The sequence below is a fragment of the Gossypium hirsutum genome, chromosome D10, assembly GCF_007990345.1.
Source record: "Gossypium hirsutum isolate 1008001.06 chromosome D10, Gossypium_hirsutum_v2.1, whole genome shotgun sequence".
Taxonomy (NCBI): Eukaryota; Viridiplantae; Streptophyta; class Magnoliopsida; order Malvales; family Malvaceae; genus Gossypium; species Gossypium hirsutum.
The window spans coordinates 11,486,237-11,630,415 of record NC_053446.1 but is presented as its reverse complement, the minus strand read 5'-3'; the positions used below and the strand labels follow the sequence as shown (position 1 = coordinate 11,630,415).

The 144,179-nt window shown below is 32.3% G+C and overlaps 9 protein-coding genes and 1 long non-coding RNA gene across 13 annotated transcripts; 4 read left to right on the top strand and 6 right to left on the bottom strand.

The window, feature by feature from the left end:
- The first annotated feature begins 35,108 nt into the window (after positions 1-35,108).
- Positions 35,109-36,273, top strand: LOC107914257 (aquaporin PIP2-7-like). Its single transcript, NM_001327102.1, has 4 exons — positions 35,109-35,394; positions 35,517-35,812; positions 35,908-36,048; positions 36,154-36,273. Exons 1-4 carry the CDS (start codon positions 35,109-35,111, stop codon positions 36,271-36,273), a joined length of 843 nt encoding a protein of 280 aa, NP_001314031.1.
- A 6,475-nt stretch (positions 36,274-42,748) lies between these two features.
- On the bottom strand, positions 42,749-44,042 carry LOC107915934 (uncharacterized). The gene is made up of 3 exons (XM_016845118.2): positions 43,538-44,042; positions 43,365-43,416; positions 42,749-43,254 (listed from the first exon to the last, which is right to left on the bottom strand). The coding sequence occupies exons 1-3, from the start codon at positions 43,687-43,689 to the stop codon at positions 43,066-43,068; spliced, it is 393 nt and encodes a 130-aa protein (XP_016700607.1). The 5' UTR covers positions 43,690-44,042; the 3' UTR covers positions 42,749-43,065.
- A 5,468-nt stretch (positions 44,043-49,510) lies between these two features.
- LOC107914256 (protein GRIP) lies at positions 49,511-56,020 on the top strand. The gene is made up of 22 exons (XM_016843117.2): positions 49,511-49,757; positions 50,183-50,651; positions 50,872-50,987; positions 51,135-51,304; positions 51,467-51,560; positions 51,954-52,040; positions 52,168-52,248; positions 52,464-52,589; positions 52,712-52,820; positions 52,908-52,987; positions 53,179-53,307; positions 53,407-53,507; positions 53,600-53,733; positions 53,854-53,951; positions 54,031-54,150; positions 54,264-54,291; positions 54,421-54,479; positions 54,635-54,706; positions 54,774-54,821; positions 55,072-55,177; positions 55,317-55,375; positions 55,551-56,020. Exons 2-22 carry the CDS (start codon positions 50,192-50,194, stop codon positions 55,662-55,664), a joined length of 2,391 nt encoding a protein of 796 aa, XP_016698606.2. The 5' UTR covers positions 49,511-49,757; positions 50,183-50,191; the 3' UTR covers positions 55,665-56,020.
- Positions 56,021-60,334: 4,314 nt separating this feature from the next.
- On the top strand, positions 60,335-67,056 carry LOC107914255 (phosphoinositide phosphatase SAC6). Of its 2 annotated transcripts, XM_016843116.2 has the most exons (20): positions 60,337-61,032; positions 61,122-61,205; positions 61,505-61,632; positions 61,719-61,810; positions 62,176-62,233; positions 62,458-62,514; positions 62,619-62,652; positions 62,785-62,865; positions 63,264-63,370; positions 63,847-63,933; positions 64,025-64,102; positions 64,361-64,431; positions 64,519-64,617; positions 64,792-64,888; positions 65,413-65,521; positions 65,701-65,773; positions 65,957-66,050; positions 66,421-66,513; positions 66,667-66,733; positions 66,822-67,056. In XM_016843116.2, the coding sequence occupies exons 1-20, from the start codon at positions 60,882-60,884 to the stop codon at positions 66,959-66,961; spliced, it is 1,800 nt and encodes a 599-aa protein (XP_016698605.2). In that variant the 5' UTR covers positions 60,337-60,881; the 3' UTR covers positions 66,962-67,056. The 2 variants fall into 2 exon arrangements, 1 of the variants encoding a protein (XP_016698605.2); XR_001688753.2 differs by lacking the exon at positions 66,822-67,056 and having other exon boundaries at positions 60,335-61,032; positions 65,934-66,050; positions 66,667-66,730.
- A 2,773-nt stretch (positions 67,057-69,829) lies between these two features.
- LOC107915697 (SRSF protein kinase 1) lies at positions 69,830-71,990 on the bottom strand. Its single transcript, XM_016844823.2, has 4 exons — positions 71,644-71,990; positions 70,709-71,500; positions 70,575-70,622; positions 69,830-70,499 (listed from the first exon to the last, which is right to left on the bottom strand). The coding sequence occupies exons 1-4, from the start codon at positions 71,824-71,826 to the stop codon at positions 70,254-70,256; spliced, it is 1,269 nt and encodes a 422-aa protein (XP_016700312.2). The 5' UTR covers positions 71,827-71,990; the 3' UTR covers positions 69,830-70,253.
- A 26,162-nt stretch (positions 71,991-98,152) lies between these two features.
- Positions 98,153-99,022, bottom strand: LOC107915322 (vacuolar iron transporter homolog 2). Its single transcript, XM_016844489.2, has one exon. The coding sequence runs from the start codon at positions 99,020-99,022 to the stop codon at positions 98,153-98,155; it is 870 nt and encodes a 289-aa protein (XP_016699978.2).
- Positions 99,023-101,042: 2,020 nt separating this feature from the next.
- LOC107914254 (40S ribosomal protein S9-2) lies at positions 101,043-103,657 on the bottom strand. The gene is made up of 3 exons (XM_016843115.2): positions 103,458-103,657; positions 102,338-102,719; positions 101,043-101,461 (listed from the first exon to the last, which is right to left on the bottom strand). The coding sequence occupies exons 1-3, from the start codon at positions 103,483-103,485 to the stop codon at positions 101,278-101,280; spliced, it is 594 nt and encodes a 197-aa protein (XP_016698604.2). The 5' UTR covers positions 103,486-103,657; the 3' UTR covers positions 101,043-101,277.
- A 9,430-nt stretch (positions 103,658-113,087) lies between these two features.
- LOC107914253 (pentatricopeptide repeat-containing protein At3g54980, mitochondrial) lies at positions 113,088-119,397 on the bottom strand. Of its 2 annotated transcripts, none has more exons than XM_016843114.2 (2): positions 116,591-119,397; positions 113,088-114,678 (listed from the first exon to the last, which is right to left on the bottom strand). In XM_016843114.2, exon 1 carries the CDS (start codon positions 119,315-119,317, stop codon positions 116,699-116,701), a length of 2,619 nt encoding a protein of 872 aa, XP_016698603.2. In that variant the 5' UTR covers positions 119,318-119,397; the 3' UTR covers positions 113,088-114,678; positions 116,591-116,698. The 2 variants fall into 2 exon arrangements, with proteins under 2 accessions (XP_016698603.2, XP_016698602.2); XM_016843113.2 differs by lacking the exon at positions 113,088-114,678 and adding an exon at positions 116,131-116,286.
- Positions 119,398-129,818: 10,421 nt separating this feature from the next.
- LOC107915753 (uncharacterized) lies at positions 129,819-132,425 on the top strand. 2 transcript variants are annotated; one of them, XM_016844899.2, is made up of 4 exons: positions 129,819-130,620; positions 130,691-131,074; positions 131,545-131,765; positions 131,983-132,425. In XM_016844899.2, exons 1-4 carry the CDS (start codon positions 129,873-129,875, stop codon positions 132,235-132,237), a joined length of 1,608 nt encoding a protein of 535 aa, XP_016700388.2. In that variant the 5' UTR covers positions 129,819-129,872; the 3' UTR covers positions 132,238-132,425. The 2 variants fall into 2 exon arrangements, with proteins under 2 accessions (XP_016700388.2, XP_040959044.1); XM_041103110.1 differs by having other exon boundaries at positions 131,545-131,872; positions 131,983-132,240.
- A 4,505-nt stretch (positions 132,426-136,930) lies between these two features.
- Positions 136,931-138,597, bottom strand: LOC121222393 (uncharacterized). Its single transcript, XR_005919670.1, has 3 exons — positions 138,532-138,597; positions 137,972-138,057; positions 136,931-137,196 (listed from the first exon to the last, which is right to left on the bottom strand). It is a non-coding gene; the product is annotated as an uncharacterized lncRNA (long non-coding RNA).
- Positions 138,598-144,179: the final 5,582 nt, after the last annotated feature.

Below are 144,179 nucleotides of genomic sequence, written 5' to 3'. Positions count from 1 at the left end.
GATCAAACAAGAATGAGCTAGTAATGGCATCCATTGGAAATTTGCGAGATTTATCTTAAACATCCGGATAAAGGGAAAGATCGATGTTGCTTCTTGGAATAGGGATTTTTTTCTAAAATATTACAAAAAAATAAAAAAAATACCAAAATATTAAAACTTTTTTATTATTTACCAAAATAATACAAAAAACAGTTAAAAAAACATACTGAAGGAGAGCCTGCCACAGACAACACCAATGGTGCCTGTGGCAGAGGCGGCACCAATGGTGCCACTGCCACAGGCGACACCCCCCTTTGTTCGTATTTCAGCCATTTGTTCATATTTTTTTTCCTCGGATTTTATTACTTTTAAAAAATATACCATTTTTAATATTTTTATTTTATATTATTTTAGTACATTATATTTGAAATGTAGTAATTTAGTATCTTTTTTAAATAAATTTTAAAAAAACCCTTATTTCGGTCCTATGTTCGTATTTTTTTCCAGATTTTATTACTTTTAAAAAATATACTATTTTTTAATTTTTTAATTTTATATTATTTTAGTAAATTATATTTGAAATGTATTAATTTAGTGTCTTTCTTAAATAAATTTTAAAAAACCCTTATTTCGGCCCTATGTTCGTATTTTTTTCGGATTTTATTACTTTTAAAAAATATACTATTTTTTAATTTTTTTATTTTACATTATTTTAGTATATTATATTTGAAATGTATTAATTTAGTGTGTTTTTTAAATAAATTTTAAAAAAACCCTTATTTCGGCCCTATGTTCGTATTTTTTTTTTCAGATTTTATTACTTTTAAAAAATATACTATTTTTTTAATTTAGAGTTCTACTATGATAGAGAAATCCATATTATAATGGTAATATAGTTTAGTTTTTAATTTTGTTGTTGTCTAATTTCACATTGGTTTCCATCTCGGAATCCGATCAATACCGCCCCCTCAAGTTCCGCCAGAAAGCTCCACCCTGAGAAATGGGCAAAGACAAGAAAAGATCACATTCCCAGCGCTCCTCTTCGCCCCCTAAACCCCAAAATTTCCCTTCATACCAAACCACCCCTAACCTCTTTGGCAAAATAGTATATTTTTCAAAAGTAATAAAATCCGAGAAAAAAATACGAACATTTTATTACTTTAAAAAATATACTATTTTTTTTATTTTTTTTCGTAATATTTTTACTAAAATATTACATTTCAGCCCTTTATTCGTATTTTTTTCCCGGATTTTATTACTTAAAAAAATTATACTATTTCTAATTTTATTATTTTACATTATTTTAGTACATTATGTTTGAAATGAATTCATTTAGTGTGTTTTTTAAATAAATTTTAAAAAAACCCTTATTTCGGCCATTTGTTCGTATTTTTTCTCTGGATTTTATTACTTTCAATAAAAAACACACTAAATGAATACATTTCAAGTATAATATACTAAAATAATGTAAAATAATAAACAAGAAAAGAGTAGATTTTTTAAAAGTAATAAAATCTGGGGAAAAAAATACGAACAAAGGGTTGAAATACGAACAAAGGAGGGTGCCACCTCTGCCACAGGCACCATTGGTGCCGCCTGTGGCAGGCCCTCCATTCAGCCGTATTTGTTTTTTTTTGTATTATTTTGGTAAATAATTTTTTTGTATATTATTTTGGTATTTTTTTTGTAATATTTTGGTAAAAAACCCTTTGGAATATGAGGGCAATGCCGTATATATATCCGCTTTATGTAAAGAGATTTATTTTCTAGTAAAGTTTTTCTAATGGAATTGAACCAGAATCAACGTCTCTTTTTGCATTCATTTCATGCATTTCATCGCATCATATGCATTAACGACCATTAAAAGACCCTAATTAAATAAAATTATTTCAGTTAATCTGGAAAACCAACACCCTTATGGTATCCGAGCAAAAACTAAAGGAATGGACCAAAGGTTGGAGACATTAGAGTAGATGAAATTACAGATGCTAGAGCAATTGACCAAATTTCAACAAGATATAAAGGATCAGATGCTAGAATTCCAAAGAAATCTGATGAGCCAGTTAACCCAGTTATTGGATAGAGGGTTAGAAAAAGGAAAAACCCAGCGGTCCACTTTGGGGATAATAATGAAGACCCTGCTTATTTTTCAGGCTTTACCCCAACAAACATCCAAGCACAACCAAATACATATCCCAAAGGGTAACTGTTAGCATCTGACCACAATACCAGACCAGTACCTCGACACCGGTGAATTTCTCGGCAGGCTCAGGTTTTAACCTTAGGGGTAATCTAACTAATCATGTTGTCCTTGATTATCTAGCGGAAACAAAACAGGTGAGAGTGGAGTTCTCAAAATAATTTGAAGATCGTTACAAACGGAAAGGGCAAGAGTGGAACTCCCAATTCAATACTTTAAAGGCCCCGAGGAAGAGGAAAAATGAGGTGTATAATGCGAGCAGGTATAACGAGGGTTATTCAAAGCCGATTACCGTAAGCCAGCCAAGGACGGTTACTACTAGCCATCAGATGTTTCCAAGACAAGAATCCAGCACAAAGCAAAACATTGAGAAGCTCCAATTTACGCCAATCCTAATGTCGTACCAGGAGCTGTATCAGAGTTTATTTGATGCACAAGTTGTTTCCCCTTTCTACTTGAAGCCCTTACAACCTCTGTACCCCAAATGGTACGACACGAATGCACAATACGAATATCATGCGGGAATTACGGGGCACGCATTATATAGAAAATTGCACTGCCTTTAAAAAGGTGGTTGAAAGGCTCATCAGTATAGGCATCGTCAAATTCGATGATTCACTCAGTACAAAAAATCTGCTACCCAATCATATTGATAATTGGGGTGAATGTGAGGAATGAAGAAATGTTGGGAAACGTTCACATCAATGCCGTATACGAAGAAACAACTGAAGAATGGACCTTGTTAGATATTCGCCCTTATAAACCTGGGAATGTTCTAAATAATTGGACTGTAGAAGAAATCTTTGTAGCATTTAGAGCTTATTTATAGTAATGTTCAGAACACTTTTGTTGCTTTTGGCCTAGAGAAAATAAGAATTTCTATATGAAATAAGCTCACGTCTAAACGTCATTATTTTAATGAAATACATTATTGTGATAATTTTTGAACTAGTATTCTTTTATTCTTTACAAATAATTATGTTTGATTCTTTCATTCATTTTGAATTTTCTTCCACAATATTCTTTCATTCATAATCATATTGTGCAAATAATTATTCATAAATCATATTGTGCAAATAATTATTCATAAATTCATACATTCTTTGTATATTCTTTTTTACCTACAATAGGTCCCTAGATACCAATGACATGAATGACACTGCTACAGACTCAAAATCTCCTTTTGAGCGAGACATGTATTTGAGGGATCTCATGACTTTGAAGATGACATAGATTGTAGCCTATCTCCGGACTTATTGAGGATGGTAAAACAAGATGGAAAACAGATCCCACCCTATAAAGAATCAATGGAATCCATGACTTTTCCCTATGTGGGGCATGAAGGTCATTAGGTCGATCTTGTAAAAAGATTCTGGCGGTCATCAATTTATCTTCTTGGGTAAAAGCCGCTTCATATGCCAATGTCACAAAGTTGACAATCAGCAAATTCTTGAAAATTCCATGCATTGGTATGGAATGCCAAAAAAGGATCATATATGGCAATGCACTAAATTTGATCAACAGCACAATATCAAAAGTTTGCAGTCTGTTCAAGATTAACACCATGTCGCTCCAAAGTGAACAGTGCAGTGGAGGCGAAAAAAAAAACCTCTGCTGGGGCAATGCCTTTCTCTTGGGCTTATCGCGGTTTTGCCTATTGAAGACAAGATTTTGTCTCTCTGAGTTTTTTTTTTAATCTAATCCCAATTTAAGAGGAATGTTTAAAGTTATTAGTCATGGTCAAATGTGCCGAAAGCAAATGATGCGAGCTTAAAAAAAAGGTTCGTCCCAAATAATTTCATGAAGGGGACCTGGTGTTGAAAAAGATCCTTCCTCTACAAAAAGATTTTAGAGGGAAATGGATGCCAAATTGGGAAGGACCTTATGTTGTAAGGAAGGCCTTTTCTGGAGGAGCTTTGATCTTGAGTGGGATGAATGGTAAAAGCCTGTCAAATCCTGTAAACTCGAACTCAGTTAAAAAATATTTCACCTGAAGAAGAAAAGGGACCAAAGTGAAAACCTGCAGGGCACTTTGAATCAAAAAAATAAAAAATCAAAAAAAGAGGAAAAATTAAAATAGAGAGGCCAAGGTGAAAACCCGCAAAGGGCACTTTGAGACCAAAAGGGATTTGAGTTGAAAACCCGAAAAGGGCGGCTCAAATTTTGATCAGATTAGGGCATGTGGTTGTCTTGCTATACCTGAAACAATAGAAAAAGGAAGGCAACATCTTGGGGCATCGACAAGGTACTGTAGATCTCCTAAACACATGTCAAACTTAGAATGGTCTTCAGAAAGTTTGTACAGAGAAGCTCAAGCTGCGATATCTGGGGCACCTAGTCTTCATACTATTTATATTGAATTTGATGTTATTAGAATACTTCATTATTTTTCAAGATACGTTTTCCCAATCAATTCCTTTTTATTCTTGCTATCCTTGATAATTTATTTTAAGCTATGCTCCCAAATCAATTTTATTTTTATCCATCGTTATGATCTTTTGCAAGCATGTTGCATTGGAATAATAATTAATGGACTAATAATACTTTCACAAGGGAAGTTTTGCATATTGCTCTATAAGTTTCTAAATAATACAGGAACCTAAAACAGGACTATTGTTTAGAACAAACCAAGTTTAAAGGTTGAAATGTCTAAGAAGGAAAAGTCTAAATTAAGACTATCCTTTCGGATTTTGTTGTCCAAACATTGATTGAACAAAACAACAAGATGTCGTGTTGGTGACAAAGCTTCAATGAACAAACAAGCAATGATCATCGAGTGATAAGAAGAGGTTTATCGGAAGAGAAAGTTCTACAATTGCGCATAAACATTTGGTACGACACCTTGGGAATGGTGTAGGAGACCAAAGAGATTCAGATCCTGTATCCCTGAATTGAAGTGGGAGAGGATTGAGAAAGAGCCAGATCTTATACTCAGTGAGAGGAAGATGATTCAAATTTTATGTCCCAATAGTACAGTGGATTGAACCTTGAAGATTACGGGGCCTTAATGAAAAACGAGCAATAACAACTCAAACATTAAGATATCATTTTTATGACATTTTGTATTCATGCATACACATCTGGTTACGAAATTTTGATTCATTCTGATCATAACGTTCTAATCACTAGGCATAAATAGACCCATGAAATGGATTCTATAGGTTATGTTCCCTAGAACAGATCGATGAGACCACAAATCCTATACCACTGAAGTTATAGTGGAATGGATTGAAGAAGATAGCAGATCTTGTCTTCCTGTACTGGTAGCGAAGCAGATCGAAGACACCAGCCTGACCTCCTTGAGTTTGTAGCTGAGCAGACTGAAGATAGCAGATCTTGCCTTCCTGTATTGGCAGCGAAGTAGATCGAATACACCAGCCTTGCCTCCCTGAGTTTGCGACGGAGCAAAATAAAGATAGTAGATCTTGTCTTCCTGTATTGGCAGTGAAGTAGATCAAATACACCAGCCTTGCCTCCCTGAGTTTACAGCGGAGCAGAATGAAAGCAATATATCTTGTATTCCTGTACTAGCAGTGAAGTAGATTGAAAACACCAGCCTTATCTCACTGAGCAACGGTGGAGTAGGTTAAAGATTGAAGATCCTGTCTCCCTAAGCAGTAGTGGAGCAGATCAAGAGACGGTGAATCTTATCTTCCCAAGGTAGTAAGGAAGCAGATTTAAGCCACCAGTCCTATCTCCCTGAGCAGTAATGGAGTAGGTTGAAGATTGTAGATCCTGTCTCCCTAAGCAATAGTGGAGCAGATCAAGAGACAGTGAATCTTATCTTCCCAAGGTAGTAGGGAAGTAGATTTAAACCACCAGTCCTATCTCCTTGAACAGTAGTGGAGTAGGTTGAATATTATAGATCCTGTCTCCCTAAGCAGTAGTGGAGCAGATCAAAGACGGTGAATCTTATCTTCCCAAGGTAGTAGGGAAGCAGATTTAAGCCACCAGTCCTATCTCCCTGAAGTTGCAGATGAGTAGGTTAAAGATACCAACTTTATCTCCCTTAAGTTGCAGTGGAGCAGATTGAAGCTATTAATCCTATCTCTCTGAAGTTGAAGTGGAGCGGATTAAAACGATAAATTCTATACCTCTGAAGTTGCAGTAGGTTGGATTAAATCTACCATAACAAGTCTTATCTCCCTGACGTTGCAGTGGAGTAAACTAAAACCACAAATCTCGTCCTCCTAAAGTTGCGGAGTGGATTGAAGCTACAAGTCGTATCTCTCTGAAGTTGCAGCGGAGTGAATCGAAGCAACGAGACGCAGCGGATTGGAGCAGTACTAAGAAGTCAAGATTCAGCGAGACTGGGCAAAATTGGTCTTTCTTAAAAGTCTTTGCTCTGTTCTCGTTACACAACAACGAGCAAAGAGGGGCAGCTGTAATAGCTCATTTTTACCCGAGGCCCAAATTAAACCAAAAAAGAGTCCACAGTCCATTACAAAGAAATTAAACCCAAATACCCTAACCCAATAGGCCCAAACAGCCCAAGTACAAATAAAAAATCCTAAGCCCAAAACACCCTGGCCCAAGACTAAACTCGAAACCCTAGTAGCAAAAAAAAATTTTCAAACCCTAGGTGCGCCACACCTAGGGCTCTCTGTCTTCTGACCTCCTCACGCACGCCACTTCTGCCACAACCACCAGCTCTTTTGACATCTGCAAAACAAGACAACACGCAGCAGAGAGAAGAAAACAATTCGCAAAAAACAAAAACAATAGATATAGAAAGTTGTTCAAATCGGCTATGAAAAGCCTAAATCTAATGCTTGTAATTTCTTCTTCCTTTTAAGAACAGAAAAGAAAATAAAAACAAAATTTCAAGGTGATTTCTTGTTTTTTTTTAATTTCAATCTTTCTATTTATTTTTTCTTTATTTTTATTATTGTTTTTATTTTTATAAATGAAAATAAAAGGAAAAAGACTCACCTGGAATCGTCCCGCAAATATCGTCGCCGAAGGCCCCTTAATCTTTTTAAAATTCAATTTAGTCTTTCAGATTTTGTTTTTTGTTTTGTTTTGTTATTTTATTTAATATTAATGTGTTTGATGTTATTAGGCTTATTATTATTATCATTAATATTTTCGTATTTATTTTTTTATATACTTACTTATTTAAGTTTTAAATATATTAGTCTTATTATGTATTGGTGTTATGATTACTTGCTTATTTATATCTTATTTTAAAGCCTTTTTATACACGTACATACACAAATTTTTATAATATACATACGCACATATATTTTATGTTATATATATTTATACATACATATGCGTTTTATATTCTATAATTTTAAAATATATATATACATACATATATTATTTTTTATATATACTTTATAATCTTAAAATATACGTATACTTATAGACATTTTATAATACATAGATGTATATATATTTTATAATTTATATATATACATATATATTTGTTATATTTCACAATTTTAAAATATGCATATATACACATACATATTTTTATATATTTATAGTTTTATTTATTTTATCTATGGTATCTTTGTTTTACTCGATGTTTATTTGTTTATTTGCCTATATGTTCATTATTATTTTAAAAGAATGTCTTAATTACTCATTTATTTACTTGTTGTGATATGATTGGTTTGTCTCTTCTATTATTTATCTCATTTACGATGTCGCTCGTATTATTTATGCTTACATTATCGTGTTCAATGTTGTTTTGTTACGCATATTAAAACCATGTTTTATTTCTACTATTTCGTGTTAGATTCATCTTATCTGATGCATAAATTATGATTTTTGAATAAGCAAAATTTTGGGTTTAGATTCGAGAAGGTCATACCCTAACTTACGGGTTTTCGATTTTCACGATAAATCTAAATACACGAATTTTTTAAAACTTAAGTTTTTAAACGATCTCGGGAATCAACAAAAGATCGTGTTCTAACTTACGGGACATGATCCCTTTTCTAAACCCGAGATAGTTGAATATCTTTTTAAATAAATATTTTTTTTGGCATTTATTCACATATCGGGAATTCAATACATTGTGTCCTAACGCATTGGCTATGAGATGTTGGTTTCTCGAGATTAGGATTTTTCTAAAAAATAATAAATGCAATATTCAATGTTTGGAATTTTGAGAAATTGTGCCCTAATGTATTGGACTACGATTTCTTCATCTGACTTAAACAATTGAATATTCTTTTGAATTTTATTGCATGAGTTTTTTAAGGACAAGCTCATTTTTGAGGATGTGAAATATCATGCCCTAACTCATTGGGAATATAACATTTTCTCTTTCCAAAATGAGAGGGTCTTAACATGTAATTTGATTTATACAAGTACAAGGATCGTATTTTGAATCTCTTCAAAGTTTCCAATTCTCGACACTAAGACACTAATTAATCAACTAGGTACCAATTTTGGGCGTTACGAGGATGCTAATCCTTCCTCGTACGTAACTGACTCCCGAACCCATTTTTTCTGAATTTCGTGGACCAAAATCGTTGTTTTAATAAAATCAAATTGTGTATTAAAAACAATCACTTTTCGAGGTGACCCGATCACACCTTATCGAAAAGGATTGGTGGCTACTCCCATATTCGTTTTCATTTTTAAAATCCAAGTCGACCCCGTCACCACAAAAAAAATTGTTTCAACAGATGCAATCTGCTTCAAGGGTTGTTGAGACTTGATGCAATTTGCTTAAAGGATTGTTTAGAATGGATCTTAAAAGCGAGTTCCAAAAGTTTTTTTTTTGAAATTGCTTGACTTGATCCAATGATTTTCGAAACTTGGTTTGTGTCAACAAGGCTAACTTCAAGAGTTGCTGAAAGTTGATCTTGAAATATGAATTTGATATCGTTTTTTTTACAAGATCAAATTAGAGAGAACAAGATATGAGGGTTGATTTTAGATGGTTAAGTCCACCTCAGGGATCTTCTAGATTTAATTTTAAAATATGAGGGTTGATCTATTTTGTTGTTGCAAGAACAAGATCAAAGAGACTTTTGATCCAAGAGTCCTTTAGATTTGATCTTAGATGATTAAATGCGCTTTAAAGATGGTCAAGGCTTAATCTTTTAAATGTAATTTGATCTCCATTATTTGGCAAACTAAGATTAGATAACGAGTTTTTGAGAATTCTTTAGAACTAACATAAAGCTTTTCAAAATTTCTTCAAGAATTTTTTATTCTTTCAGGGACTTCATTGAATTTTGAAAAGAGCTTCGATCTTCAAAGCTTTCTCTTTAGGTTTTTTAATTGTGCATTTCTACACCTGTTTTTTTCTCCTTTTTTTTTGGAATGGTTTGAAAGGAATTTTTTTCTCTCTTATTTATTATTTACTAGAATTAATTTAAAATAATTTGAAATAAAATAGTTTTTATAAAATAATTATTTTAATTTATTTTTAACTAATTTAAATTAACTAGAGATAATGTAACCTTAAAAGATATTACCTTTTTATATTAAAAAATGATATAATTAAGAAAATATTATCATTTTCTTTGATATATAACATGCAAGAGGCACATGAACACTTGTGATTGGTCTAAATTTTTTTTTTGCTTAAAGCAAGAAAGAAAAGCTTTACAGACAATTAAGTCCTATTACCCAATAAATAAATAAAATGAACTTCTCTCGATTAATTCACACTGGACAACAATTGATAGACGAACTGTATGTATTTTCTTCTCAAGTCAAACAATTTTTTTACTTGAAAGATCCAACTGATGAGGGTTGGGACGTTGTACTCCGGAACACCCCTAAAGACTTGTTTAACATGGGCAATGGAAGTAGAGATGACATCGATGAAAGATCAGAAACTTTGTCTTTTCCAGAACAAAACTTAAATAAAACTATCCCTAGTACTGGTACACAATTTCAATGGATTCGCCAAGATATGGATGAAGATGTTTACGGATTATGATGTAGTAAGATTTTTCATTTTTTAATTATATGTAATATTATAATTTAAATCTTGATCTTGTTAAATATATCCATTACTATTATTGTTGTAATTAGTTTCTAATATTTCAACTATTTTATGCGTATTGCAGATAATATGCCTAGAAGAAGATTGCGAGATCTAAGTATCATTCAAATTCCTCCAAATTCAGAAGAAACAAATAGTAAATAACATACTGCTATTGGATCTTCGAATGTTCCGAATACAGTTGACGAACCAGTAGAAATTCAAAGTAATATTAACTTTAATTTAAATACATGTTGACTTTTATTATTGATTTTTGTTTCAATTTCTTATATTATCATATACAATTTTTTTAGCTGAAAATGGTGGGAGGTGCAAAACTGAAAGACGTACGCTATTAAAGGATTCATACAATCTAAATTCTGTGGAGCGTGTCAAAGTATCTAGAAACAGTCAAGGTCAGCCTATTGGATCAGAAGCTCGAGTTTTAGCAGGATACTTGGGCATTATAGCACGAAATGCTAATATGTTGCCAATTAACTACGAGTTATGGCATGATATGCCTGATAGTAACAAAAATCATGCTCTGGATAATATTAAGTTAATAACGTGAATATAATTTATAATACTTTGGTTTAATTTTCATTTATATTTACTTTCTAAACTTGTGCTATTTATAGGAGATATTTGCTTTAGTGGTCTCGAATAATTATGTGAAGAAAGCATTAGCAAAGAAATGGAGAGACCATAAAAGTAATTTAAAAAAATGAATGTTTTATGAAAAATATAAGCCTTGAAGAGAAATTGCAAAATGTCCCGCTGGGAATGCTAAGGTACCAATGTGAAGATGCAGTTAGATTTTGGAATTCAAAGAAAGGAGAGGTATTACATACTTTCAAACTCTTATAATTATTTTGGTTTATAGTATTTACTATATACGTAATAATAATTTCATAATGTAGGCTCATGAGCGAGTTGGAACTACAAGTAGGCAAAAAAAAAATTCACGCACACAGCTAGGTTGAAAAGTTTTGCTTGTGTAGCTGATGATGAGGTATTTTGAATTTATTAATTGTTCAAATATTAATTACTTTCTACTAAATAATATTTTTTTCTACTATATTGTAGGAACTGTAGTCTGGTCAAAAAGTTGGACGCCTTCAGCTTTTTGACATTACACATAGAAAGAAATATTGTAACAGCTCGTTTTCACTAAAATTTGAATAGTGGTTTCGGGACCATAAATTTGAGTTTGGAAGGAAAAATTTATTTTAATATTATTTAATAGTCTGCATTATGATTGAAATATCATATGAAAAATTTGTAAACAAATTTTACTGATTTTATGTTTAATTTAATAGAAATGGCCAAATTGCATAAAATGTAAAAGTTGAATTCTAGTAGCTAAAAGGATTAAATAGCTATGGATTTAAAAATTAGAGGTCCTTGTATGGCAAATAGATCATTAAGAGGAGTTAGTAGATAAGTACAATGGTTCATCCATGGAAAATTGAATAAAGAAAATGACTAAATTGGAAGGAAGAAATAATAAAAGATGATAAATGATTAAATGATGAAAATATCATCTTTTTCATCATCTTTCCCAAATTTTTTTTATGGAAACCCTAGCTAAGAGAAGAGAACTCAAACAAGCTTATTTGGTTTAATTAGGTAAGTTTTCTTGTCCCGTTTTTAGTAATTTTTATATTTCTAAGATCGTAATAACTTAATTTAGCTATCTCGAGGATTAATTTATAAAGTTATCAAAGAATTAAAGTTTTTCCATGGATGAGTATGCATGAATTATGAAGTTTTATGGTTGAAAATGAAAGTTTGTTGACAGATAAACAACTTTTGTTAAAGGAATTTTGATGAAAACATGATTTAAGGACTAAATTGAAAAGATGTAAAATTCATAGAAAAATTCTGAATTTTATGAAATACATGAGTTGCAAATGTTATATGTAAAAATTGGCTAGGCTTGGAATAAGGATTAAATTACATGAATTTCATTTTCCGAGCCTAGGGAAAAAATTATCATTAATTAAAAGTATATGGGTAAAATGATAATTTTGCCTAGATGTTAATTGAATTGAATTGAATATGAATTGTATTAAATTGAGCTAAGTTTACTCATATAGATTTGGATAGACCAAATACGGAGTTAGATCGAGGTAAAGAAAAAGTAACAGATTAGTAGCATACAAGTTCACGAACATTGTCGAGGTAAGTTCGTGTAACTAAATTTGTGTATTTATATGCTTGAATTGAATGTTGTGTATGAGAATTATATAATTGTCATGTATATGAAATTTGATCACATATCTAGAAATGGCCGATAAATATTAAGCCCCGTTTTAATTAATGAAATTCGATTGGATATAGGGTTCCCGAATTGGTAGTGTTCCTACATATGTTGTGGACATACTGTAGCTCAAAAGAGCGTCTCGTTATAAGCCCTCTCGAGCTTCCCAGTTATGGTTCTTGCGAGCTTCCCGTTAATAGCTCTTGGAGCATCCTGATTGGTTGTGATCCTACATGTGTTGTGGACACACCACAACTCTTATGAGCGCCTCGTTATATGGCTCTTCGTGAGCTTCCCAATTAAAGGTTCTTTGTGAGCTTCCTGATTAATGGCTCTCCGAAGCTTCCAGTTATGGCTCGCTTGAACTTCCCGATATATGGCTATACAGAGCTTCTTGATAAATGGCTCTTCTAAGCTACCCGTTAATGGTCCACACAAGCTTCATGAATATGGCTTTTATGAGCTTCCCATTATACAACACGGATAAGCTTCTCATTACATGACTCACATGAGCATCCTGTTATATGGCTCGAGAGAGTGCTTCTCATTTATGTGCTTCTATGACACTTCTGATTATGACTTGGCAGATCTACAGTAGTAGTACACTTTGTGTGTACTACCCATGTATCCATCAAGATTTCAAATGATTCAATGGGTGAAATTCTGATATAAGTTGAGATAAACTCTGAATGAATCGTTACCCGTATATACTTGAAAACATATGGAAATATGATATTTGATGAGTTCATCCTCGTTCTTTTTATTCGTATGAAATGCATGACTAACATGTTGATTGAAGTTGTGTGTTTACACTATTAGCCAAATTACTTGGATGTATTTTTGAAGGCTTACCTTAAGTGTAAATGTATGGTAAGTTAATCTTCGTTATACGAACTTACTAAGCATTAAATGCTTACTCTGTTATATTTCCTCTATTTTATAGTACTCGGAGGCTCGCTGGGTTGGAAGCTTGGCGGAGATCACTCACACTATCCACCGACCTATTTCAGTACAAATATGAAACAAATTTTTTGGTTATAACGGCATGTATAGGTTAACTTAGCCATTATTGGCATTTAAATGTTTTGGTTGTAACTAGCCATTGGTCTGGCTTGTGTTTGGTTTATTTTGAGATGCATATATATAGCCTTAACACGTTTGATGTGTGAATTTGAAATGGTTAAATGATGTTAAGCATATGGATGAATGGATTGAGATAGCATATTTGATAAAGTATGCCTATATACGAATTTGGTTAATTAGGTAAGATTGAATACATGAATACATGTAATGAAATATCATGCATATGACTTGTTTTGGCTTGGTTTAAATGTCTTGAATTGGTTGGTGAATGTGTTAAAGTGTTGGTGTAGGTACAAGAAAAATTGGGTGAGAAATGTGGCCTTGAAAATGGCCTATTTTCGTCCACACGGGCAGAGACACGAGTATGTGTCTCAGCCGTGTGTGACACATGGCCTAGCACATGAGTGTGCATTTTGGCCGTGTGTTCCCTGCATATTAAAATTTCAAAACAGAATGCTCAGATTTGATCACAAGGCCTGGCACACGGGCGTGTGGCTTGGCCATGTGACCCTTGCACCTTATTAATGAAAATTATAAATTTCACATGGCCTAGCACACGAGCGTGTGACTTGGCCGTGTGACACAAGTCAGAGAGTTACACGGGTACAGACATAGGCTGGGACACGGTTGTGTGCCCTACTTCAAATGCCACACGATCGGAAACACTGGCGTGTCTCACACAACCTGACCACACAGGCGTGTGTCCCCTGTATTTTAGAAGAAATTTTTGAAATTTTGCAAAAAATTCTCTAAGTTCCTGATTTAGTCCCAACTAGATTCGGAGGTGTATTTTGAGCCTTGAGGGCTCGTATAAGGGATAATATGATTAATTTTTTACTAATTTTTTATATGAATGTAAAGTGATATGAAATGTTTGTATTTGATTTGTAAATTTTTGGTAATGTTTCGTAACCCTGTACCGGCGATGGATATGGGTTAGTGGTGTTACAAAGATGGATCTCCTATGACTACTGAAGCTGTAGAAATTATGGTATATTTACTTAATAAAATTTGAATTATTTTAAATATTTATCATGTTTAATTATAATGGTTTAAATTGTCATTTGTAATGCAAATAATTCCAATTTATGTTGCATTTGCTTGATTATACATTTCATTTCTAACTTCTATTGTTAAAATTCGAAAATATGAGGCTGAAGAATTCAGAGCAACAGCCGAATATGATCCTGAAAACGCTGAAGTTTGGTTAGAAAACCCCATCAGGGTTTTAGATAAATTAGCTTGCACACCGGTTGAATGTTTGAAATGTGTTATATCCCTGTTAAAAGATTTGGCTTACCAATGGTGGAATACATTGATTTCTGTTGTACCGAATGAGAAGATTACATGGGAATTCTTCCAAACTGAATTTCGAAAGAAATATATCAGCCAGATGTTTCTTGATCAGAAACGTAAAGAATTTCTGGAACTTAAACAAGGCCATATGACCGTATCTGAATATGAATGGGAATTTGCTCGGTTAAGCAAAAATGCCAGAGAATGTATCCAGACTGAAATCACAATGTGTAAGCGGTTTGAAGAAGTTTAAATGAAGACATAAAACTGGTAGTTGGGAATCTCGAAATAAAAGAATTTGTGTTACTAGTTGACCAGGCCTATAAAGCAGAAGAGCTTAGTAAAGAGAAAAGACAAGCTGATATTGAAGCTCGAACTTCAAGTAAAATATTTATGGGGAAGTCATAGCAATCAGCTTCAAAGAGATCAAAGAAAAATTTTGATCGTTCTAATACCTTAGTGGGGTACTCTGGAAGAGACAGAGGTATTTAATGCTCTAATCCAAGATCTTAGGCTACATCTGTAGCAAGTGTTGGTAGCATTGGAAATCCCAAACCCCGGTGCAAACACTATAATAAATTTTATTTTGGAGAGTGGCATACGAAAATCGGAGCTTGTTTTAGATGTGGTTCTTTTGACCACTATCTTAGAGATTGCCCGAAAAAGCCTGAGAAAGATATGGTACAGACTTCAAGGCCGAGCAACCCCGTCTCGAGTGGTAGAACACCTCGTAACCCTGGCAATGTGAGTGGTAGCCGAAGTACGGCAAAAGATTCAACTGTCAAACTTGAAGCACGAGCACCATCCAGAACATATGCTATTCGTGCACGTGAAGATGCCTTTGCACCCGATATGATTACTAGTATTTTTTCTCTTCTTGATACTGATATAATTGTTTTAATTGATCCTGGTTCAACTCATTCATATATTTGCACGAATTTAGTGAATAATAAAAATTTGTCTGTCGAGTGCACTGAATTCGTTGTTAAAGTTTCAAACCCCCTAGGCCAGTATGTGATGGTGGATAAAATTTGCAAGAGTTGTCCTTTACTGATATGGGGTTATTGTTTGCCGGCTGATTTGATGCTATTACCGTTTGATGAATTTGATGTGATTCTGGGTTTGGACTGGTTAACTCAGCATGATGTTGTGGTAAATTGCAAGCAAAACCATATTGTATTGAAATGTCAGAATGTTGAAATATTCTGTATTGAATCTGATAAAGTGGATAGGTTGTTTAATGTGATATTTACCATGTCAACACAGAAATATGTCAGAAAGGGGTATGATGTTTATCTTGCTTATGTGTTGGACACTAAAGTATCTGAGTCAAAAATTAAATCAGTACCAGTAGTCTGTGAGTATTTTGATGTGTTTCCAGAAGAGTTACCTAGATTATCGCTCGTCAGAGAAGTTGAATTCTCTACAGATCTTGTTCCTGGGACAACACCGATATCTATAGCATCGTACAGAATGACCCCTACAGAATTAAAAGGGTTGAAAGCACAGTTGCAAGAATTGAGTGACAGAAGTTTTGCTCAACCTAGTTCTTTACCTTGGGGTGCGTCGGTTATATTTTTTTAAGAAAAATAGTGGATTCTTAAGGTTATGTATTGATTCCAGGTAGCTCAAAAACGCCACAATTAAGAACAAATATCCACTGCCTCGCATTGATGACTTGTTTGACCAGTTAAAAGGTGCTACAGTATTTTCAAAGATTGATCTTCGTTCTGGTTACTATCAGCTACGGGTGAAAGAGTCAGATGTGTTGAAAACAGCTTTCAGAACTAGGTACGGACATTATGAATTTCTTGTAATGTCGTTTGGCTTGACAATTGCACCTGCAATGTTCATGGATTTGATGAATAGAATTTTCAGACCGTATCTAGATAGATTTGTGGTGGTATTCATTGATGATATTTTGGTATATTTTCGAGATGAAATAAACATCGTGATCATTTGAGAATCATTCTGCAAACTCTGCATGAGAAACAATTGTATGCTAAATTTATCAAATGTGAGTTTTGGCTTCGGGAAATTGGTTTTCTTGAACATATAGTACCGGTTGAAGGAATCAGAGTGGATCCGAATAAAATTTCAGCAATTGTTAATTAGAAACCACCGAAAAATGCGTCTGAAGTCAGAAGTTTTCTAGAATTTGCTGGTTATTATCGGAGAGTTGTACAAGGGTTTTCGATGATAGCTTCTTCGATGACACGATTGCTACAGAAAGATGTGAAGTTTGAATGGCCTAATAAATGTCAGCAAAGTTTTGACCGAAACACCAATTCTGGTTTAACCTGAATCGGGTAAGGAATTTGTAATTTACAGTGATGCATTATTAAATGGTTTAGGCTGTGTTTTGATGCATGAGGGAAAAGTAATAGCCTATACTTCTAGACGGCTTAAGCCACATGAAAACAACTACCCGGTACATAATCTAGAATAAGCAGCTATTGTATTTGCTTTGAAAATTTGGCGACACTACTTGTTTGGTGAAAAATGTCACATCTTCACTGATTATAAAATTTTAAAGTATCTGATGTCGCAAAAAGACTTGAATCTAAGACAACGCAGGTGGCTAGAATTGTTGAAAGATTATGATCTGGTTATCGATTATCATCCGGGAAAGACAAATGTGGTTGCAGATGCTCTAAGTAGAAAGTCTCTGTTTGCCTTACGAGCAATGAATACCCGATTGTCATTGTCTGATGATGGTTCAATTTTGGCTAAGCTAAAAGTCAAACTGACGTTTCTACAGCAAATTTATGAAGCTTAGAAAAATGATGATAAGTTACTGGCTAAACGAGTTCAATGTGAGTCGACATGATTCAGAATTTCAGATTGGATTTGATGATTGTCTGTTATTCCAGGGCAAAATTTGTGTACTAAAGAATTCGGAGTTGGTACAGAAGATTTTACATGAAGCTCACAATGGTACTATGTCTATGCATCCAGGGAGTAATAAAATGTATAATGATTTGAAAAAGATGTACTGGTAGTCGGGAATGAAACATGATATCTTTGAATTTGTCTCTAGATGTTTGATATGTCAGCAAGTTAAAGTTAAACATCAAGTACCTTCGGGTTTACTACAGCCAGTGATGATTTCAGAGTGGAAATGGGAAAAAAGTTACTATAGGCTTTGTGTCGGGATTGCCCCTATCTCCGAAAAAGAAAGATAGCATTTGGGTCATTATCGACCGTTTGACAAAGTCTGCATATTTTATTCCGGTACGTATGGATTACTCCCTGGACAAATTAACAGAGTTGTATGTTTTAGAAATTGTTACACTATATGGAGTACCAGTCTCCATTATTTTTTATAGAGATCTACGGTTCACATCCCGATTTTGGAACAAGTTATAAAAAGCTCTGGTTACTCAATTATATTTCAGTACTACATTTCATCCTTAGACGGATGGTCAGACAGAATGTGTGATTCAAATTCTTAAAGACATGCTTCGATGTTGTGTATTGGAATTCGAAGGCAATTCGGAAAAGTATTTGCCGCTAGTTGAATTTGCCTATAATAACAGTTATCAGTCAAGTATAAAGATGGCACCATACGAGGCTCTGTATGGTCGTAAATGTAGAACTCCATTGTATTGAACCGAACTCAGTGAGAAAAAGATACATGGGGTTGACTTGATCCGTGAAACCAAAGACAAAGTGAAAGTAGTCCACGATAGTTAGAAAGTAGCTTTTGATCGTCAAAAATCCTATGCAGATCTTAAACGAAAAGAAATAGAATTCCAAGTTGGAGACAAGGTATTCTTGAAAGTTTCGCCTTGGAAGAAAGTTCTTTGGTTTGGTTGTAAAAGTAAAATTGTGTCCACGATTTATCGGGTCATATGAAATCACTGAGAGAATTAGGCTTGCTGCATACCGATTAGCCCTACCACAATTCATAATGTTTTTCACGTGTCTATATTACGACGGTATCGGTTAGATCCTTTACATGTTATCTACCCGAAAGAGGTTGAGATTCAGCCTGATATGACTTATAGCGAAGAACCGATCAGAATTCTGGCACGTGAAACAAAAGAACTGAGAAATAAAAAGGTAGCTGTAGTAAAAGTCCTGTAGCAACGACATGGAGTAGAAGAAGCTACCTGGGAACTGTAGGAAACAATGAGGAAGCAATATCCAAACCTCTTTACTTGTAAGATTTTCGAGGACGAAAATTTTTTAAAGGGGGAGAGTTGTAATAGCCCGTTTTTTAGTAAAATCGAAACAGTGATTTCATGACCACAAATTTGAGTCTGGAAGGAAAATTTATTTTAATATTATTTAATAGTATGCATTATGATTGAAATATCGTATAAAAAATTCGTAAACAAATTTTATCGATTTTATGTTTAATTTAATAGAAAGGACCAAATTGCATAAAATGTAAAAGTTGAATTCTAGTAGCTAAAAGGATTAAATAGCTATGGATTTCAAAATTAGAGGTCCTTATATGGAAAATATATCTTTAAGAGGAGTTAGTAGATAAGTATGATGATTCATCCATGGAAAATTGACTAAATAAAAGGACTAAATTGGAAGGAATAAATAATAAAAGATGATAAATGATGAAATGATGAAAATATCATCTTTTCCAAATTTTTTTGTGGAAACCCTAGCTAAGAGAAGAGAACTCAAGCAAGCTTATTTGGCTTAATTAGGTAAGTTTTCTTGTCCCGTTTTTAGTAATTTTTATATTTTCGAGGTCTTAATAGCTTAATTTAGCTATCCCGAGGATTAATTTGTAAAGTTATCAAAGTATTAAAGTTTTTCCATGGATTAGTATGCATGAATTATAAAGTTTTATGGTTTAAAATGAAAGGTTGTTGATAGATAAAAAAAACTTTTGTTAAAGAAATTTTGATGAAAACATGATTTAAGGACTAAATTGAAAAGATATAAAATTCATGGAAAAATTTTGAATTTTACGAAATACATGAGCTGAAAATCTTATATGTAAAAATTTTCTAGGCCTGAAATAAGGATTAAATTTCATGAATTTCATTTTCCGAGCCAAGGGACAAAATCGTTATTAATTAAAAGTGTAGGGAAAATTGGTAATTTTGCCTAAGATGTGAATTGAATTGAATTGAATAATAATTGTATTAAGTTGAGCAAAATTTACTCGTATAGATTTGGATAGACCAAATACGGAGTTAGATCGAGGTAAAGAAAATATGACGAACTCCACCTACAACTTCAAAATATGATGAAGTTCTTTCAGCAAAATCAATTGCAAAATCCGTCATCTTAGACTTTTGTTTTCTTCTTGTGAAAATATCTTAACAATATAAATTTTGAATATATTTTGTTATTTCAGTTATTAATTTAGATCATATACATATTTCTTTCATGATGGTATCATTTAGATTTGAAGTTTTTTGTTTGATTTGAAGTTACAAGAAAATAAGTTGAAAATTCGAGTTCTATATGAAATAAAATGCATTGGTAAAATCTATTAATGTTAGTGTCGTTTTCCCATAAATGTCGCTATAGAACATGATCTTTAGTGGTGATTTTCCTACAAACGCCGCTAAAGAACATGATCTTTTGCAGCGATTCTAGCTACAAACGCCACAACATACTCGAATCTCTTGCGGCGTTTGTAAAAAAACGCCACTAAAGATCATGCCTTTTAGCGATGATTGTAATAAAAACGCCTCTAAAGATCATGTTCTATAACGGCGTTTTCCCACATAAACGCCATAAATTTTAGCGGTGCTATTTATAGCGACATTTTGATAAGTGCCACAAACTATTTTAGTGGTGCTTATAAACGCCGCTATAGGGCCAGAAAAACATCGCAAAAAACCTATTTTACTATAGTGAATAAGCCTAGTCCCTTTGTTGCACCCAATATTATACGGTCTTTCTATTATGAATATTTAGGGGAGTAGGGGATTACACACAAACCCTTGCCTCTACTAATCAAAGGCAATATTAAACAAGTATATATGTTCAGAGAAATCAGCAAACATATCCATGGTCATGCAAACTACGAAAGTAGACCCATACAGTTTCATCTCTTGGATCTGATGGCTTCAAAATCCATCAAATTCAAATTTTAGCTTTTCGAGAGCATTCTCAATCCTTAAGCTGGAAACATCGTTTCTTTCTCTATTCATTTCTCTAAATGGCATTATCAATATCGTTGTTCTTTTGTTTTCCTTTTTGTTTTCTATCGCTTACTGGAAACTAATATCCTTTACTTGTTTTTTTTGTTGTTGTTTTCTTAGTAATTCAAGCTCTTTGACGTTTGGTTTTCATGGGTTATAGATTTCCTTTGCGTTTCTAAGTTCTTCTTGTTAGAGTTAAAAAGTTTTCTGGATCTGGTTTTTGCCTAATCATTGTTCTTAATCAAATATTATTAGTAATCTTCCCAAGCGTCCTAGTTGCCATGTCTTTCTAGTTTCTTGTTCGGGTTTCTTTTTTTATCTAGATTAAGTATTTGGATTAGAAGGATCTCGATTTAATTCTCAGCTTTGATTGGCTTCTCGTCTATTTGCTTGAGGTTTAGGGTTTGGGTAGAACCTAAGTTTATTCTAGTTTTTTCTTTCTATTCCCCATTAGCTACTAATTTTTAAGTGGCTGGATAAGTGTTTGATTGGCTTTCATCCAATCAGGAAATGCTTAACATCTCTTCTTCTATCTCTTGAAGAGATGCGTATATATGATGGTGCATGCAAGAAGATGAAATTAGGTTTTTCTGGAGAATATAATAGCGTTTCTAATCCCAAAAATACTTTGACTAAGACTGTGTATATTCCTCCTCACAAAAGGAAGATGGAAGGAGTCCCATTTAACCACGATCAGAGGGATATGGAAGAGGACAACATGGAACAGATGGGAGATATAGAAGAATTGCAAGATCTAGAGAGAGATCCACCAATGCATGCAGAGTCACGTCCAAGAGCAAGAAGGGGCCTTATTATCCACTTGGATTAGAATATCGTTTAAAGCCAATGGCCATTTTGGAATCGCACTACGGTTGCTTTCCTTTTTGATGTGCGAACTTTTCAGCAAGAAGAATGCAATTTATTGTTTCAAAAGCTGGAGCTTAAATGGAAGGGTGGATCTTACCAAAAATGATGGTAATGTCTATTATTTTTGTTTTCATGATATGGATGATGCAGAGTTTATCATTCATGGTAGTCCTTGGGCCCTTGAAGGGGTGTTTGTGGTGTTCGATCATTGGAGACCAAACCTAGCATCAAGGGACCTGCAATTTGTTGCTTTACCCATATGGGTAAAACTATTGGGGGTTACCAATTGAATTGCAATTGCGTGAGGTTGGGGAGACAATTGCAGGGGTAATCAGAGAGGTAATTCATCTTGATTGGAGAGATGGCTTTCCCTGAAATATGGGTCTGTTTGATTGCCAGTAAAATATTTTCCATAAAATGATTTCTGGAAAATGTTTTACTTTTCTTTAAAATGATTTACTGGAAAATATTTTCTGGTGTTTGATTGAATCTGTGTAAAATATTTTCTGCTGCTTGACAGATTTTTTGAAAATATTTTTCGGAAAAGTTGTTTTTACATATATTAATATATATTAATAAATTTTTATATTTTAAATTATTTTTACATATATTGCAATGATTTATTTATAATAATACTCAATTATTAAGCTACAATATTAATCGTTATAAATTGAAAAAAAATTAATATCAAATAAATTATTTGTAATTGTGTTAAAAAAAGTTGAATAATTAAAAAAACAAGTCTTACGGAAAATTGAAGGGGTAAGACATTTTCCCTAAAATGTAACCCATTTTCCTTTGTTTTGGAGTTCATTTTCCAAATGGAAAATGTTTTCTGTCAATCAAACGCTGGAAAAGTTGGAAATGATTTTCTGGAAAATCAATTCCGTCAATCAAACAGACCCTATTGTATATAAGAGTTAGGGTGTGGTTAAATCCTTGGGCCCCGTTGGTTTCAGGAGTTTTCATCCAAAGTGGAAGTGGACCAAAGTTGTAGGTAAGTTTCAGGTATGAAAGAGTTTTTAAGTTTTGTTGACACTGTGGGTGTATTGGACATACTTTTCCGAACTGTTTAGTAACCAATGAGAAGATTGAACAGGCCATCTCTCAATAGCTAGAAGATATCAATAATCGTTGGGGCCATAGCATTAGCATTGATCTTACTAAGGTTCATTTTGTAAGTGAGAATAGGGATTTTTAGGCAAGTCACACTAGCACACAGCTCATATCCTTTATGCTACAAATGCAATGGAAGGCGTCACACATGAGGCAAACAGTACTTAGGAGGCAAGCAGTGCTGGGACCAAGGGCAATAGTGGCTAAACTTTCCGAAAGACCTACAATCTAAAGATGAGGAAGCATTAGATGTAGCCACAATAAGAATGTTAAGCCCGGATTCAGTGTTGAAAGTCAATGAGATTGAATCAAATAGAAGTGGAACTGGTATAGGGAAGAGGCATAAAGTGGTAAAGAACATGTTTTCGAGGAGGAATTAGGATAGCATAATGGCTTCTCAGTAAAGTATAGAAATCTTACCAATGACCAGACCATTCGTTGGTTGCCAAATACTGAGGGAGAGTTGTTCTTGGCCAATAAAAGGCTGATTAACGAGTTTACAATGGATGTTTTTGGCCAAGAACACAAAAGGAGATATTATTGAATATAGCAAGGTATGAGCTAGAAAGGAGGAAAGTGATGTTGAAGTGGCGAGAAATATGATAATATGGATATAGGGAGTTTCTTTGCAAATTTAGGTGATATTTCGAGTCTAAAAAAGTGGAATATGTCGATTTTTTTTGGAGGCAACAATTCAATGACTAGAGAGAGGGGCAACTAACTAGGTTTTGGGTTGAACACAAACAAGTCAGATGATAATCAAGCCATTGTTCGTCAAGAATAAAGTGGACTGAAACAAATTCTCATGGACGCATTTGACAAAGAAATGAATGATAAAGGAAATACTCAAGAAATCGATGCTAATGTTGTTGGCTGTGAATGGGCTGATGATGTTTTTACAAAATCTATTTTTGATGTTGCTGAATACAAGAAATATGAAGGGGATAATGAGAAGGAGACAAGGATAGTGAAAAATAAAACTTGAGTGGCAGTAGTGGAAGCAAGTGGAAAAGAGATGACCATTTGAAGAAAAACGAAGAAGATAAAAAGTAGTGTTTGGGTAGAAGCACACGCATCCTAAATTGGACAATTGAAATGCAAAATGGTGAGATGGGCTTCATGCCAATTTGGGGGCTTATGAGGGTTGGCCTACAACAACCCCAAGCAACCCTTGAGGATTTTAAGCTTGAACACTAAGGGTTTGGTTGGCCCCTAGCTGTTCAGTATTTGAAATATTTGATCCACTACTATAAGTTCAATCTCTATGTTTTGATGGAAACTAGAAAGCATTCTGATGTTTTGAATGTATGGGCTAAAAGTTGGGGTTTTCTAAATCATTTGGGGGTTTCATATGAATGCAAAAGTGGGGGACTTTTTGTGATATGGATAATGACTATTGTAGTGAAACCCTCTATTATTCATAAAAATTGTTGAGTGTTTCTATGTATCCTCTTCATGAAGGCCAATTTCTGATTTATATGGCACAGTTCCATAATTTCAGTACTAGGATTAGGTAGGCCCTCATACAGGTCAACAAGTATTCTACTATAAGGTCTACATGTGCTTTCTGGATAGAGGTTTGCATACATAGTGATGCAAACCCATGCAGGTGAACTGTATGATGGTGACCTACATATCAGCAAGTTATGCTTCGTTGATCGGGTTATGGGTTGATATGGGAATCGGGTTAGTCGAGTTGAGGTGAATACCATAACAATCTGTCCCCCTCTTAGTCGAAGAAGAGTTATAAAGTGACTTTTCTGAGATCTAGTACGTGCATGACACGGGGACTTTGAAATGAAGCTTGTCAGGTACACTTATAAAACTTGTTGATTATTCTTTGCCACACAATAGGAAAGGTATAGTTGTAATAATTTGATTGCTTAAAAAATGAACCGTTAAATTTTTTAATTTTTAAAAATGACCCTTATTCAGCCCTAAAATCATCCAACCATCTGAATTTCAAATTCTTTGCAAAAGAGGTGTAGTTGAGAAGAGAAATCGACATTCAAAGGTAAAAATTATGTAAACCATTATTCTGGTTAGTCTAGATTTAGTAAGTAGTCATGGTTAAAATAAGGGGAGGTGGTTGTAGTAGTGCCAGCAATCGTGGTAGGCGCCATTATGATTATTTGAGGTATGTGGAGGATTGTGTTACATGCACTCTGGTGGAGGCCAAAGCCTATCCTTACACCACCAAGTACGAGGAGATGAGCTAACACGTGGCTACATGAGGCATTCAATTGCCTAATTTTTCTTATGAGTTTTCTATTGTGGAGGGTGTAAGGAGGTTAAGTCACATCAATGAGGGATTTCTACTTCTTTTACATGTTTTGGAGGCTGATTTTCACCTTCCTCTTTACCCATTCTTTTGTCACCTACTGGAGGAATATGAGATAGCTCTGGAACTATTGTTTGGTTTCTAGTAGTGGGTCACAATTGCATATTTCATAGACTGTTATCGCCAAAAACAAGCACCATTTCTCTCTGTTTTTCAAAATATCTACCAGTTAAAGGCTTGCAATTGGGGAAGATCGTTAGGCCTTTTCTATTTTTCTCATCTCGAAGGATGCAAGTCAATTATCTCAAATTGGTCGTCTAACCTTCGTTTAAATCATTTCAAATATATGAGAGTGAAAAATAAATTTGGGGAAGGCTTTGAGTTCCCTATCAAATGGTCTATCCCCAGCAAAATCGTTTGTATGTGCAAGCAACCTATTCAGTGTGAAGTAGGGCGGGCTCAACTTGTGAGGCTTCATAAAGGTTGCATCTTGGAACTTAAGGAAGTGCTGACAACTAGGAATGTATTCAACTTTTGCCTTCTAGATTTGAGCCCTAATGGTTGACGACCCATTGATGATCGAAATGGCAAGGACACTCAATCAGTGTTAACTGTAGAGTTCACGTGGCCACACGAGGCTACTAATAAACTCGAGCTTATTCTTGTAAGGAAAAGAGTGGAACCTAGGAATTATTTTTATACATTTTGAAAATTGAAGCCTTGTTCATGGTCTTCCAATTCTACTGGTATTCAAGAAGGTAGCACAAACACTCCTATAGATATTGTTTGTGCTGACGATAAACCTATTGGTAATGCAAGCACAACTCAAGTTGGTGAAGAGTATACACCATCAATCGAATCAACAAGCCTATTGAGAGAGATCGACACATACATGAATGTACGGTCATTTATACAGAATGTGCGAAGAGCTCCTTCTAGGGAGGGAAGCGATAGTAGTCAAAAGAGCAAAGGACAATAGTTGGTTCTGCTAATATTGTACTAAGCAGTGAAAAAGAAGATATGCCAGAAGTGTGTGAGCTTCATTGAAAGAAAGGTAAAGATCATGCGACACCCTAGATGACCATTACAACTACTACTATAGCCCCTATTCCATCAATTCCTCCTCTCCCTATGAGGCCACTTGCTGGAGGCACGTTTGGCATAATTCAAAATGTAGAACCCATTATTCCTAGGGACTTACTAAAATTGGTGTCCACTAGTGGTGAAGTTGACACCTTATTTGCTTGGCCCGATCAACTAAGTGCGAAAAGGTTCCCTTTTTTCCTTGTTGAAGTGGGGAGAAAATGGAAAGAATCGACGCCACAAGAGTTCAAAGAATATGTTTCTCCTTCTGCTTCATCTTATTTTACTAAAAGGCCATCCTTGAGAGAGCTAGTCTTGTATTCGCAAGTTGCTCTTCCTAAAGCTGAAGTTATCAGCTTAGGGCTCGCGAAGAGTATAGATGAGGAAGAAATAAAGATGAAAGAATTTGAGGGTTCCTTCCAATCCACTCAATGAACCTTAAGGGAAGCTCGCAATTCATATAAGAAATTAGAGAAGATTATAGGAGGCCAGAGGAATGCCTTATACTCTTGGAGAAAGCCAATGATCAACTACATGAAGAGGTTGTTATGCTTCGAGCTGAAAAAATTGGCCTTCAGAAAAGTATGGAAGCCATGGATGAGAAACAAAAATTGATACGGTTAATTTGGAAAAGTGCCATGAGAAAGCTTTGGCGAAGTATCAAGAAAGACGATGCAAAACTTTCAGGATTATCTACCAGAGTTAAAGTCAAACATTTTGTTGCATGCCCAAGTTATTGGTGGGCCCTTTGATGCTCAAAGGGTAAACCTTGATGCTTTGAGTCATCTCACAGCTGCTAAATTTTTTTTAACATCCGTTTCCCCTCGGGTCCTACTTGGGAAGAGTTCGCTAAAGAGTGTAAGAACTCAAGCAAACTTTTTGTGGCTGATGAACCTATCGAGGCTAGTGTTTCTCCAATCGTAGATTCTGAGAAAGGTGAGAACAAAGATACAATGGAGGATGTTGATAACTCGAATTCCAATGTTTAATTTCCTTCTCTTATATTCGTTGCATCTCAACATATCACTTTGAAATGAAAAGACTATTTTTATTGTGTTTTAAAATTCAAGCAACTTGTCTCCAATGTGCTTCTTTTACTGATTGCAAGTTAATAAATTGTTTAGAATAGTTATGACTTTAAATCAATAAACTCTTAAAACATTTATTATGATTGTAAATCAGTGAATTCAAAATGACTTGCTCATGATTATAAATAAATGAACTTAGGTTGTGATCGTAAATCAACTAGCCTTAATAATATTAGTCGTGATCGTAAATCAACGAGCCTTAATAGCATCAGTCGTGATCGTAAATTAGTGAACTGTTTGAATAGAGTTGAGATTGTAAATAAGCTTACTCAGAAGAACTTGTTCATGATTGTTAATCAATGAACTTAGGTTGTGATTGTAAATCAATAAGCCTTAATAATATTAGTCATGATCATAAATTAGCAAACTGTTTAAATGAAGTTGCGATCGTAAATCAACTAGCTTAGAAGAACTTGTTCATGGTCAAAAATCAATGAACTTAGGTTGTGATCATAAATTAGCGAGCCTTAACAATATCAGTCGTAATCGTAAATCAACAAACTATTGGAATGGAGTTGCGATCATAAATCAACTAATTCAGAAGAACTTGTTCATAATTATAAATAAATGAACTTAGGTTGTGATCATAAATCAACGAGCCTTAATAATATTAGTTATGATCATAAATCAGCGAACTGTTTGAATGGAGTTGTGATTGTAAATCAACTAACTCAGATATAATTGTTTATGATCGTAAATCAATACACTTAGGTTGTAATCATAAATCAACGAGCCTTAATAATATCAGTCGTGATCGCAAATCAACAAACTGTTTAATATATTTCCTATTTGGAAAAATTAAACAAAATTTTTAAAAATCGTAAATTTATTGAAAAAGAAGATAAACCTTTATACATAGTATTTTTTCAAATGGCGAGCATTCCATGTACGAGGAAGAACAATACCATCCACTTTTGCTATCTTATAAGCTCTAAAGCCTATTTTCTCCACAATTTTGTAGGGCCCTTCCCAATTTGGACCTATTTTTCCTTGTTATGATGTCGATAAACAGGCTTCGGTATTTCTCAAGACTAGATCACCCACTAAATTGCTTGTTTTTAGTCTAGCGTTATAATATCAACCAACATTTTGAGCTTGCGAAGCGTTTCTAACTTCTGTTGCCTCTTTGATTTCATCGATAAGATCAAAATTGAGTCTGATGGCTTCCTGGTTGAAATTTTCATCAAAATGAGATGTCTTGTGGGATCGTAAGCCTATTTCGGCAGGGATTACTGCTTGGGTACCATATACCAATAAGAATGATGTTTCTCTAGTTGCTGTGTGAAGAGATGTTCTTGGGGCCCATATAATTCATGGCAATTCTTCAAGCTAGGCACCCTCGGTATCATCAATCTTCTTCTTTAAAGCTGTGAGGATTTTCTTGTTCATTGTCTCTACTTGACCATACGTTTGGGGCTTTTTAACAAAAATTTGGACGAGTGATATCTATAAGTCTATATAGGAGCTCTTGAATTTTCCCTGGAATTGATTTCTATTTTTCGTTATGATTAAATGTGGGATGCCGAACCTAAGGAAAATGGATTTCCAGACAAAAAGATTCCATATGCCTCTCTGTTATTGTAGCTAAGGCCTCAGCTTCTATCTATTTAGTAAAATAATCCACTACTACAAATATTAACTTCTTTTGAGTTATGGAAATTGGAAATGGATCCAAGATATCAATTTCCCATGTAGCAAATGGCCAAGGACCAGACATCATTTGTAGGGGTTCAGCTAGTTATCGATGTACTAGATCATGTTTCTGGAAGGAATCACAAGTGCAAACCATTTCATGAGTATCTTTCTATATGGTTGACCAATAATATCCCTACATGAGAACCGTATAGACTAACAATCTTCCCCCTAGGTGATCGCCACATACTCCTTTATGTATCTCTTTCATGGCATACTCAACTTCAGCAGGAGTGAGGCATCTCAAAAGTAGCTAGGAGTAACCTTTTCTATATAGTACACCTTCTAACATGATAATTTAAATAATTTTAGCTGAATGAAATCCAGATAATCTTTAAGTATGAAAATGTGTTAAATATGAATAGTAGTGTCACACCTCGTTGCTTTATGTTGCATATTAGTTAACTCTTTTTTCTCTCAACTGTTGATTTTCTCCTTATAAGGGTTGTATAATGGAAGTCATCCGTGTTTGCTCCTGATTTAAATCAAGTACTTGTTGGCTGTCACAACTTGGGTGACTCTATGCTCTAGCAAAATTTTCCCTTTTTTTTTCGATGACAATGAAGGAAGCTAACTTGGATAAAGTATCAACTTTGGTGTTCTCTATTCTGGATAATTGTCTGACCTCTGCTTTATTAAATTGAGTGACCAACTCACTAGCATGGCATGGTATCTCTTTAAATTAGGCTCATTTACCTCATACTCTTCGATTATTTGATTCGCTACCAATTGAGAATGGATGAATATTATCAACTCCTTTACACTTAGTTGTCAGGATAGTTGTATCCCAAAAATTAGTGCTTCGTATTTTATAGCATTGTTGGACGCTTGGAAGCCGAAGGAGAGCCCGTATTGCTATTCAATTTCATCAGGGTCTAGAAGGAGGACACCTACTCTTCATCCCTTATTTGTTGTTGAGCCATCTAAATATATTGTCCAGTATTTTGGCTTTACTGTTGGGTTGTTTTGTTCCTATGGTGAGCTAAGAACTACGCTTGTATAGTTAACAAGAAAAAAATTTAGAACCAAATGTATAATTGTAATAAAATATAATGAGGCGAAGTGAATATTCATCAGATAAAATTTCAATAATCAATGCGACGTGTTCTTATATTATATATGCAAGTAATAGTATCTCAAATTAATGAGTTACATGTAGGGATTGACGATTTATCAAAAGAACACTTTACCATAAAGTTAGCCAATATTTGAGCTTTTATTGCTTTTCACGGGGCATATTCTATTCCAAACTCTGCTAGCTCGATTCCCCACTTGGTCATCCTTCTCGAAGTATCAACTCTAGACAATATGTCCTTGATGGGTTGGTTTGTCATAACCGTCACAAGATGGGCTTGAAATTATGGTTGTAATTTGCGAGATTCCACTACTAGTGTGAAAATGAGCTTTTTTGTCTTTGAATATCTTTGCCCGCCATTTTATAGTCGTATCACAGGGTTCGCTGCAACTGTTTCTTCAGACGTTTCTAAATAAAGAGAAAAAGTATCTCCTACTTGTGGTGACATCAAAAGTGGTGGAGACGTTAGATACGACTTAAGTTGTTCAAAAGTAACCTGACATTCCTTTGTCCAACTAGAGGAAGTCCTTAATGTCTTGAAGAAAATTAAACATTTATCTGCCATTCTGGACACGAACCTATTCAGTGCGACCACCCTCCCTATTAAACACTGAATGTATTTGATAGATTTCAGGGGAGGCATGTCTAGAATAACCCTAATCTTCTCAGGTTTCACTCTAATACCTCTTTTTGAAATCGTGAAGCCCCAAAACTTGCCTGTTCTTACTCCAAAAGCACATTTCTTTAGATTTAACCTCATATTATAGGTTTGCAAAATAATAAAAGCTTTAGATAAGTTTCCAATGTGCCCTCTTAAAGTGGTACTCTTCACTAACATATCATCTACATAAACTTCAATACTGTAACACCCTAGACCCGGCCGAGTTGGTTTGACCCAGATTTGATGTTCCACATTAGCCACATCATAGTGACTCTCCATTAACTCTTAACCTAACCTCCAACACACTACATATTTACAACATAAAAATGTGCTAAGTTATCATAATGCAGCAAAATGTCATAATAACATGAATGAAATATAAAACATGCGAGCACATAAAATCTACGTAAAGAATAAGGTTTTGCATGTCAACAAACAGTAAAGACTTCAAGGGTCGCATAAAGTAAATAATAGAGATTTTAAGGGTTTGCATATTTGAACAAAAATGCACAAGTAATTAGAACTTAATTTTAAGGTTCACACAACAATATAGGTTTTCGTAATAACATAACTCCATGGGTTTACATGCAATACGGATTTTGCAAAAAGAAAGGCCATACATTTAAGGGTTCGCATACATTATTTAGGTTCACTAACAAGTAAGGCTTTCACTAATAAGGGTTCACATGTAATTTTGGGGTTGCAAACACACAGGAGTCACATACATGGATACCTCATATTAAAACTGGCTTGCATAAGGGGGTTAAATCATATTTAGTCAAAATTTAAAGAATATAACAGGCACGTACAAAAGGAAAGGTACTTAAACTTAGAACTTTTGCTCATACTGAAAGGAATTCAAACAAACAAGTGTTTTACTTCATGGTTCGCAAAATCGTAAATAAAATAATCTTAAGAAAATTAAGTCTTGTAAAAATAGCAAAGTCATTTATCATGATATCACTAATCTCAAGCAAATGACCATATCGCCTTTTCCTAGGGTTCGCTGGTACCCATCCTAGTCAGCCTCGCTTGGATTAATCACCTTGCCACTGCCTTCCGCGATTTATTTACCTACGAAGTAATAGAGGAATGGGTGGGTTCGTTGAGAACTCAATGAATATACAGGAAACATCATAGTATGCTTAAAATATGGAGTTAAAACAAAAACTTAGTCTGAAAATCATTTCGCGAGCTAGGCTCACCGTGAAGGTGTAAGACCTAGTTTGTAATTACCTGCTTGTCAGAAAAAACATATAATTTTGTAAAACAGTTTCACATGTGCTTGTTGGAAATCATACTTAAAAACTTGGGTTTTTTTTTGTAAGAAAACATAAAACATATTCACGTACTTATCATGTCCTTTTACTTGTTCTTGTTATTGTCATTATACTGAACATATTACATGCTCTTATACTTGTCACATCTGTTGGATAAGCGGATCTCCTTATATCGCCTCATTTGTGACTTAGAGAGTCCTTATCATGTCTCATAAGTGTAGCAGAAAGCTAAACATTCTCTTGTACACTAACATGTCCCTTTGGATGGAGCATAGCTGGACATTCCCTTATCTTTCCACATGTCCTAGGGCCTCAACACCCAAATCACAGAACTTATAGGTCAATACTCACAATCCTTTGGCATGCTAATATACCCAACATAGGCTCACATAAGGAGCTCGCATAAAATACGTGTTCACATAGAGCTCGCATAGAAGCTTGCAAAAATACGGTTTATAAAATCATGCTTTAAAAATATATCTTAAAATATTTAAAACATAAGTTCGCATATAAGCACGCATAAAACATATCTTTAAAAGCATATTCACATATCTTGGATACATATTTTATAGAAAATCTTACTCTTGCAACTTAGTTTTTTTTTAAAAACCTTAAGCTCCTGAAAAACACAATGGTTCTTACACAAATGGCGATCCTTGAAACTTACCGATTAGTTGAGAATCTAGACAAGTTTTGCTTTTCCATTTTCCTTGGTGGTAGATGGTTCGGCTAGTTCACAACATACATACATAAACATAAATTACTTAACAAAGTGCATAAAATTCAAACATACGAGCGAACCTAGTATCTTGGACAATTAACCCTGGTAGAACATAAGCTTACATTGGTTTCTAAGATCTTTGGTTCAGAATAGAGACTTGACAAAAAGAATAATTGATAAGAGAACTCTTTATGAGAATGGCTTAATTTATAAGTGTTTTAGTACTATTAGTATACTCTATTTGACTTAAGAAAAAGTTACGTGCATGGATAGTTGTCCTAATTGGAAAATAAGTCAACTTCCTAATTCAAGTATAACTTGACTTGTACTGGCGAACCCCAGTTCGCCAAACCAACTAGCGAACCCCAGCTCACCAACCAACTGGCGAACCCTAATTCACTAAAGCAACTAATGAACCCTAAATTCACTAAACATTGGCAAATATTCCTTACCACGTCTTTAGGCATATTTTGTTCGTCGAACCTACAGGCAAACTCTGCTGAAAGTCTTCTAGCGGACACCGGTTCACTGTACCACTGGCGAACGTCCTTCTTGCGAAGTCCAAACTTTCAGGCCCTATCTTGGAATGTTACAGATGCTGCGACCAATTTGTTCATTAAAAATTTTATTCACCAGTTGTTGATATGTTGCTCCTGCATTCTTTAACCCAAAGGGCATAACTCGATAACAAAACAAACCCTCATATGTAACAAAAGCAGTCTTATTCTGGCCCTCTAGAGCCACAAAAATTTGGTTGTACCCTGAAAATACATCCATGAAGCTGATGAACCTATGGCCCACTGAAGCATCCATTAATCTATCAATTAAGGGTAAATGAAAACTATCTTTTGAGCATGCCTTGTTCAGGCTGGTAAAATCAATACACATCATCTATTTCTCATTGGCCTTCTTCACCATGACTATGTTCGATACCCAGTTAAGGTACACCACTTCCCTAATAAACCCCACCAAAAGCAACTTCCCTGCTTCTTGTCTAATGGACTTCACAACTTGTGGAGTAAACCTTTTTCTCTTTTGTTTAACTTGTTTTCCTTTAGAACACACATTTAACCGATGCACAATCACTCGTGGATCCACACTAGGCATGTATGCTGCTGACCACGCAAAAATATCCAAATTTTCCCTTAAGCACTGCGCTAAGTCCCTCTTCTCCTCTTTTATTAACACCGATGAAATCCTCACAAACTTCTCTATGTCATCATAAAATAATTGCAAAGTTTTCATTACCTCTAGTTTACGAACTCTTTCCTCACTCCTAACATCTAGACTATCCAAATCCAAAACCTAACTAGCTACCTCTATCTACTGTGAGCTCTAGCCTTGTCGCTCCTGCTCATGAGTCTGTTTAACTGACACATATGACATTGCCTGGCTAACCGCTGATCAAATTTCATAAATCCCACCCTCGTTCTAGTAGGAAACTTAATCTTTAAACAAAAGGTGGTGATCATCATTCTATCCATCCGCATGATAGGGCGCCCAAAAATGACATTATAAGCCATAGGGTGGTCCACCACAAAAAAAACTGAACATACTCTGTAGTTGTGTGCTTCTCATCCCGAAGAGTAACAGGTAAGGTGATGCACTCCTTTACCTGAACCGAATGATTAGCGAAGCCATATAAAGGGATCGCCCTTTTCAAAGTTTGCTTTTTCAACCCCATCTTTTGGTATGCTTCCCAAATTAAAACCTCTATAGCACTTCCACTGTCAAATATAATTCTCTTAACTTCAAATCCAGTTGATGTCACCACTATAGGGTCTTTTCCTTTCTTATCACATACTGAATCCTCATATTCCTCATAAAATTTTACCCTCCATTTCTCTTGGGCGTAACCTCTTAGGCGAATTAATAGACATCACACTTCTGAGATGGACCTTCCTCTTTGTGTTAAACGTTTGGTAGAGGATATCAAAAAGCTTGGAAATTTTTATTGCGAAGAAGAAGAGTCGAGATCTACATTGCAAATCAAAATAGAAATATCAAGAATGGCTTGCTTCTAATTTCCATTTTATGAAGAGTGATTCGGTAAAAAAAAAGAAAAAAAACAAACTTTCAGGCTTGGTTTCCTTTTGATTAGGCGGCACACAAGGTGGGCTTTGCCAACAACCCAAACTATCGGGCATTAATTGTTGTGTCACATGCTAGCTGTAAATGCAATGCGATGGATTTTCTCTCTAACATTATCGTTTGTAGAAAAAGCTTATTTATTCTGAAAGAAATCACAACTGCCTAGCCTTTATTGCAAGAGCAAGCCAAGCATAACAGCAGCTCGGTTTGAGCAAAATTAACCAAGGTAGTAGGAAAATAGGTAGCGGCCATGGAAAATAGTAGAGATGGCAAAGTTCAACAGCTACATGGGAAGGATTACGTAGACCCCCCACCAGCTCGCTTGTTGGACATGGAAGAGCTCAAGACCTGGTCCTTTTACAGAGCTCTCCTAGCTGAGTTCGTTGCTACCCTTTTGTTTCTTTACATTTTAGTTGCCACTGTCATCGGTCACAAAAAGCAAACAGGCCTCTGTGACGGTGTCGGTCCTCTTGGTATTGCTTGGGCTGTCGGTGGCATGATCTTCGTTCTCGTCTACTGCACCGCCGGAATCTCAGGTATTCACCGAAACCAATTGCCTTACGTTTTTAATGGAGTATGCCGTTGATGCTTTACATATATAGAATAATTCATTTACACGAGTGCATCAAATGTAAAGTTGAGGTTAAACTTTAAGCAGGTGGTCACATTAATCCGGCAGTTACGTTGGGGTTGTTCGTGGCCCGGAAGGTTTCGTTGTTTCGAGCGGTAGCGTACATGGTTGCACAGTGCCTGGGGGCTATTTGTGGCGCAGGTTTAGCAAAGTCATTAATGAAGCACCCCTACAATAGACTAGGTGGCGGCACCAACCTTGTGGATTCTGGGTACTCAAAAGGTACCGCTTTGGGAGCCGAGATTATTGGCACTTTCGTGCTTGTCTACACCGTTTTCTCAGCCACCGATCCCAAAAGAAGCGCACGTGATTCCCACGTCCCTGTGAGTCTTATAGTAGCAGAAAAGCTAGTCTTTATTCTGAAACTTTATTTTGATGTTATAAGTAAACTAAGTTTTCTGGATGTGGGTTAATTTAGGTGTTAGCTCCCTTGCCAATAGGATTTGCTGTGTTTGTGGTTCACCTGGCCACCATTCCAATCACTGGCACTGGCATAAACCCTGCTAGGAGCCTTGGTGCTGCTGTGATCTACAACAATGAAAAAGCCTGGGATGATCAGGTTTATAGTTAATTTCATTTTCCAACATTATATTTTGGCCATTTGTGATATATGGATGATGATTGAATATTAACTTTGTTTTTCTTTGGGCGGTGATAAAAACAGTGGATATTTTGGGTTGGCCCTTTCATAGGAGCGATTGCCGCAGCAGCATATCATCAGTACATACTGAGAGCTACAGCCATCAAAGCTTTGAAATCCTTCCGCAGCAGCCCTACTAATTAACCTTATCGTCTCCTTAGATGCTGTCTATCCCTAAGTAATAAATAATTTGGATTTCTGTGTTTAATTTTTCTCAGTGTTGGCACTTGTGAGTGACTTGTAACATTACCGCCTTGTTGGATGATTCTTGAATGAAAGGGGAAAAAAAGTCAGTGGAGTAGGTATGCAAATATGAATGCCACGACCAGGCTTGTATAATTAATGAATCGATATCGACATGCTGAACATTCCTACGTTTTTCTTTATTATTTTTTTCCCTTTTTTGCATGCATTGAATTCGCAAAATGGACAGGCAGATGAAGCCTTGGGGAAACCCATTTTCTTGCATTAGAAGACAGCATTACGTGGCTAGACGCCCCAAACTTGCCCTTTCATTTGGGTACTCTAGGATTTATCTATGGCGCAAAATTAGGGCTTGCTTTTCATTCTATAATTTCACATCAATCAATACTGCCACTCTAACCAAACACCAACTCAATTAAATAATAATAATATTCTTAAATAAATTATAATTTTTTTAGAGTATTTTTATTATTTTTATATCTTTTTACACAATAAATAGCAAAATATACCAAGTTAAACCTTTATAATTTTAAACATTTATACAAAGCACCATTTATTATTTATTATAAAATTATATTCTTTCACCCGCACATGCCTAAGTTTAGCATATTTTAAATTAGGAGTTGAATGTGTAGGTGCAAGTCTACCAACCATTCACAATATTTACATTTATGTCACCAGTCAACTTCACTTCCACAAGTACGGATATATGATAGAGGTATATAAAAATAAAAGCTCTATATAATTAAACAAACTACATATATGGTACCCGAATTTTCTGAATCAATATAAATTTATGTATAGTGAAATCTGAATTAAAAACACTATGCATATTAATCTTTAAATTTATCATTATAATTAAAATATCATTTGATTTTTAATAAATACATTAATAATATAATTTTTTATTCAAATCATGGTTACGTCATAAATCTAATATATATATATATTTAAAAGTTGGAATAGCTTAGAAGAGGTCTTTCCCTCACATTTCCATGCATGCCTAGTAGGGGTGTTCAATCAGTTAACCGACCCTTTTAAATCATTAACCGTTAACTAAATCGAAATTAAAAAAAAATTAATCGAACCAAATTTTTTTGGTTAATTCAATCGGTTAACCGAATTAACCGAAATTTATATTTTTTTTATTTTTGGTTAAAATAAGTATAGAACATATAAAAAAATTAACCGACTTAACCGACCGATTAATTTATATTTTCAAAAAATGAACCGAATCGACCGAATACTTATATATTATAATATTATTTATTAAATTTGGTTAATTCGGTTAACCGACTGATTTCGAACCGAATTAACCGTTAACCAAACTTCTAAAATATTATTAACTAACCCCCGACCAAATTAATTCGGTTTTACCCGAAATTTACACACCCCTATACCTAGTGAGGTTCCACAAGCTACGGTAGGATATTGACTAACTATTTCCATGCACATTGTCAAAAAAGGGGCCTCCAAAAATGTCAGCATTACCTAAAACCTTTCCTCTCTCATCTATTATGATTTGGATGCTTCATATTTAATTACTTCAATGAGATAAAAAGGTCAGCAGCACTTTAAATGTTTTCCCATTAACCTCAGATTTTTTCCCCCTTATGTAATGAACTTGAACCAAAGATTTTCCACTTGTCCAAGAAAAAAACAAAAGAAGAACGCACATGCTCACACATATATAGGTATATATAGCAATGAACTTAACATTCTTTGAGTCGATGTGAACATTATGATGATATTGAAATATTACTTGGCACCCAATAAACTACGTGGCTTCACATTTTTTTTCCAGTGTCGTGAATAATATAATACATTTAGAAACATCAAATTAACTCTAATTAAATTGGTAAAATATCATGGAGATCTTGTACTAGGAGTTAGATTGTATTTTGTTTCCTCAACTAAAAAATTGGCAATTTAATATGTTAAATCAAAAAACGAATTGATCATTCTTTTAAAAATTTCATCCATTTCTACTGTCAAGTGATGTTGCGGTTGACTGAACAATCAAACAACGACATGTAGTGTGTCACGTGTAATTCATGCTGATTTGACTTTTATCAAGTCAACAAATATTTTTAAAAAAATCTTTAAAATAAACATTTTTTTAAAAGAAATATTCAAAAATAATAATAGAAATTTATTTGAACACTATAGAAAATTATTAAGAATCTAATTCTCAATCATTTTTAAATAGTTTTCAATAAAATTTAATAATTATTTGAGAAACTACTTGTAACACCCCAATACTCGACCCAATCGTCAAGTCCAAGCTACAAGGTGTCACATTCGTTGCCAGAACAACTACAATCAATAACATTCAATCCAACGTCATTATACATTTAAATACAAGTAAATCATGCGTATTAAACAATACATAATCATTTTTGGGTCTTATATGAGCTTACAAAAACTCTTTTGTTAATCCGAGGTAGAAATGATCAAATTGTAAAGGTTAAAAATTTTTGAGTTGATTTCACGATTTCGAGGTTTCCTCATCGCGACATTACTCTCTGACTTAGGTTCATTGTAACCTCCAGGCTACGTCGTCGCAACATGAATCCTGAGTCATTTCTCATCGCAACGTGACAAATTGTTACATCAAAAATCAACTTGTTACAAGTTTGAGTGACTTGAAATCACACATATATATTCCCATACAACCAATTTATCAGCATCCCAATTGAAATCAAGTCAACATATGCCAAAATGTAATTCACACTAACATCAACTACCAATTCTATCTTCAACAATTTACCATACAAAACCAACCAAAAATCCTAGGTACATGCCACATGCAATTCAAAAGGTACATTACAAACTTTGTTGATTCGGAGAATCGATTCTTGGATGTTGGAATGACTTCTTAAAATTTCGAGGTTCATTTATACCTACACACGGAGAAAACAAATCATGCACTGAACAATAATGCTTAGTGGTACATTTACAATTTAAGGTAGATAAAACATAAGCATTAACATTAAACTTCAAGCTAAAACATGCAATCTGTACATAACATCTAGCCAATACATATGCTAGTTATCAACCTTTCCAATATCAATCAAAACACATAACCATATTGGTATCAAATACCAAAACAACATATCCAATTTAGACCAATTACAATTTACCTATCAATAGCCAACATTTCCTTACAGACCAATTCAATATTAGCCATAAATCAAACATTCTTTATAACATATCATCAACATTACATTATCCATGTAATATGACACACAATTCATTTACTTTGTTGTCATCTTATTCAGCTCGTTTCTAGAATATGTCGACTCATTTGCGTTCATTTTGGCCCCTAGGGCTCAATTTTAATTGATTTATGTAATTGTCAACATGTTTCAATCCATCCCAATTTCACATATATACATAATTGGTTCAAAAGCATCATATATTACCATATTCACATCATTTACCAAACTTATAATTTACAACCCCTATTAACCTTACTCGAACTTGAATGGATACTCGGATTGTCCAACAAACACACCAAACTAGCACCGAAGTGAATTATCAGATAAACCGAAGTAGGGTAACTAGCATGTAATGTGCATACTAGTGTACAAAACACATCTTGGCACACAAAGCGCATACTGATGCACGAAGTGCATCCTAGCGCACAAAGCGTGTATCTGGCACATAAGGCGCATCCTGGTGCATAAGAGCATAATCACGTACACAACTCAATCCTATGGTATGCCAACTCTATTTGACACAGGCCAAATAGCTAATAGGGTACCATATTCAACTCATTTACAATTTAGTACAGTTACCATTTATCAATTATATTGACAATCCAATCAATTAGCATATCACATAAGATTCATTTCATTCAATAAATTTTCATCAAATCTTATAGCACATATCATATTCTGAGCAATTCATACTTAAAACTTATTTAATTTATCCCGTCATTTTGGCAAATCCACAATTAAGCTCAATTCATTAGATTTTATTATCACATATTTCTAAATACAGTTAACATGGAGATGTAATCAATTAAAACGACCTTAAATCATAAATGTACAAACCATGGTCTTACGTCTCTCATCGACAACTCTCGTTTTTCCTTTACCTCTTAAAGCTTTCGTGTCAACATTAGCTACAAATAATCACAAAACATATCATACAATCAATTTCTATTCAATTCATAACCAATTACCAATTTACACATACTTTGCAAATTATTCAATTTAGTCCCTAAAACCAAGAAAAACACAACTTTCAATTTAGGGCTTCAGATTGAAATTCGATTTCACTACAACTCATCAGGGACCTTCTATTTTCTATTCCTATCAACATTTCATATCAATTTTTTATTTTATTTAATTTCGTCTCTAATGTACAAAACTAACAACTAAGCTTTACAATTAAGTCCTTTTCTTAAACTAAGATTAATTTCTAACAACTTCACACCAATTTCATTCAATTCTCAACAATGACAACTTTCAAAAACATTAAAAATTTTACAAACTAGTACATAGGCTAGCTAAATCAAGCTCCCATGATTCAATTTCCATAAAAATCAAAGAAAAATGGCCAGGGAACTTACTTAAAATCAAAGCAGAAAGTGCAAGGATTCAAAAATGATGTTCTTCTCTTAGGTTTTCCTACTTTGGCCAGTTGGAGAAGATTTTTATCATCTCTCCTTCCACTTAAATTCCTTTATATATGTGTAATTAAGCTTTGTTTAATCTAAATTAACTTTTAATTAATCATTTCTTATAATTTTAACTAAAGTTAATTAGTTTAATCACCAATCATCATTACAATCCACAATCAGCTATTTTAAAATGGTTTATTAACCATTTTGGCTCTTTGGATAATTACAATTTAAGTCCCTAAGCCATTTCCTAATTAAAAATCTATAACGATTAAACTTTACAATTTAGTCCCTGAGCCTTAATTAATCATAATTTCAACTAAATTGCTTATCCAAATTTCAATTCATATATGCACTAACTCCGTAAATATCCTTATTTAATAGAAGGACTAAATTGTAATAGAAGGACCAGTTCACTTTTTAATAGAATGACCAGTTCACTTTTTAAATCTAACATACATGGACTAATTTAACCATTTTTTGAGTAGAGTGGGCAAAATATAATTTGATTCCTAATACAGAGGCCTTTATGGTACTTTTACCACGTTGGATTTTTATGTTTTTTCCAAACAAAAAAAAAACTTCCACCTCGAATATTACATTCAACGTCATTGTTTAATGATGAATTTTTAACAGAATGATCAATTTACACTTTTTCAAATGCACAGGAGTTAATTTACCACTTTTTTTTTAAATAAATGAAACAAAATACAATCTAACTTTTAATGCAATACCTCCATATTACTTTTACAAAATAAATTTCTTATATCCTAACCCCATACCATAAATTCTAGAATTAGTCCTATTCTCATAACTTATATAATACAACCTAAAACTCTAAACCTTAATTTCTATATAATCCTAAATCTTAATTCAATCCAAAATACTGAATCACTGTATCTTAAAGCCTTATATCTTAGCCCCTATCCTAAATCACAACCTTAAACTTTAAATTTTAAAATCTTAAACTCCAAATATTCCCATTAATTATTTAACATAAAATTTAGGATAATTAAAATTAAAATACTGTTAAAGAGAAATTATATAATAAGTAAATGATATTGATTAACAATGCTTTTAAAAAATATATAAAGCACACCATTTATCAAATAAATGTCCAAATTTTGATTTCTCATAATCATTTATATTTTTTTGGCATAATGACTTATTTGGTCCTCCAATTTTTTAAAAAAAAAATATTTTATTCTTCTATTTAATTTTTCATCTTTTATAATCTTTAAATTTGTGTTTTTTAAATCAAACCACCCCATAATGGATAGAAAAATTAATTTCTTTTAAGTTTGTTGATGTAGCATACACTTTGATTGTCATGTGAATGACACGTCAGCAATTAATTATTTTTTTTAAATTTAAAAAAAAATTAAATGATGACATGTTATCCACATGGAAGTCCACATGTATGCCACATCATTAAAGCAGTAATTTTTCCATCCATTTTAAGGTGATTTGATAAAAAAAATGCAAGTTCAAAGACTAAAAGAGAGGAAAAATTAAATGGAGAATTAAAATGTCTTTTGTTTGTGTGTAAAATTTGAGGGTCAAAAAAGTCATTATACCTATTTTTATTTTTTTAGAAATCAATGTACATCTTTTATATTAGTTTTATAATCGTGAAAATTTTATATTAGTTCGAACTTGAATTTTTTATTTGAAAGTGCAATGTCTTATTATTATACTCAACACTTTCGTTCAGAATATCTATATTTGAACTATACAAATATATATACTTTAGTTTCACATTTGAATCAGTCATAAAACTAGAAGACCAAGAAAGGGAGGAGGATTGCATTTATTGAGAAAAGAGACATTCTTCCTTTTGTGAAGAAAGGATATGTATAATCATTCAAAAAAAAAGAAAAAAGGAAGAAAGCTTTGAAAGGATTAATATGGAAACAATGGCTTGATGATGAAAATGCTATGTACAAGAGACATCTGATCAGTCCATTTTTAACTGATGATATTTACAGACAAAAATCCACAATAAAATTAGAAAAAGGAAATAAAAGTCTACCAAAACTTCCCAAGAAAAGAGTAGTTGCCCCATTTCAAGGCTGTTGTTGCCTGTTGTGGACCATTAATGCTCAAACAGGGGAGGCAGAGGCGATGCCAAATTTATCTGAAAACTTGCCTCGGCTTAAGGGCGAGAGAAGCTCCATTTGATGAATGAAATTCACGTCATGAACCAAGGGATTGCCTGTTCGCCCTGGTGGCGACCCTCCATAACAGGATGGCGAGCACCCATTGCAACTTGATTCTCTTCCCTCGCTTGTCTACTTGATAATTCGTATACAGATAGATATTAGAAATCATCATTTCCCATTTTCATTCTTTGAACAATGCCTCGTAATAAAAAATATTTTCTCAAGTTATAGTGACTAACCTTCACGGTAATCATGTTTAGAACTCCACTTCTCCCATCAGTATAGGGTTGTCTGTGATTGTAGGTTTGGTTATACTAAATAGTAGGAATGAAATGATATTTCAGAGAAGGGGGCATTTGTAATAGGAACATGTTTGATTAAAAAGATAGAAAGGGCAATCAATGAAACAAACCTGTGTTTGGTACATCGGAGTGGTTTGAGACAGTCAGGAATAGCAGGTCCAAGGCGACGAGGTTTGGGGCAAAGGGGCTGCTCATTACCTCCAAAACCAAACTTGGTGGTGTCTGAATCAAGGAGATTGCTTTTAACAGGAAAGTGCTGCATACTTCTGTCTTGGATTCGGCCTTCCTCTCCAAACAAGGAAGCGAAATTCGAAGTCACAAGCAAAAAACACAACAGTAACTTGTGACTTTATGTTTTTCTTTTTTCTTTAATATTAAGCTCTCATTCAAATGGAAATAAATAAATAAACCATCCTTTTTAAATTGAAGACTGGGCAGGCAATGCCACCCATTGAAAGAGAGAGAATAGAGATGAAAGAAGCCGAAGCCACATTGGGTTGTAGAGAACTTGCACAAGTGAAGGAGAGACATATTTTGCTTGGCTAAGAGTGGATATAGGAAAGGTCTTGAGAGAGACTCTTGACTATATGTAGCTGCCATTGGCTTCCAGCTCCTAGTTTTCCTCTATTTCTCATTTTTGCCTATAAATAATTGCGCCCAAGTTTCCTCACCTGGAATTTTTCTCCTCCCATTTCAGGATTATCAATTAATATAATAACTTCATTATTTCATACATACATACATATACGATTCTTAATGCAAACTCAGATAAAGGCAAAGTCATGTGTTGCAGCACGTATAGATTATATAATTGGATACTTTAGACCTTGTTTCTTGTTCTGTTTAAATAATAACAAAATAAAATAAAATAACAAGGTTTGTTGTAAGAATCACGTTTTAATTAGACCTCCACCTAAGGCTGGCTGGCTGCCATTTTTCACACAATTCTCCTCCCTACTTTAGGATTCACTGAGAGAAAAGTCCTCCATAAGAGGATTACTTTTTACATTTATAACCCTTTTGGGTTCTTTTTATTGATGTGCTTCTCTTTTTTGGATTAATTTATTCACTTAGGTAATGAAATTTATTTTGCATAATAATTTAATAAATATGTAAAAAATAAATAATAATTACAGCATTATTTATATAAACAATAAATGATTACATATACAATAAGAATAAAATATTATACATATTATTATTTTATTACTGAAATTATACTTAACAGATTTTTAGTAATGTTATATAATAATTACATCGTTATTTATATAAACAATAAATGATTGCATATGCAATAAAAATAAATTTAAAAATATTATACATATTGTTGTTTTATTATTGAAATTATATTTTAACATATTTTTAATAATTTCGTAAATATAAAATAATCCAAAATTTTCATTATATACAATTTTTAGTTTAATAGCTACTTAATAATTTCTTTTTCATTATCATCTCATTGCTAATATTGTGATTGAATCTATATATATCACCCTTGATTTTACTCTTAACATTATACTATTGAATATTATTGTTATAGATCATTAATGTTCATTCTATTCGAAAGAACTCTAATTGAATATTAGAAAAATTATTACTAAAATATAACGGTTTTGAGGAGTGTAGAACATTTCTCTTAAGGTTTTAAAATACTTACAAATACAACAAAACCCTCAACACTTCAAGCAAAACAGTGAAAATGGTTAACAAAAAAGCTATTTATATAGACATCCAATAAGTGTATATTTTCGTGAGATATCTTTTCATATAGATGTATCTTGTAATAAAATACCCTTTTATAGGGTTGTATTGTTTTGAAAGTAACTTTATATAAATTTATATCTTTATATGATAACTTTAGGTACAAAAGTTACTTCTTTACAACACATCTATCTGGTAATAATTAAAATTAGTTAGACTTTTCTAGATAAAAAAAATTACTATTACATACCAACATTATAAACTACTAACAATCCTCCCTTAATTTAAAATGTTAGTAACTTTATAAACTTTCACACAAACCGATATTATGCGTACAAGATGATCTCTTAATTTGAGACATTAATTAGCAAATGTATTTTAGTGTTCTAATGAAGTTGTTGGTCTCGAAGATTGAACCACAACTCCTAATATTAGAAGTTGCAATAACATCACATATATTATTCATTTATATTTTTGTCAGAGGTTGTTCATTTTTAGCACTAATATGGACATGTGCTCATCTTACTCATAATAAACATTTACAAGAGAGGCCTTACCTCTACTTGTTGAAGTGATGTCACTTATGTTTATATAGGTAGAGTTCCTTTAATGTCTCCATTGCTTTAGACATTTAAATAATAAACAAAGAAATCCATTAAGAGAATTCAAACTCATCCTTTATATGCAATCGACCACACTAGTTTTCATTAAACTTATTTTTAGAATGAGTTTTACTAGTGCATCACATACGCATAATGATAACTTGTTTTTACCCACTAAATTTTAAAATCAGAGGTTACTAATTAAAAATTGGGTTCCCATTATCGATGTCTAATAATAGGGTTGAAACTAATTCTAATTGTAGTACTAATAAAAAATAATTTTTTCCTTGCATTTGTTGGAAAAATTGTAATTTTTGGAAACTTTGAGGCATATTCTCAATTGGTAAAGGTGGAGAGTTGAATCATAAAATTATGGTTTTATATTCTACTCCATGAGACCTTTTCAACGCTATATCATATACTGAAAATGGTTAAGTGATGAATGAGAAATTGATGTTCAAAGTAAGCTACTTGTGAATATTTGTTGAGGAAAAGAAAAACTTAGATACCGCATTTGTTAAATTCCAAGTGTAAGATGTGTATATATATGAGAACCCACTTAAAAGGTAATTGAAATGATTAAGCTTGGAACCTTGTCTTGCGCACAGGGGGGTGTAGATCCATTGGGGCACACTCGTACGATGTGGGTGACGCGAAATGTTCAGCCTAAAATGGGTCTACGGATATTTTAGCCCAACATGAAATTTACTTTTCTCAGCAAGTATACAAAATCTGATTTAAAAGGATATTTATGGATATTTCCAAAAATTCCTCCATATTGAATGCCTAATAAAGCTTAGTAAGTTTGTTTAGAATTTAATAAATGTTTCAAGTCAAACATAGGTTTAATCAGTATTAAACATAGAGAATTCATTATATACAGCTTATAACAGTAATTAACAACCAATTCAGTATACTCGGTGGACATTGTTCGATTTAAGTTTTCATCAATATATCTATAGATTCCTCCTCGTTCGAGTTTCACTTAGTATAACAGTAAGATTTTCTCGATTGAGCTTCATTCAGTATAATGGTAAGATTTGCTCGATTGAGCTTCATTTAGTAGGATCAATAGATATGGCTCGGTAGAGCATACTTTCAGTATATGATACAACATTCATTAAGAGAATGTTAACAAGAATGTAAGCATTTTAGAAGTATAAATAAACATACAAACTTACTGGACTGATTTGCAGAAGATTCCAAGGTACAGGGACTACTCCACAGTTTTCCCTTTTCCACGATTATCAGCACATTCTTGATCTAAAAATAATAATTTCATTCCATCAATTAGAATACCAACACAATTTAATTATTCCATGCAACTAGGTTCTTTTTGAAAAATTACCTATTTGCCCCTTAACTTTCTATTTTTATTCAATTCAGTCCTTAGGCCCTAATCATGCAATTTACCCAATTTTCCTAAACACCCATGATAACCAAATGTTCTATAACTTCATATCAGCCCCTATTTTCAATAATTTCACCTCAACTACAAGCAATTTATCATTTAATCAATTTAGCCCATAAACATTAAAATCATCAAAAACACTTTTCAAAATAATCTAATCTATCAACAAAGCTCCATATTTCATTATAAGCTTTAAGAAATAACTTCATTCATCAATGGAAACTTTTATAACATTTAACAGTTTCACAAATTGGTCCTCAATTTAGCTAGACCAAGCTGATACGAACTCAAAAATATAAAAATTATTAAAAATAGGCATCAATACACCTACCAAATCAAAGCTTCAAATCAAAGCATGAAAACCCTAACATTTTCTTTCTATTGTCGTGGGGAAGATGAGAAGAAAATGAAAATTTCCTTTTCAATTTAGGTTTAGTTTATTATATATACTATGGCATTTTTATAAATATTTAAACTTTCTTAATTAAGTTTTAATAAATCATTAATTAAGTCTAATTAAACCACTTAATTAAGCATAACCTCATCAAATCCCACTAACTAATTTCCCATGGGTTAAAATTTTCATTTAGTCCCTTTAATTTAATTACTCAACCTTTGCATTTTTTACAATTTAGCCCTTTTTACTTATTAAACTATCTAAACGATAAAATTTCTTAATTAAAATTTAATATGACTCTATAGAGCTCGTAAATGTATTAATTAAATAATATTTACAAAGTATTTCATCGGAATTATGGTTTCGAAACCACTGTTTTCGATACTACTAAAAATCGGGCTATTACAACATATCATATTCATACAAACCTAATCATCTTTTTCTTTCATACACTTACTTTGAATTCTTTTAGCTTCAATATAACATGACTCATAGAATCCTTTACGTTATTATTGTTTTAATTAAATTCATACACCATACATTCAATTTGTAACATATTGAACCTAATTCTTTGAAATATAAACAAAGTTAACATGAATACTTACTCTTTTGACAATAACTTCATTTTTCTTTGCAACTCTTTCGTCGTTGCTTTCTCACTTTCATCATTAACTTTCACTTTTCTACCAACTTTCTCCATTTCTAACTTCTAGTCTCTTGTTCCAAGATTAATAAACATACTCTTTAGGGTCTACCTACATTTTTCCTCTTTGATGTCTATGGAAATTCTCAAGAATTTAGAGTGAAATAGTAAAAATGAATGACAAGGAACCAAATTGTAAGAAAGATAAAGTTTCATTTTTATTTATAATGGTGGCGACGTTGGGATGAAGAAGCATGAAGAGAGTTCTTCATGTTTCTATAAAAATATCTTTATTAATTAAATAAAAAAACTCTAATCAATCATATTTTGATACCATTTTCACTAATTATTATCATGATATAATATCTTAATATTCCCGTTTGTGTCATTTCTCACTTTTGATAAAATTGTAATTTAGTGTCTCTTATTTTTCTACTTATTCAATTTGGTTCCCACTCACTAATTTATTTTATGCTTTGAGTCCTTTCCTCATTTGGGGTATTTGCACTTTTGGTCATCCAACTTTTTCCATATTTATATTTTCACACAATGAATTTTGAATATTTACACTAAGGCTGCAACACTTTTCATATTTTTACAATTTAGTTTGTCTTAAATTAATAAGGCATGTCATATTTCTTGATTCAACCTCCTTTGACATCCAACGACCTTCCTTTTATTAAGCTTATGCCATATCTCTCTTTACTGAAAAATTTACTACACACGATTTCAACTTAAAATGTCATTTTTATGGTATAACGATTTTTGAGACGTTACACGCACAGCTAATACTACACTGGTGCAACCTCGGAAAAACCTTTTATTAAGCCTCTTTATATTAGTCACTAGTTTGTATTTAACCAGAAGCTAAAAGAATCGTCGCACTCACTCTTCCAAAAGAACTAGCCAACGCTGCTCCTTGGGACCCCCCGGAGCAAATTATAAGCATTGGCCACTTTTAGTTTTCCATCAGAGTGGTCCTTCCAAATATAAATTTCATTTATTGATTAGGTTTTGGTATGAAAGAGTTATTTATAGTAGAAGAAAAATTATGGGTGCTGAGGATTTTTTAAATTAAAATTAGAGTGCTGTGAGGGCAGATCAAAGATATTGATTCAAGTAATTAGGACCTTGAATCATCTTAAATTGTACCTCCATACCCAAGAATGAAACATGAGTTTCGTGTGAAGCGTATCAACTCCGATACATATTAACCTTAAAAAATGGCTAAAATTCCCAAAGCAACATTTTAAAAAATAAACCTTATTTTTTATAAAGCAAAAATAAACCATATTTAAATAATAATAATAACCCAACTTCTAATAGATTATCAATCAGCATAAAAGAATTAAAAAAAAAGTAATTTCTTTTTTATCTTAGATGGAATTCAATTAAAAAAAAAACCTAATTTTAAACCTGGAATTTCAAATCTAGATCGAGCTGTAACTTCTTAGAATTGAGCTCGGCGGTCCGTTCCCAGTTCCCTCGAAACCGAAAATTCTTGTTCATTTCCCAATTTCAAATCAGTGATTGAATCGAATCGATCCTCATCTTCTCTCATTCCACATATTCAAAGGTACACAATTCCTACTTTGTTTCAAATTCGGATCTAATACACGCCCTTTTCTGAATTTCCATTGAAACATTGATTTCCTTGCTTCCATTTCCCCCGATTTCAATGACATCTATCAATATAATTCTCGTTTGCTTTAGCATTTATTCTTTCTTCTTGCATGATGAACAAAAGCATTAAGCGAAAATTTAGACTCTGGAGAAGTTTCTCATCTTTGGTTCATCTTGATCAAAAAGCGGCGGTTGAGAGCATTGCTTGAACTTTGACTTTGTCCTCTATCATACATTAAGTTTCCAATAGCTCTTAAAGAATAGGTGCTACTAATTAGCTTCCTGATCTGCTAGTTTTATGGTTAATAGCTTCAAAATTCGTTTTTCATTTAAAATCTTTAGATTGCAGCTGATGTTTGTGTTGCTGTTGTTGCATAGTGTGTGATAATGTCTGGGGAGGGAGTTGAGGAGGTTATTCAAGTGCCTGAAACTCGGGAAGACGAGTCTTTGAAGCCCGAGGCTCAATTTTCTGAAACAAATGGAGATCTTTCCAAGGAAAATGCTGAGTTTGATGCCAACTTGAGTTCAGATGACGCTCATGACAAGCTTTTACAGACAGTTACTGAACTCAAATTCGAGAATGAAGTAATAAAGTCTCAGCTGGAGAGCTTCAAAAATTTCCAATCAGAAAATGATGTTCCGTCACAACAAACTAATGTAAGCGGAAAGGAAACTAAGTTTTCGGCAGATGTAAAAGAACTACATGATAGAATAGAATCTTTGAGCAGAGAACTCGATGAAGAAAAACAAACACGAGTTGCAGCAGAAGAGGCTTTAAAGCATCTTCGAGAGGTCTACTCAGAAGCAGATGCTAAAGCTCAAGACCTCTCTGGCAAGCTTGCTGAAGGTCTGAGATGTCCATTACTAAAACTTGCACCTTATTTATATTTTAAAAATACTAGAGGAATTAGCTCTGTAAAATTGGCTCATTGTAAACTGAAAACTTGTTTTCTCTAAGAACATTTGAGATAACAAGAGAAGAACACTCTGTTTTTGGTGTAATACATGTTATTATTTCTGCTAACTCTGTTCTGATCCTTGAGTGTATACCATTGATCATCGTGCAGCTCAAAAAAAGTTGGATCAAGAAATAAAAGAGCGTGAGGAGAAGTACAATGAGCTTGACTCCAAATTTAACCGGCTTCACAAGCGTGCAAAACAGCGCATTCAAGAGGTTCAGAAGGTGAATTTTGTCCTTTGATTTTTTTTTTCTTAATGTTGTTAAAATTTCATATCAAGAAAATTTCATATCAAGAGAAATAGTGGAAGGAAAGTTTCATGTTTGCATGGGAACTAAGTTAGATTTCTGTTTGGAGATTGTTATTTTCAGGAAAAAGATGACCTTGAGGCCAGGCTTCGTGAAGTTAATGAAACACTTGAGCAAGCATCATCCCAACAGTCAGGTCTGCAGCAAGAGCTTGAGCGCACACGTCAACAAGCAAATGAAGCATTGAAAGCAATGGATGCAGAGAGGCAGCAATTAAGAAGTGCAAACAATAAGTATAACCACTGTTGAACTACATGATTCTAGCAATGAAGTTGAACAAAAAAAAGTGCTTATCCTTCATAATGAATCTCATTGTCTTAACGCTGATTGATAGAGTGTATAAGAGTTTTGTTCCTTATTATCACTCTTATAATTTGGATGCCATTAATATCCAGACTCCGAGACAATATTGAGGAATTGCGCCGTTCAATGCAACCTAAAGAAGATGCAATTGAAGCATTGCAGCAGTCAATTTTAGAGAAAGATCAGGTACTATATTGTTATGTACATACAATTTAATGTGTTTGGTTTTGAACAATATTTTGTGTGTTCCAATATCAATATGTTTCATGCATATTTGTGCTTTTTGGAAGACCATCAAATCTCTAGCTCCTTTTTTCTGTCTTCTCATTACTGTTCAAGGCATATATTAGGTCTGTAAAAGCTTAAACAATTCCTTATTACAACTCAAAACTTATTGCATCATCAATTTGACCAAGTACTTCTACTTGGTAAATTCAATTGTGAACCTCTGAAAATGGAACAGAGTTAACATTAACATCAGTTCCTATGAATGAATTAATGTTTTGTTGCTTTGTCTTTCTAGTGAACTTTACTGCTGAAAATCTTGATGGAATCTATCTTATGCATGCTCACATTTAGATGTTGGAAGACTTGCAAGGACTACTACAACTTGCGGATGAAAAAAGGCAAGCTTCACTGGCAGAGGCAGCTGCTAAACATCAGAAGGTAAGTTGGACAGGCGTATAATGTGCCAATCATGGTTAAGATGCTAACTAAGAGCTTTCTCTTCTTTCTGGTATACCATGTGAGCATGGTGCTTTAGTTTTTCTGATGCTTCTCTCTTCTTCATCAGAATATAGAGAGCTTGGAAGCACAACTTGCTGATGCTTTATCCGATAGATCTAAGGCCACTGAAACAATTTCTTCCATGCAGGTAAGATTTATTGTCAGAGCATTTTGTTTTAGTCGGAGACTAGACACATTCTTCAAGCCCTTTGCCTAAAGTATTAACCTTATTTACTTATTTTGTATGCTTCAGGACAAAACCCCGGGGGGGGGGGGGTGTTGTGGCTTGTTCTTTTTCATTGTGTGTGTGTGTCATTTCTAGGCTCTCTGAATACTAAGCGTTATGGATACATACTTTTGCAGGTGCTCTTGGCAGAGAAAGAGTCTAAAATTGCTGAGATGGATGCAGCTTCAACTGGTGAAGCTGCACGATTAAGAGCTGTTGTAGAATCTATTAAAGGAGAGCTTGCCCACCTGAAACATGAGCACGTATGAATCAAACTCTTAAATAAGTTAATGCTATTAATGAGAATAAAATTGTTATTATACACAAATATAGTGGGTTAACATTTGTTTTCCTTATTATCAAACAAACCATGTGATATTTTCAGGAAAAGGAAAAGGAGAGCTGGGAAGCTGCCTCTCTGGCATTTAAAACAAAACTGGAAGTTGCTGAGAGTAACTGCATTCGTGCTGAAATAGAAGCTGCTAAAATGAGAAGTATAGAAATTTCAGAAGGAACTATTGTAATTCTGTATTTGTTACTCATCTGCAAGAGAATGAAATTCCATTTTACTTGTTGGATAGGTCAGCTGGAGCTAGAGGCATCTCTGCAAACCCAGATGCTAAGTACTAGAGAAGCTGAGCTAGCAGCTGCCAAAGAAGAGGTATTAAGTTTATCTGCAGCTCATTTTTTCAGTTAGTTCTTTTCCTGCAATTTATACTTTGGTTCAGCTGACCTGGGCAAGATGTTAATATTGTTTAAGGATGTAAATCTATTGTTTAAGCTGAATGTTTATGCTCATAACAGACATAAATATCTAGCAAAACCTTATATGTCCTGTTTCTTGTTTTGCAGGTTAGCCGTCTTGAAAGGGAATTTTCCTCTTATAAAATTCGTGCACATGCACTTCTCCAGAAAAAGGATGCAGAGCTAGCAGCAGCTAAAGAGTCTGAGCAAACAAAAGCCCTCGAAGATGCATTAAAAGTAAAATATTGTAATAGAAGATAATGATGATAGCTTTGTTGTCTACATTTTGTCTTTCTTTAAAGGATAAATGGAAAACCATTTCTTTGATTACTGCAGGAGGTAGAAAGAGAATTGTCATTGGTATCTGCAGAAAGGGATACAGTTCGTCAAGAGCTTCAGGATATTTTACGCAATCATGACAAAGAAATTGCAGAAAGGTAGCATCATAAGTTAATCCATGATGAGAACTTTATGTTCACCATTTGTGGTTTGAATTCTATACTGAAGTTTTCACTCTGCTTTGTACTAGAGATGCTGCACTTGAGAACACCAAACAACAGATCAAAAGTTTAGAGAGTAATCTTCATTCTGCTAATGCTCGCCACCAATCAGAGAAAGCTGCATGGGAAATAGACCTTAAAAATTTGGAAGAAACTTGGCGATGTAATGTTTCTATGCATTGCAAAATTTCTTCCATTTTCTTCCTTTATTTTCCTTTCTCCTTAAATATGCTTCTCTTTTGCACTTTAAATAAAGTTTCATTTATAATTTCTGATTTTGCAGACAGATGTGAAGCACTTACTGCAGAAAATGAAGCATCCTCTGGTGAAGATACACGAAAAGAATTAGAGGAGACAAAACTACAGTACAAGCGGTTGAAGGTATCTAGAATTTGGCATCCTCCTTGGATGATGACATAACTTTTTTTCTGTTTTTATTGAGTAGATTCTTTACTTGCAGGAAGAGCATGCATCATTACGAGATCTTGCTGATAAAATGATTGAGGAGAAGGATAAAGAAATTTCTAGACTTTTGGATGACAACAAGAATCTTCAACGATCTCTGGAGTCAAGACAACTGGTATGTTTCCCTTTCTCTTGTATGGTTGTCGACCTTACCTGAAATCTCAACACCCTTGAGATGTGTTTTGCATTTCTTTAAAGTTTGGGCTTACAATGAAGTGAAATTTTCAGGTTGATCACACTGAGAATTACAACACAGGTATGATGAGTACTTATGTGGTACTACTTGCAAATATTTATTCTACTTTTAGATAGAAACTTAGATTATTTTATTTTATTTTAATCTATTCTTTCATGGAGCTCTGATGTTTAACGTTGGTCTTTTCAGCCACACAAAAACAAGATGCTCCAAATCTAAACACCTCTGCAGCAGAACAGCAGATTCTGGTAGCTTTATATTTCTGTTTCTTTTTACCAGGGTGGGGAGGGAGGGCTTTTGACTTAAGAATTTTTCCCTTTTGATAAATCTTCTATGGAGTTAATTTTTTTCAAAACCATATATTAGTGAAATGATTTTATGGTAACTTGTCCTCCAAATTTAGCTTTTAGCAAGGCAGCAGGCTCAGAGGGAGGAAGAGCTGGCACAATCACAGCGACACATTTTAGCCCTTCAGGTTAGTAATGCCCATTCTATTTTAATTAATTTCCACAGTTTGGTTTGTTGATGCATGCTCAATGCAGGAAGAAATTGAGGAGCTCGAACGTGAAAATCGTCTCCACAGTCAACAGGTATGAAGAAGTCTAGACTTATGCTGTTTCATTGTGTGTTGTATTTGTACCTCTGATCAGTCCTCATAGAAGTCTTGGTGTGGGAAATTGTCTGTTATCTGATGAAGGCAAGATTGCCACGGGTAGAAAGCGAACTTAATGAAATGAAATGGATATTCTGGCATCGCTTCAAACTTTTACTTCACTTTGAAATTATTTTATTTTTTTCAACTAAGAAGATTACATTCTATCCTTTACATTTATCACACAGGAAGCTATGCTGAAGGAGGAACTTCGCAACATGGAAAGGTCGAAAAGGAGAGAAGGTGTTGATATGACGTATCTGAAAAATGTAATCATAAAGCTTCTTGAAACAGGTACCACCTTTCAGAGTTACAGTTACAGTCGGCCTTAGAAGTTGTGTTAATTTCACCTGCCTTATTCCATTAAAATGTCAAAGTATCAAAATCAATGCAAATAATTTGTTTTTTGAACCTTTGCTAATTATTTGAATAGGTGAAGTGGAAGCTCTACTACCTGTTGTAGGAATGCTTCTTCAATTTAGTCCTGAAGAGGTAAATTTCTATTATACTGCTTGATGCTTAAGTTCATGATATTAGGCAAATGTTCATACATACTATGCTACAATATAATATAACGCCACAATTCTTTAACTTTAGTGATGAAATCTTGTAAGGGTCGATACATGGAAATTATAAACGTACTAATGAAGAATCTCGTTTTGTACAGATGCAGAAGTGTCAACAAGCCTACCGTACCTATACCGACGTTCCATCAAGCCCAGCAAATGAAGCATCAGGAGGACCAACCCTTTCTCTTTTCTCAAGATTTTCATTTTCTTAAAACAATATAAAATTCTTCTGTTTGATGATCCATCTGCTTGTCTATCCAGCTTCACCCACAGACGGTGTCTGCTCAAGGCTGCAGCCAGTGAAATATTGTTTTTTTTTTTGGTTCTGTAACATTCCAAGTCATAAATTACGTAAATGATTCAGTTGTAAAAGAACACTCACGAGGACAAAAGGTATACATACAGCAAATGCAAAACGTGGAGGCATCTGTTTTCGGCCCCATTCATTAGTATCAGTAAGGCAACACCCTGAGTGCATCACCAACGTAATTCATTTTCATTTATTTTGTTCTTTCCATTGAACCTAGAATTCAATGCAATGCCTTAACCAAGGGCTTTTTCTTGATTATTTCTCTCGAGTTCCACAAAAATGCTACTCATGAACTGCAGCACTGGGATTGGGAGATTGCATATAGATTTATTGCGTATTGATCTACAAGGTGGAAAGTGAGAGTCGTAAATATAAGAAAATTCAAGCCTTCCGGCTAAGAATCTTTATGGGAGTTGGAAACCAGCAAATCATGTTAAAACCAAATAATATTTATATTAATATAGATTCGGTTTTAAGCATTTTATTAATGTATGATGATATGCCAATTGTATTATGTAATATTTAAAATTCTTTTAGAATTTAAACTAAATTACAAAAAGTTAGACAAATTCTGAGACTAATAAAGACAAAAATTTAGGGGTTAAATTGAAAAAATTGCCAAATTTAAGGATAAATGTTTATCTCTATTCTAAATCTTATTAAACTTCATTCTTTTGAACTTCCAACCTTGTGCAAAGAACTTGCAATTTATCTTACATAATATCAGATTTGTTCATGAGATTTACTTCTCGGAAATATGAAAGGATTTAAACAAAATTATAAAGTAAAAAAAAAAAGAGTTTGGCAAAAAATAGACTCTTTTCAAATATGAATCGGGTTTGGAGTTGAATATTTAAAGCTGAAGCTCAACTTGTTTTATACTTTTTTTAATATATTTTTATTTGTATATATCATGTAATTTATATTATGTAAAAGTAAATATATAAGAATACAATAGTATGTAAACATAAAAAAAAATATTATCTGAAATTAAAATTTTAATAAAAACTTTCTTTTTCTTTGAGTCATTTACTTCTTCTCCCTTGTTTTGTTCAGTGGTAGTGCCAGCCTCCGAGCTGGCTACCCCTTGCCTTTTTCTCCTTCTCATCAACCCTCTATTTCTTTTTTCTCTTCGTTCACTCCACGTTTTTTTTTTCAGTTTGCAGATTTGTTTTGTGGGTATCTTTGTTGTTTTCAAAATTGTGATGGATGGATAACAGCACTTGTCATGGTTAAACCTTCACCAGCCACCAACAGTTTCTCTTGGAAAGTGGGTTGGTTGTGGATACACATATGGTGGCTCTTTTTTGGCTTCTTAATTTGTTTCTATTTGGAGACTATTTCAGAATAATAAATGATTTCACGAGTCGATTTGGACATGTGTTGTCTTAAGTTATTTTTTTTGTTTGTTTTTCATTGCTTATTCCATTTTGAAAGTTATTGTCTTGTCTTCTACAAGTTTTTTGGTCTTACTTATGCATGTAGTCTTGCTTTTGCAAGTGCTTTTAAGAATGGTTTTGTCACCATCCTCTCCAATTTGGTGGATACTCGGTTCTTTTGTCGATTTTGGCCGCCTCTTTGGACCATCCAATGTTGGTTTCATTATCATGATAGGTGCTTCCAATCACATCCAATGTTGGTTTCCTTATCATGATAGGTGCTTGCAATCACTCCAGATATGTCATACTTGAGTTATGACAAAGTCAGTTGTCAACATGATGTAATGTTCTATTGATGTTGAGGCTAAAGCCTTTATCGTGTTGATGAAGTTTTGTCCTTGACCACCAACGGCGGCTGTTTGTTGTTTGTTGTTTGTTTCACCAAATTGTATGATCCCATTCATGGAATGAATGAATGAATTCTCTCTCTCCCCCCTTCCCTCCCTCCCTCCCTCTCTCGTGCACACATATATATAAGCCCAGTTCGACTCCTATATTCATCAGTCAATTGGCTATATACGTCGTTCAAAAAAAATTGCATTTTAAGTCAATTTTTGTGATATTTAGGGAAGTAGGTTTATTTTGGAGAGAGAGTATTAAAACGCATTAAGCTAAAAAGTGTTTTTTGCACAGTTGACAGGAAAATGTGCCTAATCGGGCGCATTTTCCCTTTAAGACGCATTTTTTTAAAATTTTTTTAGTATTGTTAGTTCCTTCGATTATATGGCTAAATGTTAGTTGTTTTATTTTTTAGTCTCGGGTTTGATTCCTCTCTTACTCACATTTGTATTTTTTATTTCATGTTGTTCTAAACTTTTTTTTTTATTTTTAATTAATATTTTCAACATATTAACTTATTTGGTTAAATGGTTTAATAATAATGATTTCATTCTTAAGTCTTAGGTTCAATTCAATTCATCTTCTAAACACATTTGTAATTATATTTGAAATAATTATTTCATTTTATAATATTAGAAATCATCATACCCACAATATACAGGGAGAAAATAAATCTTATATATAAATAAAGATATAACAACAAAATTAGTTGATTTTTATTATATAATTACATATTTATTATTTTATTTTATAATTAAAAATAAAAAAAAGCTTTAAACATGATGAAATAAAAATTACAAATGTGCTTAGAAGAGGAATTGAACCTAGAATTTTAAAATGAAATCATTTAACCCAATGAGCTAATGTATTAAAAATATTAATTAAAAATAAAAAAGCCTAGAACAACATGAAATAAAAAATACAAATGTGAGTAGGAAATGAATCAAACTCAAAATTAAAAAACAAAATCTCTAACATTTAAGCATCGAACAATTTATTTTGTTAAAATAAATCAGAAAATACATCTTAAAGGGAAAACGTGCATGCTTTCCTGCCAACCATGCAGAAAACACTTCCAACTGGATGTATTTTTACAAACTCTCTCCAAAATCGATCTATTTCTCTAAAATTACAGAAATCGACCTAAAATGCAAAATATGACATATATATAACCAATTTAGCCCATCTATACAGTATAAAACCGACCAACGACGGATTTCGAACGGGACATCTAATTTGTAAGAATACTATCAAAATTTTAAATTGAATTTCAACTTTTACAAAATAAAATCAGAATTTTTAAAATTCCTTAATTTTAGATGACTTTAAATCCTCTTAAATTTCTATTCCAGAAGTGTTATTATAAAATAATAATAATTATGTAAAGAATGAGAATAAGAAGGATTTTTATTACATTTCTCTTATTTTCTATTATATATATTCATATACATTAGATTTTTTATTTTATAATACATAAATAGGAAAGGGACTATAAGAAATGAAAGGTTGAATATCCACTTATTAGCATGCATAACATAGATGTTTTTTTTATAATATTAAAAATTCTTACATTTTGGGGAAAAGAACATTTATTATTTTTTGAAAAAGAAACATTTATTATATAACTTTAGGTTATAACTATTTTTTGCAATTATTTTTTTATATTATTAGTGACATGACTATATTTTTAGGGTAAATTATATCTAAAGTCACTAAATTATTAGTAAGTTTATATTCTAATAAGTCAACTTAAAAAAAATAGAAAATAGTTACTAAGCTATTCGAAAATTCTAATTTCAGTCACTGGATATTAAAATCGTTGTTGTATGATATTTTATGTTCATATCACTTGTACCAATCAAAAGCTCTCATTCCCCCCCCTTTTTTTACAATTTAATTTTTTTTATGAAACAACTTTGACTATCATGAATCTACAAACTAAAATTCAAACAGTTTTCTTCTTCGATCTTCGGTTCTGGCCATCAAATCGACTTAGACCTAAGGTATATTATTCTACTTTTTAATAGGTATTGATCTATTGTACTGGTTATCGAATCGTCACTTGGAGCTTGCTAGTCAAATTATTATTTTTAACTTAACAGCTCCGTGACTTAAATAAAAACTTTTGGATAGTTTAGTGGACTTAAATGAAAACATTTAAATAGGTAAGTGACAACTTTGTAACCTTTTGAAGTTGAATGACCAAAATGTAAACTTACTAATAGTTTAGTGACTTTGGGTATAATTTATCCATATTTTAATAAATACAATAATATGACAGATTACATAATTTTTTATTGGTCAAAGTCTACCAAGAGTCTCTATTATGTAAAGTTTCTTTTAGTTCTTCTACTAAAAATGCATCAAATTAGTTTTTATATATTAAAATTTATCCAAAAATCTTGACTTCCTTATAATTTATTGTTAAATTACTAAAAATTTAAACAAAATATATCACTAACAATTGATTTACCCATAATTTGACATGATCCATAAAAAAACCCAACCATCGTGTTCGAATTTTGTTCAGTCACGTAATAGTTCAAAAACACATTAACTTTTTAAGGGATGGTTGGATTTTTTTTTATGGGTAGAATTTGATCATGAATAAATAAGTTGGATATGATATATTTTATCTAAATTATGATTAATTTAACAATAAATTATAATAATTAATAATTTAAATAAAAGTTTAATGTATAGTGACTAAAATAATAGTATAGGCTGGGGGCAGACTTTTGACCTATTTTTAATATTATTATTTCCCTTTTTTTCACCAAAAAAAATATCATTTGAAAATCGGCAACTGGTCAACTCCAAACAAAGGCGGGCATAGAATTCTAGATAGAAGATTTGCGTGTCTGGAGCTCTACCATCTTCTCCTTAGCAGCCCTTTTTGAAAAACTCAGTCTCCAGCTCTGAATTTGATGATAGAATTGGAGGGAAAGAGATAATGTTACCAGTTGAGCCATGTCAATCTCAGTGTCCTGCCCACCTCACCACCATCTATCAGCTGATATAGTTAAACTGTAGGCCGAGGGTTGACTTGTTGAGCATACTCGCCGTCCCTCCCTCCCTCCTCCGCCTATCTTTTATTTGCCACAACCGCAAAATCCTATCCAACAACAACATTCATCGCTGCATCACTTCAACTCTTGCCTTTACTCCTCTTTTCCTTTTCCTAATCTCTGTTGTCTCTTTGGCTGCCTGCAATAGCCAATTTTTACTATTCCTTTTCTCCCTTCACCTTCGTCCAATTCTACCTACTTGGATACTTGGCAAATTTGATTCCTTTTTTGTTTTACTTTTATGATTTTTTTTTGTGAAATATAACTCCAATAATGAAGGAGAAGGCTGAGCCAGTCCAAAAGCTATATACAAGGATGCGGTTATGGGAATTCCCTGATGAATATGTGATCGAACCCACCGATGGCTCTTCTGCTTCCTCCTCCCTTTCGATTAGTCTTGTTGATGCCTCAATGAAGCTCATTGGTGGGTTGTTTTTATCTTGTCTATCATTCTATGCCTCCCTTTTCAATATTTGCTTGCTGATTTACTGGACCTATTTATCTCTTTTTTAGATAGTATTCCAGAATGCAGCTCTTTCCGTGTTCCTAAGATTCAAATGATTTTTGGAGTAGTTGGAATGCTAAAACTTGTAGCGGGTATGATAAATTTCTGATTTTCCTTTATTCTCTGTTCAGTTGGTTAATTCAGACAAATGGTTGTAGCTTTTGTTCATCTTGATAATTTCTTAAGGCAGTTTCATGAAATGAAAAAAAAAAAAACCGGGACCTAATTGATCAGTGAAACTGTAGTGCCTGATTAGAGCAGTTTTGGCATACGGATCTAGAATATCAAATGGAGTTGAAATTAGTTTTCTTTTCTTTTTCTTTGTATTCTCTTGTCTGAATTGGCCCTGTGGTTTCTCCTATAATTTTAAAGTGTTAAATTTTATGTTTAGGGTCTTATTTATTTGTTATAACTGAGAGAAAATGTGTTGGATCTTACTTGGGGCATCCCATCTTCAAAGTTATATCCTTGAAGGTTCTTCCCTGTGTTCATTCTGTTAAAAACTCTACTCCGGAACAGGTATATTGGCTGTTTCCTCACTTTTTCTTCTAGAAAGCTGATTATTAATTGTTTAACACAAGAATCTTTTATACCAACTTCGGCAGAAAAAGGTGGAGAATGAATTTTCTCGGCTGCTAAAAGTTGCAGAGAGGACTACTGGACTCTATTTCTCTTATGACACCAATTTAACACTGAGGTGAACTGTTGTATCAAATTAGACCTCTGTATATATGCATAGTTAGAACAAATTTCTTTCTAAAAAAGAATACATCTCAGCCGAAACAGATTTTCTGTGCACAACTGCTTTTTGAGTAATGTCTTCTCAATGCAAAACTTCCATCCAAAGCAGTTTACTTAAAGTCTCCACAGTCCACACTACCAAATCAGCCTTGTATTTGTACTGATAATTGCTAAGTATAAGTTTATAGGCCTTCAGGAGATATTAACAATTACACACACACACACACACCCCTTTTTCATTTTGCAAATCTTTTTTTTATATTCACTTTGAATATTCTATTTAAGTTGAAAGTAAGGGTTATATGATTTGGTGCACTACAGTACTCAGCGATTATATGATCTGGGAAATGAGTCCAAAATGCTTCCTCTATGGAGACAGGTAAATGGTTCATTTTTAAAGTAATTGATACAAATATTGCTCCCCTTATTTTCTAATTGTAAGATTATTAGATGATCTGCCACTGATCTCAAACAGCTTTGCTTTTATGGTAGCCTCTAGAAGTGCAGTGTTAAATTTTCATTGATATTTCCATTTAATTCTTCATTGCCACTAAGTCACTAAGTAAAGGGACTTTTCCTTGTCCCCCAAAATGTTTGCCACAGGCAGAACCTAGATTTCTTTGGAACAGTTATATGTTGGAAGCACTTATAGACAAGAAGGTTAGTCTTCTTTCTGAGTAGCTTTCCAATTTCATGCAGCAGTATTCTGTCATTTAAGTCTGTACTTGCTAACTACCCTTTTTTTTTTGGTTCTGTGGCTGCAGCTTGATCCCTATTTGCTTCCAGTTGTCCAAGGGAGTATCCTGTATGGAACTATCAATTCCAGCATTTTGTGGCATGAGAAGTTCTTATCTCATTTTTTAACTAATTCATTATTGTTGTTGACTTCTCGGTCTTTCAATTTGAAGCATTTCCTTAACTGCTAATCAGGCTTTCATAATTTCCAAGCAACTATTGGAAAACAAATTGTAGATGTTACACTGATTGCTAGGAGATGTACAAGGAGAAACGGTACTCAAAGCTGGAAATGACTTTTCAATGTCTTTTAGCTTTCTTCATATACCTTCTAAAACTACATTTTTCTTGAGAAATAAGGTCTTTTGCTATAACTTTTAAATATCGTTTCTGGTAAGAGGGGAACAGGTCCAGTTTTTGAATGATATGCAAAACAATGAAATTCTAGGGCAGATTCTCCTTCTCTTACAAACATTTCTTCTGTGTCATTCTTTTATTGGTTAACTTTCATCGTTTATAGGAAGCATTAACTAGCAGGATTGTCCATGCACTTTGAGCTTGGTGGAAAAAGGAAATAAATAGTTTTCAAATGCAAGTGCATCTTCTTAATTAAAAAAATTTTGGCCTTGTATAGACATGCTAGTCTTACTGTTACTACTTGTATCCTTTAAAAGGAACCCGGATGTGGAGAAGAGGAGCTGATTCTGAGGGGCACGTTGCAAATTTTGTGGAAACTGAGCAAATTATTCAGATTAATGGGTTTACTTCATCATTTGTTCAGGTAAGTAGGTAGCCGGTCAGATCTATTTTATTCGTTATGCATAAAATGCAATAGTATCTGGTCTCCTTTCCTGTCCTTAACTTTTCTAGAGAAGTATCAAGCAAAGATATATTGGCCTTAATGCTAAATTAAAAGATTACTAGTGAACATTCGGATGTGTAGGTTACACAAAATAGAAAGAAATGAGATTGTCCAGTGATTATGCATCTGAATGTTGGAATATGCATCATATCAATTCCATCAGGGATTTGAAAAGTTCACTACATGAAGTGGCTTGTACATGTTCTGGTGTGAAATGAAAGCAAGTAGTTGAACAAAATCAGATAACCTAAAGATACTGCATTTGTAAATCCTTGGCTTAAATAGGGGCGTATTTGCAAATATGCAGCATCCATGTTATGAAGCCCTCTTTGTCATATTCTTTGACTTTTTGGGTCAGATTGTTATAGATCCCATTCCTTATTTTTCCTTTGCAGGTTCGGGGGTCAATACCATTTCTGTGGGAGCAAATTGTTGATTTGACTTATAAGCCTAAATTTGAGATTGTGAGACCTGAAGAAGCTGTAAGTGTCTTCACTTATTGCCACTATTTGAATGTGCACCTGAATTCTTTTCTTCCTTTACCGACTTCGCAGTATATGACATATTATGCAGCCACAGATAGCCGAGAGGCATTTTCTGGATCTGAGAAAAATGTATGGATCTGTTCTAGCTGTTGATCTTCTCAACAAGGTGAGCAGTGGTTGATTAATGGTTTCCAGTATGCAATTGGACTTTATTTTTGCAATCAATAGTAAGTTCTCTTACTAAGTGCATCAAAAACACCTTTCTGGTGACATGCTGACTTTGTCTGTGCAAACAATGAGTTGTTCACACTTTGTATGTGCCTGGAATATGCATGTGGATGAATGGAGGGTTGAGTATATTTTTTATCTGAAGAAATTCATTCTATTTAAAATGTTTGGTCTTGTGCCACTTTATTATTACCAGCATGGAGGTGAGGGACGTTTAAGCGATATGTTCTCAAATGCAATGCAGCCCATAGTTAGTGAAGATTTAAGGTCTAGTTTCTTTCTATCTAGTTTATTGTTTCTTTGTTTTTGGTTTTGGACGTGGTTACATTTTATGCAAAGACTCTGATCATGCAGATATCTGCATTTTGATTTCACTAAGATCTGTGGACATGTTCATTTTGAGCGCCTTTCCTTCCTCTATGACCAAATTGCAGATTTTCTTGTGAAAAATGGGTATGGTTTTGTAATTGCACTTTTCTATCATGTACAATGTCATAACTATTCCTGGAGTAGTTTTGATTCCATTGCTTATGCAAGGATAGGTTTTGAAATATTATTTCCCTGGTTAGAGTTATGACACTGAAATATGCCCATTAATATTGGTTTTGCTTTGTCTGAAACTGATAGGTACTTCTTGTTGAATGAAGGGAGTGAGAAAATGGAGCAACTTGGAGTTGTAAGGACCAATTGTATTGATTGCTTAGACCGCACCAATATTACACAGGTAAGTTAACATAAACTGGAGATATATTTCACATCTTGGCTTTGTCTATAGTGGTAAACATGTAGCAGACATTTTCTTTTCGGGTAGCAGCAAATTTATGCTTAATGCTTACCTGCTGTGACAATTTCAACTCCCCTGTTTTAACCTCAAGAGTTACCTTCATTCAGGGAGTGCTATGGTTGTTACGCCTATGAGTAATACAAGATATGTCATAAGAAGTATTTTAAGTGCTAGAATGAATTCCACCTATTATCATATATACTAGATGGCTGTTTCTGATATCTGAAATTGCTTATTGTAACTAAATCAATGGCTCTTTTAAGTTTAGAATTTGATGTATGAGGACCATCTTTTCGTATCTATGTTGCTTTTGTTGTTTAAGTTGCAATATAGATCTTTCTCTCTGAGACAGATACATACTCAAGGAGAGGTGTATGCAGACATGCATGTTATTACATGTTATTCTTGTTTACCACACTGTGTCTGTTCTTTACTTCCGTAACCATGCTAATATATGTCTGCAGAGCATGATAGGTAGGAAAATCTTGGAACTTCAGCTCAGGAGGATTGGGGTTTTTGCAGCTGAAGAAACCATTAGCTCACATCCAAAGCTTGATAGATGCTTTAGAATATGTGAATATTGCCATTTCTTATGCTAATAATTTGCTTTCAGTTGATATATATATATTTGTTCAACTGCTTTCAATTGATATTAATTCTTAATGTATTGGTACTCAGTATATTGCACATATCTATTCGGTTTCCTAGCATGTAAACTGAAATTTACGTTAAAAATCTTTGGACATATATAGTGTGGGCTAATCATGGGGATGACATAAGCATACAATATTCTGGCACTGCTGCACTAAAAGGAGATCTTGTCAGGTATTTTAAAAGTTGAATGTTAATGTATATATTTAGCAAATGTTCTGAGGCTATTTTAATGCATCTTGGTATAAATAGCATTTTGTGCTCAAATTTCTCTGCGACAATGTTCTTTGCTCTATCCATGATTGCATAAGACATTAATGTTCTGCTCTACCAGAACTTATTCCTTTTGGATTGTAGGTCTGGTCAGCGAAGAGTTCAGGGGATCCTTAAAGATAGATATATTTCCTTTAAACGCTATTATTTGAATAACTTTTCTGATGGAACAAAACAGGTACAGATACTTCGTTTCTTTAAGTAATACTTGCAATCATTTGCAGAAAGGATAATATTTCTAGCCTTTTGCACTTCACGACTGTCTATGAATGTTTGGGATGGGGTGATGTTAATGGTTTTGTTCTTTTCATACCCTTGTTCAAATGCTAGAAAAATCTTTTATATCCATAAGTGCCGGTTGGTTGGTATTCACATCAAACTTTTTTTGAGCATATCTATTTCTTGAACAGTCATTTATCAACTTGTAACTGATGCAGCAGCTCTTTGTTCACTTGATGTTGTTTTGCACTACTGTGACATCCTTTCTTCTGTGATAATTTTCAATAAAGATCCTGACTTTCTCTAATTTAATGGTGACATGCATGAAGGATGCGATCGATCTCCTCCAAGGACATTACAAAGTCTCTGTAGGAGGGGATATAACACCTCCATCTCAAACAGGAGGCCTTGAGGCTATAGCTGTAAGACAAACGACATTTGAGTTTTAAGATTTAACTGTTTCATCATGATGTTGCTGAAATTGTCTCCATGCTGTTATGCTATTTCTATAATCTATCTTTACTTAATAGCTTTAGCTGCTTGAGATCTTAAGTTAATACATTCTCTTTGTGCAGTCCTTTCCGCTAGCTTTGTGTTTGGTATTGATAGGGTTGTTATTGACAACAATGTCATTGGGGCAAGGTGAGTTGACTCGTGCTTCTTCTTATGATTATCAAGTAGCAGGAAACACTGATTGATATAAATAAGCTTTGTCATTCATTTTCTGCAGTTGGAAATGATCCAAGACATCTGCTTTTCTCAGTTGTGTGGGGAAGCATTAGTGTTGGTATTGCATCTTTTGTTAGGGCCAAGGGCAGGATTTTCTGTAATCGGCCTCGTTTACAATTGCATGATAAACCTGGGTATTGATACACACATTTTTTATTCAGCTATTTTTATGTACTAATCAACGTACATAAAGTACTTTGTTTTTTGGGTTCAGAATGTATTATTTATTTCATTTTCCTTTGTTTCTCCTTTTATTATTAATGTCATTTCACATAGTTGTATTTATTTCATATGTTGTTTTACCTTTTTTAAATTTAATTTTATGCTTTCTAATATATTTTCAATTTATTTATTTATAAAATAATATTTATTTTAAATATTACTTACATTAAATATGTTATATATTATTTATTTTGAATTTATAAAAAATAAACGCGTTTATTCACTTGCAAGGTAGGTGAGGAAGAAATCTACTATTTATAAGTGATTAATTCAAATTTATTTAGATTTATTCCTATTAAATATATTTTTTTATTTAATGTACATTTCTTTTATTTTGTTGACCGGTGAAGTTGACCTTAATTTATTTTTTAAATAAATTTATCTTTTCAAACATATTTAATATTTTTATTTATAAATTTGTTTTATCTTTTCTTTTTGTTTTAAAAAATAATTACCATTTTTATTAGAAAATATAAATAAAATCTGAAAGTTTGATAAAAAAAACAAGCACTTAAATATTAACTTGATGCTTATTTAAAAAAAAAAGAAAAAAAAGAAAAATACCCACATACTCATTTTAATGTTTAATGAAAAATATAGGGAGTCCCCTAAGAATTATTTATCAAGTGAGTTTCAAATTATCTTCTTCTATTAATTATTTATTTTTCTTCATATTTTTTATTTTTTCTTCAAGGTTTTTTTTTCAAAGTATTCAAGATTTTTTGAAATAATGAAATTTATTTAATTATAAACTTATTTTAATTATTATCAAATTAAATTATATTCTAATGTTAGTATATGTTAAATATAATTTATTTCTAAAGTTAATATATAGTTTATTTCTAATAAAATCTAATCAATGATATTACAATTCCCTTTTTTCCTTTCCATTATTATTTTTTATTTTTTTCATAATTAGTTTTTTGGAATTACATGATAAATATTTTAAAATTATATTTAATTCATTAAAAATCATTCAAAACAAAACAACTTAAAGTTTTAGTGATAAAAAATAATTAAAAAAGTGAAATTCCAGAAATAAAATAAAATAGAAAAAAAATGATATTTTATAATTCAAGTAAAATTTGAGCAAAAATTAGTTTGATAATTCCAATAGTAGTTATATTTCTAGAGAAATAATTTCTGCTTTTCAAATTAATAGTTGACAGTTTATTGTTTTTATAAAATCTCATCGATAATAATAACTTTTCTTTTTTGAGTAAACTGTACAAATGGCCACTTAACTATGTTTACATTCCTGTTTTGGTCATTAATCTTTAAATTTTTTTAATTTAGTCACTAACGTTTGAATTTTTTCCTTTTTTGGTCACCCATCATTAAATTGATAATGATCTAATTGGTATCATAAAACATTTAGTCATCAATAATTACATATTCTATGAAATTGATCCTAATTCTAAATAATTCAATAAGTTTAACCTTTCACGTTTACAAATTCTATCAATTTGATCTTCAGACTTCCTAACTAAAACTTTTAGTTTTTAAAACAAAGGCATTCCACACCTATAAATTTGTAAAACTCAAAAAAAGGAAAAAAAAAAACCTTCTCCAATAAAATTAGGTGTTTTGAAGTAATGATATCCCCTAGTAGATAGATCATGAACAACTAAACTAAAAATGGGCAGAAACAAATAAGCTACTAAAAACAAAACATTTTGACATATGCAATAAAAAAGTGAAACAATAGTCACACTTTCCATTTTGCTTTTGGTTTATGGCATTAGCACATTTTATTCTCAGTAACATGAACCTAACATAATAAACAACACTTTGAGACTTGAATTCCCATTAAATCTATTCGAGTTAAAAAAACCGGCCTGCATAAGGTGTATGAATCAAAAAATCCAACAAAAGAATTACTACCTTTAGATCATCCTCAATCTCTGCCACTTAAGCGTAATTGAAATGGATTATCAAAGAATACATTTGTTTTATGGGAGAGGGTATTTTTTTTTTGGATGTGACAAATTTATAGATGTGGAATGCCTCCGTTTTAAAAGCTGAACGCTTTAGTTAGGAAGTTTGATGATCAAATTAATAGAATTTGTAAATGTGAAACAGTTAAATTTACTGAATTATTTAGAATTAGGATCAAATTGATAGAACATGTAAGTACTGAAGACTAAATGTGTTAGTATATCAGTTAGATCGCTATCAATTTAATGACGGATGACCGAAATAAGAACAAATTCAAACATTAGTGCCTAAATTAAAAAGTTTTAAAGATGAGTGACCAAAACAGGAATACATGCATAGTTGGGTGACCATTTGTATAGTTTACTCTTATTTTTCCCTTTTTGTTTTATTTCTACGCTTTTACATTTTATTTTAATCATTAAAACTTTTTAAATGATGATAATTAATGTATTTTGAATAAAAGTAATTTAATGAATTTATGTCAAAGTTAATATATAATTAAATTAAATTAAACTAAATTAAATATAGTTTTAGAATATTAAATTTTACTTGAATTAAAATATAATTTGATTTTAAATCAATTAAAAATAATTAATAAGAGATTAATTATCTTTTTATTTAAAATTTACTTAATAAATAAATTTAAAAAATATATATTTAAGAAATCTCAAAAAATAGGAAAAATAATTGTATAAAATAAAGATATTATCCTTCCCAATAGTTTAACGTTACATCAATAATTTCATCCTTAATTCAAGAGTTTCATTTGGACTAGATTATTTTTAGGATGAAAATATTGAAATTCAGAATAAAAATGCTGATGCAGCATTAAACTATTGGAAAATGGACTATTGAAAAAGGTGAAGTTACTATTTTATACAATATTTTCCACCGAGAACTGTTACAAAATTATAAGAGTAATCTGAGAGAGATTGTGGACTTTGATTTGCTCTTCTGCTCTCTCCTGCCCATCCCTTTCTGCTACAACCCAGAAGCACAAATCGCTCATCCAGGTTGATATTCAATATCTTGTACATACTAAGGATTGATTCAGCTTATCATATGTAAGTACTAATTATAGAATGTGACGAAACACATTGTGTAACTCTAAGTGCCACTATTTTAGATTTTCACCGAGCCCTTCATCTCAGCTCATTTCCTTACAATAGAAATATATATATATACATGAAAATGATGCAAGCTGTGTCGACATCTTTAATCCCTTCACTCATTTAAATCTTAAGGCTGCTCATTCCTACACCAATGTTAGTTGTTAGACTGTAGAGGTCTTGAGATTGAGCCAGGGATGTTGCAAACATTGCTGGGCAGTCGGTCGCTTCTCTGGTGAAAAATCCAGAAGAGGACAAAGGAACTCTGAAAACTCACGAGCATCACTCTCACAAAATTTGTATTTATCCACTAAATATCTATCAAGTGGCCTCAACTTGAGCCGTCGAATCCTCTTTAGATCCCCATGCCTGTCAAAATAATCTTTTGATCGACCTCCTCCAGTGGCAATCTGCTTGCACAAGAATAACAATCAGAATGATATTATAAACGGGAGAGGACATTATTATTACAGAAACAATTTCACCTTTCGAGGTATCTTTCCGAGGAGTTCCATCATGAGAGCAAGGTGATCCTAGAAACAATCCAATGAAAAATTTTGTTCTTAGTACAATGAAAAGGACATTAGAAAAGCAAGATGCAAAGGATAGTCATATATACCTCATCTTCGCTAAATCCTTGGCCGCTTTTAGGGGCAAACATCAATTCACCAGTAGCAAGCTCAAAGGCTGTACAAGCAAAAGACCACATATCAGCTGAGAAGGAATACCCAGAACCTAGTATGACCTCAGGAGATCTGTACTGTCTGGTTTGAATTTCATCGGCAAATGTTTTGTCAGCCCAACATGCATTCCCAAAGTCCACAACTTTGCACCTCATATCAATCCCATCCAGAGATTTTGTAACTTTTGGAGCTTCTGCTGCTCCTCCCATAGAAACTCTTCTAAGAGAGATATTAGCGACTGCTCTTCTTGCCCTCCTTTTCAATTTTTTCTCAATGATGTTCATGGTAGACCCACCATTTAGAGCACCCCCTTCAGGCCTTTCAAGAATTGGAGTCAGAGCAGATCTGACAGGATCCTTGGTAGGATCAATGGTGGAAAAGAGAAGAATATTTTCAGGTTTTAGATCAGAGTGGATTATACCAAGTTCCCTATGCAAGTAATCCAAGCCTATCAAAATGCATTTGCATATCTCCCTAACTTTATTCAATTCAATCCCTTTGTAACGAGTAAACTTGATTAAACGAAGCAAGCTATCACCAAGGAATTCAAGGACCATGCAAAGATGTTGGCCATTTGGGCCATTGTGCTTAAAGTGGTCAATTAGGCGCACCACACACTTGGAATTTGAGGGGTCACCATCAGCAATAGATAAAAGGAATTCAATCTCATGAAGGGCAGCTTCAGCAAATTGTTCTGCACTTTTCTGAATCTTTAGAGCAACGTATTTCTGATTAAAAAAAATATTATTGGGATGAGTATACTTTATTTTCTTGGTGGAGTTGTATTTTAAGGTTTATTCACCCTGGTTATTATTTCATGTAATGGTATGGTACTACAAAATATTTATATAAAAGGGTAAGAAGGGCTTACTGAGGAATGAGTATCGTAAGCGAGCCATACAGTGGAGAAATGACCCCATCCCATCTTCCTTTGAGCAATGTAACGACCAGCAGCAAAAGGATCTCCAGTTCGAACGGCATGATATCCTCCTTTCCTGTATGAGTCAATTCCCTCGTCATCTTCCTCCGAACCAGATGATGAAGAACACGACATCTTCAATCACCCTTTTCCCTTCTTTCTCTGTTTATGATATTACGTACTGGCTTTCAGGTAACGTTGTGTTCAACCCTATTACATAACAAGGGAGAGTCTGTTTTGGTTTATATTTCTTTTTCTCCTTTAAAGTTTTGGTGGTTTATTGGGTTGGGTCAGGTGCCTTCTTTTTTTAAAGAAAATGTTGTGTGGCTTTGAATAGAAAGAAAATAAGTATATATGTAAAATGGGAATGCAACAAGTTGTGGCTCTCCACCTTTTCCTGTTTTGTGTTAATTACCCATTTAACAATGTTGGGGGTCAAGATATCACAGTTAGAATCTCTGTTTTTTTTCAACGCTTCACTAACATTAATGATCGAATAATATAGCGGTAATATGACGTACATTAAACAACCTGGGGTGTTTCACTCTTTCAATACGTACTGTATATATATATTTTTTGTTAAATTATAATTATAAGGGAAAGCCTGAACAACAAATGTAACTAGTGCGACTCGAATCCTGGCCACACTTGGGGCGTAAACTACAACTAAGGTTACTAAACTACTAGTAAATTTATGTTTTGGTCACTGCGCTTCAAAAAGTTGCAAAATGATCACTGAACTATTCGAAAATTTTCATTTAAGTCACTAAATTAATTGAAACTTTCTATTTAAGTCACTAGGCTGTTAAACTTTAAAAAAATAAAATAAAATCTAGCTAGTGAGCTCTAAGTGATGATTCAACGATTGGTATAGTGGATCAGTACCTGCCTATAAGTAGAAAAACATACCTTAGATCCAAGTCAATCTAACCATCAATGTCAAAGATCGGAGAAGAAAGTTGTTTGAATTTTGGTTTGCTGATTTGTGATGTTCAAAGTTGTTTCATTGAAAAAAAACTGAGTTGCAGAAGAGAAAAGGAATGAGAGCTTTTGATTGATGCAAGTAGTACGAACAAAGGAAGCCATACAGTAGTGATTTAATAGCTTGGTGACTTAAACAAAATTTTTTGAATAGTTTACTGATCATTTTGTAACTTTTTAAAGTTAAATGACCAAAACGTAAAATTACTAATAGTTTAATGATCTTGGGTATTATTTACCCAAAAAAAATACCAGTTTTGACTTTTTGAATAGTCTTTTTAGTTACTAAACTTTAAAAATTCATAATTTAATCATCAATATTTATGATTGTGTTGATATCTCAAGAGAGGCCTCGAGAACACTACATAACTCCTAAGAGAGGCCAATGTGAAGGTATTGTTTTCTCCAAGGGAGGCCTTAAGATTTTGTCCCCCAAGATAGGGGTGCCTTGTAGTGTGAGATGGTTCATACAATAGTGCCACGAGTCTACGGGGTTTAGACAATCGTGCCAAAAACCACAAACGATTCTTGAACAAGTCAAACCATAAAAGTTGAAGAGTTTGTGTATAAAGAGATTTGAATCATTAAATCTTGTCAAAACAATTGGTTAGTAAGAAGATAAGAAAGGACCTTTCATGTTGAATTTGATAATTATGAACCTTTCAAAACCTCCCAAGTCTATGCTTTTAAGCCAATTAAGAAGTGAGGTGTCCTCATGCCACCCCACCATCGATATGATCAAACTCCTAAAAGAGATCATCTAGTCGAAATATCAATTTTATAAAGATTTTGAACACAAAAATTAAGACTACATCTACTTAAAAGATGAAATCAAAGCAACTATCTAGCGAGGGCACCTTAATCAGGTCACCAAGCAACCACATATGCAACAAGAGCAAAATAAGGTTGAGACCTAGAAAACAAGGCCAAGGCACTAAGAAACAGGGCTCGTGCGGAGATAAAAATGGTAGGAAGAAACCTAAAAACAACATAAATGCTCACACCTCTTTGTAAATGGGCATTTTTGACCTAATTCGTGGTGTGTCATAGATAAGAAGATGGGGAGTTGTACCCTTCATCTACCCAAGAGGCCCTTTATCCAAACTGCTTGGAAGTTATAAAAGGCTAAAGAAAAAAAACATGCTTTGAAGAGTACAAGAAACCCATCAAACTGGTGCTTTAACAGATAATCTCGTGCCTGATATTGTCGTGGAAGGAAATGATATGCAAGAAACTAGAAATGAACTCTATATTGATGATCAGATTGATTTTCTTTCCACTTGAACTAAGGAATCAAGACAATATCCTCCACACACTTAAAAAGACCCATTCCTTGAATATGGATATATCATGGAAATATACTCTCAATTGCTAATCAGAGATACACAAAAGGATAAATGACCAACAAGACATTGCACTAATTGACAATAACCTCGTTGACCAATCAACCCTCCTTCACTGATATCTCCATCAAGGGGATAGGTATTCAAAGGCATCGACCCAAATGAAAATATCTTGCCAACCTAATGGCATAAGGTGCACGACTAGCAATGATCAACTTACTGACTTGCTTAACCCCGCTTTTGCAACCTCACAACTTCAAGCATCTTCATCTCTTAAGACCTCAATTTCTCTAAATCTCTTCTTGGTTCTCAGCTTTTCCAAAGTCGCAGTTCACTCATTTGGGAATCTTAGCCTTTTAAGGTCTCATCCTTTCCAAAACTCTTCTAAGGACTCAACTCATTTAAAGCATCACCTACAACAGCTTGCCCTTTGGACTATTTCTTTACAGTAAGCTAATCTTTTTCAAAATCTCCCCTCAATCTTTGTGATCTCAAAAATCGAGGCCACACCCCTCCTTGATGCCAAGACGGAGGCCATGCCCCCCTTGATGCCCACACTAGGTGCTAGACAAAGGCTTGATGCTAAGGATAAAGGCCATGCCCTTCCTCAATGCCATGGTGCTCGCATCGAATGCCAGACCAAGGTTTGATGCCAAGGCAAAGATCATGCCACCCTTGATGACACAATCCTCGACTTTTCTCCTCGGCTTAACCACTCTTATTAATGAACCAACTCTTTCTTTAGTTCTCACTAGAAGTTGGTTGTTCTTTAGCTGGATGTAATTACATCACAAAGCTCAATAGATATCATCGCAACCGCCACCACTAGGGGTGAGCGTTCGGTCGAATCAAGTGAAACTTTTTTGAGTTAATTGAGTTCAGGAGTCCTATTTTATTATCTTAATTCAATTTAAAATTTTTTCGAATCGAGTCGAGTTGAATCGAGTGAAATTGTTCAAGTTAAATTAAAAAAATTAAACATGTCAAATAAAAATATTGTTGGTATAACTAATTTCATATTAGAGCACATAAATTTGAGACCATATATATTTGAAATTTTTTTGAAAACAAAATAATAATAAAATAAGATATTTGAGTATGATAAATTTGAATCATTAATTAGGTCCAAAATTATTATTTTAGAAAAAAATTAAAATGTTTTATATATTTTTTAGAATTTTTTAAAAAAATAAAATTTTATAAATGTTTTGAAATTTAAAAATTATTTTAAAATCTTGAAAATTATTTTGATTTTTATTTTTTTTTGTAATTTTTGTATAGAGAGTAACCAATATGCTTATTTTCAAAGTTGATAGAGACCAAAAGAGTATTTACATAAATATGTTATTCGAATTATTCAAATTGTGAAATTCAACTCGACTTAAACTCGAAACTCAAATAGAGTTATTCAAGTTGACTCGAATAATTCGAATAGCTCGAAATTTAAATTTTTTCTGATTTTTTTAATTGAATCGAGTTTTAGTTACTCCTAACTACCAGCATCAACATAATTATCATTGAAGCTTGTGATGCGTTTATGAAAGGTGAGAGATGTTGGTTTTATTTTCGAAAAATAAAAAAAAGTATTTGCAGTAGAATTTTAAAATTTTTATTACAAGAACAACTCATAATATTTATTATAATAAAACATGTAAATCATAGTGCCTTTGTACGAATCTATTTGATGTTGCGATGAGGTGGTCAAATCGTAGGGAGCTTTCTAGGAAGGTTTTTGAGATTTCTCACCAATTCGATTTCAATTCTAGTTGATGTAAGCTTTTTTACTATTCTCGAATTTATTAATGCTTGGAGAGTGAGCTCTAAATTAAAATTACAAAGATAAGATATTTAAAAAATCGAGAATGTGAATTTTCAACAATCTCTCTTAAACTTATCATTTGTGTGTTATACTTATAAGATATCTTTGATGCCTTAAAGTTTTATATGATCACCTAATTTAGTCACTTTTATTCTAACTTTTTTATCCAATAATAAAAATCATCATCACTTACCCAAGTAATGAGTAAATCATTTTTCTACCTCTAGTCATGTTCGCTTTTCATAAACCAATTAATGCCATTGAAATGATATCGTTAACTATTTATTTAAGTTTTGGTTCCAATATTCATCATGTATAAGTTACATACCAACTTTTTGCTTACTACTTCAAGATGTATGAATTTTCAATATATCATAACATGTAAGTCATACAAATATAGTCCTTCACTTACTCAAGATTAATGTAAGTACACAATAAACGTCACGAGTGAATTAATCTATAACGAATTTAGGATTCTTGCATCTTGGATCCATTTTAATGTATTGTCAATCCATACAATTAATTTGAGAGTTCTTCTTGCTTTGATAGCCAATGCAAGCTAGATATCTTTGTAATTGGAATATAGACGACAAAACAGTCCTAATATGAATCATTTGCTCACATTGATTCTATATATAGACTATGGGCTTGTAACACCCCTAACCCGTATTCGTCACCGGAATAGGGTTACAAAGCATTACCGAAATATACAGATCAAGTAAACAAATATTTTATTTTATATAGTATTCATGTTAGAAATTAAACATAAAGTCCCTTATATGAACCCTCGAGGTCCAAAACATGCATTAGAAACGAGTCGGGACTAAACTGGGTACTTAGAGAATTTTTCACAAAATCTCAATTTTTTTCCTAGGTGCAGGGGTCACATGCCCGTGCGGTTCACACGGCCAAGGGACACGCCCGTGTCTCAGACTGTGTAACTGTTTGACTTGGGTCACATGGCCAAGCCACACGTCCGTGTGCTAGGCCGTGTCTAAATACTTGAGCATTATGTTTTGAAATTTTAAAGATGCAGGGGACACACGGCTAGGTCACATGCCTATGTGCTAGATTGTGTGTCACACATGGCTAAGACACACGCCCGTGTCTTTGCCCGTGTGGTGTGTCTCAGCTTGTGTGGATGAAAATAGACTATTTTCCAAGCCATATTTCTCACCCCATTTTGTCATCCTCCTACACCAACACTTTAACACATTCACAATCTATTATAGGTCATTTAACCCAACTCAAAATCAAGTCCTATACATGATATAATACCTCATATAATCAAGTATACACACCTACTTAAATTACCAAGTTCACATATATGCATATCTTATCAAATATGCTAACTTAACTGAATCATTAATATGCCAATATGATTTCTATCAATCAACCAATTTCAAACACATACCAAACATATTCATCACAAGCCATTCCAATGGCTAGTTACAATTAAAGCATTTATATGCCGATATTGGCCAATTAACCTATACATAACCATAATTGATTTACCATATATATACCGAAATGGGATGACGGATAGTGTGAATGATCTCCACCAAGCTTCCAATCCAATGAGCCTCCGAATTACTATAGAACAGAGGAAAATAAAACAGAGTAAGCATAAAATGCTTAGTAAGTTCGTATAACATAGTAATTAACTTACCACTCATTTAAATTCAATATAAACATACAAGGCACATTCAATCAACTTGATCACGAGCCCTAACACATATCCTCATCACCCTTGTTAGTCGTATATTTTATATGAATATCAAGTAAACATGTATAGGCTTAACAATAATTAGATTTCCATGTACATATACTTTCCACATCATATATTCATATAACATATACAAATCATATCCTTGTATTTCAAGTACATTTTCATAATAATTCGTCTCGAGTTTAGATTATTTCATGCCGGAACTTTGCCCATTAAATCATTTGAAATGTTAGTGTCACACGGGTAATACACTCAAGGTGTACAAATTTATAATCATGGATGAACATACTCATCAAACAAATTCCATATTCATATATTATCATCTCGTATCTCCATATATCATGTATTATCATTTTCATGTATTTCAGGCAGATACGTGTATTAATTAATTTCATGTTCATAGTTTCTCATGTCAGGATTTTACCCGTTGAATTATTAAAAACATCGATGGATACATAGGTAGTACACTCGAAGTGTACAAATCAAAAATCTGTCAATTCATATTCAGGAGTGCTATCTAAAGCACATAATCGAGAAATCCTCTCTTATGCCATATAATATGAAGCTCACAAAAAGCCATTAATCGGGAAGCTCACAAAGAGCCTATCAGGAAGCTTATTCGGGCTATATAACAGGAAGCTCATAGAGCCATAATCAGGAAGTTCACAAAGAACTTTTAATCAGGAAGCTCACGAAGAGCCATTAATCAGGAGCTCCGGATAGCCATATATCGGGAAGTTCAAGCGAGCCATATCAGGATGCTCACAAAGAGTTGCATTTGTGTCTGCAACATATGCAGGATCACAACCGATCATATAACAGGACGTTCACAAAGAGCTGCGGTAGTCCGCAACACATGCAGAATCACTATCGATCAGGATGCTCGTAGGAACCATATAACGGAAAGCTTGAGAGGGCTTATAACGGGACGCTCGTAGGATCTGTGGTGTGTCTGCAACACATGCATGACCACAAGAATTCGGGAAATCCTGTATCCATCGAATTCCATTATTCAAACAAGATTTGATATTTATAGGGCTTTGTCGGATATGTAACCAATTTCATATATTTGACATTTATACAATTCACATACACAACATTGAATTCAAGCATATAAATATACACAATTTAGTTACACGAACTTACCTCGACAAATGTTCGTGTATGTAAAATCTACTAATCCGACATTTTTTCTTTTCCTCGTTCTAACTTCGAATTTGGTCTATCCGAATCTATATGAATGAATTTAAAATTAATTAATGTTCATTTCAATTCAATTCACATCTTAGGAAAAATTATGATTTTCCCCCTAAACTTTTAATTAATGACGATTTCATCCCTAGGCTCGAAAAATAAAATTCATGCAATTTAATCCTTATTCCAAGCCTAGCCGATTTTTTACATGTAAAATTTACAGCCCATGTATTTCATAAAATTTATAATTTTTCCATGAATTTTACATCTTTTCAATTTAGTCCCTATATCATAATTTCATCAAAATTCCCTTTACAAAAGTTGTTTATCTTTCAACAACCTTTCATTTTCTACCATAAAACTTCATAATTCATCTATGTTCATCCATGGCAAAACCCTAATACCTTGATAACTTTGCAAATTAATCCTTGAGATAACTAGATTAAGCTATTATGATCTCGAAAAAATAAAAAATCATTAAAAACGGGCAAGAGTACTTACCTAATCAAGCAAAATAAGTTGGCTTGAGCTTAGGTTTCCATGGCTAGGGTTTTCATGCTTTTAATTTGGGAAATATGATATAAATGATGATATTTTTTTTATCATTTATCATCTTTTATTATTTCACTTTCCAATTTCATCCTTTTCTTTATTTTATTTTCCATGAATGAATCATCATCCTTAACCACTAAGCATTTTTAATGGTTTATTTGTCATATAAGGACATCAAATTTTGAATTTCATAGCTATTTAATCCTTTTAGCTGTTAGAACTCAACTTTTGCACTTCGTGCAATTCAGTCCTTTATCAAATTAAACATGTAATTGGTAAAATTTCTTTATGAAATTTTTATACGATAGTACTATCATACTATAGACCATAAAATAATATAAAAATAATTTTTCTTCTGAAATCAGATTTGTGGTCCCGAAACCACTGTTCCGATTTTACTGAAAACGGGCTGTTACAGAGCTATTCAAATTACGTATAAATATAATTAGTTGTCTTCTACATTACAAAACAATATTTGTTATGCAATTTTTCATTGGTTTAAAAATTTTGATAATTAATGAATCGATATTTGTACATAGAATAAAGAATAATAAGTGAAAAAAAATTAATTAATCAAATTAAATAAATGCAATAATTAATGCGAAAATTACTACACTAAGGCACAATCCTAATAGAAGAGTGTAGGTAGTAAAAAGGAAAAATTGTGTCTCAAGAATGGTCTAGGAAGGAAAAGTAAAAAGCCTCTATATGGTTCCTTTCCCCTCACATAATCCCTCGTCTACTTACAACAAGTAGTCAATCAAAGGACTACCTTCGCAAGCACTCTGCCTTTTCAGGCATATTGTCAAATGCAACACAACTAATAAATTTATGAAAAGCATCTCATATCCAACAGGCAGCAAAAAACAATGACAAGCAAATGAATGTTATGTTTTCCTGCTTTAGGTGTAGTAATTTTATCATAGTTAATGAATTACGAAAATGATGAAATTAATTATTCATAAAAATATACAAATGTCTACGTTGATAAGTAATCATTAGTTTTATATGTATAAACAAATCTAGCTCAATGATTACCTATTCAAGCTAATAAGAGGTTGTATCATAAAAAATATTTTGAATGTAGAAGATAAATTTTATTACTTGGTTATCTAAAACTATATTCCATAGTCCATGGAGTCATGGTGAGCAATTAACTCTGTTGTCTAAAGTCCAAAAGAGAAAGATATGTTGTCTTGGTTATCGGAACGGGATTAACTCCCAAATTATATATAAATAGATAGATAGATAAACACACACTAAAGCATTTGAAGAAAGTAATCTTATGTGTTAGATTATTGTCATTTTGTCAGGTAAACAATTGTATATATAGTTAGATTTTTCATTAAATATATATTTTCTATAATTACCTAGTTATAATTAATAGATATAGTGAATGTTTTGAGAATCAAATTACAAGCAACACATTGACATTTTCATTAACCTAAATATTATTTTGCTAATGAAATCTAATTACGCATCTATGATTAAAATTCACCAAAATCGTCTTTGATTGCCATTCTAATCGATAAATGAGTAAAACTTGATATTAAGCAATAAATTTGCATATAAAAACTGAAGCAAAATATTCTATTATATATTCACCCCATAACATACAATTAAAAATTAGCCAACTTACCATAAATATGGAAAAAAAAAGAAAAGAAAAGGAATCAATGAAAACTGGGGAAGTAAACTATAACTTTTCCAAATATATATATATATAATCATAATATTAAAAAATATCTTTACATAATTAGACTTCCATTTATTATAACTTTTTCATCATATAAATACACTCCCTGCAACTGAAACCAAAATAAATCAGATTCTATAAAATAATTGAAGTCTTTTCCTTTCTTTTTCAAATTTTCCCTTTTAACATTCTTATTTTCTATATTTTCTTTTTGCTCCATTTACCTTCTAAAGGATCTTAAACATTAGTTTCTTAACTTTATATTTCGTTTATGTTATAATAGATGTCATAATGGTAATAGAATGATCGCAAAAATAAGGAAAAAATAAGAACACTTTATGTGGAAACCCTTTCGGATAAAAAAATTACGGACAGAGGAGAAGAAATTTACTAATATTGAAAACGAATGATACAAGAAGTGTTTCAACTAAATCTATTTAAAGGTTAAAAAATCTTATTCTAATTAATGCCAAATAGAAAAAGTGTAGTTTTATACAGATTCTATTTGTGAAGTATGGTCCATACCGCGGGAGCCTCTGGCCCTCGGCATTTCACTCCCATAGATCCATTTATTTTGCCACTGTATTTTATTTCTTTAACAAGTTATGGGATTCAGATCACACAACTCTAACAGGTTCTGCAATGAGTTTTTTTTTCAAATTTCTTTGTTTTAATTTTTTATGTATTTATTTTTTATTATGATTTAATTTTACATTTATTTATTAACATTTTATTTTTTTATCTATCATTGTGTGGGTGCATTTTAAATATTTTACTAACGTTTTTTTCTTTCTATTTTGCTATCAACAATGGAAGGAAGCTCAATGCATTTTAAAAAAAAAAGTTTTATGTTTTATTTTAGTTTATTAATCTTCGTAACTTTTTATTTTTGCTTTCATATTTTTTTATGTCATAATAGTATTGTCTCATTCTTAATAAAAATTTCTCATTATTATGCCTCTTAGCATTTTCAAATATAATTATTTTACTATCACCAAAATTGTTAAATTATACAAAACAATATAGATAGCCTTTAACCCTAATTGCATACAATATCCTATATTTAATTTAGGTTTAATAACAAATTTGACTATTAACATTTACATATTTTGTCAAAATGACCCTAATTCTAATTTGAGCCTTTTTTTGGCCATCAACCTTTAATCGTTTTTTCAAATTTCTTTTTTTAGCAGATTTGATGAAAATGTCGATAAAAAAGTTAACAGGATGATATGGAATTTCATATGTGGAATATTTTTAATGAGATGTAATTTATTACTTAGATAACCCAATAAAATAATTACATGTGGAAAATAATAAAATAAATAACAATTCATGAAGTTAAAAAAATAACTCTTAATTTAAAGAAAATAAACGTAATTATCTAAAAAAAAGTTTCAAAATGAATGCACACATTTTGTTTTTCGATTTAATTTATTGATTATCTTTTTGAAACCTTTCAGTAAACAAATGTATACATTCATTTTGAAACCTTTTTTTAGATAATTACATTTATTTTCTTTAAATTAAAAGTTGTTTTTTTTAATTTCATGTATGCTCTATTTATTTTATTATTTTTCACATGTAATTATCTTATTGGGTTACTTAAGTAATAAATTACATCTCATTAAAAATATTCCACAACATCCTCGTTATAATTGTCACACATTCTTTCTTTACGTGTCTAGACTCATTACAAAAGAAAAAACTCTCTGTAACCTGTTGTTGTTTCTTTTGAGTTGGACTCTTAGCAGCTTCATTCTGATATTTTCTTTTCTTGCCCTTGTCCTTAGAAGCATTGGCCAAATGATCACTTTCAGACTTATCATGCTTCAACCTTTCTTCCTCTTGCACACAATGAGAAATGAGCTCATTTAAGGACCATTTATCCTTTTGGCAGTTGTAACTAATTTTAAATTGGTTAAATTGTGCAGGAAGCAATACCAAAACCATAAGAACAAGTAATTTCTCAGAAAGCTCAATCTTAAGTGCCTTAAGTCTTGAAGCAACATGGAACATCACCATAATGTACTCGCTCATGCTTGATTGACCCTTATACTTCATAGACATCAAAGAAGTTAGAAGTGATGTCATCTTAACCTTATCATTTTTGGCAAAACGTTTCTCAATTTCATCAAGAAAACATTTGGCCTGAGTAATCTCCTTAGATTTTGTGCCCCTAAAGACTTCTAGAATATTGTGCTTCATGATCAGTAAACTCATGCGGTTTGAACTATCCCACATCTCAAAATCCCTTTTAGCATTAGGGGTGTCTACCGCAATGAGAAGTGCAGGTTGTTCTTCCCTTAATACAAGGTCTATGTCTATACAACCAAGCACTATAAGTAAGTTCCTTTTCCATTCCTTGAAATTAGTCCCACTAAGCATGAGTAAAATTTATATTAGCAGATATTCTGGCAGCAGAAGATGAACTAACTAAATATAGAACAAAACAAATAAAACCAAACTCACATCAATATTCATAAGTAAACAATAAATTCAAAACAATGGCTAATCCCATCTCAAGATACCAAAAACAAGATTAGTATCAAGTATTTGGATAGTAATATTAACAGTAAGCGATACTTTTGTTGTAGCAATCAAAAATTGACAATAAATTATGTCAAACAATGAATCAATCTTTGGACTAACTTATTGTTTACATAAAATACCTTATAATTTTCACGCATTTATCATCACAAATTTCGTTGAAATTATGCCAAATATTAACTTACCTTTGGGTCAATTAATAAACGCATGAATCACAAAAATATATAATCATCTTGATATTTTAAATAAACCAATCTACATAAAAGAGGTCACTTTGGTGGCATTTTGTTTCAACTAATCTATTTAAAATATTAGACATCCTTAATTAAAACTGTAACAGCCCGGTTTAGACCTTAGTCGGACAGTGGTTTCAGGACCACAAATCTGAGTCAGAAAAATATTTTAATATTATTTTTCGTGCTTATAGTATGTGAATTGACATGTGTGAAATTTTCGTGATTTGATTTATCCGTTTGTGTGTTTAATTTGGAAAAGAAAAAGGGCTTAATCGTGTAAAATGCAAAAGTGGCTAGCTAATTGTTAAAGTGTTATTTTGCTATGGCTTTTATTATGTGGGGTCCTTATGTTGATATTTAGCCATTAGAATTATGCGTGGACACATTTAGACAACCATTATAAAAGTTATAATTAAATACTTAAGGTTAAAATAGTAAAAAGTAAAGTAATATGTAATAAAATAAATAAAACATGTTAGTGGATGATTCATTCATCCATATTGTCGAATCTTGAAAGAAAAAAAAAAGAAAGAAATAAGCAAGCTAGGGTTTGGCCATTTCAATCTTTGATTAAGGCATGTTAGTTGATCGATTTTTGATAATTTTTATGTTTTTGAGATTGTTGCTTTGTGTTTTAGCTAGCCCATGCTCTTATTTTTGGTATTGTTGATGAAGTTGAAATTTGCCATTGATGATAGTTTGTGGTTTTTGTTGTTTGATGATGGAAAATAAATCTTTGATGTTTGATTATTATGTTTAATTAAGTGATTTTTGATTAAAATCCAAATTAGGGATTTATTTGTGAAATTAGAAAATTTAAGGGTTAAAATGTGAAATAAATAAAATTAATGGGCTGCTAAAGACATAGGGAGAATTTGGCCTAACTAGAGTTTAATGAAATTTTGAGTATTTTGTGTTGTTTTGAAATGGGGACTAAATTATGAAAATGTGAAATGTTAGGGGCTAAAGTGCAAAATTCCCAATTATGTGTTTTTTGATGTAATTGAAGGAATTTGTAATTAAATAAGTTAAATGTGAATTGATTTAGATCAAGAAAAGAAGAAATCAGATTTGGATCGGGGGAAGTCGAAAGTTGTTGATTAGTCGTTCTGGTTCGTTCGTGTCAGTACGAGGTAAGTACATAAGTAATTATATATCGTTAAATTTGAATGTATATATTTTATAAGTGCCGAATTGAATTATTACAAATGTACGTGTATATGCCGAATTGAATTAAGCATGGGAGTATTACTTATGAGTTTGAATCGATCGAATTACGACATCCGAAAGCCCTGTACGAACCTTAGGAATAGTTAGGATACTTATGTCATGACATAGGATTTTGATATGTGATTACGTGTCAGACCATGTCTGGGACATCGGCATCGTATAGGAGTTCGTGTAAGACCCTGTCGGGGACAGTGGCATCGATATTTGATTTCATGTAATACCATGTCTGGGACGTTGGCATTGAATGAGCTTTTCGAGTTATCCGAGTATCCTGTTTAATTCCAAAGGGTTCAACAAGCAATATCGAGTTAAGATCGAATGTAAAAACGAGCTAAATGGTTCAGGTACGTACAAAGTTAAATGATTATGAAAAAAGTAAGAGTTGATATATGATGTGATCATAAGAATTACATGAGAAATGTGATTGTACATGTGTGTTGAACTAATTAGATTTGGTTATTTCGAATTGGATTATGGATGTATTCGTGATGTTTTACTTTCTTATGACTTACTAAGCTATTCAAGCTTACTTTGTGTGTTTAGTCGACATTTTATAGATTTTTGAAAGCTAGCTTCGAGCTCGGGGATCGTTAAGGATCATTGTCACACTATCGACTATTATTCAGTACTTTTGAAGTTTTTAATTAAGACATATGGCATGTATAGGCTAGTTTTGATATATGTTGGGTTTTGAAATTTTGTGTATAAATAGCCATGCGAAAATGGCTTGATCATGATGTTAATGTTTGTGAGAATTCGGTCATGTTTTAAGCTTATTATGGAAATATGTTTCATGGTACATAATGCATAAGTTCTTATAAACTAAGTTAGGTATAATTGATGGTTTGTATATTGGTTGATTAGGTATGATTTGTGAAGGCAAAGTATGCTTATAATTTATGCTTGAGTGGTTAGTTATTTAGGTTCGGTTTCTAAATGGAAAATAATGAATATGTTTCAGGTAAATGTCGTTAATCTCATGTGTAATTTTAAAGTGACATTTTGATGTTTGCATTAGGCTATGAAATGGTATAATTAGATTAATAATGAATGGTAATATTAGTATAAATTTTGAGGTTAATTTTGCTAGCCGAATAGAAATGAAAATTTGTTATGTATGTGTAATTTTGACATGATGCAAAACTAATGAATTTTGGTATGCTTTAATTTGGTAGATATGTTTAAAAATGGTTCAATCGGTTATGGTAATATGCGCATGATTTTTGTAATGTGAAAAGAGGTATATTTTGTCATGTGATAATGTTAGCTAATATCTTTTATGTTAATGAATATTATGCCATGTGATATGATTGGTATGGATTAAATATGCGGATGGGTATAGATGCGCAAAATGGTATGTTTAGCATTTAGTTAAAGAAATGAACTTGTACTATAGGAAGTATTAATGCTTGTTTGGTTCATGAGATGAAAAATGTTGGTTTATGATTTAGTCATTCGCACGCTATGAAATATGATGGTCATAAGGTTCGAATTATGTATCTATAAAGCATATGTAGTATGGTTTTGATGCAAGTTATTTGATTCGAAAATTTGATTATATCCATAATATTGATATGGTTGAATTTTGAAACAGGGTTTGTATATGTAATATGATTAATAATGCATGTTTGATTTTAATTAGTTATGTGCTTATATATATAATAGTTCGACTTATATGAATGAGTGGATGATTGCTATTTGAATTTGATTGAAAATTATTATAAAAAAAATCGTGCTTGAGTTAATATAATTTGTTCATAAATTGAAATGAATGATTGTTCTGAGTTGTGTTTAGGTCGATAATACCTCGTGACCCTAATCCGGCGACAGATACGGGTTAGGGGTGTTACAAAAACCCAAAACCAAAATCTGAATTTATTTGTTTCAAAATATTTCTCTTAATTTCATCTTTCAATCAAATTAAAAGATAATAGTATATATTTATTATTTATCCCAAAACAACATACAGTAATGTTCAAAACAACCTCACATAAAACTTCAAATGTCACATCCCAACAACCGGGTTAGTGAAACCAATAATGGTCACGTCCTGTTCTTGAATTAAGGTTGTGAAAATCATGTCAAGTGAATTGTTTGGTTAAGTGGTTAAGTGTTGTGTTTATGTGTGAGAGGTCTTGTATTCAAATCATTTCTCTTGAATTTTTATTAATTTTTGTTCCAACCTTTGACTTTGAAGACCAAGCTTATATATTATTTTCACTCAACTAATAACAAGAATAAGCTTATTGGTTTAGTGGTAAGGCTTTAGCTTACCTAGAGATCTTGTGTTTGAATTTTGTGTGTGCAAAGTGGAGATTATTTTTGCTTTTAAAATTTGAGGAAAAATCTGATGTGGATAATTAATAGGAGTTAGTGGGTAGTTTTTTTTTTAAAAAAAGAAGAGATTATCTCCTAATTTCTCTCCTCCACAATCGTCCACCTCTCATCCCCACTCTTCCATCCTTTTTCTTATTCTTGCCGTCCACTGTTTCCTTTTCTTCCTATTTTCTTAGTTTTTTTTTAGTTTTCCATTTTTCCTTGCAACCAGATTATTTCTTTTTCAACAGTTTTCATGTGATTCCAACCTTCATTCGTTCTTTTGTTTTTTTTCCATTTCTAGTCTCTGATTTTATTCTTTGAAAAGCAATTTGGAGTTCTGGAATTGTGGTAAGCGTCGCATAAGTATGGTGTTTGTTTCCATTATTGTTAATCATGAGATGGATGTTTGTGACTAAGTTTTGTTCAAGAAATTATTTGTTGGTTTGATTGCGTTTTGATGTTCTCTTTTGTGGGATCTTAGTAGGGGAGGATTGTGAGCCACATAAATTTTTTCCGGCTAACTGAGTGTATTAGTAAACGTTTTCCCCATAGGTAAAGGTTGGTTATTCAAGCGTTTGTAGCCGAATAATGTTTCAAGTCCGTTGTATTTGTATTAGATTACTCGATGTTTTGGCATTAATCCATCTTTTTTATGTAGTCATAGGAGTTGGAAGTATTGTTATTAAATCGACATCGAAAAATGACCAGGTGTGTAATGAAAACCTTAAAAAATAGTGAACGACGATGCCGAAAAGCCTATTGTTGACGTCACATGGTCGTGTGGGTCACATGAGTTGGGTTATTTGGGCTGTGTGGGCCACACGAGTGTGTGTTAGGCTGTATGGACCATACGGGCTGGGCCAATTAAGCTGTGTGGGCCCATTTTTTGTAACAGTTTGTTTGGGTCCTATTTAAAGTGCGATTCAAGTTTAGCTACTTCGTTGGCTCCGAAATATGTTATATAGGATTTATAGTTATGAAACCTAACATTCTGCCTCTGTTAATATGATTTCTAAAAGCATGATAGTAGATTCTAATGTGTATAGCACGTATGACTTTAATATAAGAAATCTGAAATTATGATATTGTATATGTAATGTTCGAGAGCATGTCTGTGTTATAATTTCTACATCTGATCTGTGATTTGAGTTATCTATTTAAACATGATTCATGTACGTGCATCTAAGTATGTAATATGTTTGACATGTGCATTGGGGTGGGATAATGATGTGATGGAGGAAATGTTGGCAATTTAGCTGCATATTGATAAGCCATTGTTGTCGGGAAACCTTGGATGACTTAATTAGTAGTTTAACTGCATATCTGTTCTGGCAACTTGACAGCAATTCTGGTGGCTTGACCATAGTTATCTAATTTTGGCAGATTACCGTATTATATCAGGTAGTTTGACTGCACTATTTTGAAAGTGACATATGCTCACTTATAGGTGTGTGGGGTTGGATGAATATTTATTACCGTAATTGGTGTGTAGGGATGGACATAGTATCTATTTCTATTTTTGTTTTTGCATCTGTGTCTAATTCTGTATCTGCATTTGTGTCTGAATTTATTTCTATTTTTGCATCTGTGTCTGAATTTGTATTTGTATATGCATCTGTGTCTGAATTTGTATCTGTATTTGTTACTATCTATTCTATTTTTATGGGTTGAGTTACACACTCAACCTGTTAGCTCACCCTTTGTTTTTTTCTTTTATCCTCTCAGGTAATCAACAAATTTAGGTTTCGGCGGCGCATGGGAGCTCAGATTGGCTTTCTCGTGTAAAATGGTTTGATTTGTTAATAATTTAATGTCATAATTGCATAAAATACCCTTAACGTTTATGAGTTTTTAGGTTTCAGCCCTTAACCTTTTTTATTGACACCCTTAATGTTACAATTTTTTCAGAAACCAACCCAATTTTAACAGTAAACGTGAGTTGACCGTCAGTCAAACGGCAGGTTAATGAAATAGCCTAATGGACAGTCAAACGGCAGGTTAATGAAATAGCCTAATGTGAAGCACGATGTCGTAGATGACATCATCAAAACAAGTTTTTCTCTAACTACTGTTACAATAAAACATTTTTTTCTCTCAATGCTTTCCTAGATTTCCTCTATTTCCAAACACATCTTTAGTTTTTTCTCTCTTTGCAGATTTTCTCAACGCCTCTGTAAGTTATTAGTTGTTTTTCTAATTAACACATCTTTGTTAATGAAATGGCATATAACAAACATCCAAAAAGGCATGCAAACTAACGAAATCCATTAAAAGTAATATAGATGCATATATATATTTATATGCACACCACCATTTTCTTCAGTTTTCTACCAACCAAACAGAATAAAACGAATCCATACAACAAAAAGAAGCTAACTTTCTAGTATTTTAACAAAAACCCAGCAAATCCCACATCTTATTTTATACTAATTTAGTTAGATCTACCAACTTTAACCTCCAAATTCAACTTTTAAACCTTCCACAATTCTGTTTGTTTCTCGAGAAAAAAACAGAGAAAGAAAGAAAAAGATTAAAGAAACCAGACTTCGATTTTAATTGATCCTCTTCCTCTAACACAACAACCTACAAAAATGATTATCAACAACCATTTTTATGATTATTGTTGTTTTTTTTTAAGAACAGAAGCCAAAACACTGTTTGTGTAAGAATAAAATAAGTACAAATATTCAAGAAGAATAAACAAATTAGTGCAATAACTACAGAGGGAAAAAACACCATTTTTAACAATAAAATATATTGAGAAATTCAAAGTCTTATGTTAGATTCCATGAAAAAAGGGGTAAACAGGTTATCATTTACTAAAGAAAAGTTAATGGTGTAGTTCCAAATTGAATCAAAAACATAAAATTTTAACTAACAGTAAGCAAAACTCTAGCTGAAACCATCGACGGTGGAGGACCCGAAATCAGCAAAGAGAGTGGGGTCCACCTACAAAGTAGGATGCTGGAGGCGGCGGAATCGTTCCCATTGGATTGAGAGAGTTTAGCAGTGGATGAAGGCGACCTGTGAACCTACTTCTTCTTCCACTTCCTCATTGAACATCTCTGTTGAACCACTATACATAACGGAAGCTCGGCCCAGCCTAGTGGAGCCCACTCCTTCCATTTCTATATTCCAAAGTTTGAAGATAATTATTAAGAGTTATAAGCAAAAAGAAAAAAAAATTCGAGTGAATGAAGTCTCTGGTTTCAGAATAGAGGGGAAGAGAGAAAGAGAGAAGAAGAAAGAAAATGAAAAGAAAATGAAAAAAAAGTGTTTAATAAATGACGTCATCTATGACATTGTGCTGATGTGGCATGCCACATAAGCTGCATTGTTGACCTGCTGTTTTAATTGACGGTCAACTCACGTGTACGAATGGGGCTAATTTTTAAAAAAATCATAATATTAAAGGTGTCAATAAAAAAAGGTTAAGGGCTCAAACCCAAAAACCTATAAATGTTGAGGGTATTTTATGCAATTATGCCTTTAATTTTTTGGACTTTTGGTTTTAATTTGGACTAATATTCGGATTTAGTTTTGGTTTCGGGCTGCGGTGGTTTGTTATTCAATGAAAGATTTTTCGCATGATTTCTGTTAATTAACAATAAATGCTTAGTTTTCCAAAATCAAATGAGCTAAGGTTTTTCCGTTGCAAATTTGAAATGAGTTTAACGAAAGTTTCAGAATATGCTTAAACGACAAAATTATATGTTCACTTATCGAAATCACGGTTTTCAAGTTATAACTCCGGAATTTTCCGCTGCAAAACTATGTATTCAACTAAGAGTTTTTCCGTAAAATAGATAAGTTCTGCGCATGACTTTCGAAAGAAAAACATAAAAGAGTATTGCCAAAAATAATATTTTCAGATTACACGATCTTTCAATGCTAGTTTTTGTTAAGGTTTTCAAATGAGAAGAGTAATATCTCAAGATCTGGCCATAATTTCTAGGCCGAGTTTGGAGTGTTACATTAAATTTAAACCAAAATAATTTGAAAAGGAAAACCCCATATCAATATATCAAACACTCCATCAATATTTCATCTTTGGACAAAATATTAACTTTTAAGTGATATTTTGGTGTAGTAATTAAACACTAATAATAAGAACATGTCGAATAATAAATCTTCCTTTGGGTCGATTTATTACTCGTATGTAAAACCAAATAATCGTCACATATTTATTACCACAGTTGTATATGTAATTTAGTTAAATACTAACTTTCCTTTGGGCCAATCAATATTAACATGGCTTAATTTACATGCGCACAACCTTTTAAAATTTAAAACAAAATAATTTCAATAACAAATGTCACTTTGGCAACTTAATATTTTCAATTAAGTTATTTTAAAAAATATATATATATACCACTATTCAAATTTTAAAATTTTCATAACAGTTAAAGGTCAAAACTAATTTTCTTTAATGTTCTATAGTTTTTGAAATAATCCAAAATAAGATTGTTTTAATGCAACCATCAGAATCGAAAACCTTAATTTTTGACTAATTTAATTAAAAATTAATGATGATGAATTAGTCATAGAATGAAAACAATTCCTTTTACCAACTAGACAATTCCATCATTATGATGTCATGATTGATGCTTAAAAAATACATTTGGTTTAAATTTACACTAAAACATTTAACATCAAAATTCTCAAAAAGAAAAAAAAGAACATGAAATATGCGAATAACAGCATGCTCTAAGGGGGAATCAGATTCAGAAATGATAATAAAAAATCAATGGAACAAAGAAACCAAAGAAAAATTTCAGCCAAAACTTAGATTCCCAAAATATGAATAAATACTCACTTTCCAATTAAACCTTGAAGAACAGTACTGTGTCACAAACATGTAATAACAGTTGACACTAATTTCTACAATTGAATCTTTAATATACTCAACTTGTCATTGATAAACTATCCAGTTTAAGGCAACCAGAGTAGAGTCGATTAAAGCAAATTGTAAAGTAACCAAATTCAAAACCATGAGCACAATCAATAAAAAAGGACATGAAAGCCATACCCATCATCGATATTGACTATATATACACCCGTGGCCAAAACTTGCCACCTTTTTCTTTCTTAATCGCACAAAACATATTACCAAAGCTAAACAAGTCTGTCTTCTCATATGAAGATATACCAAAAGCATTCAACCAAAATATTGAGCCACTATTTTATTTCAAAGCAAAAATTAGTCGTAACCCACTTTAAACAACAATGGGTTTATTTACATTAAAATCAATAAAGTATGATAATTGAAAATTACCAAAATTAAGAAATTAAAATTGAAAACTCTAAAACTTTTGACATATAGAATCAAAATTTAAGAAATTTTATAAATAATTAAAATATCAAATTCATAAATTTTGTAAGACGAATCAACCCAAAATAATAGAGAATCAATTCGTTCTCAATTATTTAACATGAAGAGGTTCGGATGCCACTTGTTAAAACCATAAAACAAGATCTGGTGTAAAAAAAGACTTAACAAACCAGAATCTGCCATGTAAAATCATCAAGAACAAAACTAAATGTAAAAGCGTACATGAATCCATTGATTTCTTGGAATATTCGATCTTATAGTTTTGATCTTCCAAATTAGCACACAAGTAATCTACACAATATGACTCTCTCTTTTCTAAAGATGAGATATTAGAAAATTTATGTTATGTATAATTTGGAGATCATAAACTTTATATATAACTTTTGCACATTAATCCTAATTTCTAATCAGCCCATCATTAATTAGAATTTAGTTACTAGAGTATCACATACTTTATTTAATAACTAAGGCCCAATAAACCTTAACAAAATTAGATCATTTTTAATTTGAGCTAACCTTTTATGATAGTAAATAATAACATATAATTACTCTTATGTCCATATTTTCCAACATTGAAACCGAAACCGAAATCAAAACCAAAATCATATTGAATAAAAACCGAAATATCCAAAATCGATAATTGTGGTTCAATTTAGTGGTTTTTACCAAAGTTGAGCTTTGTAAAAAAAAACAATATCACCTTGTTTTGGGAAAAAAATATAATATTGCAATTTTTTTTTAATTTTTTTTCACAACAATCATAGTACTGTTTTAGATTCATTTATACATTTATAAAGTGAATTAAATAATTAAGTTAATATCATAATCATCAATAAGACCATTTAACAAATCATTTTAATTTAAGCTATTAAATTGATAAATCATTCAAAGTTATTAAAAGGAAAGCTAACATGTAATCATCCGCATACCTAATTGTAACACCCCTAACTCGTCTCTGTCGCCGGATTAGAGTTTTGGAGTACTACAATAAAATTCGAAAAATTTAACTTCAAACATAAACAAATATTCAAATTAAATAAACAAATATTCAAATTAAATACTAACATTCAAATACACATTTCATTTATTGAATAGTTGCACTTATGAGCGTTAAATCGGGCCATAAAAATAGATTCAGGACATTTAGGGATCATTTTGAAACAAAATATAGATTTTTGGGAAAATTGAAAAAAATTTAAAAACAGGGGTCACACGACCATGTGACATAGCCCAGACCCTGTGGACATTCGAAGTATGGACACACGATCGTGTCCCAGCCCGTGTGGTATTCGAAATAGGGTTACACGACCGTGTGCCAACCCGTGTGTGCATTTGATGTTAGGTCACATGGCCGTGTCATTGACCGTGTTCCATATTGACTTGAAACACACGGTCGTGTGGGGTGACCGTGTGTGGCACATGACCGTGTGACAGCCCGTGTCCCAGGCTATGTGTTGTATAAGTTGCCCTTAAAACAAGCCAAATCAAGTCTGAATTCTTGCACACTAAGACACACCATACCTAGCCTATTTCACATGATTAAAAGCACATTCAAAACACCAAAAACATGCCAAATATTCATCCATTCTATGTCTAAGCAATATGTTATCAAAAGACACCACAATCACAAATCAAACATAATCTAATTTAACATTACAAGTTCATTCAATAAACTTATATCAAACATACCAAAAACCATGACTTGCCTAATATAATATAGAACATGCACAAGTGTATCTTCACCTATTTACTTCATCGTTTACGACACAACACCAAATAAGCACTTGACCATAATAAGCTTATCACAAACTTAAAACATCATAGTAACCAAATTACATTTAAACTCTATACATGCCAAAACATACACATATCATTTAATATAAATGCCCATCCATGTACCCTCATTGGTACCACAATAAACATCCAAAACAATTCAAACTCAATGCTAAAATACTAACCTTAAACATACATCTCAATTTGACCATTTCTTTCACATCCTAGTTCTACCATAAGTCATCTACTTGAAAAGACACTCACAAATGACTAAGTCACATATTTACATATACCTTAACAAGCCAAAAGCAAAACATATGAACAAGAACTCTCAAATCACATCATATCGGCCAAATAACATAAAACATCTATTACAAACCATTTATAACCATCAACATAATAACCAAAGTCTACCAAAATGATGGACGAATAGTGTGAATGTACTCCAACAAAAATTCCAATCGATCAAGCTTTCCGATGATTTGCAAGACAAAGAAAACAATAACATATGAAACTAGCGCTTAGTAAGCTCGTATAATCTTAAACGTAAACTTACCTTTTAAACTCAATTTCTATGAATTTGATGTATAATCTCATTATCATTCTCATGAATTTATGAAATCTTGTACACATCACAAGTCCCACAAGCTAGTGAGCTCAATAACAAAGACATAATCTCATCATGTCATAAAACAGATAATAGTAACATATCAAATATATCTTTCATTCATCATTATACCAATTTGCATAAAATATCCAAATCAAAGCATTATGTCAACATCTTCCATTTCAACTTTCATGATCACATAACAATTCATATAATTAAGCTTACTCTTTTAAGTCTTTATTACCCGTTGGACCAAATAAAATATCATTGGATACTCGAGATAATACTCATATAACCATTTAATTCTCTAAACACACCATAAACATAACTAGATAACATATTTATAGACATATGAAACATATAATTACACCAAGGCATTAATATTCATTATCAAACTATACTAATCAAAACATTCATCTCATATTTATACTTATAATACATATCTCACTTGAAACATGATACCTGAATAACGAATGGTTGAAAGATGAGATACCAACCTTTTCATTGCTATTCTTTTCAACCTTTTCATTGATATCCTTTTCGATCTTTTCATTGATATATTTTCAACCTTTTCATTTGTTATCCTTTTCGAATAACATCCTTTTCAACATTTTCATTTGTTATCTTTTTCGGATAACTTTCTTTTCAACCTTTCATAGATTCGGAAATACCAAATGTAATGCCATGGTGTCTTTTAGCTGTGGTCTTTTCCTTTTCAAGTATAATATCATGATGTATTTCAATCACAGTCCTTTTCTTTTCTCAAATCAAAACAATCTTAATCATCAATACATAAATACTTATATAAAGATATCAATTTACTTCTAGAAATCAAATAAATTAATTTAATTAAAATATGAACTTACCTCAACTAAACCATTCCAGCACTTAGATAAGTAGGTTAACATAATTAAGTCCTTCCATCATCATTTTACACAATTATCCCAGTATTTTACCTTTTATACAATTTAGTCCCTAAATCCGAAACTTGCAAATTAACCACATTTAATCCCAATTCAAGCTAACTGAATTTCCCATTATTCCTATACAACCCATATTTATCACCTTTTTCACAAGAATTTTATGCAGCTTTACTATTTTAACAATTTAGTCCTTAAACTTTAAAATTAACTAAAATCACTTTACAAAGCAATCCTATTTAACCATCAAACTTAATAATCTATCATAAAAATTCAAGAACATCACAAATTCATCGATGGTAAAATTCTAAACATTTCACAATTTTACAATTTAATCCCTAAGTTAACTAAATTAAGCTCCAACGATCTCAAAAATATAAAAAATATTAAAAACGGACTAAAAAATATACCCCTTGGAAGGTTTGCCGAATCCTTTAAGCTTCATGGTGGAAGAACAAAAAAAAATGAAGATGACTTTTGTTTTACTTATTTTAACATATTTTATTTATAATATTATTATTAAATACCTATTTTATTATTATTTTTAACTAGTTCATCCACTAACCCTCCAACAACATTAAAATGAGTTTAATTATCTAACAAGGCCATCCAATCATGTTTCTTTAATAAATTAATACCTTTAAACTAATAGTGATTGACTTTTTCAACTATTATGATTTAATCATTTTCTCTTAATTAACTATTTAAACGTTAAAATTTCTTAACCAAAATTTTAATATGACCCTAATAACACTCCAAAAATATTTAATAAAATATTTAGGGCTCGGTTTATAGAAACGAGGTCTCGATACCTTATTTTCTAAAACCACTTGACTCTAGGGACATACCACTTGACCTATTTATTCGTTCAATTAACAAAAATCATAACATCAAATTTCAACGTAATTCTATAATTGACTCGTAAATATTAAATAATAATATTTACAGACTCACTTGTTGAATTTGTGACCTTGAAATCACCGTTTTCGACACCGTTGAAAAACATATTGTTACACTAATATTTTTTTGTGTTATAATTTAGTGACCACAATATACCATATAATTTATTAAATTCATAACTATCAAATATACATAATTGTGAAAAATTATTTCTTTTATAAATAAAATATTATAAAATTTAATAAACGATTTTCTTAAAATTAAAATTATGTTTATAATTAAAATTATTATATTTAAGAAATGATCCAGTTATTAAAACTACACTTTTATAAATTTTCGCATGATGATATCTAGTTTTTAATAATAATAATAATAATAATAATAATAATAATAATAGTAGTAGTAGTAGTAGGGTTAAATTAATTAGTTCATATAGACATTGAAATCTTCAATTTATTATTCTACTAGGACTACTTTTTTAAACATAGATTTTTTTATTTAGTTTAATTGGATAAAAGGAGTTTCATATGAAAAAAATCAAACACGAACTGAATTATGCGGTTTTGATGGTAACATCAATCCAAAATTGAACCCAACAATATAAAATCCTAATCGAATATATCAATTTGAATCAATTTGTCGATTTTTCCGATTTCTTTACTCAACCCTAATTCTAAAAACACAATAAACCATACCCGACATAAATTAATCTTAAATTCATTTATATAACATAAAAAGTAGTGTCATAGAACGTGACCTTGGAGGCTTCGCTTTTGGACTCTTAACCTTAGAGTCATCTGCAACATTTTTGGTGAGTTCAAACTTCACCAACCACCTTAAAATCTTCACCACTAAATTTAGGAAATTCCAGCTTAAAATACCAAGGAAAATAGGATTGTACCCGATAGAGGTCCACCTCGGAAGCAAGCGTGCTATTTTCTAATTGTGTTTATTCTATTCGAAAAAGCATAAAGCATTTTGAAGAGAATGAATCGTTCAGAAACCATGGATTTAAGCTCTTTAGGATTAAAATGATAAAGAATTAGTGCATTGTCTCTCATTAAATTTTATAATTTGATAGAAACAATGTATTCTACCTTAAATCAGATTCCTTTTACAAATATACATTTGCTTTGCAGTACTTTAATTTTTATTTAAAAAACCTTAAATTATATAATTTTCTATATTACATTATTAAATGATAATCACATTCCCCTATCATCTTGTATTACTTATTGACATATACAGTATTACTTATTAACTAGCTAATATATATAACCCTAGTCAGCGTCGCTGCCATGGTAGTATCTATCGAAGGGCTTAAGTAAACCGTAAGTAATGGCCATGGCAACCCACCCTCCAAAAAGAACTCTGGCTGCTGATATCCTAACTGGGGAACCCCCAAGACAAGCTCCAAAGCAACCGAAGACCGCAAGAGTTATAGATGAAACCACCGCAATCACCACAATCCGGATAACATGTTGTTCAATAAAAGCAGCAGATGCCAGTGGAACAACTGCCCCGCATAGAAATGACAAAGCCGAAGCTGAAGCCGCCTTACACGGGTTGGGCAGTGTGTTTTCCTTGTCATGATCATCATCTTGCACCAATGTTACTGGTGCTTTAGTTTTTAAATCATCGGTCATCACTTTTATTATAGGAGATCTACGGGGAGACAGACCCTGGGGCAAATTTGGCTCTAGAATTATAACAGGAGAGAACATTTTTTCTATCGGATCACGGGTGCATGGAACATCTAAGTTTGTCTCTCTTAACCTGCTTGCTTTAGCCGTAGTAGCACAGCAAGTCATATCTAGTTTATTGACCCCATCATTTCGCATGCCTGTGTCAGTTTTTGAAGCCTGCTCAATATCTCTTTGGGTTGAAACGGAAACAAACTCGCCAACAGCCATGCTACAGGCACCTGCAATGGCTCCAGCTAGTCCAGAGAGGATCATGGACCATTTATCATCATTTGCTGCACCTATACCAAGCATTAGGGATGTGGTCGAAAGCAACCCATCGTTAGCTCCTAGAATGGCTGCTCGAATCCATTGACCTCGTTGCACAAGTTCCGTCCCTTGATAGGTTTCATTGGCTACAGAAATAGTTTGCTCAGGACATGGTTCAGTTGTGTGTGGGGAAGCCATGGGAAGAGTTATTCGGGGATAAATAGCAGTGAATAGCGTACAGGAATCTGGATGGAGTGGAGTGTGGATCGCAAAGTTAAGACACACTCAGAGCACGTGGATATGTATAATATAAGTAGAATATATTAGAAACTGAGAGATGCGAATTACGTTCCTACAAAATAGGGGTTTCATAGGATATAGATATCCATAGGAGGTGCCGTGGAAGATTACAAACAGGGAAGAAGTGAAGTGGGACGTTGGGGTCTATGGATTGTCTTGTCCAACCCGTCCTTCAAACTTAACTAGTAATTGTTTGTTTCCTTCTCGTTCCTATCTACCTTGAGATGCTTGGCTTGTCTAAACTGGACTTAATTAATTGCCATCTCAGGAGCATTTTAACTCTCCTAAAGGGTTACAGGTTTGGAGAATTTTAAAAATAATTAATTTTAAAATGGTTTTTATTTATTAGATTGTTTTTTTTAATATTGGTGAAAATATTTTTCCACTCTCTCAATTTCGAAATGGAATAATTAAGCACAATTAGGGTGGGTTTGGATGGGCGATTGGGTGCGGTGCGGTGCGGTGCGGTGCGTTTAGTTTACTTTTTGTCTCACGCTACAATATCGCTACAGTATCTAATCTCACTTCCACTACTGTTTTTACACTAACCGCAGGTAAACGCACCGCCCATCCAAACTCATCTTTAATCAGGACATTAATGTCTTTAGTCAAATTGTACACAACAAATTTAGCTCTCAATGTTTACATGTTTTGTCAAAGTGATCTAGATTTTAAAAAATTAAATTAAATTATCCTCAACATTTACACATTTACATAAATGTTTCAAGTTAAATTTGTTAAATCATTACCAATTTGATAGAATGTGTAAACTTTGAAAGTTAAATTTATTATTATACCAATCAAAATCATGTACAATTGTCCTTAATTGCTCACTTTCGAAATTTAGAAGGATTAAATTGTTTTTATTTTTTTGAGACAAACCAATTTACTCAATTTTAAAATTGAGAGAGTTTGGAAAGGTTTTTTGACCAAAAATATTGCAATACTTGTAAAAGATTGTCTAAAAATAGACTCAACAATTTAAAATAGGTTGTTTCTTAGCAGCTTTAGGGCCTGTTTAGTAGTGCTTTAAAAAAATATTTTTGGCTCCAAAAGCACTTTTAGAAGAAAAATTATGCTAAACAAGTTGCTTTTTGTTGAAATTTTTAACTTTTCAGAAGTGTTTTTCCTTTCCCAAAAATAATTTTGGTGCTTAATTACTTTTTCACCCCTCCAATAACATAATACTTTTTATTTTTTTCTTGGTGCTTAATTACAAATGTGTTAAAATCATTAATTAAATATAAAAAATATTTTTTAAAATACTAATTACAAATATTTAATGGTTATATTTAAATATTTAAAATATAATTTATTTATTTTAATTAAATTTTATAAATAATTAATATTTATTGCTTAAAAATATTTAAAATTTATATTTCATATATTAAAATATTAACAAGTTATAATAATTTTTTTATATTCTTACTAAAATATAATAATATTAACTAATTTAAATAATATTTAAATGCATATTTGTTACTTAATAATAACATGTCTAAAATGAACATTTTATTTTTCAAAAGCATTTTTTAATAGCAATACTAGACACTCAAATTTTAAATCAAACTTTTCAAAATTATTTTTCCACTTTAGTTGGTGGAAACCTGATGCAAGCAGTTTGTTTTCTTCTAGTATGAGTTGACTATTTATTATATGTTTCAGGTTTGTTTTTTGTTTTTGTTTTACTGAAATTACCATGAATGATAATTTACTTTCAAAATAACAAGTTACTAGGTTTCAAACATCGAGATCTTCACACTTCATATTTTTCTTCTTTTCTATAAATGTTTAATTTTGAACCATTTTCACCCACTTATGTGTCTTTCGTATTTTTCATTGACCTTTTTCCTTTCAATTGGCATCTAATCAACATATTATACAAAAGCACAGTCTGGCCTTTAAATAAGGTTTTAGGTTTAATAGAATACGTCATCCATTAAAATATTTCAATCCTTTAACAGCATAATTACTTAAATAGCTTTAAATCAGGGTTAAAAAAACACAGATTACTAAAGCAAGACATATACCAATATCCGCTACAGTAGAGATCTGGAAACAAAACTCAAACCATGTCTAACAATGGAGGTGATGGCAAAGTTCCAAACATACGCTTTCAAGGGTTCCTAGTTGCAGGGTAATGGCCTTAACATCTACTCGTCTTCCTCGTCATCACCATCTCCCCCAGCAGCCTTCTTGGCAGCTGCTCTCTGGTTCTTTCTCTTCACTCTTCCAGGGCGGCCACCTCCGAAGGGGCTTGTGAGAGAGAAGTCAATATGTTTTTGAGAGTCAACCCTCACCATGAAAGATGGGATGTTGACCACTTGCCTACCAACCCTATCAAGAAAATAACAAACATCAAGATAGACCAAGCAATTCATGTATGGATATTATGTTCATACATTCTGTTACAACTATTTTATATTTCTACAAATTTCAATAATTTAATAATTCTATTATATAGATTTTAAGTCATTCGTGTCATTTCTTTTGTGTTTTAGTTATTTCTGTCATGCAACGTGTCATGTCTGATATTGGCAACTCTATATCAGGATGCAACATTAAGAGTATCCATAAATTATCTAGTACTCAATTAGCCTATATCTATGAAACTGCTCAAACAAGAAATTGTGTATAGAATATGCAAAGTACCAAGGCAACAAATCACAACATGCAAAACAAAAGCCACATCGGCATATCAGCAATCAGCCAAAGGATTTGTTAGAATACTAGTTGCAAAAGTCAATCACTCAAATTACTCGGAAGAATGCTTTCTGAGTTTATATCCTGTAAACATGCAGCTTCGCTAAACCACAGTGGCACTTGAGCTTATGTTGCTCTAACACTTTATTCCAACACATCTTAGACATGGGTAAATAAAAGTATCCACATCAAGCTCATGCCCATATTCAAAACTAACACCCCAGTCTAAATAACATAGGCTTGAAACAATAAAGGATACTCATAAGATGTGAAAAATCCTAAACATACATCCCAAACAGTTAATGATTTAAGAACACATAATCAAAAGACAGATGGCAAACATGAAAACGTGCATCAATGGAATAAAAAGATGAACTATTTATAGTGAACAGGCACATCACGTGCAGCAAAAGATGACTGGTGCGGTTTCTAGAAACAACCTAACCACCAATATGTAAACACAGTAAAATAAACTCCAGGCTGCTTTATAGCAAGAAGAGTAATGATTACCTAATGTGCCTTTGCCTAATCAACACACGAGCATGGTGAATCGACTTGGCCATCCCAGTCTTGAATACTAGTGTTTGCAAACGACGCTCAAGAAAGTTCTCGACAGTCAAAGCCAAGACGTAATCAAGCTTGTTTTGGCTCTCATCCAAAAGTCCATACCTATTCATCCTACGAAGAAGTGCTTCACCTTCAAAAATACGCCGAGGGTTCTTCTCATCAAGAGTGAGAAGATCCCTAGCAGCATTACGGATACGGCTCAAAGCATACTGAACTCTCCACAACTCCCTCTTACATCGGAGTCCATACTCTCCTACAAGTCTCAACTCTGCATCCAATCGTTCCTTTTCATATGGACGCCTAGGCTTCTTAAAGGTCTTCCCATCTACAACCACACATCAATTTCATCACCATCATCATCAACAACAACAATAATGTGATTCGACTAATTAGTAAGCCAGGGAACAATCATATAACCGCAAATGAGCACAAAACAATCATAACGCTATCTTTTTTTTTTAATCATATCAAGAAAGGCACCAAAACCATTAACCTAAACAAGTATATTTATCAAATAGGATCCGAGAGTACCGAACACTAATCAACCAACTATGCTGTTTTTTAGGTCATATGATCTACAAACTCGGAAACCATACTCTACAACCGTTAAATCCCCACTGGAGACCACTAAGATTCAAGCTTGAAACCTCAAATATGGAAACTTTCTAACTGCTTTTATATCAATTATAATATAATCTTCTCTTTAATTACCAAATAGTAATCTAATAGAATACATCAACAGGTAACAAATAGATCAAATCGGCCAAGAAATAAGAATAAAGCGAAATCCAAGGTAAAGATCATTTCTAACAACCTAAACTACATCAAACACAAAAAAAAACCCCGCTTATTAATAAAAAAGCGAGAACTATAGTATTGTACCAGCTACATACAAAAGTCCATTTCTGAGAACCAAAAAAAAAAATCGAAAAATGGAATAAAATAGGGTAAAACATTAACTTTCATAGTATAAGACAAACTCAGTTGAAACTACAGAATACGAAGAAAAGAAAGCAAAAAATAATGAAGGTGGAGTCGGGAAAAGACAATGGAGTTAGCTTACAATTGCGGTAGAAGCTGACGTGAACCATGTCGGCGCCGGCTTCTCGTCAGAGCCGAGATAGAAACAGAGCGGGTGCAAAAGGAAGAAGCCGAAGTTAAAAAGAAAGAAGAGCCGAAGCGTGATAATTTATATTACGGAAACCCAAAACCCTAAAATTTCCCCATCCTTTTTAGGGCTTTCAACGGGCTCTTTTGGTGAATAGGATTCAATATCTTCTATTTTGGGCCTTTTGTGTTCAACTGTTGAACGACATTAATTATAAATTATAAATTTAATATTAAAATGGACGAAACTCGAATAAGTTCAAAAGTTGTGTTTAGAATCCGAATTTAATACTATAAAATAAAATAAATCAAATTGTAATTAATAATTGTATTCTAATATCTTTAAATAATTAATTAAAATAAAATTTTAATATATGATGAAAAAACTATTTTAGATATATTCTAAGGCTGAAAGTTTACTATTTTATAATGAATATAAATTATAATGTATTACTTCAACTACGTTTATCTAATCAATTATTTTAAATAACAATATAATTATTTCATAATTTATTATAATTTGTGCTAAGAAGCGACAATAACAAATGTCGATTATAATTAAAATCTCATATTACAATAAAAATACTCTTTTTTTTTTTAAAATTCGTATTCATTAATAAACCAATGTGGAAATCTCAAAACAAAGATAAAACAAAGGGAGCGCCTAAACCCAAGTTATTAAGCTTGTCCAATACACCTAATCTTAGCTCCTCATTGTATTATCCAAAGTAAACGATTTTTCAACATTAACAATATTAGCAATATCAAAAGGACAATCAGTACAATTGGTATAGTTCGCTCTCAATAAAGCTCTCGTTGCCAAGACATGAGCAGCCTTATTAGCGTCCCTATGAATCCAACATTACAAATAAGACTGAAATCTAAGGCAATAAAGACACAATCCTTTAGTAACAAACTTGAACCTAAGGCATCTACTTCATCAAGAAGAAAAGCTTATCAGAGTTTTTGACTATCAGTCTCCATTACAATATTATCTAAATACAAAGACTTGAGCTAGGAAAGGACATCCCGTATCGCAAGAATTTCTGACTAAAACTGATCAAGAGTGTTCTTCATGAAAACGAAAATACATCGCACAAAGTCACCTAAACCATTTTGCATAACTATTGTCCATCCCACACATATACTATCAACCAAAATGGCTCCATCAACATTACATATAAGCTTTCCCATATTCGTCCTTGGCCAACAAACATTCCCCGCCTCTATCGACATGTGCATGATAGTTCGAAAGTTGTGAACCAACCTCGCTTCCAACCAAAATTGCATAAATTCATCCACATGTTGCACAAGTTGGCCCTCTATCATAACCTTTTGTTTTCAAACCACCATATTCCTACTATGCCAAATACCCTATAGCATCCCCAAAACACACCTCCTCATGTCATCTTGTTGATTAACCAAAGTCCTATGAACAAGCTTATCAATCGACATAACATTGGTATAAAACAAAGTTCCTACCACATAACAAGTGCGAAAGCACAATGTATAAGTGTTATCCAAATCCTCATGAGCTTGATGACATCTCAGACAAAGAAGATCAATATTCGCCCCACGACTCAAAAGCTTACTAATCAAGGCACAAAACCACACAATAATTTTCATAAAATTATTTAATCTTTGGTGGCAAAACCTTATTCCAAATGGATTGCCAAGGACCATTGACATAAAAATATATAATGTTGGTGAACAAACGGAAAGCCACTCAATAATTCGACTTAACAAAGTAATGGCCATTAAAATTGCCACATAAAAGCATCATTCATTGAGAACCAACTCAAAGGCATACGTAGAATCCGCTCAACATCATACAGTGTAAACAGTCCTTCCACAATATCCTTATCCTACGATTCTCTAGTAAGGAGAAAATCACCATTAACCCAATGAGCAGTAATCACATCCATTAAAAGAAGCAGTGTCGACAAAAAAGTTAACATCATCATTAACCCAAGGATCATGAAAGACACTAATAGTATTTATGTTTCCAATCCACCATATAATGCCTTCAAAAATCACCACTTTAGCCTTATGAATACTCTTCCAATTAAAAGAGGGAGATGCACCCTCCATTGAATTAAGAAACCCACCAATTGGAAAATTTTTAGATTTAAAAATCCTGCACGAAAGAAACTTAGGCAAAGTAAGGAATCTCCATCCTTGCTTAGCAAGTAGCGCTAGACTAAAACAATATAGATTACAGAATCCCATCCTATCAAATTTCTTCGAAACATAAAGCATATCCTAAAACACCCTATGGGCTCTCCTCTGCCCTTTACCAAATCCACACCAAAATGAATTCATCATTTTCAGCAGGTCATCACAAGAATAATGAGGAAGCAAAAAAATACTCATGTTATACATCGAAACAACTTGAGCTACTATTTTAATCATCACATCCTTTCTTGCTCTAGAAACCAACCTATTATTCCAACTCAAAATATGTTTAATCAAGCATTCCTTAATAAAAGAAAAAACTTGCTTTTGTTTTGACCAATTAAAGATAGTAGACCCAAATACTTCCCATGGTTAAGAGGTGCAGCAACTCCAAGAACGATGGAGATGATGTTGGATCTGGTGCCCTGAGTGTACTATATTCATTTGTAAACTTATAATTTTTTCGAAAAAATTAGTTAATAAAACAAATTCATGGATTACATTAGTACACTTTGTATAAATTGTCCCTATATGGTTTTTGCATGCAAAGAAAAATAGAAGTAAATATTAGCTCACTGGTTGTCTAATGTTTAAACTAATACTAAGCGATATTATGTGGTCAAATCGTAATATGGAAAGACAACTTATATCAGTAGGCAAACTTAAATATGTCATTAGTCTAATAAAAAATGAACAAACCGATTGAAAGACTAATATGTTATCTATTAAGTCCAATTGGGAAGATGCTTTGTCTTGAGCATCAAAGCGGATGACTTCTAGAAGATAAAAACATAGATGTGACTGACTGGACTGATAGTACATCAGACATGACTCAAGAAGAATAGATTCTGAATTCATTTATGGATTTATTCACTTATGATGTTCATAGTGTGGCATACCTAACTCCTGAGTGGATGACGAATTATGTATGTGTGACTCGTATATTTTGATGTAAGTAAAAGCTTGAGTTTAAATAGACAAAGGAACTAAATGTTGGTGTGTAAGGTATACGACTTCTGTAGTATGTAGCGTCATTCACAATAGTGGAATTCATAGCCCGGGACATAGGTAAATGATATCCTCTCATTGGCATTACATGGTTGATGAAAAGTAAATGTGGCCATGGGTCGTTCGTCTTTGTGATGAATGACTTGATTACTATTTGAATGACTTGATCAATAATGGCAACTTTCAAAAACTTTCACAGTTTTATAAATTGGTACATGGGCTAGCTAAATCAAAGCTCTCATGACCTCAAATCGATAAAAATTACAAGAAAAGGACTTGATTCATTACCTAATTTTATGGTCAAATAGTCAATGGTTTGAAATTTTTCTTCAACCTTTTTCTTTCTATAGAGGACGACAAAAGAGGAGGAAGATGATATTATTCTCTTTCTTTCCACTTAGCTTGATATTTATAGTTTAATTAATAGTTAACTAACTTAATAAATCATAATTAATTACCATAATCCACCTTTAATTTTATTTAGAGGAGATTTTTCCATTAACTTTTACTTAATAATGGTTTATTAACCATCTTGACCCCTTTGGTTAATTGTTATTTAAGTCCCCAAGCCTTTAACCAATTAAAACTCTATAGCGATTGAACTTTTACAATTTAGTCATGAGCCTTAATTAATTATTTAAGTGACAAAAATGATGGACCAAACATCAATATTCTTTTATATCAAATCCGTAAATATTCATATGTAATACTTACGAACTCGATTTACGAAAATGAGATTCCAAAATCGTCTTTTCTTATACCAATGAAAATCAAGTTGTTATAGTCACACAGCTTGGCATAGAACTTAGACAAGGATTCATTGCCTTGCGCCCTTAGGGTCTCAAACCTTGTAGTTAGCTTCTGAATTTTAGATTGTTGCTTTATAGTATTGGCCCCTTTATGGGAAATTTATTTCAAGCTTCTTTGATGGTAGTACACTTAGAAATATGCTTGAACTTTTGAGAGTCAACTCCAAAAAAAATTGCATTAAGGTCTTTGGAGTTTGCATTTGCTAGTTTTTCTTCATCACTGATGCAAGTTACTTCAAGCTTAAGAGTATTCACACTAGCTACATCAATTGTTGGTGGTTCCCAACTAGTCAAAATTGAACGTTAAGCTATTTCATCCATGGACTTGAGAAAACCCCTTATCATTTCCTTCTAATAAGCATACTTTGTACCATCCAAGATAGGGGCCCTTGAGACTTATGTTCCTCTCATCTCAATAACAAATCAATGACAGGATCTCCATTCAATGTGTTAAGTGCCTAGGTCTAATATGAAATTTGATTTCATTGAATTTGCTTTTTAGATTTTCATTTTGTCACAAGTGGACAAACTTATCAACTATTATAAAAAAGAAATGGACACCAAAGTTTGGTTACACGTTTGAAAACTTTCTACATCTATGAGGTCTTACCTAGAGAATAATCCTTTATAACTCACCAAGTTGCAACCTCACTCCTAAACTCAATCTAGATGACTCTCTCTACTACGACTTTACTTATGAAAGCCTAGTTGTAAACTAATCAACAAGATAGTTTACTTACAATGAATTTGCACTAGAATAAGTCCCTCACTTGAATAGAACAAGTAATCTCTTGATTTCATGCAAATACTAAAACAAGCCTACATTTAAATAAGCATAAAGTGGTATGCTTAATTACTATCCATGTGAATATCTATTTTCTCAAAAATAGCCTTCAATGTGACTAAAATTGTTGAGATTACCTTGATGTAGTCTTTTATGGGAATCAAATCTCCTTAATAGGTAAAGTAAATCATATTGAAAGTCTTCAATATTTCCTTGCTTAACTTGTGTTGTTCCACTCTTTTAGCTCAATAATATGCTATTAAAAATCCTTAAAAATGTCCAATTAAAAGCTGGAACCATTTTGATCAAAACATGTCAACCAATTATAGCAGGATATTGACCTACTAGATGCAAGGTAAGTTGCAACTAAAGTTGCATCTGGGCCTTGTAACTGGAACAGATCTCATTTAGCATTTGAATGAATGTGTTTTTCAATCAAATCATTTTCACACACATACAATCGACATTTTTCTTCTTATGCAAGCATTACATTGTCCAACTTGAATGTACTAAATCTTATGACCAGCCCTTTTCAAGTAGAAGGCCCATTACATTCTAAAGTAACCATACAATTGTGAGTTGGAAGAAGAGTGAGTTTGGATGGGCGATGCTTTTACCTGCGGTTAGTGTAAAAACAGCGGTAGCAGTGAGATTAGATACTGTAGTGATACTGTAGCATGAGACAAAAAGTAAGCTAAACGCACCGCACCGCACCCAATCGCCCATCCAAACCCACCAAAAGAAAAGTAGGAGTCTTGAGCCTCCATCATCCTACCAGGGCAGAGATCAACTCTAGGACTAACAAAAACTTGTCGATTGGAGTAAGATTATATAAACATGCATCTTATAAGCGTGGAATTATTAATGGGTTTGGCTTCTTAAATTTCATGGTTTTTTAGGCATCGTAACATTTGTAGATGATTCTAAGGTTTAAGTAGGAGAGATTTAAGTTGGTATGAAAATAAAGAAATGGGAGAGATATTTATACAAAGAGAGTGAAGGTCGCCCAATTAATTTGGGTAATTTTCAAAAATAGATAACCTTACCACTCATGGCTGATTGGGTGTGGAGGTTAGTAATATAAGTCCATTTCGTACCTTGACAAGCACGAAATTCGTTGTTTTTTAGTGGATACACTAAAGAATATTTTTTCCCAATAAAAGGGTATGATACATAGGAAAGCCAATAATTTCTATAAAGAAAAGCAGCCAACAAGGTTGACATTAACAAACAAAAGCATTAAATTTTGGGATAATCAGATATTGACTGTAACCCATCTTAAATGTGTCAAGTGGCACTATATGGCTTTAACACTTACCCACCCTTGCTTTTCCTTGTTTAGTAAATTTGCATAAGTACCCTTTGTTTCCATACATAATTTCTAAATTTAATTATATGCACATTCGTGTTTTTTATTTGCATGATATAATAATTAACATTACAACAAGGTAATAAATTTATGTATTTATGTATATTGACTGAAACGTAACATTATCTAACTAATTATGCAATTGAATACGTGGTAAAATTGTGTTTGAAGAGATAAAAATTCATCCAATCAAAATCCTAAAGCTTATTTATAGGTAATAAATTAGATTGTCTGAAAAGTAGAGATATATTTATCTTCCAACGTTTTCAACAATTCCACCAGTTGAATTAGGATTTGCTCCTCAACTCTATCGTGTCTCATGAAGGTTATAGGATAGGAATACCAGCGTATTTGATAAAATTTTCAAACAAGTCTTTGATGGCTCTTAATTTTTGCTCACAAAAAATTGTCATTTGTGCTCATGAAGTCACTCATAAAATAATTTTAATATTATTAATAACCAAATTTAAAAAATAAAAAAAATCCTAAATTTAGGATAAACACAGACATATTTGATTTGGCTTGTTCGTGTAAGTCTAAAGTTTTTAATTTGGTAAGATTCGTGCAAGTTTAATGAATAAAACTCTCTTCTTCTCCTTTTTTCATATGTTTTAATATTATAATATTTTTTCCTAATTTTTAAAAATTTGGCTTTGTTTTTCCAACAGACTGATTTTAGTCTCACCCTTTTTCTTTAATGTTTTGTAGTTGAAGATTTTGGTTGAATGTATTTTATTTTTAATTAAATAATGTGGAATATTACATATAAAGCACAAAAATAAAAACAATCTCATCATTTTTAAGCGGAGTTAAAAACGAAGACTGAAAAAGAACAAAATAGAAGACCAATTTTTCTATTTTATAAAATTTTTATATTTTAAAATTATTTTCCAACATAACATGCAAACAAAATAGTCACATTAATTATTGCCATGTGAACTACTATATTAATATCTCGTGTAATTTTGTTCAATTTAAAAAGGTACAAGGATAGATTTTGAAGAAGGAGATTAGTTTTTCCTTTTTGACGTATAATATTACAAAAATACATATCTCTTTGATATTGTGAATCTTATTAATATGGATAAAGAAATTAGTTTTTCCTTTTTCCTTTTAATCAAATGCCAGATTTATATAATTAGCTTAGATAAGAAAAACAATCAAGCTAATATCCATTAACCGTAGTATAAGTTAGTGGGAAAATGATGACAGCATTAACATAACTTTATCAAAATGGTTTTATTGCTAATATAGCCTTAGTTTAATTGTCACTTAAGGCACTTGTCAATTTAAATATTAATTTCCTTTCTTTCTAGTCACCAATCAATTTAGTCTCTATGTTATTTTTTATTAATTGATTTAATTCAATAACACCTAATTATTTGACTCATAATTATATACTAACTCAATTTAACTAATTCGGTCTAAAATCGAATTTTATGACTCCATTGAAAATCGAGTCGTTACAAGTTTGTTAAGTATGTAGGTTTAGATTATATTCTGAATAGATAGATGAAAATTGTTATGCGTTTGGAAATATTACATGTACAGTTATGCTGTGAGATGAGTTCTATAAGGTGCTTGAATGGTTTGGATTTGTATTAATGTCGATATTATGTTGTTAATGGTTGATTTGTGCCGAATCATTAATGATGTGTTATGCATGACTATCTAGCCCTATTAAACTATACTAGATTGAGTCTGGATATAGTTGACATGCTATAGGATGTGTTGTATATCGGTGAGAGTTTTATTTTGGCACTTGTGTGCAATTTATTAGGCGCACGTGTACTTGTATGCACATTCTGGAGTGTTAGGGGTATATGTGTTCACACATATAGAGCCTTTGTGCTCATTGACGCTTGTGCGCAGAATGTTGTGGAGTAGTAGAGATTCCGCCCCTATGCCCTTCATTGTGTCAATATGTGGTTAATAGGGCTTCTAATTAATATAACATAAGAGTTAATATGGAACCAAAATGGTTACTTAATGGTTTACGGATGTGACTGCTATGGAAATTTGGGAAATTGTTTATTATTGATTATGACGATATGACATGATCGTGCTTAAGTGAATGGAAAAATGAGAGCGTATACTTGTATATGCAGTAATGATTTATATTTACGTAGGAATCTTTACTTGATAATCTTATGTTAAAAAATTTCGATTTTGTTAGCACCATTGAGTTTCATTACTCAGCATACAATTTGTTTGTTATTGTGCACAGGTTTGAAGCTTTGTCCAAAGTTTATTTGGGTGTCTATAGCATTCAAGAAGATCTCAGAATTCAGCTTCATTTGATTTGTAACAATTATTTATGTTAGAGTAGTAAATGGCATGTACCCAAGTGTCTAAGATGCTTTTTATTCTAGTACTTAGTGACTTTGGTTATTAATGTGGTTATTGGGCATTTTAGTATTACTTTGACACTTATTTGGTCATTCAATTAACTTTTGATGGATTTTGATTTATAAAATACAAGATGGCATGCAAGGTTGTTAGTTAATAATTTATTTGTCATATGATATTTTGATGCATTAAGTTATTTGTTATGAAATTTTGAGTTGGTTTTAGTATGCGTAAGTTGTGTATAAAAGTTTGGTTGCATGCTAGACTTCTTTTAGTACTTTTTAGAAGTCTAATTGCATGCCAAATTTTGTATATTTGCGCTAATATATTGAGATGCTAGACATCAAAAATATTTTTAGCAACTTGGTACACTTTTGGGTAGGTCTTGAGATATGACATGTTTGTCTTGAGACATTGAGCACTTTATCTCAAGGCACAAAACATAGAATCTAAATTAAGAGAAAGTAGGTCTAAGGTCTCGAGATAAGCAGTCTTGTCTCAAGACAATCTACAAATTGTCTACTGAAAGTTTGAATTAGTTACATGTATGAGGTTTAGATTGCGTATCATTAATAGAAGAATGCACATTGTAATGTCATAATGTTATAATAATTATTATACATTTACAATTTAATTATATAACAATTGATATATTATATGTTCTTAAAAGTGTACATATATTATTTTTATAATATAATATGTACTAAAGATAATTATGTCACATTACAAAATAAATTCATATTGTAATATTTATTTTAATTATATAAATATTAGTTAATTTTTTGTTTAAAATAATTTATTTAATTGAGTTGATCAAATAATAAAAGGGATAATCACAAATCTAGCAATTTTGATGATTCTATCCCATTGTTCAGTTAAGTTTACACATACAAAAGAATCATATTTAAGAGAATAAAATGTTAAATAGTAATATTTTTCTGATAAAAATTATTATTTAAACATATTTAAATTTATTATGTTTATTATTAAAATATTTATATGTTCTGTATTAGTTTGTGTAAATTTTAATCAAGGTTAAAGGTTAATCTTGATGCCTAAAGCATAGGTTTATTTGTTAAGAGTTTTGTGATGTTGGATGTAAAATTTAAATATTTTGGAGGACCCGAACCTGCAATCTTGGGACACATGATCAAGGATTGCAGTGCGTTCGGGAAAATTGGTGTACATATATCTCACCTGAAAATGCTATAACTGTTCTTACGACCATTCCGAACTATTTTCTACAAACATCAATGATTCCTGTTGGGGGTGTGTAAAAAGATAGCTATGAATTTTATTTAGTTGATTGGAACTCTTGATGGTGGAGGAGTCGGCTTGAGAAGACGAGCGTTTTTTTGACCCAACGGATATTAGGCGAAAATCCTAAGGGAGAAATAGGAAGTAAAGGAGGCGTTGCTGGTTCGTGTTGAGAGAGTAAATTGTTGTTTCATTTGGCGCTCGCTTTCTAAGGTATGGGCTGATATTCGTGAGTCGTGAGCACACTTGTTGGTCTATCGGAGTCGGTTAGATGTGGCTTGTGGATAGATCTTCCGATAAATTATGCCCACGTGGTACCATTGAAGAGATGAAGGTTATAAACATGACAAATGCCCAAGGCTGATTTGGAGAATGTCCTCCCATAAATTAAATACCATGAATGCCCCGACTGAAGCACTGCTTCGGGGAAATTCTTTTCTGCAGATAAGCGATTGGGATCTGCTGAGTCAATCTTGGCAGCAAATTTGGAGATAAAAATCGCCTGAAAAGGCGCGGCAATTCATGTGGTTAGCCTTGCGGGGGGGAAATCCTTACTAATGGGGAGTGTTACAGAAGATATTTATCTGATAGTGAAATTTGTTGGTCTGGGCAACACTTGTTGTGAAACAGTTCATGCCTTAAGGGACTGATTTGGCTAAGGAAACTTGGTCGCTAAATAGTCCCTCATGATCGACTGTCCAGGCTCTTTCTCTACCATTACAGCCTTGGATATTGGAGAATATTACAGGTACCTTCTTGTCGAGTTTTCAGTGTGTGCCGTGGGAAACGATGTTTGGGATTGTGGCTTGGAAATTATGGAAACAAAGGAGCCTCTAATCTGATTGAACGGGTGCATTTCTCGGCTTTTCAGCTTGTTAGACAGTATTAAAGCTGGGCGAAATACTACAAGGCATCTGATGGTATTATACGGGGAAGTCCATAGAGAGAAGCCAAAGGAGGGGATAGAGTGTGTCACTAATGACCGTTGAAACCGTTGTTAAATATAAATTTTCTATGTTGTAATTGAATTATAAAGTAGTATAGAGAAGTAGAATCGATTCCAGAAGGATTTGGACTCCTAACAACGTTTTTATGTGATCATATTTTAAAGTTGTGGTAACTGTCATGCCCATGACTCGTTGCGTCCCGAACTGGAAAAAAATAAAAAAAAGGAGATTTTAGTTGATAAAAAAATATAAAAATTAATAGAATGAAATAATAACAGAACGATAATTGAAAAATAAAATTTAATAATTGAAATTAATTTGGCAAATCAAATATGCAAATTCTTAGCCTCAATCTCGGTACGTTCCGAACTCGAATCGATCCTTGAAAGTAGATTTTTCCTTCCAAACAATAAATTGATTATAGCGATCAAGGACGCTTCAACCGTAACTCTTCCTTGTATAATTGGTTTCAGTACGACCTGCAAACCAACCCTTAAAGGTTATTTAACCACGTAACATGCGTCCACAATTTAAGATCTCGACAGTCTTATAATCTAGAAGAGCCCAACTCGAATTAACGGTCTCAACCGCGTGAGTAGTTTAAATTCGATTTCTATCTCCCTTGACGGAATCCAATTAGCCTTTTCTAATTGGACATGCCAATTTGTCCGTGGGAACTCAAATACGGCAGACGACTGACTCGCTTTCCTAATTGTACGCCAAAACAATTCCCTCTCAACGTGCACTTTGAGCTAAAATTGGATTAACTTTGAGGGAAGAATGTGACTATCCTATATTCCGGAGAGATAATGAATATCATTTTGGAAGGTTTTAGTACGGATTCATTTCTCACGATTCTCAATCGGAGCGATGACCGGTCTAAAACTAAATGGGGATTAGTTGAGCATGAGATTAATCATGCTTTGTTGGGTTAAAAAAATGAATTTTAATGTAATGATGATAGGTGAACAAAGGAGGAGAATTTAAAAGCAATTGCACCAAAATAAGGAAAAAAAAAATAGCAGAATGATTGACAAGCTAGAGATGTAAGAAATGAAAAATTGTTTTGAATTCGAGTCTCAAATCTTTCCTCCCAACCTAAAATTACAAGCTTTTTATACACTCTCAAAAGCTAATTTAGCATGATTTCCTCCTAAAATTATGTTTTAATCAGATATTTTTCTAATTATAAGATTTGATAAAATCTAAATCTAATGATTTTATCATCCATCAATTCTGCAACTTTTCAAGTTGGCTCTTTTTCTTACTTTTGTTTCAATTTAGCCCAATTTGCTTATTTTTTGAACTTCAACATCCCAATTACATCCTGATAAAACTTAAACAAGAAATCAAAAACTTAATAACATTCTATTCAAAATTAATTTGTTATCAGCCACCAAAGAGTTGGATGACAGTCTAAGGAACTGGGTGATCGGTTTTGGAAAGAATATCCAGAAAGTCTCATTACTCCATGCAGAGCTGCAAGCGATCTTAGTAATAATTGATTAATTCTTTTTAGAAAACAAACCCAACAAAAGAGTATATTGTATAAATAATTAATATTAATCTACTGGAATTAATATTTCAAAATTTGAATTTAAATTTCAAAAACTATTTAAAAATATAACATAATCATTTTTCAAATCTATAAATTTGATAGAAATTTGTTTAGTTATGAATATAAAATCCTTAAAATATTTTTGGATTTGATAAATTCATATTTTTATATTTTTCTAATATATGTTATATTGAGTCTCAACTAGTTTCCACTTCACTCTTACCATTTACATAATAATTGAAATCTAAATCCAAAATTTCCCACACAGAACATTAATGAAATCTTAGGGTTCAAGAGTAAGATAAAAGAAAATTCAATTTTTCTTCCAAAAAAGAAGTTTTATACATACTCATACCCTCAACTTTTTTATTTGGAAAGGAGAAATGATTGAATGATTGAATTTAAAAAAAATGACAAAAATTCATCAAAGTAACTACATCTTACATTTACACCACACCAAAGACGTAAATTTAACTTGTTTAAGTTAATAAGCCTTTAATTCTTCACCTGCCTTCATTGTTCCCTAACTCTGTATTATTATCAAATAAACATTCAATAACGAGTATGAAGAAAGAGAAAGAGAAAGAAAAATTGATAACCAGCCGAAAGGTCTAAATTTCTGACTATATCCCAACCCCAAATCCCAGCCTCACCTAAAATCACACAACTCACCTTTCCCTACCAAACGGACTAGTACTTATTTCATGCACTTTCCTGCCTAAATTTTTCTCCATTGACTAGAAGTTAACTCATCACAATTCCAAAAACAACTCAGAAGCATATGTACTTGCTTTCAGAGCTGAATGAAACATGCAAGGAGAAGGAACTATTACCAAGTCATCAGAAGATTGCTGCTTGCTATATCGATCCCAAATGACCTTGAGACGACCCAGGAGGTTTGATGCAGCCATCCATGAACCTACAGCAAAATCCAAAACAATCTATACAATTGCATCTCCAGACAGACCAAAGCCCCCACACCAGGTGGCTTCCTCTTTGCTTGAAACTCCAGAAAGATCTTCACCTTTGGCCTTGACTTTTCCATTTACAAGTACATCATAAGTAGCGTCATCAGGTACAAGACCTCTATCAAGCATTTCATTATGTAATCTCAAAGCCTCTTCTAGATTCCCGTACCTAAAGTTTCCAGCAATCAAAGCATTATATATAAGAACGTTAGGAGTAATGCCCTTTCTATCCGTCTCTTCTAAAACCTTGTAAGCATTCTCAAGATGTCCTTTACTACAAAGACCATTTAACAGAACAGTATAGGTAACCATATCAGGCACAATCCCCTTGGACAGCATCTCTGAATAAAGATTAGATGCAAGGTGTAATTTACTCTCTCTCAAAAATCCATCCATTAGTGTGGTGTATACTTGTATATCACAAGGAACTCCCTCCTTTATCATTTTCTTGTGCAAGTCATTAGCTGCTTCCATATTATTTACATTCCTAAACCCACGAATCAGGCTGTTGTAAACAAATTCATTTGGAGATAACCCAACTTGTTGGAGTTCGGAAAAAAGTTCACATGCTCTGACCATGTCTTGCTTCTTGCAGAACCCTTCAATGAGAGCACTGAATGCAGTAACATCCAATTGCAAACCTTTTCTTTTCATCTCATGATGCATTTTCAGAGCAAGATCCATGTTATTGCTTTTGCAAAATCCATTCACCAAGGTAGTGTACGTTACAACATTAGGTGAAATTCCATTTTCATGCATTTCTTTATAAACTCCCATGGCAGAGTTCATGGCACCCTCCTTCACATATCCATTAATGATGCTATTGTATGTCATACATGTAGCGACAAAACCCCCTTCAACAAACACCTTCAACATATCCCTAGTCTCAGATGTACGACCAACTCTGCTCAAACCATTAATCATTATGTTGAATGTGTAGTCTGAGGGGACAATATGCACACCTATCATTTCATCAAAAATGTCTAAGGCCCGTTCAGCATCACCTTTTCTGAAATGCCCATCAATTAATGTTGAATATGTGATGGCATTAGGTTTAAGGCCCTGTTCAAGCATCTTTGAAAATACAGTATGTGCCATATCCATATTCCCCGCTCTACAGTAGACAAGAATCATGTTATTATAAGAAACATTACTAGGTACCTGACCATTAGCCACCATTCTCTGCCATAAACTGCAAGCTTCTTTCACTTTACCATCCTTAGAGAAATGATTTAAGAAAATATTATATGTAAAAACATTGGCAATGCCAGACTCAACTGCCTCGTCAAACAAATTAGATGCCTCATTCAGTGAGGAAGCTTCTAAGAATCCACGAATCAAGGAATTCACATTAAAAACAGTAGGTTGAATATCCATGATTTTCATTTCTTCATAAAGTTCATACGCCTTTTTAACATTCTGATTCTTACAACACCCTTCAATCAAAACTGCATACGTAACCTGGTTAGGCGCAAGCCCATCCTCCTTAATCTTGTTATACAAATTCAAAGCCTGATCAATATCACCTTGCTTGCAGTATCCCTTCATTAAACTAGTCGCAACCACCAAATTCAACTGCTTCCCAGAACTCAACATCTCATCCTTGAGCCTCAATGCCTCTGCCAAATTTCCCTGTTTCACAAAAGCCCCAGTAACAATTGTAAATGTACCTTCAGAAGGAACCCATCCCCTATCCTTCATTTCCCCCAATAACTCGCCAGCCAAATTCAGATCAGGTTTCCGACAAGCAGCCTGAATCGCAATACTATAAACTGCAGCATCAAGTTCTATCCCTTGAGCCTTGGCCTCCCTGAAAAACTTCTCAGCTTCCAAAGGCTTCTCTTCTTTCAAGAAAGCACGCATCATCAAATAAACTGTAAAACAATCACCTGCAACTCCAATGGAAACCATCTTCTCATACAACTCCCTGGCTTTATCCATCAAATTCCTCCTAACCAATGCTGTTAAAAGAATATTCGTAAAGGGAACCCAAGGAACTACATTGCGCTCAATCATTCCATTAAAACAATCCACGGCATCATCGATCCTATTGAATCTAACATAACCATTCAACAAGTAATTAAAAGCTCGGGAATTCAACTCAAAATCAAACCTTTTTGTGGTATCAATCAAGTGATCTAAGAAAGCAAGTGGGGCAGGCCCTGAATGGTCTGAACCAAATTTATCATTGAGAAAATATTGAACATGTTTATAGGTCTGGGAGGATCTTACCAAAATGTGAAGCAGAACACAAAAGGCATCGATGCTTTGGACAAAATCCCGTTTCTTTTTGATGGAACGGTAGTACTTCAAAGCCGATGGGGGATCGTCTTTGTGGCTGAGAAGAGTGTTTATGACATGTGTTTGGGTCAAGCTGGCGTCTTGTGTGGAGAATGATGTCAGGTGGGGTTCATTGGAACTGGAAATGGGGCAATCGGAATCTGAGAAGGGTTTTCTGGTAAAGCGCGAATCAGAGGGGATTTTCTCAGGAGAAGTTGGTGGTTGAGGCGTAGAGCAAAGGCATTTGGGGCTTGGGAAACAACGGAGAAAAATAGGTGGAATGGATGGAGGATTTCTAAATGGAGACTTCATCTTGCTCAGCTGAATGTCGAAACCTTAAGCCCTAATTTCGAATGGGCAAGGCAATTTGAAATAATTGAATATGATGCATAATAAAATATGTTACATCATGAAAAATTATATTATATTCTGGAAAAAATAAATTTCATCACTGATGGAATATTCAGATAATTACATATTGTGTGCCATGTGCACCTCATACTGACATACATATTTTAGTTTTTAACAGTAAAAATAAATAATGACATGCTTACTTTTTGATTTAACCTATATAAATTAATTTACCCATTTTTTTAATTAAAAATAATAAAATATAATTTAACTTTTGATACAAAGACTTCCATATAAATTTACTATAAAATATATTTAAGACTTCCATAATAAATTTACTATAAAATATATTTATGTATTAAATTCAAGTAAAACGAATAAACGAATTATTAGTGTAAAAATAACCTAAAGAACTTTAACTTTACATGGTTCAATTTTCAAATAATCTAACTCTGAAATTATTTAATAAAACCCATGATAACTCAAATTATGCTTAAAAAATGTCAAAATGTAATAAAAACTGTCTAAAAATAAACATTAATTATTGGTATTATTTTTTAAATAATTTTTTAATTTTTAAGTATATTTATGTATTTTGATATTTAAATTAAAATTACAAATATTATTTATGTATATTGATATTAATGTGTCACTGATTCTATCATAATCATGATATTATTTGTTGGGATGAAGTATACTAAGTTGTTGGGATTAGAATTCATTTAGATAGTGCTGAGATTAGATTTGATGCGATTAAAAATAATAGTAATAGTAAATTGAGAAAAATATCAAAATTATACATGAATTATGATTTAATGTGCGTTAGAAATTTCTAAAGAACTAGTGAAAGGGAGGATTAGATAGTGCATGAAATGCATTGTGATATTTGATTCTGGTTACACGAATTGTCATTCATTTGTTGGATAAGATAAAAGCAACACTTCACCATCTAGTTTTTGTTGTTGATTTCTTCTGTTTTTTGCTCTAAAATAGGCGTACTATTAGTTCATGCCATTGTTTTGGATGTCAATTTTCTGTACATTACAGAAACTGCGGCCAAGAAACATTAGAGCAAGTTATGGCAAATGCACTTTCAAATTTTAGTTCTAATCGATTTGCAATTCGAGTTGTTTGTTTAGCAGTATCTAGGGTTAACCATCCTTATAAGCTAATCAATATGTTGTTTAATGTACAATACTGTGATAAAAGTTGTAAATCATTATCTTATGAATTTCTAAATGTTACATGATCCCTTTTATTATTCTCCACAAAAGTTAAATTCCTTATTACCGTGATATGGTGAAATATTAATCTGATTATGTAGAAATCTTGACAATGTAATAGCTATAACTATATAGTGGCAAAATAATGTGTCCATGATTATCTGTTATATTAGTTTGTTGGTCTTGATTTTTTTTTTCTTTTTGTATATTAGGTATGGACTTATTTGGATCATGACAACGTTGGTCTTTATGCTTCCTTCCTTTAGATATTGGGCTACATACCTTATGCAAAAGCACAGTGATGGTCACTAAACTAACTAAAAATACGACTAAGGTAAGCGCACCTATCGAACAATAGTATAGTTATGGTGAGTAGGGAATACCGTATTCACGAGGACTAAAAGTACTAGTAATTACCGCTATTCTATTATTTAGCCGACAATTTGGAGTGATTGTTTTTAATCTAAAATTACTAAACTAATTTAACTAAGAAAGCAACAGAGAATAAAATAGGAAAATTATCGAAGATACCAATGAAATAGACAATACCCAGGAAAGAATCCACCTAGACTTCACTTATTATTATGAATTTGAATTTAAATGATTTATTCACTTGTGCCTTAATCCGTAGAAATCCCTAAATTATATTAATATCTCTTTCGAGAGTAAGAACAACTGACTCTAGGTTGATTAATTAAAATCTCTTTCTAATTAAAACCCCTATTGTCGTATTAACTCGATCTACGGATTCCCCTATTAGATTTGACTCTAATCCGGTAGATTTATGTCGTCCTATATCTAGGATTGCATGCAACTCCACTCAATTATGCTAGATCTACTCTTAAACAATGACTTTTGCTCCATTGAAATAAGCACATTAAACATGAATTAATATCCTAAAAATATTAAAACACGAAATAAGCATACATAATTGAGAACAAGAATAAAGTATTTATCATATAAATCAGAAATCAAATGATAAGATTCATCATAGGTTTCATCTTCCCTAGGTATTTAGGGAATTTAGTTCATCATCTGGAATGAAAACATCTCAAAATTAGGATAACAACAAGACATCAAGAAACTCAATAAAACTTCGAAGGAAATTAAACGGAGATCTTCAATCTTGAAGGAGATCCGCTTCCGAGTTGAATCCAATAGCATTCTTCGAGTCTTTTCTTCAATCTTCTCTGAATGCCTTCTTAAGTCCTATTCTTATTGTTATTTCTAGATTTTAGAATGCTCAGAAAGCCTAAAAAATGAGTTTTTCCGCGTATTCAAGAAGTAGGGTGCGTTATCGACACAGTCTGGCACATGGCCGTGTGGCCAGCTAGTGTGGGAATGCCCAGGCCGTGTGGTTCTTGGAAATAGCCCTATTTGTTCGATTTTGGCTCGTTTTTCACTCATTTACTCCCGAGTGCTCTTCTAAGTATAGAAACATGAAATTAAAGGATTAGGAGCATCGAATTCACTAATTTACATAATTAATCATCAAAAAACGCATTAAGAATGAGATTAAAATATATTACTTTTATAGCTTATCACACAGTGATGATACTACTTCTTGGAGCTTTGATGTTGGCTATATAAATGCAGCGGTTGTTGGAAATATATTCTTTGAAACAATTTGTTTACCTTTAATGAAAATATGTTCTTGTTCTTTTTTTTTTCTTGTATGTACTCTCTTATTGATATGTTCTGAAACATATAGACTTAGATGATTAGTTTATGGTGATCTGCTTTGTTCTTCAAACTAAGACCTAAAAATAACAACTTGGTTTGAAAAATATTGTATAAAAGAAGCATTAGATCTTTGTATAATTTTTGTTTCAATATTTATTTGCTAGATTATGTTAGTAACAACAACAAAGTTTCTAAAGAGGTTTTTGTTTGAAAATGAGGCAAAGGTGAAGCTGATAAATGGCAGATGTTTCATACTTTCATTAGCCATGAAAATTAGTTGAGTTCTTGCTAGATTTGTCAATTAGATCTATTAAATATTCTTCCTTTTTTTTTTTGTAGAATAGGAAGGTTACAATTAGGGAAAAGAAGAGTTTTAAGAAGGTAACATATGATTTGGTTTCCCTTCTTTTACATTTCTTACAAATGCAATAATTTTTTATGTTATTATTCATGTTTCTAATGTGGGGTTTTGGCATGATGCAAAGACCAAGAGGATTGAAGGCCATCGGGAGTATGGAAAGTGATTTAGATTGAAGATACATCAATAGTAGTAGTAGGGCCCTTTTTCTTTTTTGATATTTTTGGAGGAATATTTTTGGAGTTAATGTTAATGGGTTGGGGAAAAATATAGTGAAGTTAAAGCAAATAAACAATGGTTTGGTTGCTAGGGTTTGTTTGGTGTATAAATGTTTGATATTTTTCATATATATAAAAATGAGAATAATTATTGTTTTTGGTCCAATATTTGTAATTTTAACAACTATAATACCATGAGATTATGTTATGATTTTTATTAATTCATATTTTTATAATAATTATATTAAAAATGTTATTAAATTATATATTATTGTTTTATTAAATTATATTTAATAATAATTATATTAAAATATGATTAAATTATTTATTTTTATTTTTATTAAATTACATTTAATAATAATCTTATTAAAATTTAATAACAATAACAATAATTATCTACCAAAAATTTTTTGCTAAAAGTACTCTGATCATTTTAGTTTTTTTTCTTATGCTATTATAACATCATTCCATTCAACCAAACACAAAAATACTATTACAGTTCTATTCTATTTCATTCAACTAAACAATTGAATTATTAATTACAACTCTATTCCATTACAGTAAACCAAACATACCGTAAATCTTTCATTCGAATCTGAAAACTTGATTGAAAACCATGAAACATTTAATTAATTCAACCTTGAAAACTTGAGATTTCAAAAAATCAAAACCCTTACTCAAATAAATCCTTAATTTCCTGCCAAATTTATTCGAATAAGGTATAAAAAGCCATTGTAATGCAATTTGCATGCAAATGGATAAATACAATCTATTATCAATTTGCAAATAATAATGTATTTTTATTGCATTTACTCTTAAAATGGTTTTCCAAGGAAACAAGAGGAAATAAAGTTAGTTCGTTTACTAATACAAGTTATTTTTTCGTCTTACAATCCGACCATATAATACCACTTAGTATTAGTTAAATATTAGACAACCAATAAACAACGTTTGATTCCATTTTATTTTGCGTGCAAAAACGATTTGAGGACAATAATATAATTCATGAGTCCTACATTAAAGACTAACATATTGTTATTACAATTAAGGAGGCCTATGATTTATCCAACTATTAATTTGATGATCTAATGAGTTCTTTGCAAGTGTAGGAAGAAAGGTTGCTTGGGTCAACCAAAAAGAATGAAGAAAATGCATTTCAAGTGAAACATGATTTCATTTAGAAGGAGAAGACAAAATTGTACAAGTCGTGGTAGTGGCAGAGGTGGTTTTCATGGAAGAGGCCATGGTAGAAGCCAAAGAAAAGGTTGAGGCAAAAAAACGTTCTAATGAAGTAAGACAACAACAAAAAAAAACCAAGTCAAAATGAAGCTTATTGCTGACAAAAGCAAAAGGATGAAAGCAACCAAGCAAGTTTTGTGTAGAAAACAATTAAAGTAAGTTGTTCATGGCATTCTTTGTGAAAAAGAAAAATCTAATAATGTTCGAGTTTTGGGCAGTGGATGTTCCAACCGTATGTCAGGTTCCAAAATTTATTTATTTTTTTAAAAATTAAACCAAATAGATTTAAAATTTCTTTAAAGAATTTGGTGTGCATCATTAATGAATAATATAATGACAGCTCATCAATAAATTAAACAAAAAAACATAGAGGACTTATAAATAAATACTAATCATTTTATTTAAACATAATTGAACATTAATTATAACTATTATAACTCTAGATTAAGAATCTTGAGCTTAGGATTTAAAGTCTTGGGTTTTGGATAAGGTTTTGGGTTGGATTTTTGTTTTATTTAATGATGTTATTATTCGTTGATGATGTATGTGGCTTATGCATCGATAATGTGTCAAATACTTTCTTTTCCTTTAATGTTCTATTTTCTAAAAGAATGAAAACTTTTAAAGTGCGACTAACTTGATCTATAAACACTTCTATATTATATTTATTAAATTAAAATAAGTTATAATTAACTTAGCTGGGTCCTTTCTAATTAAAATTATTTTAAATTTGATTTTTTTTTTGCATAATTTCTTTAGGATCACTTATTCTAACTAAATCAAGTTTAGTTTTAATTTGGATGAGTGGCATTTTAAATCTTGCTGGCGATTGGATTTAGAGTAAATCACAAAAACAAACATTTGAAGAATGTTTGGTTCATGAGTTGCAAGAAATTTCCATTCTTCATAACCAAACCAAATTCAATTTTACTTGAGTAAACTTATGTTATTTGAATTTAGATACTAGTAGGATAGATAATACGTTTGCATATGTATATATATTTTTTAAAAATTTACATTTTTAGAGAACTTTGTATCCATATTTATCAAATATGGAGTAAGTTATCAAAATAATCACTTTTGTTTGCTTCGAGTTATATTTTAGTCACTTATGTTTGAAATGTTATGTTTTAATCACTTGCGTTATTGCGTTGTACTATTTTAGTCACTGAGAGCTAATTATCGTTAATGGTGCAACGGTAAGATAACATAACACATTAAATCATCATTTCAAACAAAAATTTTAGGTTAAATTATGCAATTGATCCCTATATTTTTTTTCATTTTGAGCAATTTAATTTTTTTCTTTTATGTTCTTTGAACTTTCTTTTTTTCTTTCTTTATTTTCCATTCTCTTCTCCCTCTCCCTCTGTTTTACTCCCTTCTTCATTTCTTTTAATATAGTTTTTCTATGTTTTCTATTTATTAAAACTAGTCTCTATACTTTTATTTTTTTTAACAATTTAAATTTTTTATTTTTATTTCTTTATTTTATTTTTCTCTCTTCTCATTTTTTTTCATTACAGAAACATAATCTTTGCCCACCAAATAAACCAAGTCCTTATTTCTTTCACATGATTCCTAAATTGAATTTTCACTCAAAATTGAATATCAATTATTTTTAAACAAATCTCGATTTGAATATAACCTAATTGTGAAACTAAAATTGGATCTAACTAATCAATATAAAAAAAATCTTATCCTTATTCAAATCTAAGCATAAATTGAATTCTTTATATGCAAATCAATTTTTTTTTCGTTTCCAAACTTTTACAGAATCGTGTAGATTATTCTTTTCCTTTTCTTTTATTTTCTAACGAATAAAATTAAGCAAATGATAAAATTGATCTAAACCTTCTTGGATATTCCCAAGCAAGCTTGATTGAAAACCGAGCATGGATGAACCGAAGAGAGAAAGGGAGCATGAAACCAAATTGGTTTGGGTAAAGTTGAGGGTAAGTTTTGTATGGTGGTCATTTTAGTCATTGAAAGTGTAGAGCTTGTTTGAAGAATCCATCAAACAACGTAGTTTCGAAAGGGCGAGAATGTTGTAGGTAAGTTAATAAGGTGGTCGTGGGGGTTGGTTAGGAGGTTAAGGGAATGGGCTCAGGAAACTTTTTTGAGGGTGGACTGCCATCAGCCATGACTAGCGAGGTCTTTGAGTGAGGCGAGCTTGTGGATTAGGTCAATGAGAGATCCAAATTGGTTTGTTAAAGCGATAATGAATGATGAGGTTTTGTAATTGTGGGGTGAGAATATGTGAAGCAAGTTTTATTTTGGTTTAAGCTTTTGCCTTTTGTAATAGGCCAATTTAGCCCGGGCTCATAAAAAATAATAAACCCAAAATAATAAAACAAAATCCAAAATTATATCATTTGGCCCGATCGGGATGGCCCATTACTTGAAAAGGTTGAAGATCTATCTACAAGCTTGATGCATATGGAAACATAATCTTCAAGGATATGCAATCTTGGATATGATATGCAATCTTAGAAGATATGATTTTGTAATCTTAGAGATTTAATTTGTAGATATCTTTTAATCTTAGTCGTTGATGTAATTAATCTGTACCGTTGGATTTGGGGAGGCTCAACTATAAATAGATGCCTCTCCCTTTATTGTAGAGGACAGACGGAAGTGGGGAGTAATAATAATTCTTTAGAGTATTTACTCAAATTTCTCTCTCTCTTGCGTTCTTATTTTGTTGATTTGTGTATAATTTATTTATTGATTTGTATATTATTGATTTCAAATCTCTTTCCCTTATTATTCATTTTCAAATTTATTATTTTCAAATTTGTTTACATTTCATTTGGCCTTATATATTTTTTTATTTTATACTCTTTGTTTTAAATTCATTAGTCGTTGATTATTGATGCTATTTAATTCTCTATTTGTTATTTTAGTTTTTTTATTATTAAATTAATTATTTTAATATTATTAATACTATTATGTGGCATCATTAATCTTGTATTATTATTATTATTATTATTATTTTTATTTTTATTTTTATTTTTATTTTCATGCGCATGCATCGTTTTTATGTAATATATATATTGTTTTATATATAGTATACGTATGCTTATATATATTTTATACATATGTTTTTGTTTTTATTTTACTTCCTAACTTTTATATACATATATATACTTTTATATGTAATTTCAATTTTTTTTACTTTTGTATATATGTACATGTATGTATTTATATATTTTTCTAATGAATATTTATATATATATATGCACATGTCTATGTTTTTTTATTTGCTTAAATACGAACTTATATTTTCAACACATATGTTATAATATATATATGTATATTTATATATTTTTCTTTATTTTCATAAATGCATTATATATATTTTGTTATAAATTCTATAGTCCAAAATTTTATATGTAAACCCATGTGTATGTATTTTATTCTTTATAATTTCATGTATATATTTTGTACATTCTTTTCTCTTTATATTTTTTTTTTGTTTATTTCCTTCATTTGCTTATTGATTTATGTTTTCGTTTATATTTTGTTCATTTGATACTTTACATGTCGTTGTTTTTTATGTACATTAATTTCGTTTATTTCTATGCCATTGTTGTATTTATTATTGTATTTTACACTTAATGTAACATTACATCATTTTTTACTCGATTTTAAAATTTTCAAAATTGAGATAATACTCGCATTTAGGATTTTCAAGGAAATTGAGCCCTAACGTATTGGGTTCCAATTTTCTTCGTTAAATCTAACAATCGAGAATTGCTCATTAATCAAAAAATAAAATGAAAAGCTTGTTGTCGGGAATTTAATATGTTGTATCCTAACGTATTGGATGTGACGTATTGATTTCTCGAGACAATTTTTTTTTAAAAATAATAACAAAGGAAATATTCCAAGTTTAGGATTTTAAGAAATTGTGCCCTAACGTATTGAGCCGCAATTTCTTTATAAATCTTAAACAAATGAATATTCTTTTAAATTTTATTACACGAGTATTTTGGACTAATTCATTTTTGAGGAATTAGAATGTCGTGCCCTAACGCATTGGGTGTGACATTTTCTTTCTCCGAAATGATAAGAGTCTTAATAAGTAACGTTTTTTAAGTTTTTATTAAGGATTATATTTTTAAATTTTCGACATTAAGACACTAATTAATTAACTAGGTACCAATTTTGGGCGTTACGAGGGTGCTAATCCTTCCTCGTACGTAACCGACTCCCGGATCCATTTTTCTAAAACTCGTAGATCAAAGCTATTTTTTAGGTGATTCAATCACACCTCAATAAAAGATTGGTGGCGATTCCCAATTTTTGTTTTTTCTTAAAGTCGACAACTAATTTTTGTTTTTTTTCCAAAATAAAAGTTGGTTTCGACACCTTTTTCTTTTTTCATAAACATAATAAAATTTTAACAAATGTAAAATATAGAAAAACTACGTTAAAAGAGATGGAGAAGTGAGGAAAAAAGAGAGAAAAGTAGAAGAGAATAAAAAATGACGAAAAAAAAGGAAAGTTAAAATAATATAAAAGAAAAAAATAAATTGCTCAAAATGAAAAAATTATGGGGAACAATTGTATAATTCAACCTAAAATTTTTGTTTAAAATGATGATTTAACGTGTTACGTCAACTTGCTATTACATTGTTAATGACAATTAACAGCACAGTGACAAATGTTACAACACGTTAATGAAAATGAGTAAAACAAAATATTTCAAATATAAGTGACTAAAATATAATCTGAGATAAAGTGACTATTTTAAATATGTTTGTTTTGAAAAAAAAGATTGGGAGTTAACTAGATTAGGTGGAAACCCCATTGACATGTTAATGGTTATCCAATGGGTGAGGTTAGAGATGATGATTGAAAAGGTCAAGATGCTTCACTTGTATTAAATTGCTAATACTCTTGGTCTTGGGGCCCATTTTCAATTTAACTTCCACACGTCCTTTTCATCTTTGTGGAAAAGCAAGGGATCTTGAGAAAGTAAAAATAAAGTAATTATTTGGTAAATAAGATTTTACTATATGTTTTATTTATTAATTTTAATTTTTAAATAAAATTGAAAGATACATAATAAAATTTCAATCCCGTTTATAAAATTTAAATTTTTTTATCAATAATTATATAAAATGGATTAAACTGTGAAATATTTTGTGAAATTTTGAAGGAAAAATATTGATGGGGTTCATGTAGGAGTAAGGCATATTTTCATGCATTTAACTAAAAAGTTAGTCAAGATATAGAAAAGGTATATTATAATCCTAGCTTCTCTTTCTTGAAATGACAAAGAAAGTGAGAATTGCTGACCCATGAACTCCTCTCTTATTTTTTTAATGTCTGGAACAAAAAATTCCAATATGGCTCTTTCCATGTTATTTCCTTATTTGTCAACTAGAGTAAAAAGGATTCTGATTCATGTCTGGGGGATTTGCAACCTTCAATTGAATTTTATTTAAAATATAATTAATATCAGTTGAATTCCTTTATTTATTAAAAAAAATAAGTAAATTCTAATTGTTTATGTTTGATATTAAGATTTTTTTCGTTTTTTCAAGAACGGTATTAAGATCATTAAATTCGGATTTTTACATAATTTGAGTTGTTTAAGGACGAGTTTGATTCTATAATAACTTACTCAAAAAAAAAAAACTAAACTAAACTCAAGCAGCTTGCCAACCAAGTTATGCTATGTGGTCAAGGACATATATCTTCCCCCCCCCCCCACCAAGTTAAATTAACTGCCAAAATCCCCCACACCCTAAATCAAGTGACGAGTCTTGAAACCTGACTTGAGCATGGCTTTCCTTACTTCTTGTTGGCTTATTATTGAATCTATAGTCATCCCTCCTGGATATTTTCTCAAATGGTTTTATTTGAGCTTCTATATCCACCCTTTTCTTCTTTGTGCTTGCCAAATTTTTCTCTGTCTCAAATGGCTGAAAAGATGCACTTTAGCTTTGTTGACTTATCCTTTTAGAGTCATCTACTTTTTGGTTTTTTATGTTTATAAATTTTGTAGATATTGTATCATCTATATCTTCTCTTTTATTAGAGTTAAGGAGGTTGATTCAAAACAAGTGTTGATCTTTGAAGCTGCTGATAATATTAGTCAAAAACAGCTCATCAGCTTATGTATTTGTTCAAGCATGCCATCCAACGCATGGAAGACTGAATTTGTAGAGGCTAATGGTTGTGAAGATAACCATGAAATTCTTCCTGCAAGAGAGTCTTCGAATATGGAAGACTGGAGCTTTTATTGTCTTCAAAAGGACTTGAGCGCATATGAATGTTCATCTTCCTTCTGCATTTCTCCATCCATGGATGAATCATATTTGAATGAATATTCACCGTTGTTTAGTTCCTTGAGCTCACCATTGATGCAAGAATGTTCATTACCAGCTTGCAGCTCTAGTTCTCGAGTTTTGGAGAGGGAGGTAATAACCACAGCAAGAGATGAGGATGAATCAGAAGGTTTTTACAAGAAATATTCTGAAAGAATGAGATGGTTTGATATTTTAAACCATGACAGGACTCAGGGAATAAGTGGGTATTTTTCTTTGATTGGTTACTTTTATTTGCAATCTTATTGTACTCATTGATTGGTTACTTTTAGGTGCAATCTTGAACGAGGAAGTGGGGATCCCAAGTTCATTGGAGAACATCAAGGTGAAGGATTTGACAATCCCCTACATATCATGGAGCAAGCAGGATAAAAAGAAGCTTTTGAGAAGTTTACAAAGTGATTTTGAGTTGGTTTATGTGGGTCAATCATGCTTGACATGGGAGGCCCTGCATCATCAATACAGAAAGGTCAAGTTCCTGAGCTTGACCAACTGCTTGTTTGCTGATAATTTGGCAAAGGATTTCCAAAACTTCCAAGTATTGCTAGAAAGATTTTTGGAAGAAGAAAGGTATGTTTATAAGGGAAAGAGAGCTTGGAATTATGTTCAAGCAAGATTAGCTTCCAAGACCCTTCTTCAAGTTCCTAAACTCACAGGTATTTCTTTTAATAATTAATCTTCATTTCTATTATTATACAGTATGGGATTAACTATACTAGCTAACAGATTATAAGCACAACACAAAAAAATATATAATAAAATATTACACAAAAAAAAACATAAATATGCATTAATAAATAAGGATTTTTAAACATATTAGTATTAAATTCCAACTTGACTTTTCAACTTGGAAAAAGAAAGTCTGTGCTTACTGATATGGCCTTAGAGAAATGTATTAAAATGAAACTCCACGAAGGTACTTATCAGCCATAGAAAAATGCAGTTTAAATATAATATAATTAAGATCATTTATATTTGCATAAGTTTAGTAGGACATGATCTGAGATATGGACCTTATTATTTATTTTTAACAAGATTGAGATGCTAAGTTTAACAGCTTCATTGGAAAGATTACGTCTCTTCTATATAATTAAGAAATCTAGCCTCAATCTGATAATTCTTACAGGGTATTTGGAGGAAGAAAAAGATGGGAATAAAGGGGAAACAGTGGATGCAAAAGCGATGTTGAAGGCCATAGAGAAATGTATAAATGCTTTTGGAAAATTTATAACCACTGACAGGACTAAGAGTTGGTGGAAATTCAAGACTTCATTATGGACTCATCCGCCAACGGAGAATCCAAGAGATTTACATCTGCTGGCTGACCTAACCACTACACTTGCAAAGGTAAAGAAGTATTCAGGGACGGAATTCTTTGCGGTTAGAACTGTTCATAAGTGGACAAGTACTGTATGGACCTTCACACTTGGGTTGAAAACCCAATCCATAGATAGGTATAGTGACATGTTGGTGTAGGAGGAGAACTAAGGACTGCATTTTTAGAAGAGTTCAAAAACTGGAATGATGATATGAAATAATGATTATGTTTTCCTGTTTGAAGCAGAAGGAACTATGGTTGAAAGATTTACAAGGGAAACGAAAGTGCTGGTTTAACAAAGTTGTGAAACCTATGGAAGAGTCCCAGAAAGAGACAATGGTGTTTGCAATGATAGAGATGCAGTTGATATCGAGAGTATTGCAGATGTCAATTGTATCCACTTCTCAACTCAATTGGTGCCAACAAAAGCTAAACAACATTCAATTTAAAAGAGGGAGGCTTTTCAGGACTGCCACTGGCCCTCTTTTCCCATCCTCTTGATTTGCAGCTCATTTTAAAATTTGTAAAAGTAGAAAAACCTTAAAAATACACACATTTACATATTTGTACGTGTTTGTAAATAACACGACCACATATATATATACATATTTGTATGTATTTGTAAATAACAAAACCAAGATTAACTTGTAAGGTATAGTATATTTTAATCAAATTATACTTTACTGGCATGCAGGGTTTCATGACTTCTCTTTACAATCATGATGTTCGGTATCTATAAATAATAAACATGACAATTTGTGTATCATGAATCAAATTCGGTTAAATTTGAGTCAAGTAAGATATCAATAGTCTTTGCGCTTATTTGGACTTATCCTTATCCAATCTCCTATTATTTCCAATCAAGAAGAAATGGAAAACAAGATTTAATATTAAAGATGATATAACAATTAACTTAAATTTATTAATATTTTAAAAATCAGATTGGAGATCAAATTGATCCGACTTTGATTTCCTATTCAATTAAATTAAATAAAAATATTTAAAATATGTGTTGAGACTTTAATCGTGTAAAAACATGTCATGTACGAATCACTTGTGACAACAAGATGGATACCTTTAAGTTTTGTTGGGATTGTGACTTAATTGATTTTAGTTGATCACTTATCAATAAGTAATCACTGTTTCGTGTTTAATATGATTTTATTTATGCTAGAATATTTATATTTTTCCCTTATCGAATTTGTGAAGTAAGAGGAGTGTTTTGATGGGCAACAAACTTTATACTTATCCTTTAAAGCCTTTAATTTATTTTTACTTGGAGCAAAAGTCTATTTTAAATTTCTTAGGGCTAATATGTGATTTATCTTGCTTTGAAGTTGATTGATTTTTGCCTATAAATAGGTTGAGTATTTGTTTATCTTTTCTCTATATTTTTGCACTCTTGTGTTAGACATTTTATTAGAGAATTATTGCCATTTGTAAGAGGAGATTTTGGGTAAATGATTGTAACAATCAGGGCTCATTATTATGGCTGCAATTATTTGTTGTATAAGGGTAGATTAGGCTTTAATCAATAGGCGATCTGGATCAATTGTTGAATAAAATTATTCACTGAGTAAGACTATGCAAAGTAATATTATTATTGGAATTATCTTAACAAATATTGTGTGTTGATCTATCTCTTTGTGTTACTCTTTTTTCGAGTTTATTAGTTAGACTTGATTGAAACTTCCAGCAAACTTAGCTACTCCTTTTTCAATATGTAAGTATAAAAGCCACTTATTTACAAATAAAAGAACCCAAAGCCCAAGTTAAAAATTACTAAGCTCGAAAGCCTTTATGCCTTTAGACTTTCATGACTATTCTAGAATTTTTATAACAATGTTCAGTACTCACCACTTTGGTATAATCTAAAAAAAAGAAAAGCATTAGTCTTTACCATCAAAGTTTAGTTTTGTTGATTTTTTATGTCAAATGTTGGTTGAGCTGTAACTAGACAAAGCTACTACCAGTCATAAAATATGAATTTAGCTATCATTTAGAATATTTTATAAGTAGATGAATAAATCAACTTTTATAGAATAAATTAATAATACATTAAATTTTATATAAATATATAATAGTTTAAGTAAATTATGATATAAAACAAATATAAAACAATAATAAAAATATCAATACGTGTTACACTCTTTATTAAAGAGAAGATGCATGTTAAATCTTGTGTATTGGCGTAATGGTTAGGGTGTTTATCGCCTTAGGTTCGAATCGCACTAATCGCGTTGCTGTTAGAGCTTTGCCCTCCTCATGTCATTTACAAAAAAAAAATCACAATTTTGTCATTGAATTATTCAAAAGTTTTCATTTAAGTCATTGGATTGTTAAAATTGGTGCAATATGACTTTCTCTATTCGCACTATCTGCATCAATCAAAAACTCTCTTTCCTCTTCTATTTTATAGTTCAATTTTTTTCATGAAATTGTTTTGGACATCATGAATCTATGAACCAAAATTCAAACAATTTTTTTCTCTAATCTCTGACATTGATCGGTAGATCGACTTGGATTTAAGGTATGTTCTTCTACTTGTCGATGGATAATAATCTACCATACTGATCATCGAATTGTCGCTTGGAGCTCGTTGGCGAAACTTTTTTTTGTAAAAGAAACCTTAACAACCCAGTGACTTAAATAAAAGCTTTTGAATAGTTCAGTGACTTAAATGAAAACTTTCAAATAGTCTAATGACCAAAAAATAATTACTCATAGTTTAGTGACTAATGGTGTAGTTTACCCTTATTATTATGGTATCAACTAGGGGTGAGGCCTACTAATAAGTGATGGGTGAAGTGGTATGGAATATTAAATCACTAATACCCTTGAGTCGAGAATTGTGTTAAATCGAGAGAAATATGTTAGAATTTGAGAAGGTTATAAAATTGAAATTATCAGTGTTAGTAGAGGGAGAAGATAAATACTGGAGGTAATTGAAAAGGCTTTTATATTGTGAGAAATAAATCTGTGGCATCGACTTAGTTGTAAAAGAGTGAAAAGTCTTGGGGCAAAAGTAAGAAAATTATGAGTTGGAATGATTAGATTGAATTGGAGAAAAAAAGGAGAAAAGACTAGAGGTAAAATTTTACCTAAAGAAAATATGGCTCATGAATGGTATTGTAGAGAAAGTTGAGGGATTAATGACTAACTTGGTGTAAAAGTATGATTGGTGGAAATATTTTAATATCTATTATTTTTAATTATTAAATTAATATATATTACTTTTGTAACATCCCTACCTGACTCGTTCACTGAATCTAGGTATGGAGCGTCACAGTCAAACCGGGTGGATATACACATCTAAATATCACTATTTTAAAATCAGACTACATTACCTATTTAAAACTTTTACAACACATTCACCCTATTGGCGAAATCTCTAAAGGTGCCCTATTCCTATGTGCATGATACATACCTTCAATGCCCTTGGACTTATCATGGTCTGGCTCAGTCTGTAACGCCCCAAAATTTGGGTTTTAATTACTAAGCTGTGTCAGTGAATATGTGTTTGCTTCTGTGGTTGTGTGTTCTATTTGCTTACTTGAGATCTGATATTCGAGTTGCATGGATTTTGGAATTTGTTAAATTCCTTAGTTGAACCTTTAGCTTAGGTTTCCTTACTTAAGTTCAATTCTGTTCCTTTTATGTGAAAAATGAGTTTGCTAGTTCATTGGTTAAGCATCTACCTGTTATCTAGTCTCGTGTTCAAGTCTTTGCAAATACATTAAAAATTTATGTTTTTGCAATCGTTCGCAAAACTGTTTTGAACTTTAAATGTTCTTTTCTTTTAAATGCTTTAGATGTTAAGTTCTTTCATTCCTTTTCTTTTTCATTTTTCATTTTTTATTTGCTTGCGTTCGTCTCCAAAATCCTTGCTTGGTTTCGTGTATCCTGTGTAATTTCTACGTTGAGTCGCGTTATTGTTTGCTCCAATGTGTCTTAAGGTAAATTAGTTCATTGTCGTTATTTTGTCATTGTGTGAATTGGGAAAAACTACTAAATTTCTGAGTTTTGGTTAATTTGGCTTTTGCTGTGTACCGATACCTTAGGAGGAACTTAGGAGACGCCTAACGCATCTCGTTTTGCCTAGAAATCAAGCGTGTACCGATAATTTGCAGTAAGTTAGTTTCTTACGTTTTGCAAAGTGAGTTGAAGGTTTTGACGAAATTGGTTGTTAAATAATTACGAATGTGTTGTGAATTGGTTTTTGAAATATGTTTTAGGCTTGGAAATTGCATTGTGGTGCTTCTACGGCATCGAGTAACAGGTGGGTATCGAAACCCTTGTGTTTTCCTGTATTTTTTCTGTCAGAAATAAGGCTGTCGATGACACACGGGTTGCCACACGGACGTATGTGTAGGCCGTGTGTGACAATCCTTACCCGAGACCATCGCCAAAGTCGAGTACAAGACATTACCTGACTTAAATTACTAGTTCAGAGCATAAAATTTTTTTCCGAATACTTAAACAATCAAAACAATTTATTTCACTATCTACAATAAAACTGTCCACTTGCATTACAATCACTAATTTATTTATAACTTGAGTTAAAAAACTTGAAATTTATATCTGTAAATTTTGCTTGAAACTAGACTCATATATCTTCTTACCATAAAATTTTCAGAATTTTTGGTTCAGCCAATAAGTACATTTTATTCTTTAAAGTTTCTCTTATTCTGCTGTCTGACAGTTTCAACCTTTCTACACTAAAAATTAATTGTCTTATCGTAAAAAAATAGGATGATGTTCCCGTTTATTTCTCTTGAAAATAGACTCATTCAGGATTTTAAAAATATAATTTCCAACCCATAAATATTTTTTACAATTTTTAATAATTTTCCAAAATCAGGACAGGAGATTCTGAAATCATTCTGACCCTGTCTCACTAAAATTCAAATATCTCATCATATAAAATTCATTTGCCTATACCATTTCTTTCATTTGAAAATAGAATCGATAAGCTTTAATTATATACCTCATTCACTCTCTAATTCCATTTCTAATATCCTCGGTAAATTTTTTAAAATCACATCACTGTTGCTCTCCAAGAAAAAAAAACTGTTCTATCGCAAATTTTTTTACTCTTTCATAATTTCTTTGTATTAACTAGCATTTAGGCATACATAACACTAAACATATTCTTAATTAGCCATCTCAATAGCCAATCATTATCAAATAGCTTTACTACCTTATTTCAACATTTTTCGAAACACAACCCAAACAATTAACCATGTTATTTAATCAAGTATGAAACCGTACATATCAAAATAAAAAAGCCATTTTCGCATGGCTTATTATATATATATACATCATTCAAAATATATTCCAAAAAGTAGTATAGACTATACATGCCATAAGTTTAAGTTTAACTTTTATAGATACCGATAACGGACGATAGTGTGATTGATTTCGTTGATGATCCCCGATCCCGCAACTAACTTCCAAAATCTATAAAACCGAGGCAAACACATATGCACGGTAAGCTATCAAAGCTTAGTAAGTCATAAGCAAATAAACAATTCAATGTTATTAATAGTTCAATATCACATAACCGAATTATTCAATTCATATTCATATATATATAAGCAAAAAAAAACATAATTGTGATATCACATACACTTACCATTTGGCCAAATATAGTCTTTAATACACACACATACTTTCATTTGCATCATCTAATTTGTATCACAAATGAAATAACCAACTTACCTTGATATCATATATTATTTAACTATTACATACTTGTAATATCATGTACTTATATGTCACATTCATCATTCATTGGATCCGCACAATTTGTGCTAAATAATTTGTCGAAGCTATAATGACGTTGCACAATTAGTGCTCTCTCTTATTTAACCAAATTGATCTTGGTATCGCACACTTAGTTCCCGTTATTTGACATCGTCATTTTTGTTTCGCACACTTAGTACCCGTTATTCAACATCGATATTTTAGTTTCGCACTAAAGTTTCGCACACTTAGTGCCCGTTATTCAACATCGATATTTTAGTTTCGCACACTTAGTGCCATTCGTATAGCCATAGCTATTCCATACTCGCACACTCAGTGCTAAATATCAGTAAATCACATCCACGTCTATTTCTGTTACCCGAACTTAAACACATTCGACTACATATATATATTTGCATGTTTTCATTTCAGCATATATATAACTAACATTTATTTAGAATTTATATTATCTATTTGCTTATAAACTTACCTCGGACAACGATAAACTGGAACGGAACGATTAATCGACGACTTTTGTTTTCCCCCGATCCAAGTTCGATTTCTTTAATTCTTGATCTAAACATATTCAAATTAAACTCATTCAAACATAATTTCATTCAATTCAGTCAAAAACACATAAATAAGTAAATTTCACTTTTTCCCTGTCATTTCATATTTTTCACAATTTAGTCCCTATTTCACAAAATACCAAATATTCCAAATTTGACCACACTATAGCTTGGCCGAATATTCCCTAGACTCATATAAGTCTGTACATGTCATTTATTTCACATATTTAACACCTATCTTATAACCTTTACAAAAAAGTCCTTTTAGGTGTTTTCATGGTAACACATTTCACTAAAGTTATTTATTTAACAGCTAAGACTCATTTTCTTCCATAAAAATGCAGCAACCAACATAAAGGCTCACATGAGAAAACCCTAGACTTCCAACCACTTTGCAAAATAGTCCCTTCATTAACTAGCTCAAGCTACAAGGGTTCCAAAAGTACAAAAATTATCAAAGAATGATCATCAAAACACTTACTTGTAAGGAGAAAAGCTTGCTGAAAATTTTGAGCTTTCAAACCCCCATTTTGCTGCTAATTTTAGGTGGTGAAGGTGGAGAAGAAAAGATGATATCACTCTTTTCTTTATTTTATGATAAAAATATATTTAGTCACCAAATTTTTACCTAACCAATTGACCAAATCTTTTCTTTGTCCCTATGGTCGGCCACCACCCTAAACAAGGCCTAATTGCACATTAGGGACCTCCAATTAATATTCTATAGCTTTTAGACACCTTTAGCTTGTAAAATAGAACTTTCATACTTTATGCGATTTAGTCCTTTTATCAACTTAAGCACACAAACAGTAAAATTTAATCATGAAATATTCACACATATTAATTCACAAATTATAAACACAAAATATAATATTTAAAAAATTTTTGACTCAAATTTGTGGTTTCAAAACCACTATTCCGATTAGGATAGAAATCGGGTTGTTACACTGTGTGGGTCATACGTGTAACAGCCCGAATTTGGGGCTAGTCGGAATAGTAGTTTCGGGACCACAAATTCGACGAGAAAAAAATTATTTTCATTATATTTTTATGGTATTATATTTCACAAAATGATTTCGTGAAAATTTCGTTAAAAATTTTGACGTTTGGGCACTCAATTTAGTCAAAAGGACTAAATTGTAAAAAGTGCAAAAGTGAAGTTCTATATGTTAGAGGTGTCCAATTGTTATGAAATTTTAAATTGGAGGTCTTTATATGGTAATTAGACCATTGGTTAAGTTGGTGGGCAAAAATGGGTATGGTTAGGCATGTTTCCAAAGTTTTTCATTAAGGGCATTTTGGTTATTTAGTTATTAAAATGAATTAAAAACAAAATTAAAAGCCAATTTTTATCCATCTTCAACCCTTATGCTGAAAATTGCATGCAAAAACCATGGCTAGGGTTTTTCAAGCTTTCAAGCTCGATTGTAAGTCCGTTTTATCCCCGTTTTTAATGATTTTTACATTTTTGAAATCCTCGTAACAGATTTACCTATTTTTACCATTATTTTGAACTGTGTTTAAGAATTTACCCATGAATGATATACATGTATTTTGATGTTTTATGGAAGAATATGAATGTTTCGAGTGTGATAAACGATTTGTACTAAGTAATTTTTGATGAAAATGCCTAAAACGATTAATTTGTAAAAGTTATAAAATATGTCACAAGTGTGTGAATAAGTGAGTATTGTGGACTGATATAGATATGAAAATGGTTCAGCTAGGCCTAAAATGCAAGGAAATTTAATAAAAATTATTTTACGAGCCTAGGGGCAAAATCGTAATTTTGTGAAATTTTAGGGGTAGAAACTTAATTTTTCCAAAGTATGATTTTTGGATTGGAATGAATAGTGTGAAGGTTATATAAGTTAAATGTATTTTTATAAATCAAGAAAAATTAGAAATTGAAATTGATCGATAAAAAGAAAAGTGAGAAAAAGTGAAAAATTCCCGAATAAACCTTTAGAATAAAAAGGGATACGAATGAAGTGACAGAAATGATCACTTGTGTGGCACGGATTGTGTGTAGGCCACTATGTAAAAGTGAAAGTGATGGTCACATGTTTAGTACTATGTGTAGGCTACTACATGTACCGGAATGATAGGTCGTATGTGTAGTACTATGTGCAGGCTACTATGCGTATTGGATAGTTTCGATCACATGTGTAGTACTATGTGCAGACTACTACATGTATCGGATGGTAATGGTCACATGTGTAGTACTATGTGCAGGCTACTATGTGAACCAAACATCATTGATTAGTAAGGTGGTTGCTATGTGCTGATTCCACCAGACATCATTGATTAATAAGGTGGTTGCTATGTGCTAAATCCATCGAGTATCTGTTATTATTCCGAAGTGTTCATCAGGAAATTGACTAAGTGTAATTGAATAATGAATATAGGTGTAGAATTGAATTGAATATCGACTTAGAAATGGAAAAGTGAATTTTGAATTGAATTGTGATTGAAAGTGAAAACGTGAAATTATGAAAGAGTACATTTAGCAATAAAACAGTTTAGACAACAACAGTTGTGTGACTTTGAAAAATCACCAAAAATGGTGGAGATTGAATTAGAGGCTGAAAATTATATGAAATTGAATCTGAATAAGTCTATTTTCACATAAAAGAAACAGAGCAAGAAAAAGAGTTATATATTTTGAGATATTTGAAGTTTAGTTAGACAGATTCAGAATGAGTTCGGAATCCCCTGTTCTGAATTTGGAAAACTTTCAAAAATTGTACAAAATAATTATGGGATAAAGTTTATATTTTTAGAATCCTTAGTGAATCTATTTTCAAGAGAAATAAACATAAACAATATCCGAATTTTTTACAATGAGATAATTAATTTTTAGTGAAGAGAGGTTAGAACTATCAAGTTGTGAAATAAGAGAAACTTTAAAGAATAAACTGTACTATTTGGCTAAACCAAAAATTCTGAAAATTTTATGGTAAAAAGATATGTGAATCTAGTTTTGGGTAAAATTTATGGATCTTAATTTGGAATTTTATAGCTCTAGGTAAAAATAATTTAGTGACTCTGACTCGAATAGATAGCTTTGAATATACATGTGAGTGAATAGTGAAATAAATTTTCATAGTATGTGTATGTGGTATACTTGGTTATGATTTGGTAAGTAGCAATGTCAAAAATGGTTTTTGAATTAACTCATGTTGATAATTTTGATACACAAATAAATGTGGTGCTTATCCATGGTTATAATGCTTATACTATATGTTTATTTGGCTAGCATGTTTGGTGTGTATGCTTAGGCTTTGGCCAAGTTGTGGCTAGATTACGCCACATTAAATTTATAAAATTATACATTGAGATGGTAAATGTCTAGATGGAAATACGCTTGTGATCATAAAAGGGTGGTAAGGTTTAAAGTTTGTAATCTTTATTAAAATGGTTTATCATGTGGTTAGTCTTCAAAAAGAGTAGCTTGTGACTATGGTTGAGTGTAATGTTTATATCTTGTGTGATATGCATAGGAAACGGGAGTGGAAAGGAAATGAAATACTAGGTTCATGCTTGAAGTGTAAAATGATGCAAAAAGAGGACATTAAGTTAAACGATAAATATGTATTAGTATTGAACTTAATGAAATTGAATTGTATGTGAATTAAATGGAAATTGCAAATGATATGATTTGAATTAAATGAATTATTGTGGTATTGAAATGTATATTGGATTGAGAAATTGAATTGAATCGTGAACATGAGAATCGTGAATTAAATGAAATGGAAATGAAGTATTGAATTGCATGAGTATGTATTGGGTCTCAGAAGCCCTATTTGTTACAAATATTAGTATTTTGAAGTTATAATGTGAAGATTTATAAAAGCATGTTAAAAATTTGAAGAGTTTAAATTTGAATGAAATTTTATAACTCGGTTTAACATGTTTATAAGTGTATGTGTTCTAGTAATACCTCGTACCCTATTCCGGCGTCGAATACGGGTAAGGGGTGTTACAATGTGACATCGCCAGATTCGGTCATAACGTTTAGACCGGATTTGGGGTGTTACAATATAGCCATGCGAGAACCCATAAGATAGGCTGTGTAACTCCCTGAGTTGAAAGTTGGAGCCATACAGGTGAGTTACACGGACGTGTGTTAGGCCGTGTGTGAGAATTGAGGTGCAATGGTCACACAAGCAAGAGACACAGGTATGTGTCCAAGCCGTGTAACTTCTTGAGTTAAGATTTGAGGTCACACGGGCATGTGCCAAGCCGTGCGAGGTGCACGGGCTAGCACATAGGAGTGTGCCTAGGTCGTGTGACTCACTGATTTAATAAATTAGGCATATGGGCAACCACACAGCTGTGTGTCAAGCCTTGTGGAGTGATACGGATCATTACTTGGGTGTGTGGAACTGAGACCCAACTTTGAAAAAGCTATAATTATAGTACGGGGTGAGTATAGAATAGTTGTAAGATAGGTATCACTATGTTGTGCTGTATGATCTACTTTATTGTGAATATAAACTGGTTCTATTTATACTCTGTTATAACGGTGTGTGTGATTGTAATTGCATCTATAATACGTGTTCACATCTGTTATCTGTTCTGCATCAGCATGGGGCGGGAGTATAGTGTGAAGAAAGTATTTTGTATTGAATTGGTGGTCCACCACTCACGATATTATCTTATCTGCAAGTGACACTGTAAAACACTACAATGTGTCATATCGACACTATGAGGTGTGTAGGGATGGACGGGTATTATATACCTATTAGTGTGTAGGGGGATGGAAATGGTGTATAGCGGATGGAATAGGAAATTGCACCTGTATTTGTATTGCGTGATATGTGCACCTAACCGTATTGGTGTTATACATGTATCTATATCAATTGGTTATGTTTCAGGATTGTTGTGTCTAGATTCGACTAGGATATTGATCTGTCTAAGAAAAATGAATTATTATTCGAATGATCAATAATATCTAAATACGTGTATATATATGCTAGTCTGTTTAGTTGAAGTTTCACAATACAACACACTAACTGCTTGAATAAATTTCAAGGAATCCTCAGGAATAGGTGGTCAGCAGACGTGAGACTCGGTCATCTATCGAATTTACATGTATATAAATGTGTGTGAACCTATGTTTAGTTCGTATTGTTTAAACTTGTATGACATGACTATATTCTGGATATTGGTTGTTTTATAATTTAACAATGGTTAAGTATGACTGGGTTCTGGTAAGACAATGTAACATTCTAAACTTAGTTTTCCATCTAGGCTGGGTTTAGGGTGTTACATTTAGTGTTAAACCTATGATTAGTTTGTATTATTTAAACTTGTATGACATGACTATATTTTGGATATTGGTTGTTTTATAATTTAACAATGGTTAAGTATGACTGGGTTTTGGTAAGACAATGTAACATTCTAAACATAGTTTTCCGTCTAGGCCAGGTTTAGGATGTTACATCCATCGAGTCCTACAATCAGAAGTCAATCCTTGTAAGTTCAAATGAACTTAATGAGTTTCTTCATTATACAAAATATACCCCACCTTTTCGGGGTTCAAATAAATAATAATAGATACAACAAACTCCCCGTTTGTTTGAAACATTTATCTTAAACTGTCGTAATGGACTTTATCCTATCCCCGATCCTATCCACTGGCAGATAGATCATTGAGCGATTTCCTTCCGGCTATTCTACTAATATTCGATTAGCCTTGATGTTTCCTCTGAATGTCTCGCCATCTCTACGGACTCTATCCTTTCTTTTACTTAAATTCCTTCTTCCACTTATCCTCAGTATGAATTTATTCTTTACATCATTATGCCCTATTAATGCGGCCATCTAAGTTGCCCTCCTAAAGGTCATTGGTGACTATTTTCAATATATTTAGCCTGTGGTGGACTCTTTCCTTATTTTAATCCTGTATGACTTGCTCACCTTCCATCCGTTGGTATGACTAACAAAGTCCTATGCCACCTTGGCGGACTAAATCCTCATTACTTTAAATAATTGTCGGATTACTTTTTCGTAATATGTTTTAGTCGCATTACCTTACCCTTAACCGTAGCATGCCCTTCTACTACGAAACACTATGGACTTCTGTACTCAGCTGAATGCCGTTGTGTGGCCATCCGAATTCAC

Bases quoted from the DNA above. Each gene is read 5' to 3' on its own strand.
- LOC107915934 (XM_016845118.2), bottom strand. From the start codon at position 43,689: ATGCAGCACTTTCCTGTTAAAAGCAATCTCCTTGATTCAGACACCACC. The intron at 43,417-43,537 runs GTTTGTTTCATT...CTACAATCACAG, and splicing joins CTCCGATGTACCAAACACAG to ACAACCCTATACTGATGGGA. The intron at 43,255-43,364 runs GTTAGTCACTAT...ATTATCAAGTAG, and splicing joins TAAACATGATTACCGTGAAG to ACAAGCGAGGGAAGAGAATC.
- LOC107914253 (XM_016843114.2), bottom strand. From the start codon at position 119,317: ATGAAGTCTCCATTTAGAAATCCTCCATCCATTCCACCTATTTTTCTC.
- LOC107914257 (NM_001327102.1), top strand. From the start codon at position 35,109: ATGGAAAATAGTAGAGATGGCAAAGTTCAACAGCTACATGGGAAGGAT. The intron at 35,395-35,516 runs GTATTCACCGAA...AACTTTAAGCAG, and splicing joins CTGCACCGCCGGAATCTCAG to GTGGTCACATTAATCCGGCA. The intron at 35,813-35,907 runs GTGAGTCTTATA...GGGTTAATTTAG, and splicing joins CACGTGATTCCCACGTCCCT to GTGTTAGCTCCCTTGCCAAT.
- LOC107914256 (XM_016843117.2), top strand. From the start codon at position 50,192: ATGTCTGGGGAGGGAGTTGAGGAGGTTATTCAAGTGCCTGAAACTCGG. The intron at 53,308-53,406 runs GTAAAATATTGT...TGATTACTGCAG, and splicing joins CCCTCGAAGATGCATTAAAA to GAGGTAGAAAGAGAATTGTC. The intron at 55,376-55,550 runs GTAAATTTCTAT...CGTTTTGTACAG, and splicing joins TTCAATTTAGTCCTGAAGAG to ATGCAGAAGTGTCAACAAGC.
- LOC107914254 (XM_016843115.2), bottom strand. From the start codon at position 103,485: ATGGTTCACGTCAGCTTCTACCGCAATT. The intron at 102,720-103,457 runs GTAAGCTAACTC...GTGTGGTTGTAG, and splicing joins CGTCAGCTTCTACCGCAATT to ATGGGAAGACCTTTAAGAAG. The intron at 101,462-102,337 runs GTAATCATTACT...TTTTCTTGATAG, and splicing joins ATTAGGCAAAGGCACATTAG to GGTTGGTAGGCAAGTGGTCA.
- LOC107915697 (XM_016844823.2), bottom strand. From the start codon at position 71,826: ATGTCGTGTTCTTCATCATCTGGTTCGGAGGAAGATGACGAGGGAATT. The intron at 71,501-71,643 runs GTAAGCCCTTCT...TTTTTTAATCAG, and splicing joins CTTACGATACTCATTCCTCA to AAATACGTTGCTCTAAAGAT. The intron at 70,500-70,574 runs GTGAAATTGTTT...TTGTGCAAGCAG, and splicing joins TCGGAAAGATACCTCGAAAG to ATTGCCACTGGAGGAGGTCG.
- LOC107915753 (XM_016844899.2), top strand. From the start codon at position 129,873: ATGGCTTTCCTTACTTCTTGTTGGCTTATTATTGAATCTATAGTCATC. The intron at 130,621-130,690 runs GTGGGTATTTTT...GGTTACTTTTAG, and splicing joins TGACAGGACTCAGGGAATAA to GTGCAATCTTGAACGAGGAA. The intron at 131,075-131,544 runs GTATTTCTTTTA...TAATTCTTACAG, and splicing joins TCAAGTTCCTAAACTCACAG to GGTATTTGGAGGAAGAAAAA.
- LOC107914255 (XM_016843116.2), top strand. From the start codon at position 60,882: ATGAAGGAGAAGGCTGAGCCAGTCCAAAAGCTATATACAAGGATGCGG. The intron at 64,618-64,791 runs GTATGGTTTTGT...TGAAACTGATAG, and splicing joins GATTTTCTTGTGAAAAATGG to GTACTTCTTGTTGAATGAAG. The intron at 65,774-65,956 runs GTATTTTAAAAG...TTTGGATTGTAG, and splicing joins CTAAAAGGAGATCTTGTCAG to GTCTGGTCAGCGAAGAGTTC.
- LOC107915322 (XM_016844489.2), bottom strand. From the start codon at position 99,022: ATGGCTTCCCCACACACAACTGAACCATGTCCTGAGCAAACTATTTCT.